General features: G+C 32.2%; 1 protein-coding gene across 4 annotated transcripts; it reads left to right on the forward strand.

Annotated features, from left to right (window-relative positions):
* The first annotated feature begins 17,777 nt into the window (after positions 1-17,777).
* On the forward strand, positions 17,778-97,812 carry LOC123691721 (lachesin-like). 4 transcript variants are annotated; one of them, XM_045636254.1, is made up of 8 exons: positions 17,778-17,941; positions 62,753-62,983; positions 80,976-81,187; positions 89,406-89,546; positions 92,135-92,228; positions 95,460-95,587; positions 95,992-96,160; positions 97,616-97,812. In XM_045636254.1, exons 2-8 carry the CDS (start codon positions 62,878-62,880, stop codon positions 97,738-97,740), a joined length of 975 nt encoding a protein of 324 aa, XP_045492210.1. In that variant the 5' UTR covers positions 17,778-17,941; positions 62,753-62,877; the 3' UTR covers positions 97,741-97,812. The 4 variants fall into 4 exon arrangements, with proteins under 4 accessions (XP_045492210.1, XP_045492212.1, XP_045492211.1 ...); XM_045636256.1 differs by having other exon boundaries at positions 97,643-97,812; XM_045636255.1 differs by having other exon boundaries at positions 89,418-89,546.
* The last annotated feature ends 46,367 nt before the right edge of the window (positions 97,813-144,179 follow it).

Below are 144,179 nucleotides of genomic sequence, written 5' to 3' on the forward strand. Positions count from 1 at the left end.
GTTTCTATTTACATAAGACATATTATTATGTGATTTGAGTATCTGTGTGAAAGTTATTTTTATTGGCTTTATTACGCAGTTAATTATTTTCGATTACCTGTCTTCTAGAATTGGTACACAGTTTTGAAGAATAGTGTGTAATAAATAATTCGTTTAATTTTAATACGCAGAGACGAACTTACTAAACTGCAGATTCTAGAATACTGAAAAGAGCACCGAAACTGACATGCCATTCCTGCAGAGTCCCTTATGAAGTTCCCGGTTTGTAAAGATTCCTTCTCCTTTGAAATAAAAACTTTCTCAAAACCCAAGAAGGGGATGAAAGGCGGGATTTTAATTTAAACCGACTTACCGCTCGGATAGCGTCAGAACTTATGTTGTAGGTATTTATTTACTAACTTTAAAAAGTGTTGAGTCGACTTATGTAAGTGATTGTCTTTTTTAAGACTGCATCTTGCCGTGCGATGGTATTATTTCGTATAAAGTTTTATAATTTTTAATCTATTTCATTTTGAGGCTTTGTAATAACAGAAAAATATTAAAAGGTTTTCTATAATTATTGATTCAATGAAATTTAATGAAAATATGTTTGTAAATTATTTTTTAATTTACATTTATCGATAAAAATGTTTTAATAAATTAATATATTAAAGAATTGAAATCCTCAAATAAATTCCACACAGTAGAATAAATTTTTTATCAGATAATACTTGGATTTCGGTCTTCTGATTCTTGGAATACAATTAAATTGTTTTCTTTCCGGGAAATCAATAATAGAACATTGTTAGCTAATCCTGAAGTTGGTAGAACGAATCCGAACATATTTACCTAATAGGTATTTATATCTCACCTTAATTTTTTTTGAGAGAAATTTAGAAGAGAGATTTTTCAAATAAGTAATTTGTATATTGAAATACATTATATATATATTATGAACAGGTTCTTCTCATTTTGAATATACCTGAGTGAGGATAGGATGCGGGTTATTATTATACAAAACTAGGATTCCGCCCGCGGCTTCGCCCGCGTTTGCAAAGGAAAACCCGCATAGTTCCCGTTCCCGTGGGATTTCCGGGATAAAAACTATCCTATGTGTTAATCCAAGTTACCCTCTATATGCGTGCTAAATTTCAATGTAATCGGTTCCGTAGTTTTTACGTGAAAGAGTAACAAACATCCATACATCCATACAAACTTTCGCCTATATAATATATATTAGATTCATCAATTTGACCTAATTTGTCCACGGTGGTGAATAAGGTAATTATAATGTAAAATGGGAACAGAATTCAGATGATGGAAAATATAATTTGGATAATTATTAAAGCAAAAACCTCACCGATATAAAAAAAACTAAAATAAACAAAATCAAAATAATATGAATGAAAATATTATATTAAAACTTAAACTATATTGGAAGTTACGATAAATTTTCACATAATGGATATTTGTATTTTCACATTACAAAATATTAATATTGCAAAAATTCCAAAAATTGTGTGTATTTTGTTGATTCAGTAATAATTTCCTTGAAATAATAAATTATTTATTCAAATTGCATGCGTTTATATGCAAGCAGATAAACAATTTTTAATTAATCTACCACCCGATATCGGATAAATGTACCAGGGCGGCATGTTCGACAGGATATAAAATTCATAAAAGCAAGTCATGTTCACAAGAGTTTTAATCCTAGCCCTGACGGAGATCGGGCAAAGTCCTACTAAATTAAAACTACCCTCGCACGTTCTTCGCTTCGGAGAAAATAAATAAAGGTTTCTTACGTTTGGATATTGAAAATGTTTCTGATGAAATAGTAATATGAGTGGTATAAACGTGGATCGTGGGGTGTTATTGTTTTTTTTATTATTATTAAATTTATGTGTTCGTAAATATATACTAACGGTCCGCCCCGGCTTCGCCCACGGTACATATTTCGCAATATAAGGTAGTCTTATGTCCTTTCTCAGGGTTTAAAGATTGTCTGTTCCAAATGTCATCAAAATCGGTTCAGTAGTTTATGCGTGAAAACTATACATACATACATACATAATTACAAACCTTTCCTCTTTATAATATTATTATTAGTGCAGATTTTTATTGCACGCCTCATAAGTGAAGCGTTGAGGTGGGTACTACTGTCACTTCGCGCAAAACATCTGATTTTTCAAACTTAAAATGTCTTTATGTATCATACATTGCACTTGTAAGATAATACATACACACACATATTAAGAAAAAACACTATTTTTAACATTCATGATATTTTTGATGTCATTTTTGTTATTTAAACTAGTTAAAAAACAGTTTAAAAAAGTTCTGTCTTGGACGTCCGTGTGTCTGTATGTGCGGAGGATTTTCTTGTTAACACGATAGCGACCGAAATACTTTACTAATCGAGTCTTTTTTTTCTCTTACGCTTGAGTATGCTCAGGAATAGAACCCTTTCATTTTTCAGGATCTGATTCGATGTGGTTTAATTGTTATTAAATAAACAAAAAAAAAATATCGACTGTTCTCCATAATTTTAGTATATTTATATATATTCTTTATTTTTTTTATATTTATAGTGTACTCAAAATTCACCATTAAAAACTCGATTCTTTATACTATAAGCCAAGGTTTAAAAAAATAAGTTGGTAGTCAGTCCCTTAAACCTGCGCAGTTTCACATCTAGGTGGGGCCACAAGAAAAATAGCTCAATTATTACGGTACCGCTTTCTTTACTTATCCAACTGTTTTATTTTATTTCTTTTTTATATTTATAGTGTACTCTTTATAAATAATCAATTTTATTGTAAAGGATGAGATTATGAGGCGTGCACTTTTGGATTTTCCAAACTATTTTATAATTTGTTTCTTTGTATAAAACAAGTTAAATATAGTCATAATAAAAGTCGCGTATCGTGACAATTTGATATAGACATGAGTTTTATTCTTTCTTTTAATATGAATCCCGTCCATCCTGTATAATATATTTACGAACGGTTTAACTATGGATTAGACAAACATTCACAAGTATAAATAGGTAGACTATAATAATACTACAAGGTAATATATTCGCAACACATACCGTAAGTAAAGAGCATAATAAAACACGCTGTATAACTCAATAGCCGATGTTTTGAACCTGTTTACTTGCAGCTAATACTATGGGTGTGGTTATTCGGATCGTCCGGCACAGCCTCCAACGTTATATTTACATAATGTACTTAGCAAACTGCCGCATACAAAGGCCCTCTTAAAATTGATGAGATGAAAACCCGACCAAGAAAAATGAATTCTTTTGCAAACAGGCTTAGGCCGGTATTCCTTTGAGCGGGAATTGCTTAACGCTATTGAATTATTATGTGATATTTTAAAGAGTTGTTGTAGCTGCATTTTTGAAATGAACTATAGGGCTCGGTGGATGCAATAGTAATTTTGAATTTCCGCGGTTGAGTGGTTAGTATACGCAGTAGGTTTTTACCCGACGTTCCTATAATGATAAAGATTGCCGATTATACCTAATAACGTACATACGTTATTAATAAGTAATAACGTACTTTTTTTTTGTAAGGTGTCTCTCAATGTTAGACAAAAGGGCTTCTTCATTTTAACGCGGATAGTAACGTACATAAATTAACATTAATGTACCCTCAAAAATAATAACAATTAATAACACAAGATGTGACGTAATGCAACTATATTTTATTGACACATAAAATTATGCGTAGCAACATGTTTTTAGCTGTTTTACTAAAACAGCTGAATCTCGAATTTCATCATAAAAATTGTTGAGACAAACGTTTTATTAATAAAAAGCTTGAAGGGATGGCATACGGGATCGAGCTTTAGGGTGCTTTTCCACCAGAGACGAGGATGCGTAGCGAGGAATGTGTTTGTAAAGAACCAATCCTGTCACTTTATTTGCCTCACCTCGGTCAGCACAATTCTGGTGGAAGCGATACTATTGGTTATTTACGAACACATTCCTCGCTACACATTCTCGCACAATATAGGTGGAAAAGCACCCTTATATCGGAAATGGCTATCAAGCGATAAAGTTATGCATGGAAGACACGCCATGGATGACTAACTTTACCTCCATTGCATAATTCTGTGTCAATATACTTTTTAAGCACTATGTTTACATGGTTGATATTATTTGTGTCTATTAGCATTTTCTAAGAAGCCGGTATATCCACAAAGAAAAAATGCATAGTGCGAATCGGTTTCAGTAAGTCTTTTATCTATAATTGCTACATTTTACGTCAAATTAATTAATTTTTAATTAATTTATTAATATTTTCAGTTTACTAATAACTAGCTTTCCACCTGCGGCCTCGCACGCGTTTTCAAAGAAAAACCCGCATAGTTCCCGTTTTCGTGGGATTTCCGGGTTAAAACCTAACCTATGTTGCTCAGTGAAGATGCAGCTTTTCAGTGGTGAAAGAATTTTTGAAATCGGTCTAGTAGTTTATGTGTGAAAACCTAATAATACATACATACATAATTACAAACCTTTCCTCTTCATACATAATATTTGTATAGATTTAATAGTAAATAATTAATATTTGCTAATGTAATTAATTAAAATGTTTCCATATAAAACAAACATGCACGTTCAATCAAAACCGATTAATTAGGTCAAAAGAAAATGTAGCCTTGAAAGGAATATTGACGACCGAACACTCATTGACCTAATTACCTAGCACATGTCTAGACGAATCTGATACTAACGTCTGTTGATACGCACCTGAAGATTAGAGATTCTGGGAAGTTTAAAAATAAACTTTGAGGTCAAGTCCTGAAGGTTGTATTTGCAACTAAATTGTGGGTGCAAGTTAGTGTGCAGATACGGCAAAATTAAAAATGTTTTTAATCACACTTATTGCAACATTTTATGTAGTAGTAGTAAGTAAAACCTAATCTTTTCTTATTATATTCTAATGTGTTAATATAAATCAATATATCAATGTATAAAAGATGATAGTTCACGTAGTTTTTATCCCGAAAGTATCACGGGGACGGTAACAATGTGCGTTTTTCATTCATTACACGGGTGAAGCTGCGAATAGCTATATAACAAATATTTTAAACAATTACAGGCATATTAATAATGCACATTATGTGTGTATTCAAGAAATTCTCCTTTCTCTCTAGGATCCACAAAATGCAACGTCTAAATAAGCTTTCTCAGTATCATAATATACAGAGAGTTATGCAAAATTTTCAGTACGAGGATTGGACCTTAGTGATTTCTAAGAATCAGAGTATAAGATACCTACACTCTACAGTCTTATATTTACATTGTAATTAGAGTTTATTGTTACTTTTCAATTTGTACTTGTTCAACATGGATGTTTTATGGAATATCGTATTACCCATTTATTTTAAGACTAATAAAAGAGAGCGGGTTATTTATTATAATACAGAACTAATTATAATTATATTATACTAATAAGTAGAAGTAATTAATTATTAATTAGTTGTTTATGTCTATTAATACATTTGTGTTCTATATTATATTTTTATCTTTAAGTCAACCAGAAACAGGATCGTAAATTAATCATAAGTTCTTTGTTTACCCGTATTCTATGATCAACAGAAATGCACATCCAAGTCGTTAAACAATAAAAACTTGGAAACCGATATAAAATTCAAGATTCACATTCGTTAAAACTCGAACTATATTTCACAAATAACAAACGGTCGTATAAACTAGACGCATTTTATGGCTAGCTCTAATTTAATCTAATTTAGATGAAAAGTTTTCTACGCTCATCGGTGGCTATCATAAATTGCGCAAACTTTATAGTTAGTATTCAAAATGGGAATGCATTTTGCAGTTGACGAAACTGGATGGGATCAGTGGACTTTTACGAGCGTCGAGCGTTCTCGAGTGTGCTAGAATGTTCCATCTTCACGTTGCAAGCTCTTGGCTTGAAAAAATAGAATGTCTACAATATATACCTATCTGGCTGTAATATTTTAGGGTAACTCTAACTGCGGTAGAAACTGGAATATATCTGAATTTGCGTAGGCATTTTTTTGCATTGTTTTTGCTTTTGTATTTAATTTAATACAATGAAAAACAACAAATAACTAAGAATTGTTTAATTTTATCTTGATTGTTCGAAATAACTAAACAATTCATAAGAATTAAATGATAAGGCAGTGCAATATGTAAATTCTGATCTGGTCACAATTTTTTGTTGTTTTAAAACACATACAACAACATTAACATAAGCCAATCTAATTGTATTCGGTCAAGAGTGAATTAACGTCACCACGATCAGTACTGGTTCGAGATGATAGAGTTAAGTGAACCCTCTGAAATTACTCCAAATTATGCACCAATTAGTACAAAATTGCCCGGAATTTCGGCAATTCCAATTTCCTTTGAATTCAAAAGAATTTAAAACGTATAAAGGCTCTTTATAATTTCATACACAGATGATTGGGTTCTTTAGAAGCCAAATCTTTGTGGAAATAAACCGATTTCCTGAAGTTTGTGCATAATATGTCCAAGTATTTTTAAAACATACCTAATAATATACTTTCTCATAAATATTTCTAAAATGTTTTACAATTATGTTGATCATAAGTTGTACAATTTTAAAAAATATGCTAGGAAGTTATACGTATACCTAAACACATAAGTTAATCACTTCCTAGCACCACTTTTCCCTCCAAAACCTAAACTTATTTCGGTAAACAGCCCAAACTATTAGTAGTAAATGTAAGCCCAATCAAATTCAAATCAAGATTAATGTAGCAATATTAAAACAATGTACGAAGTAAGGCTAAAGCGCTAGTCATGGATTACACGAATGTTGCATTAGCTTAGCGCATTCACCTGTGGGCGGATCAAACTCTATTTTTATTTTAAATAAATAGAGGTACAAAAATGGAACGTTTGAAAATTCGGTTGCTATATTTGAAATACAACATGAATTAAAAAAGAGCGTGTGTGCTGAACACACGTGTCAGAAGTGAAACTTCTTTAGCAAGATTCAAAGAAACCAAAATCGCCTCACTCGATGACTCTGTCGACGTGACGGTACCTATTGCCTTGACGTGACCTTGAAATTGTACTCTCAACACTTCAAAATATCAATTAAGGGCATCATTTCAAATTGCAAGATTTCAATAATAAAACTTACTTTAATACTTTTACTTTACTGTAGTTCATATATTTATAATATTTGTTACGGTAGAATAGTTACATTTTAATAGGCATTTTTATTATATACCGTTGCAACTGTATTGTCAAGTATTTTAGAGATCTCTCCAGTAAGACAAGAGGATAGGGGAGTGCAGTCATTTTGTATTTATAACGTTAATTCGCCAATTAGCGAGCAATTTTATGCACGAGTGTACACACTCACGTTTTCTAATGAATCATTTATGATATATTTTTACATCAAAATATTAATTGAATCCTTCTATCATTATCAAAAACAAGGTTTCCAGCGTCTTCGCCCGCTTTGTCACAAACCTAATAAATTATATTCTAAAACCTTCCTCTTAAATTGCTCTCTATTAAAAATCTGTATCAAAAATAGTTGTGTAGTTTTAAAAATCTAAGCATACATACAACAGACATTACGCGGGAAGAGACTTTGTTTTATACTATGTAGTGATGATAAAAGAAAAAACCTCATTTTAAAGTGTAGTGCAACTTTATCTTCCGCGGTCCAGTCCAAGGATCTTCTACCAAATTAACCAATTATCTCAAGACGAACTTCTCCGATCAGCGACGCAGAACTAATAGGCCAAATGCAATATGCAAGATTCCTCATACTAATTGAACGTCTGCCTCAATACGTTCATATTCGGTGGTGATAAATGCAGTGCCCTCCGCCTTGCTCCAGCTAAAAGCTGTTAATTTCCGCCAGCTTGTATCGCTACCAGCGGTATTATTACGTCTCAGTAGGTTGCGACCTGTTATGTAACAGTTAATAGGGTGTGACTTTGTTGTTTGGGATAGCGATTTTAAATTCAAATAATATGAATTATTCGTGTTAACTTAGTAAGGAGTGTTGAAGTTGAAGAAGTATATTTATTGGAGATTTTTTTATGCTTTTAGTACAAATAATTTGCAATGTTACAATGCGTTAAAGACATAGACATATCGTTAACAATAATACACAGAAATTATAAAGAAGCGTGTTACCATCTTCATCAATAAGGATTTTATAAATATGGATACATAAATTACATATGCACTATATACACTTTGAAATTAATAATTTGAAAATCCTGTATTCATTGTATTTAATTAAACATGTTTCGCTTATTTTAGGTACCTACTCTACATTTTTATTTATTTCATTTATTGAAATCTCTGTCGCTATCTCTTATACAACATGGTATCTATCTTATTTAACGCTCATAGGCCGCACTGGTTGGATATTGAGGAAATGACACACATGTTCCAGATCACATGTTAGTAATTTTAAGTGTTTCTTCGTTATAACTGTGTCTTAGAACTGTTTGGTGTATATAATAATATTATATCATCATATAAATTTTGACGACTTCCTTAATAATTATATTATAATTATTAAGGAAGTCGTCAAAATTTTAATTATTGTCACTTTTTTAACCATTGAGACCTGCTGAAAATGGCCGATATTTTACATTTTGCTAAGAAATTGATAACAGAGTTTTTTAGAAAGACAAGTTAATACACTTACAAATTAAGTAAAGTTTTATAACATTTTATTGAAATACCGTAAAAAATAAATTTTATAATAATCTATGTGAAATCCTATTCGAAAATCGCAAGCGTGAGAACATAATCATTTTTAGCAATAGGTACTTTTGAGGACATCTTGTTTTCTATCTCGTATAAAAACAATCAAAGAGCCTTCGAAGTCGATTAAAAATCGATTCCTAGTATTGAATAATCAATTAAATTCAATCAAGCGAGTTATCTAGTCTCGAACGTTGAACGAAACGATTATATCCAACGCGACTGCATCCATTAATATCGTTTCGGACCATTTTTCCGCTAGATTCAATATTTAACTAGTTTCAATCTGAATTCTTTTTCCTTTCACATTTACTAATGATTGGAAGTATGTAGTAGGAGTTTATTGTGCTCTTGAAAATCTGTAAATACTAACTTTTATAAATGAGAAAGTAACTCTACCTGTTTGTATGTCTCATCTTTACACCTCAACCACTGAACCGATTTGGATGACATTTGCTGCACAGATAGCTTGAGACCTGGAAAAGGACCTACGATAGTTAAGGTTTTATCCCGGAAATCCCACTCAAACGGGAACGTTCTTGTTTCTGATTTGTACGTGGGCGAAGCTGCGGGCGGAAAGCTGGCTACCTACCTACCTAAATTTTTACAAAATTTAAAAAAGTAATTAGTATATAATATGTTGTATGTGTTGTATGTGTTGTGTGTGTTGTATGTGTTCCAGGTGTTCGTATACGAAAAACAAATAATTTCTCGCTCTTGTCGAGATTTCTATTAGGTAGGTATTTTCTCCAGCACCCGTTATAATAAGGTCAACTTATTTTTAAAGTGTTGCTTGCTGAGACGATATTATTAAACCAAACAGGTTGAAACTGGAGAAGCTTCTAAAAATATAAATACAATTATGAAATTGACGATAATATTCCTTGCAAAATGAACTATTATAAATCTTTAATCATTGTATTAGTTTAACGATCATGTCTCTCCTGAAAATAATATAACATTTACGTTAAAAGATTCAGATATTATATTTAATTTATAATATATCTACGCTAAATCTAGGAGCATAGTATCAAGATACGAATTTAGATTTTTTTTTTAAACTCACACATTTATCAGTGTACCAGTCTGTATAATCTGTAAAATAAAAGAACCCATTTATGATATTTTGCTCTGCTAGAAACTATTGTAACTGCCAACTAAAATTATGTATCTACGTTAGAAAAAAATTTAAACTCACTTACTATAGATAATAAAACATAGTAACATTTTGTATTTTATATTTGGCATAAAAACATGAGCGCCCGTAATTCCCGATTAAGTGGGTTATAAAAATAGTTTCAAACTATTCATTAATCATAATTATAAAAGCAATAATTCTCAATTGACAGCTCGAATCACACCAATAAAGAGCAATTAATTAACGCTCAATTTACGTGATTATTCTGAATGACAATCGGCAATACGTCAAACAATAATATTAGTTATTTCGTCATCTATCTTTTCTTGGATTTCATTTCTGATTTCTCTATCTACGGATTGCGGCGTTATTTAAAAGAATTAACATGCTGATGTATTCATTTGTTTAAATTTTGAGACGCTTCTTATTTTTTTCCAGTTAAACCATCGTTGCATGCAAGAGTTTACTTTGTAGCAATAAGGTTGCCTGTGTCTATTGTACACTAACCATGTTTTTATTTTGCGTTATTTCATGTATTCTGTATTGTACAATAAAGTGTTATAAATAAAATATACTGTTATATTTTTCAGTTATTATTTTCTTACTGAAAATTATTGTGTTATATTTATTAACATGTCCCATTACAAATGTTTGAGGAGAGAAGGTCAATCAAAAGGTCACTGGGATTGGTATGAGATTTTAAACGAAATAGTGTCAGTTATGTATGTAGGTTCACTATATAAGCGTTTCCTGATCACCGATATGTCACATACACAAAAATCCATTTATAAGAGTAGACAACTTCCAAGTGACGTGCTGTTAAAAGAAAAAGAAAACAAAAAATAAAATAGAAATTTTCTCAAATACAAAGAATGGAAACAATTTTTTTTATCGATATTAAGTGATATAGGCGTGTAATTTTTTAACTTTTACACATAACATAAGATTGATCTAATGCGTGTTAATTTCTTTTAACTTAAGCCGCATCGATCACAATGATCGTACCGAGAACTTTTAAATCCTTTGCGGGAACATCAATCTTGTTTTACATTAACTTAAGGCCGCTTGTCGCTTGCTCATTTATTTACTTTGCGCTCAATAACAATTTGTATTGATTTCAGCCTTAAGCTAGTAACATAACGTTAATTTACCGTGCTTCTAAATTAGCTTTAAGGCGACAAAGGCCAAGTATTTTTCTACCTTGGACGCCTAATTCGCTTATTTTCTCAATAAAGAGAAAACTTGTCTCAAGGTTAGCGAAAAAAGCGTAATTTAAGCTATTTTCCGATACAAATTCGTGGAGGAACAAAAAAATTTTAGAGAAAGTGTAGGCTTTGTAGAACTAGTAAAATCTAAATGATGTTAAAATTTGGTTATAAGCAAATTATTTATTGTTCCCATTTGCATCATCACACACAATATAATATACAATAAAAATAAGCCAGAATTTTACCCTACCAAAACTCAATGCACTCTAATCACTGCAAGTTACATACAAAATTCCCTTGACGGAAATTCTATAAACTTTACAGACATTCAAAACTGAAACCCTACGCATATTACTTATTATTCACAATAAAATTTTCTATGCAATAATGCTTATTACACATAATCCGTCCCAAGATAGTAATTTAGTTGAATCCAGCAATTACTGGTTAACTTTGCCTCGCCTATTGTAAAAATGTTCTGCTATATCGATTCTAAGTGCACCCATGGGATTGCAAATTGCGAGGATATATTTTAAAGGTAAATGACTGGTGAGTGATGTAGTGAAAGTCCTTTTAATGGCAATGTGAGTATTTTTATAAACATTCATAAATAGTTTTACAATATAGAGCCAATGACCTATTATACTAGTAGACGCGGCATACGCCAACATCATTGCACTAAAAAACAGCGTAATTAATACATACCTACTTACTAACACATTATCACCAATACAGTTGTTCTCTCATTCACTCTCACGCACGAGACATAATACATGTCTCACTCATGTACTTCGTAATAACAACTGCCGATTAAAATATAAAAAGAACGTCCAGCCACGACGCTGACTGGTGCGTGACTAAGTGAAACTCGGGCATTTAGCTGAGTTTTTTCTTGCCAAAATAGAGAGCGGGTAACGTATCTAGCTTTTTTATATATCATAGTATAGAGCAGCATATACCATATTTTATTAATTGCCTTAAATGGCATATCATTAATATCATCACATTCTTAATCATCGTTAAGATACATTCATAGTAATTTAAATTCAAAATAATATTGTATTAAAATGTATAGTGCATAAATAATGAATAACTTCTGTTACACATCTTATCAATTTGTTTAAAAAAATAACATAAACTTTTAAATGATGATGTTTTTTAAATAAATAAAAAAATAAAAATATTTTTCTCTCTGATAAAATAAATATCATAATTTGGTTTGTTTCAGTTAATATATTGATAAGCCAGCTGTATCGTAAAACACTTATCAGCGTCAATTCTAATGATGCTTAATTTCGCGGTCGATTGCAATGTGCGGCTAGCTTACTAGAATCTGGAGGTTTATATTTTGGAGCTGTGTTTCAGGTTAAATTAACAGACTATTGCAAACAAACTGTAAGTATTGTTTTACTTGTTCAATGAATCGTAGCGTAGTTATCTTTACGTTATCTCAATATTCAAACCTTGTTAAAAGGCTTTCCATTTGTTTTTATGGTGTATATTTAATTCAAAGTCTTAAGTTTGCTTCATACGATCTCTTATATTTTTCCTACTTTTCCAACCGATTAAAAAAGAAAGTTCTCAATTTAACTGTATTTTATTTAAACCTTCCTTTTCCTATCTTCCAGGTTCCTTTTCAATTTGTTCAGTTCTGACTATATTTTTAAGGTCATTTAGATTATCCTTAAAAATATCACAAACAAAGAATAAATTAAAATCTACAACTATTCACTAAAAAATTACACACAATACCTCATTTACCAGCATAGCAACATTAAAAAACTACTCCCCGGTAAAAATGGCGGGAGCAGCTGTACGAAAAATCTTGTTATAGTTTCGAAAGAACGGTAAATCACAAAGGGCTTGTGAGACTGAGTTAGTGTTCCTATCTTCGCCTTTACACGTCAACCGACAGTTTAGTCAGACTTATCCGTTTCACCTTCAGTGGGTAGACAAATTATTAATGTCACCTCTCTACGTATTTTGGAAGTATATTACGCTTCCTGAAAATGTATTGTTCGTGAAAATGGAGTAGAAATAACTATAGAATGATAGATAGATGCACTAAGATTTATTAGTAGTTTTCGGTATTGCAAGAAAAACACAGAGATAACAAATGATATATTTTTTATATTAATAAATTTATTTTAAAATATACGCAATAACATAAATTTTCAATGTCACCTATGAGTTGGAGGTTCTCATTTTTTTCTTTATTCCTTCCATCAATTATTTCTTCCTTACATCGATTAATATATTCCATTTTAATATGTCAGCAACGAATATCCATGCCATCTGTCAATTGATCAATGACAATGTTGATTGACCACAAACTCGTTAACCAAATCTGAAATAATAAAAACAAAACAATATTATTATATATCAACTAGCTGTGCCCCGACGTTTTACCCGCAGTGCTCCGCCTGTTGGTCTTAGCGTGATTAGTCTATCTCGATAAAATATGCGCTATCTAACACCGCAATAATTTTTAAAATCGGACCAGTAGTTCCTGATATTAGCGCTTTCAAACAAACAAACTCTTCAGCTGTATAATAATAGTATAAATACGTTGAAAAGAGTAAATTTAAGTAGCTTTTAGCTACTTAAACAGCGGAAATACGAAGGTTAGAAAGATTATACAATATAACAGTACTATTCTCAGAGCAAATACTTCATTGTGAAATTAGGGAAACTTAAAGGAGTAAAATAAGCCGAAACATTACGCCCAAAGCTAAGAATTATTATTCATCGAGACAAGAAAAGCAAGAGATTTATAACGAGCTAAAATTTGTTAATTGGACTTTGCAAACTTTGCCGTGGTTAAAGAGTTTAGGCCTAATCCCTTGGCACTATTCGAAGACGTTCACTTTGGCAATTATTTCAGTCGAACATATTTAAAATCTCTTTCGATTGAATGTCTGTGTACTAACGTATAGTTGGATTAATTTGAATCTGAATTAATTCGTACTTTCTTATAGCTTGGCTATCTTCTTTAATTTAGCAAATTTATCTAAAACTAGTTGTGATCCGTGGTTTTACCCGCAGTGCTTCGCTTCTGTTGGTCTTAGCGAGATGATTGCTACAATATAGCCTATTATAGCCTATTATAGCCTTCCTCGATGAATATACTATATAACACCGAAATAATTTTTTAAATCGGACCAGTAGTTCCTGAGATTAGCGTGTTAAAACAAACAAACTCTTCAGCTTTATAATATTAGTATAGATTACTATTTCCTTTAACTTTCATAAAAATAACTAATTATACCACGTTCTTCAAACTTCTGCAGATATTATGAAAGTCTTATAATTTTGATACATGTGACACCCAAGGCGCCTAACTAATACTACGATACATTATAAAGTGCATATAACTTTACATGTATTAGTTTGAACTTGCTTCAACATGCACCTTGTTATTAATATTACTTGCGAAATTAAAGTACTTTAATTATTATTAAGCAGTTGTAGACGGTAGTTTTGGAATTATGTTCCAAATCTTTAACGTAATATCGTTAAAATGAGATTTTGTATTTAATGCTGAAAGAGAGAGCGAGAGCAGTGGTGGCTCAGTGGTGAGACCTCGGACTTCGAATCGATAAGTCCGTGGTTCGAGACCAGGCGAGCGCGCAGGAAATAAATTGATTTTTCAATTTATCTGCGCATGTTGTAACATCACCACTGCTCGAACGGTGAAGGAAAACATCGTGAGGAAACCGACATGTCGAAGAATTAAAAAGTTCGACGACATGTGTCATCCGCCAACCCGCACTTGGCCAGCGTGGTGGATTATGGCCTGTACCCTCATAGGAGGCCCGTGTCCCAGCAGTGGGAACGTATATGGGCTGATGATGATGATGATGATGATGCTGAAAGAGTCATAATTTTATCTGTTTTAAAATATTTCTTGTATGACAGAATATTTAACTTGCTTTAAGCTGGCCAGTTGTAATAAATAATAGCAACTTAACAAGAGATTATTTGTTGGTGATATAAAATAGTTTATGTTTATGATATTAGAGAAGAGAAGGTTAACGAATCGGATCATAGTTTGAAGCTAACACGTAACAAAGGAGTCCTTAATTTTATGCCCAAAAATATCTTTATTTAAAGTTCACCACACATAAAACATTGTGATAAATAGTGTGTAGGTAGTAACCTATCCTATAATGCTTAGGTATGTAAAATATAATACCATACAGAACGTTTTACTAATATATTTAATAAAGAATTTTCGTTTTAATTAAATAAAAAAAAAATACATATTACTTAAAGAAAGGTTTCTCATAGAGTTAATATAACATAGAAAATTTGCAATTTAATAAGAAGAACCCTTTCGACCGCCCGTTGCTAGCGATAAATAATTTTAAATTTGTTATATTTTTTCCAAGATATGAAATTAGACGGCAAGAGCCAATTTTGATCTAAATTAAATGCAGCGTACAGTATTAATTGAAGCATGTTGTTTATTAAGGGCCGATTTTTCAATGCTTGGATAAAACTTATTCGTCGAATAATGTATAAAACTACCATTTTAAAAACGTATTCTAAATTCTAATTGCCCGTATTTGACAGTTTACGTGACATTTTAATATTATCGTGTAATACTTTATTGGACGGATAAGTTTTATCCAATCATTGAAAAATCGGCCATAAATCTAATATTAAATTATTTGTTTCTTTGTCATATTTTAAAGAAAATTATTTTCAATTATGTTATCCTTATTATTAAAGACAATATATTATTGATGAATTTTCTGTATATCTTTATGAGATACACAATTTCAAAAGAAGTTTTTTTTTTTAATCTTTAACCCAAACCACAGAATACATAGTAGCTAAACGCTACAGAACGGACACTCCGCCTCCCGCCAAAATTAAACACTTACCTCACCCCGCACGATCAGCCTAAAAATGGTCCGTATTTTTCTGCAAGGACGATACGCAACGAAGATAATTGACAACATTAATGAAATTGACTTAAAGTAATTTTATTATTTTGGATTTGTGATTATCGTTTTTCGTAGAAAATGGTTAGATATTGTGCTGTTTACGGATGTATTTCATCAGAAAAACGCGATGTTTTTTTTACGCTAGTCACAAATGTGCCAACCATAAAGCGTTAACACACACATTTGCAGTCTCTACAGTGTGACTGTCAAAACGACAATTTTGTATGGAGTGTCCGCCGTCCGGGGTGTGCCCAAACAAAACCCTGACTATATTTTTAAACTATCACTTTTTATATCTTGACTTAATCATTTAATTTTATTCTTATATACGACCTCTAGTTTTGAGTGTATTTAACCAATAAACAATCTACACAAATAAGTTTAGAAAAAGTCAAAAGATTTAAAGCAACTTTCTTTTATACTGTGTTTCTATAGATCATTATTTAGCATTTATAAATTTGGGCTACTCTGCTAAGCTTTTATCGGTTCTACGACTCACCGTAGTTTGCTACGACGCTACTACGCTCTACGACTATATTATTTTTTTATACAACAAAAAAGTCTCCTTGCATATTTGCCAGATACCTCATATTTATTTATCACAATATTTCTTCCTTGATCACCCATAAAAATGCTTCAAACACCGTCCAACCAAATTCGTTAAAACGATTATAAGCTAAACCTACGCACGAGCATAATCCAATAAAATTAACTCCGAAACGTATACACATAAATCAATTAAGAAGTCGCAGGAGTCTCGATATAATCCCTTCTAGTGGGTCAAGCTGGGAAGAAAATTGACTTGCACATTCGGGGCAGTGATCTTAAAGGCTTAGAAAAAGGCTCTTTCGTTTCTCAGAATGGAAGGTTCGAGACGTTCTTTAGAACTCCCTTTTTTCGGATAGTGTATTTTAAATATTATGTATGGTGTGTGAATGTGATTGTTTTATTGGGAAAGGATATGAGATATTAAAGAGAGAATAAAAATATGTTTGGTGTAATTTTTAAGGCAATTATACATTACAGGCGAATATAATATTATGTATAATGCATAGATGCCTAAGTTTGGTTTCCACGCAGATAATTGTTCTGATATTATAATTTATTTATACTCGAATCTAATCTCGAAAATATATATTAATAAATACTAGTTATATTAGCTTTAAATATACGGAAAAACGTTTAACTGTACACTTTATATTTAGTCTTATTAAAAATTATACAAATCTGGATTGCGGTCATTTTCGTAATGAATTCCTATTCAACGAAAGCTTTTATTATATATTTTAATTTTCCTCAATACAAATTATTTATAAAAACATCATTAGCCTGGCCGAGACACGATCACTCAAAACTAAAAACAAATATTAAAAAAGAGAATACAAAAAGGAATCCCGCACAAAGCTAAAGTATTTCAATTCAAGAAAAAACAACACTCCATGAATAATTATCAAATAGCACCCTTAGCCTCTCGAAAACTTTTAAGAGTTGCAATTTATTCTGTGGCACAAACAGTCGGACGAACCTCAACCGCCTGGAACTAATTAGCGTAACGTACACGCTTCTAATTAAGCATTTCTATTATAGCGAGATTTAAGCATCCAACTTATTTATCCTAAAGGCAGATCCGTTTTTCTTTCTGTCCTTACAGCGCATACTTTAGTTCCATTTGCCTGTGCAGAGGTGCGCGGGGCGAGGGCGCGGGGGCGGGGGCAGGACACGCGCGGTAGCGGCGCCCCAGCCAGTCCGGCCAGCTATGATCGAGGGTTCGCTTGTGAGTGTGACAATCTAACAAAATAGTGACCTACAGCTCTGTGACGTGAAGTGGATGAAAACCCTAAATTGTTCTGTGACTTGTGAAAGTGTCTGTGTAACTTGGGCTTTTTGTACCGTTCTCGCGGTAAGTTTTTTTGTAGAGTAGTATAAGGTGACCGTTTCGGGATGATTATAGTGCAAGCAGTCGTGACGTGCTAATGATGAGGGTCCTCTTATCTTATTATATTATGTTATTTATGTACCTGAGAAAGTAGAACGAGCTTTAAAAAGTTGAAACTGTGTTAGGAGATACGTAATACGCAACCTTTATAATATGTACGAGAAGATTGTTTAATCTCTTGCTCTACATAAGTGTATAATTAGTGCAAATTGTATCAAATCATGAATGAATATTATGAGTAATAGTTTAATTGAAACTATTGACTTTATCTACAAGGAATTAAAGATATGGATTTAATTGTGCAAAATAGGTATTAATCCGATGAAATTACAGAAAACGCACCCCGTGTTCATGCTTAAATGAAAAAATATTATTTACCCCCTTTTCATAATCAAGGTAACGATAGAAAAGGTATTTATTTTATTGCTGAAAGTTCATAAAATAAAATAATTTTGTTATTTTATAATTTCCTTATTTACGAAAAATATCTAATAGGACTATCTACGTATATCTTTTTCAGCTATTTTACCGCATACCTATTCACATAAAAGAAAATCAGGTTTAATAACATTATTAGTACAAATTTACATGTTTCATTTAAATGCGTATAAACACTTTTACACGATTAATTAATATAATATGGACTTCAATTAATCGAAACAATATATTCCTATATCTACACTAATATTAGCTGTATAGTAGGATTGGTCCAATATCTATCACAAATAATAAACGTTATCACTTTGAGCGCTTACCGAATTTACTGAGCCAGATACGTGTCTTTTGACCACTGCCTACGGAACGGAACTACGTGATTCGAATAAGGGACTATTTTATATAAAAATGTTAAAATCATCATATTATTTGCTATGGCGAGTATTCAGACATGTGTGAGTGATATGAGTTTACAGTCGTATGGGTCTTTTTGAAGATGGATGATTTTTTTCAGTATTTGAACTATAATATTTAATAATTTATATTCTATATTTATGCATTAATGAGTTATATAAGCATTGAACACACTTACTATTTTTGGGAGCAATTAAATCGGTTCTTGTATGCTTAATAAAATGTGAAGTTCAGAGATTGTTTATAAATAATCCTTGAGAAAAAGAAAGTTTTTTTTCCACAGTCTTTCTATATCTTTGCATTTTTAATATTATGAAGTGGAAATTTTGTGTTGGTATGCGAATTTTTCTCTTCTAAGTGGGACACTGTTTTGCATAAAACGTAGTAAAACGTAGGCCGTTCGCATTAATGTTTTCTAATTATAAGTAGGAACCTACACTTTCGACTTTTATGATAAAAAGGACAAGATCAAAATAAAAGGAAGATATTTTCAGTATGCAACTTTTCTTGTTGACGTGATTTGAATATTGAACATGAACAACTTCGCGTTATTTACTAGTTATTTATATAACAAATCGCTTTTGTAAATATATATTAATTTAGACGCCTTTGGCATCGAAACGGGTTAATTAATAAAAGAAATATCCAATTTATTGAAGAAAAACTTCAAGATACCCGATACTCGGATCTCGTAATTAAGGAATACTAATAAACAAACATTTAGACTTAAACTGGGAAACTAAGTTTGAAGGAATCCTCTGAAGATCTTCTCAACAGTGAAGATAATTTTATTTTATCCTTGATTGAAAATAATTGGAAAAAGAAAGGTTTCTCAGAGGTAAGTGGTTAAAAACAACAAATTCTTTTAAAGTCTTACATTTTTTTTTCCAGCTAGCAAAATAAACTTGTTTGGTTATTCAACATGAGTAAAGTCATTTTTGTATAACATTTCACATTACTACTTTTTATACAGAAATTTTTTGATTTTATTTGTCAACTAGGTTTCCGCCCTCGGCTTCGCCCGCGCAGCCAAAGAAAATCCCATTTGGTTCCCGTTTCCGTGGGATTTCCGGGATTGCGTTATTTTATCGGGATAAAAAGTATGCCTATGTCCTTTCTCGGGTATCAAAATATCTCCATACCAAATTTCATGAAAATTGGTTCATTAGTTTAGGCGTGTTTGAGTAACAGACAGACAGACAGAGTTACTTTCGCATTTATAATATTAAGTATGGATTCAGAACTCATATAACATTGACAACAATGTTATATGAATTCGAGAATTATGGAATTTAATGAAATTGATAAATTGCAGCTAGTCTCGAACCCCGCCTTATCGATTTGAAGTCCGTGGTTCTCACCACTAAACCACAGCTGCACACAGTTTAACATAAATAGAAATAATTAAAATATTATATAACGCAAAACATTGTTTATTTATACCTACACTATTAAAAGTATAATTCATATTTAATTCAATACGTGATTATAATAAAACACGCGTGGTTTAAACTACAATGGAAAGTTCGCGTTCAAAAGCTGGATATTAACAATTAAACCAAATTAGTATTTGAAACATTCCACCGCAGTGACCACAAATAATTTCATGTTCCGACTGACTTTTATTAGACTAAAACGTATATTCGATCCAATAATTGAACAATATTATAGTTTATTTGTAAACACGGCTCGATGGATTTCCATGAAATTTGTAATAGGGTTTTGATGGAGCAAAAAATAGCTAGGATTCATATCTGGGATTTGGCAATTTTTTTTTTCACTTGATTAGAATTTCTATTAATTAGAGTCTAATTTATTGAAAAAGTATAATAATATTATACTTTTTCAACATATTATGTTATGACAAGATACTGCGGTTTCTCTCAATTAATAATGGCATTTGCTTATGTTTCATATAAAATAATATAACATTAGGTTTTTTCGATATAGGTACAAAGTTTGTTTTATACGAAATTATGTATCGTGATTTATGGTCGTGATAGCTAATTTTCTAGAAACTCTTGATAGATGGCGTGCAATGTTTCTTTGCCCGTTTATGCGAAAGGGAAGAATAAACTCGATTTAGGTAGTTGTATGTTTGAACAGTAGAGGAAAGCTCTTAAGGCAAAATTATTTTTAATTAGGTTACATAATTTTACAAATGCATTGAAGATTAAAACAAATACTCTGATAATATTATTACGACATTAATGGCTTGATACACAAACTGTTCCTAGAAATACCAAGTTCGAATAATTTTATTATTATAGGTACATTTGTATTTTTTACGTTTTATAATATTTCGTATCATTATTAACTACAAATAAATTTGACTTAATTGTAAATTGATGGAGTTCCAAATTAAGCTTTTATTTAAGCCCATTCCGCCGTTTTCTCGTCAAAGCCTTGTTTATTTTTCATCATTCACATTTCCCTTCCAACATGATTAGCAAACACTCGCTGATTTATAATTCAATTTCCCATTATATATGTACCCTTTAAACAAAAATCTTGCCATTCACAATATGCTGAATGAAATTTATTTAAGAGAAATATTCAATCTTCCATCGAACATTTGGAAGCATATCATTGGCTTACGACTTACCTTTTTATTCATCGAGTCGAAAAGCCCGATATTTTCACCCGTGATAATAAAATGTATATAAATAGGCACTCAGATTGATCAGTTCTCCGGTTTGTGTGTGAATTATTCACGTCTACCAGCCCGGGACGATATTGATTTGTTGAAAATAGCTGAAAAAGGTCTATTTGTATATTTTATATAGGTTGAAGTCAGGTCTAGATGGGTTTCCATCTATCGTTCACTGTGTATACTGTAAAGATGTGTTTTGAAGATTACATGAGATTCTGGTTTTGATATAGATACTGAATTAAAATATATTCATTACTTTTCTAGTACCTAGCCTATTTTTTGATGTAAGGCTTTATTTCCAAAGACTAAAGAAGTTTATATTTAAATTACTTGCTTAATCTACGTGTAGAAAATTGTCATGGTTCATTGGCGGTTGAAGTTCAAAGGCGAAACATTTCTTCAATAAAAGCATGACATGTTTGTATTAAATAAACATAAGCTTCTTTGGAATGTTTTTATTATAATATTTTTTTGTTAAACAGGTTAATCAACTGGGGTTGAGTAACTTGTTTCTACGTAGACAGAATAGTAATAAATTCGACGTTTTTCTGTTCAATACGTATTTAATTTCTTATAACACGCAAATCATACACAACATAAATATTTAGATAGATAAAAAAAACGTATACGATAAATAAACATTTAAAACGTGTTTTATATCTAACCCGTCGCAAATGTGTTAATAAATATAGTTTTTTCGTATCTTATCTAGACAAATAATATTATATTGAATGTATGATACATTCACTTGATATAAGTTTTTACTGAGCATGGAAATTGTAAATAATTGTTATTTTATGTTGTATCTAACCTTTAATGCAGATTTTATTCATTTATTTACACCATCATAATATGTTACAAAAACTTAATGACCCAGGATCCTAATATAGTTTTAAACTGTTTTTCAGGAGCCTGTGTTCACACTAATTTATATTACACTGTTACAATGACGTATACACGAATTCATTCAGCTTAGACATAATTATTTAAAATATTATTTGGTACATTTCAAATTATTCATTATTATTGATTATTGTATTACCTATTTAATAATTATGCATGCATTAAAATAAAATTAAATATAAAAATAGATAATTATAAATTATTGTTAATTCTTCTATAAATAAAATATAGAGAGCTACTTACTTTGATCAAGTATACAATTTAGAACGAGTCATATTTACTATAGAAAAGCCTTCTGGAAAATGCATCGATGTATCCCACTCTGTTACATTGGTAAGTCTTTCTAACTGCTATTTCAAACGTTCTAGGAAAGAGAATTTTAACTTGAATAGTGATATACGCTTTTAGCGTAGGGACTTTTAGAACCTTCTAGTGTGGTATTTCTTATTATGCTTTGGAACGGTGGCCGGTGCATTATTTATTATGGAAAATTATCTTTTATACTCCTTTGTCTATTGCAATGCTCGATAAATAGTGATACTTATAGTTAATAAATTATATAGCTAATTAGTGTTGCTTTCATAAGTATATTTTTATTCCTAACTCAGACATTCTGAAATGCGTGGTTGTTATATAATTATAACAACCATACAAGAAAAAGAAGTAAAACAGACTTTTTTGCAATCTAAAAACTTTTTTATCAATCACTGATTCACTGCATATTAATGCTGTTAAAATTATTTCATGAACTTAAAATTTGATTTACGATAGTGCATTTTTTTCCTCCAACTATCTACTGATATTACCAAAAAGTACAATATAGAGCGAAATATATTAGGAAAGAGGGTGAAAAAGCCTGGTTCTCACACCAGAAAAGCTTAAAATACGCAACCATTACCTACACCATACCTTACAAATACTAATAAAACTGATTACCAGATTGCTCCTTACATAAAATTGAATCTTCAATCTAGTATCGTCTGTAAGACCTCGTAACTGGCACAAAGGCAAAATCACAATATGATAAGACAAATACAATTTTCTGATCGCAATCTATTCGTGTTTTCTCTTTCAATATTTATTTTATTGGAGTAATCAATCACTTTTGTTCTTGTCTTGGCTTGTTTCGAGATGTTTGAATAAATTAAATTAAATTATGAAGGGTCTCGGAGTGAGTTTAGATATTGTGATGTCAATAGTTTATGAATACATTTGGAAAGGGTTATTGGAAGGGTATTTGTTTATTTTTACGCTTTATGTACACTAAACAAGGTTATAATAAAAATGTGTGAGTGTACTAGGTGCACACAGGTAAGAAGTGAAACTTCTTTATGATTTTATTTTTCAAAAAATAATTTACTATATAATATGCATTATGCAACTTTACAGAAATACGTCGAATCACGCGTGGTAGGGATAAGAAAAAGATGGCGCGTAACGGAAAAATGTCACGCGTAACGAAAAAATGTTACACTAAATTTTTTTCTCACCGCGATAAAGAAGTTTCACTTCAAAAAATATAGTATAGTAAAATGATGATCTCCCCGGTAGGTGTTCTTAATAACTATGCCCACACGTTTTATAAAATTTTTCTTACAGCCATATTCAATATTAATATGTTATCGAATTCGTATTTTAATTTGTGTTCAAGTCATAAACCAACTCGATGAAGTTATGATAAAAGATTTGAAATAACACCTTTCGATAAAAATAATGATTGAACATGATAATAGAAATAAGTTTAGGTTGTTATAAAGTTATAGAGAAAAAAAAAGAACCGTTTCTTAATGGAAACATAATAATAATTTTCATTCCACTTCAGTATTCAATCAGTTTTTGTTGATACTAATAGTAATGGGCGGGTGTAGTCTAAACAAAAAATATTTCGGATATAGATAGTCTATTTATGGAGGAAGGCTATAAGGCTATCATCACGCTAAGACGTAATTATGTACTGGACGATGTGACCAAATCTCTGTTTATAAATTTTCCTGCGACATCTATATATATATAAAACTCAAAGGTGACTGATATAGTGATCTATCAACGCACAGCCCAAACCACTGCACGTATCGGGCATTTGGCATGCAGGTAGATGTCATAACATAGGCGTCCCCTAAGAAAGGATTTCCCGAAATTCTTGCGGGAACGGGGAAAAATGGGGATGGAAGCTAGTATAATATATGACGGAAGAAGGGGCCCAAAGGCTATTTTTAAAAAGAGTGACGTCAGCAATTTTGACGTCACCATTATCAGGGCAGGCGCTCATACTCGAAGTAGAACGCCTGTAGGTAGGTATTTTTACTGCCCTTTAATTCCACATCGTAATTATTATAGAGAGAGCTCCGAACGCTCCAACGGCCGGCGAGTGAATGTGCTCTGTGCCGCCGGGCGCTCGTATTTAAAAGCAAACCATGACTCACAAGAATTAGTTTGAGAGTGTTGCCACTCTAATTTTTGCAATGAATTTTTATCATTTTTAACAAACATTAATTATTTCGTTAATTTAACCACTTATTTAAAAAGATTTAAGTAAACTTTAGCTAGTATTTAGTAGTTTGACGGTAGTCGTTTATTGTCGTTGCGCCGACATATATATTATTTACTTTTGAATTATACATGAAATTATATAGAAAAAGCTTTAGGAAGATCTCGTTTATAGTGAAACTAGATGACCGCCCGCTGCTTCGCCCGATTGGTCTAAAGACAAATACATTATATACTAAAAACTTCTTCTTGAATCACTCTATCGATTAAAAAAAAACCACTTTAAAATGCGTTGTGTAGTTTTAAAAATGTAAGCATACAAAGGGACGGATAGAGAAAGCGACTTTGTATTATACTATGTAGTGATGACGTATTCGAGTAGGTACAGAAATACATGTTTCCGAAACCTCAGCTGGCGAAGCAAATGATACGAATTTTATTAACATAATGGCAATGATCATTAATTTAATTTTTCCTCGCCACGTCCCAAAAAACAAACGACTCATGAAACTTCCATTATGAAATAATTAACATTTTTTATGATTATAAAATTTTATTATACTTCTGACGTGACTTGCTAAGCGTTTATTTGTGGGCTGTTTTTATAGCTGTCTGTGATACCATGAATTTTATATTGCGTTGAAGTTGAATTTTTTTATCGTTCATTAAAATGTTTTCTTTTTGATAACTTGCTTGAGTTGTTGAGTTGTGCGCAATGTACTATGAATTGTATCGATTTACCATCGAGGTTTTGTACCTAGACTTTTTGTTACTGTTTATTTTGGTGGAATGAAAGTATATATAAAACTTAGGTGTTTTACTGAAATTTCAAGTATTTATTAAAAATCAAAATACGCATATTGTTGAGTAAAATAAAAGGGAACTGGTTAACGGATTTATTGCAATCTCCGCAATAAAGATGAGTTATATTATCAATATTTAAATCTGAATTCAAAATAATTTTCCTTAATTTAGTTCTATAGGTACCTACTTCTTGGTAGAGGTCCTTTGAAATGCAATGTTCAAATACTATGAAAGCAATTCCTTAAACTTAAAAGAAATAGAAATTACGAGAAACCATCATAAACTAAAATACTGATCAATTCTCAGCAACTATCTAACGCGAACTGAGTGCGTGGGAGCTGTAAAGCTGCCACTTTCATAGAAGTGGATAGAATTAATATAATTAAATCAGGGCTACTAATTTATAAAGCACTAGCTTTCCGCCCGCGGCTTCGCTCTCATTCTCCGGAACTACTCTATCTATTAAAAAACCGCATCAAAATCCGTTGCTTAGTTTCAAAGATTTAAGCATATTATATAATAATACTAGCTTTCCACTCGCGGCTTCGCCCGCGCTGTCAAAGAAAAACCCGCATAACTAGTTCCCGTTCCCGATTTCCGAGATAAAACCTTTCCTATGTCCCGGGGTAAAAAGTAGCCTATGTCCTTTCTCGGGTATCAAAATATCTCTATACCAAATTTCATGCAAATTGGTTCAGTAGTTAAGGCGTGATTCAGTAACAGACAGACAGACAGAGTCTTTCGCATTTATAATATTAGTAGGGATGGACGGATTGACAGCGACAGTGACTTGGTTCTATACCTACCTACTATGTAGTTAGTTCAAGTTTACATTTTTTATATTAGATCATCTGTTTTAGAATAGAAAAATAAAAAAGTAACGTTAACATGTCAGATACAAAATCCAGATTTCGATTCGATAAAATATGCAAAATGCATGCATGTCCTCTACTTTATATGGACAGTACATAATCCGGGGCGTTCAAAACTGCAAATATTCAAGTATTTCTAGTGTAATCCTATTGTATGTATTGCGGCCTGTGGATCAGGTTGCTTGGCTTCATGGATTGGATAATTATAATACTAGTTGATTGCCCTGGCTTCGTTTGGATTTACTTGAGATAAATAGTCTGTTACGCGGTAAAGATGAAGCTTTGTAGTTGTGAATGAATTTTTAAAATTGGTCCGGTAGTTTTTGTGTGAAAACATTACAAACAAACACAAATGTTATCGATTTACACTTAGTGAAACTCCTGGCGTTACTCGCGTGGTACCCAAGAAATCATTTAGACTAAAATCTATTTAAGCGACTATAATATCATACAAATTTAGCAATTACTTAGTAAAATTTGTCTATGAATTTAATATAGCAACGTCTAGCTGTAGAGAATATAGGTGACCATAGATAGCAGATATATATCTGTGGTATCTGGGAGACACCTGTTAACTCCAAAAAGTTAAATTTTCAGGAGAAGCAATTTAACATATTATTGGCTGCTAAAAATCGGATATAAGATATAAATGAATTATGTCATATTATAATGAAATATCATATATTAACCCTTTTTTTGCTTGTACAGTTTACAAAATTGACGCAGTAGTTTAGCGAATAATGTGACTTATCAGATTTTCACCAAAAAAAAAATATGGCAATGGAATGGACTTATCTCAAAATGAGCAAAATAAAAATAATGATTATTTCATTGCTATCCATTTAATTAAAACAATTTTACGTTATTTTTGTTATATTTCTTTATTTATAAGTTAATTTCACAATGGAATCACTCTTATGGCTAATTTTAATAAAAGTATGGACTTAACAGGAGTGTACATGCAACGAAAAATTTAAATAAAGGCACATATCAAATAAATACCAAAACAAAAGAATCACTGATTTGGATACTAATCATAATCTTCTTCCCTATCTGAGTAGTTTTCCAAAACAGAAGCTGATTGGTTTAAATTAGAATAGAAATCGCGATAAACTGGATCAATGAATTGCATAAGATCCATTAAATCTTTAAACTTTTTGGTTTCAATCGCCAATCCTCCTACATATGCCTGTTCAGGGCGTAATGTTTCTAAACAGATACTTTGCCTTCCTCTTCTTTTCATTGAAAATGTCCTAAAAGGCTCTGATTTCTCAATGTATACTTAAAACTTACTTCCTCTGATTTTTTTTCAAATTTTAGCCAGAAAATACTATTCCAAGCAAAAGATTGTTTTGAAGTGTCAATATTTTTTTTGACAAAATTCTTAGTCAGTAGTTTCGAAAAACCGTAAAATTCGGTTTGTGTCATAAGTTTCACCGAGAAATTTTTATATCATTCACCCAATCCTGAGGAACTGCAATATTCGGGTTGTACTCTTTAACAAATATTTCTATCAACGCATGATCACCGTCACACTCTAAATGAGTGTGACCTGGCACGAGAAACTTGTGGTGGATTTCTTTGAGGGTAGATTTTTGAGCCAATGCAATACAAAAGATAACAGGTAATATACAGGGTGGTTCTAAATTACGTTGACAAATTTGAAAATAATAAATTTAAAAAATGGGACTTGCTGCGTTGCTTTTATTTTTTAATAATTATTTTCACATGATTTGGCGCCAACTTAAAGTTATTTGTGAATAGAATAAATTAGAAATAGTAGTTGTTTGCAATAATATCCTTATATGAGGCTGGTAAGCGGTAGTGCGAGATACTACGACTTCTCGGTATCAGTCGGCAGTTAGTTTCTTCTGCTATTAAACGCTACGATGAGCTTGGCCATCTTGATGATCTTCCGGGAAGAGGCAGAAAAAGAACTGTGAGGGTGCCTAGGCTTCGACATATCGTCAAATAAAGATTGACCCGCAATCCACAAGCCAAGGTAATAAAAATGGCTTGAGATTTAGGTGTAACGTTGTATTCAACGTTGCAACGAGTTGTTAAAAATGAGCTCAAGTTAACAGCATACAAGCTGCGAAAAGCGCAGCGATTTGGATGATAAAGATAAAAAAATACGCCTTGAAAGATGTCGTTTACTGAAAGCGCGCTCCGCTGGTGGAGCGTGGAAAAATATTTTTTTTCACAGATGAAGAAATTTTTCCGATTGAACAGTCTCATACCCTCCAAAACGATAGAGTTTACTCTTCTAGTCGCCCTGGAGCCACATCAATTATCCACCATCGGTAAAAACCTGATGCAGTCATGGTTTGCCGTGGCATTTGCTCAACAGGAAAACCTCCTCTCGTTTTCGTAAAAAATTCGTTTCGTGAAAATGAATCAAGAAATATACCGACGCGATATTTTGGAGAGTGTAGATCTTCGTTGGAGCCAGCAGCACTTTGGCGACCAACCGTGGACTTTTCAACAGGACTCTGCTCCATCTCACAGGGCCTCAAATGTGCAGCAGTGGTGTATGGACCATTTCCCAGAGTTCATAAGTTCCAAGGAACGCCCTCTATAATTATTCATTAGACCTTAATGAAATGGATTATAGCGTATGGTCAATTCTAGAGGCGAGTGCCTGTGCAACTTCACACAGAAGTGTAGATGCGCTGAAGGCTGGAACACTTACTCGTGAGTGGAACAAAATATCTGAAGAGGAGCTACGGAAAATCGTCGAAAACTTCAGGAAACGTTAGCCTTTGTATTAAAGCTAAAAGTGGTTATTTTGAAAATATAATTAATATTAATGAAAATAAATAGATATTTACATTAAAATAACACTGTATTTTTGTTATTTAGTAGTCACCGTTATATGTACCAAATTGGAAATATAAATCCAAATCTGATAAGTTTCAATAATTAACATGTAGGTATCTCATGTTTTTGGTACATACGCGGTAACTGGGACTTAACAAGTTTTAATCCATAGGCATAAAGCTTGGAATTAACATTTATGTACTTGTTATATTAGTTATCAGGTTTGGCATCAAAAGTTACTATGATATATTAATGATAATTATAATATATCTTGATTGTAGCAAGAAATCTTGGATTTAACAGGAGTGTACCATTTTTTTCACCTGCTTCCCGTGGTCGTAGAGATATCACGCCTGGATCAAAAAAATCTGCGCTTTCTGTACTTATCAAACATGTATCTAACAAAATTTTGCCAAAAATGGAGTTAACAGGTTTCTCCCAGATGCCACAGATATGTTCTTAAAATACTGGTAGGTACATAATATATATTTTTTCTACTAGGCTAGTCTTCAGCCACTTGTCAACATTGTAGGGGATAAAATAACCTTTTAACCTCTATCTGTACTATAGAAGTGCCCTTCAAACAGTGTCTGTTACAATAGACGCTTACTGGAAAAGAGATGATAAGAATTAATAGGTATTAGTTGGAAATTTATCTCAATTAATTATTTATTATGTACGATATCGATATAAAGTAATTCACGCAATGTTCCAGAAAAGCATTTTTTTTTAAATATTATATACTTAACTAGCTTTTCACCCGCGGCTTCGCCTACTTTGTTTAAAACCTTATAAATTATATACTAAAACTTTCTCTTGAATCACTCTATCTATTAAAAATAGCATCAAAATCCGTTGCTTAGTTTTAAAGATTTAAGCATACATAGGGACATTGGGACAGATAAAGCAACTTTGTACAATGTAGTGATTTATATACTTTATTATAATATTTCAATATACATTCGTGTTGTCTTCATAGTATAACATAAATTCCTTCTCAGTGTAAATTGAATAAGTGTCAATAAAAGTTCTTAAAAGGTGTTCAAAAATATAAATTTAACCTGTCTCTATGTCTAGAGCTGTATAAAACGCAGTTTTGTGGTAAGAGGTAGCGCGCACGAGCAACTTTGTCTCCGCAACTATTTTGTCTCTCCGTGTGCGCGCACGTAGCGACGCAACTCCCCATACAATTGATGGGAGAGACAAAATAGTTGCGGAGACAAAGTTGCTCGTGCGCGCTGGCTCTAATAGTTACTTCAAACGTTTTCTTGTAACATGGTGTTGATAAACTAATATTGTCCTATAATAAATACCTACACAAATCAATAACTCAATTTGGTCTTCATATTCTGTATAAGATAATAATCATACCAGAAGAAAGGTTCATACGATGAGTCATTCTTCATAGTAAAAATGATAAAAACACAATTTACTACCGCTCTATTACTGGATATCTAGGGCACAATAAATATTCCAATTAGTAGCTGAATAGGGTCTTTAATACAAACGAACACAATAGGATTACAGGTAATAAAATACGTTTGTTTATTAGGCCTCTAGGCCTCGCTTACCTTAATAATAACTGGCTAAAAACCTACAACTACATTAGTCTTTCCCTACTTATATTTAACATTAAACAGAAGCCAAAGAAATATTGAGCCAATCGTAGTGGTGACGTATATATCAAACAGAATATAGTAAATTGAGTTCTATTTTGATTAATGCGAACGCCGGGTTTTATAGTTATTTACACTAAAATTTAGCCTCGTAAAATCGCAAAATGTTAGCGGTAGGACAATAAAATTACAGGAATTATATCGTTCGTGTCGCGTTCGCGTGATTTTGTCAAGGAACCCTAATTGTAGTTAGAGGTTTTCGCTATTGCAACATACAATATGCTAAATAACCATTAAAAGTTGGGACTACTCGCGGTTTATTTGTAGGTTATTATGGGAGCATTACACACGACATTTTGTGTTCTATTAACTTTATAGATAGTTAGATTAACTAAGGCGTATGCGGATAACTAGGACTAGTTTAGGTCGTGATACACTTTATTATTATTATTAACCTGAATTTATTTGCGCTGTAGATTAACACAAAATTATTGCTGAAATTTCAAAACAATAGTATGTATCTATTTTTGTCAAAGTATAACAATATTAGAATAATTGACAAAAAAACATTTTTTTATTTAATAATTTATTCCTTCTCCTCAGTAGAAACTGTTAATCCATTTGGTTGAATAGGTATGTTATATTAATAAATATAGTAGAAATAAGTAACGATTAGGCGATTCGAAATATACATAATACACGTGTTATCCTAATCCTCCTATATACACCAAAGACTAGATAAAAATCAGACGCGATACCGTGAGTCGTTACCGTGCTCCCTCTGGGAGAACACTGTAAATGCCAGTGTCATAATGGCTTGAAGCGTTAAGCAACGTGCTGTCTGCTCGTTACAAGCTTGTTAGACGCTCAAGTAACTGTTGTCAAATATCTGCGCTAATAATTTCGTAGTCTTTGTATGTTTACATTGTATGTGTAGTATTTGATTTTGGTTTGAAATACAGTTTAATAAACATAATATTGCGCATGGAATTCTCTAGAGCGTATGATTATGCTGCTATTTGACATAGTTAATCAAACAAATATGATTAGCGTGATATATAATACATAAATATTGATATGAATATGTAATTTAGTCTTATATACGAATTAATGAACTGTGTTCAGCCATTTCAATAAAAAAAATATATTAATAGAATAGTTTTATCCGTGCTAATTGCAAAGAAAAATTATAGTTCCATTCTCTTCAGTCTACACGATGCAAAGATTTTAGTTGAGATAGTCTCATGAACAAGTGATAGGGATGTTATCGTTCCTACTTATAAAGTTTAATCATTCACTATACTACTTCTGCCTCAAAGTATCAGCCACTTAAAAGCCCACTTTCAACATTTTTCCAAGCACTAAACTAACAACACAACACAAGTTAAATTACTCCAAGACGTTCGCGACAATTTACGAAACTTAACTGCTAATTCAGCTAAATAGTGAACTAGGCACTTGTGCATGACACTAGAACATTCGAGTGAAGTGCACAACAAATGAATAAACTTTTGATTTCAAGCGTCCTGCACTTGACAGAACGCTGGTTGAAAGTTGGCGGTACGATGGGCTTTCTATTAAATACTTCTGTATTGGCCGTTTTTGTATAAATTTTAGATTTGAAGATGAGAATTGTTCTTGTTTTTGCCTTTAAATACTCTAGCGTCGATTACTTTCATCAGAGTACTGCATCTATTCAATTTTATCTTTGAACGTTATTTTACAAAAGAAAAAAGTAAGAAATATTATAATAAGCTCCGAAGAATTTTGAATGTATTAATCTTCCACATAAGTGTTAACTCAATAAATATTCTCTTATTATTATTATTTATTTCATTCAATATATCTTTGGTTGGAACAAATAAGAACTTAGTTAACTGAATATAAGACATAAATATTGTAATAAAAACAGAATTTTTATATCTCTCAAAAAACCAATACAAATCATGTATCACGTAAAGATTATTTGATAATAAATTGTATACTATTGCCGAACATAAAGATAAATACGAAAAAAACATTAATTTGTCATTCTTAGATCCTTTTCTCGGAAGAAGTAGGTTTTCTAAGATATAATATTATCAGGAGAAATAATTATTTTATGATATTCTAGGTATTCACGACAATTCTGTATTCATTGAGATATTCATTTTATTGGGAGCTAATGTGTTTTTCGGTTTATTAATTATTCCCTAATCTCTACATAAAATAGAGTCGTTTCCCGTCTGTATACATAGATCTTCCAAGCACGTAACGGAGTTTAAAAGATTTGTGTGAGGTGTAAAAAACATATTTATTGGAGAGACATTGACACGACATGAGTATAATAGTAGGGGAGCCCAAGAGGGGATTTTGGGATTTACTAGAGCGCGTCAGATTACTATAAGGGACGGTACCTTAGCTATTCATTAGTACCTCTAGTCAATATGAGCAGTTATGGTTGGTGGGTGCGCTCAGGGGCCCCGCTGGAAAATTTGAATAATCCATAATTCCCTAAGGTTGAGCTCGAATCGTCAGATTAGCGAAATGGGGACTTCTTATATTGTAATTAACCCCCCCATATATTAATCTGACGCGCTCGAATAATATTACTTTAATTTTTTACCCTTTCTTCATAGCGATTAAATCGCCATTTAAATCGTCAGATTAACGTATACTATTTTTCAGTGACGTCCTGGAGCATGCAAAATATCAATATCTAACGCGCTTGAGTATTTCCAAGCCAATTTTTTTCTTTTTTAAATTAAAAAAAAATCAAAAAACCCTTCCCCACCGCTAAAAATGAAAACATTATAGGACCTTTTTTTCTCGCTATGGTCTAATCTACCAATTCTAATAGGTTCCCGTGACGCTCGAGTAAATCCACATTTAGCATCCTGGGCTCCCCTACTAAAAATAAAGAATTTTTAATTAAATAAAGAAACAAATCAAGTCTTTTGTACTATCATATGCAGATTGTAGTTAGCTCAAATAAAATTCATAGATACTCCTGTTATTATAGTTATTGTGTTCCTATTAAGTAGATATTTGTAAGACTTGGGAATTGTAATTAATTGAAATTAGAAATACATTTTATAATGCGACAAATATCCGTCTATCCAGAAGTAACTTTGAATATTTATAACGAGAACAAACTGAAACAAATGAATCTTACACACTATTAGGTTAACAATACACATCTACGTAATAAAAAAGGTAAAACATTGTATTATTTAAACCAAAATCCCTAGATTTTATGATACACACGAGAACCGCGTATCAATACTCTCATTTATCACTGGAAAAGAAACTCGTAAAGAAACATAAGCCTGGGAATCCTTCGTGATAAAACCTTGATGAACGACTACAATATAGCCATTGTACTACGGTATGAAAGTCTGCAAATACTGGGTCAAAGTAGGTGCGTAGAGATTCCTTTAGAGTTGTGAAATAACTATATGTGAAGTCACATGTTCAGTTTAATGTGAATGCGTTAAAAACTGGCAGTTTATAAATAAGATAATTCATTTAATACCTTTCATTTAAATTAAAGCGAATGTGTATGTTCCCCTTAGGATAATAAATAAAATTGTCTTTATCTGTCAGGACACAGTAGGCTAATCACGTAATTTCCATGAAAAAAATCGTACAAATACCTGTATGTCGCCGTCATCTGATTGAATTAGCTATTTGATACTAGCCTATTTATAGTTATTCAATTAAATGTCGTCATTCAATGAACGCGCTAGTCATTCAATCAAATAGCAGATTCACCTAGATGACTGCGACAAATACAAGGTGACAAGGAATTTCTGTATCTTAATTAAATGTATATCCATATTAATTTAATCTCTTTACGTAAAACAACAAAATCATTTACATTCATACACTTTCAAATAAGAAAAAAAAAATACGTGTGGCACTCGGGGACTGCCGCGGTAAAGCTATTGCATAGCATGCCTTCAAGATACATCTCCGAGCCTGTCGGAGTGGGGAGCGTGAGGTTTTTCGTTACGCAATTTCTGGATTCGGTCCCCGCGCTCAAGGCCCGCGATAGAAGCTATGCAATAGCTTAAAAACAACATTCTCATGGATTTCATAGCATTATTTTCCTTTCCATATTTTTATCAATCACTCAACAAACAGCTGTGTACGATTATTCTACATTCACAAAGGATCTTTTGATCAATGGTGAATTTCATAAAAAAGATTCGGAATTTTGCGTTCAGAATTTTGTTTTGCAGAGTAAAAGAAATGAGAGCCGACTGTTATTATTTAGTGCAGCTGATGTATGAAAATGTTAATTTAGTGAGCATATTACAATCTATAAAATTATAAGTAGAATTCTTATTAAAAAGAAAATGATTCGTTGATTTATATAGGCAATTGAAATAAGCAATTATGTTTGTATGTTTTGTTTCAGTTACATACGATAAATAGAACATGTAACTATCTATAGAATAAACATTTATGAACTAGCAAAACATCGGGTAATGTTAGTATTCAAATTATTCATTACTAGCTTTCCGCCCGCGGCTTTGCCCGCTTTGTCTAAAACATAGTAAGTTATACACTAAAACCTTCCTCTTGAATCACACTACCAATTAAAAAAACCGCATCAAAATCGGTTGCGTAGTTTTAAAGATTTAAGCATACATTATAGGGACATAGGGACAGAGAAAGCGACTTTGTTTTATACTATGTAGTGATTTCCTACGATGAAATCTAAACGTTTGATAGTGAAGATGGATGGATACCTAACGAAAACATAAAAAAGTGTGCAAAAAAAGTCAAGAAAATAAATTATAGTTTTGAATCCGTAAACTCCTTCATGTTTGTTTCGGTAATATTTTAAAACGTCGAAATCGCCATCAATACATATTCCCTGGACAATACGATACAAAGTATCACCTGACACGTATAAAATGTGCTTCTTGCCTCACACGGCCCTCGGGTGCCATTACTTTACAATACTTGTTCCACGGCGATATCAAATAAAAGTTTATTTACAGCTTTCTACGTTGTTCTGTTGCCCTGGTACCTACGTGCGGTAAACATGTGTGTTACAAATTGTTATTTAATTTTGTTGCGTTTGTATGTGTAGAATAAAACGGATAACAATAATTTACAGAATTAATGTAACGACTTGTTAATGTAGAGTTTAATTATTAAAAAAAAACTTTATAATTTGCACACACCAGTGCACCTACTTATTCTTTATATACTTATTCTTTATTATTATATTATATTTTATCGTTATAAAACGATTAAATAAAAAGAAGACTTCTAAAGAAGAAGTCTGAATTTAAACATAGCTTTTGCATTTTTAATAATTTGAACGTCAGAATTCCCAAAATTAAGTATATTAATAGGTGCAATTATACAGTGCTAAAATACAAACGCATGCTCAATTTCATTAGTCAAAGTAAACGTGGTTATTTAACATTTCCAGTTTAAATTATACAAAATTTAAAGCTAAAAAGTCACCAGTGGCATAATAAGTAGGGTGAAATTAAGCCACGTTATATTTTACTGTGTTATGATACTATTTCTTGTGAACGTATAGTGGGTACTTCGTTAACGTTTTAATTTCAAAACTAGGCCAAGACTGTATTTGACAAATTTTTGATTTGATGGTTCTCAAATATTTATTACGCCATTTGTAGGATAATATGTATGTTGAATTATATAAACATTAACTAAGTGAAAACAAAATTCAGCTTGTTAGTAATCATTTATGATGACCTAGTTATCGATACACTTTGGAAAGGGAAATCTTTGTACCAACCATAGATTTTGTAGGACAAATATTTTTTCGAACAATTTAGGTAATTATATTGAGATTGAACAAAAAAAAAATTCAGTTAGTAATAAATATTTGAGAACCATCAAATCAAAAATTTTTATCCTTGTTATCTCTGTTAGCTACCACAATCGAGACTTTCGTACACGAAATTATTGGGCGTCTCATCAAAATAAAGCTACAAACGGAAAATTAGCTTGATAGCAGTCACTTGCAAAAATGGGCGATGTATCCTGAACTACTGGTTTTTGTGAACATCTTAATAAATTCTTGATTATACGCGTTGAAAGACGCTAGACGAATAAGTTAGGTTTTGGTAAAATATTACGAGTGACATGAGATATCATGAATGTATTCTTAGTAGCAATGTATTTTTCAATATATTCTCTAGGGTAAAGCAATGCAGCAAGCAATAATTTATTGTCTTGTTTTTATATTTGGCTAGTTGTGCCGCGCGGTTTCACCTGCGTGGCTCTGCTCCTGTTGGTCTTAGCGTGATGATATAAAGCCTATATATAGCCTTCCTCGATGAATGGGGTATCTAATAACGAAATTTATTTTTCAAATCGGACGAGTAGTTCTTGAGATTAGCGCGTTCAAACAAACAAACAAACAAACTCTTCAGCTTTATAATATTAATATAGACTGTAATAAAAAAATATCAATACATTTTCCAAAACTATTTCATAGGTTACTTTTAATTACAACAAAAAAAACCTCGAACAAAAATTATTATATAAAAAATAGAATTGTTGCTAGGCTTTTATAAATTGTCAGTAACAACTAAACTTGCAAATGATTGGACAGTTTTCAATGGCCTGTTTTATTTTGGATTCTTGTTTTAATCGGAACGTTTTTGATTAAAAATGTTTCTATTTATAGATTGGAATTTCTCGTTTTAGATATTTAAATATAACTGAAATGAAATAATAAATCATTGCTGTAGTAATTTTTGGATATACCATAATAGCGATACGTTATTACTTATAGTAAAAGTTATTAAAAACACGCGTCTTTGTTCGAAAAAAAGAAAACTCTTTTAGGTTTTCGAACTAAGTGTATCTCAGTTATAAAAAAAAAACATAATAACGATGTTACGTTTCAGCGTATCGAAATTATCAAACAACATTGCACTTATAATGTAAAGATAAACATTTATTTTAATAACAACATTTTTACAAGAACACGGCTTATTTACTACATAGATAAGGTTATTTAGCGTGTTATAGTTACATTATCGTAACATACCTCCGTGACATAAGTGAGATAGAATCTTGATGAATACATTAGTTTGTTTTAAGACGGAAAATGGTGGCGCGCTAGCCTTATTACAGAAACTACTAACCTCGTTGTTTTCGTGACCAATAAGAGCAAGGTTTTTGGTTATGGCTGGCCTTAAGGTAATGTGATTTACTTTATTGTATATTGGCACTTATTGGGAATGTTGGGATATTTCTGGTTTACTACTATTACAGCATTAAAAATACATGGAAGATGAATACCCATGGGAGGTTGTCGCATAAGAACCACAGGACAGTTCTTTGGCATATTATGATATTATATTATGTAGTTAAATGCTTTGTAAATTTAAATTGTAATACTGAGATCTTTTTAAAAGAGCAACTAGATATGGTTATAGATAATGTTTTCCGAATACGTAGTAAATGTAAACATAATATGCTATGTCGATTCAAAAGTGCTTCTAGAAGAAGTCTAATTGAATAAATAAAAGTTTGAGTTTGAGTTTGACTGTTTCTATTTAACTTTCTAGTACCTTCATTTGATCTACTTTTCTTCGCTAAATGAGTCCTATTTTTCTAGTGTTCGATACTTGTTTGTTAGGACTTGAGATATTAACTTAAACAATATGAACTTTGGCAATTTTCTTTCACGACATAATACATCAAGATTTAATCTCGAATTATTTATTATTTTATGGCGTTATATGTTTAAGCAACTTTTATTAGTATTATGTGGGTGAAGGTAAATGTTAGGCTAGACGAGACTATGAAAACTGAATCTAAATAATAAATTATATATTTACACAATACATTAAATCTTTAACTTACGTGGGGTTTGGAATAGGTCGATAAGGTCTTTTTGTTTCATAATATGTTATTGACCTATTATTTTTAAACCTTTTAAGCTATTGCATAGCTTCTATAGCGGGCCTTGAGCGCGGGGACCGAATCCAGAAATTTAGTAACGAAAAACCTCACGCTCCGAGTGCCACACGTCTTTTTTTTACAATTTACGAGAGTAAAACGTATGTATCTATATATCTATTATAATACCTAGTATAATCACAGTATAATATACATATTTTCTTAAATAAAACACACACAAGTGTCGATACTGTCGAAGTATTTTTTTTATAATAACACGGAAGGTGGCATCTTTTAATTCATAAAAAACAAAAAGTTAGAAAACAATTAATTTTATAAAACTCGAATTACTTCAAAGATCGTTTATCTTGATAAAATGGCAAGGAAAAAGGGCAAACGAATGATCCATCATTTATTTTCTTTGCATCAAATATCTACAAGTTTGTTTTCTCTATAATATCTTACTCTTAGCGGAAAATTAAATGAAAAATTACCATCACTTCAATAGAAATTCATTAACTTTAACGCCCATCTTATTCCGCAGAAAATAATCGTAGTCATAATTCCATTGACTTGCTGAAGGAATAATTCCTCAGAGGTTTTTTCTCTCGATAAAACGAAAGTATAAAAAGGCAATATCTTGCAAGGTTTTACAACGTCAATTCTCTTTGAGTTTCGTTAAAACAACACTTGGAGTAAAATAAGCCTCTCCGGACATTTAAATCAACATGAGGCATTTCGAATACGCGGTAAAATATTCTCTTCGTCAAAATATTTCTCAAATTCAAATTCAAATTCAAAATTCAAATTATATTTATTTGCAAGAATGTAGTTACAAATTATAGATGTTTCCATTACAATATTATGTGGCTAATACATTCTACCCATTTATTGGGTGTGCAAATATTAAAAAAGAAAGTTGATTAGTTTAATTATTTAAATGTACACACAATTCAATTTTCACAATTACGCGAACGCACTACGATTTACACGATTATATCACTACACACTTCACTTATCACACACAATTCAGTTTACACTACTTCAAAGTCATAAATTCTTCAATGTCATAAAATTGTTTTACCATTAACCAGTTCGTCAGTTTATTTTTGAAAAGATTTACTGGTAGTTCCTTGAAATTGTCCGGTATTTTATTATATATTTTAATAGCCATAAATGTTACACTGTTTTTAGCTTTGTTGATTCTACACGTTGGGAAATGTAATTTGTTTTGGTATCTTGTCAACATATGCGAATTTACTTCTCCTTTCTTCTTAAAATATTCCGGGTGATATTTTACAAATAAACATACTTCTCTTATGTACATGCAAGTTAAAGTAAGGATCCGTAATTTACTAAACAGAGGTCTACAACTGTCTCCTTGGTTCAAACCACACAGAGCTCTGATACATTTTTTTTGTGAGACAAATACCTTCCGCACATCACAAGATTGTCCCCAAAGAATGATTCCATATGAAAGTACAGAGGAAACGTAGGCATGATAAGCATTTATTGCTGCATTCATAGAAACAGTATCTCTTAGACGCCGTAATACGTAAACGAAACGATTAATTCTGTTACAAACGTAATCAATGTGTTTGTTCCATTTTAGACCTTCATCCAACAAAACACCCAAGAATTTATGATGATCTACTTGTTCTATTACTTGGTTATCACACTTTATATTTAGGTTTATTTTGGAGCAATTCTTAGTATAAAATTGAATTATTTTTGTTTTTAATAAGTTAATTTTAAGATTGTTGTCTTCTAACCATTTTACAATATTTTTAACTGCTTCATTTATATCTCTCTCGTACGTTTCCTTTTCAGTACATTTAACAATTAGGGTAGTGTCGTCTGCGAATAAAACTGATTTGTGTTTCACTGATTTCGGTAGGTCATTAATATACAAGAGAAATAAAAACGGGCCGAGCACACTTCCTTGTGGTACACCTGATCTATTAGTTTTTTTTACTGATCTATATACGTTTCTTGATTGATTTACTATTTGTTGTACTTCCACATACTGATCTCTATCCTTTAAATAACTAGCAATCCATTCTTTGGCAATTCCTCTTATACCATATTTATCTAACTTAAGCAAGAGTAATTCATGGTCTACAAAATCAAATGCCTTGCTCATATCTAAAAATATAGCGCTTACGGGTTTTTTTTCGATGAAGGCTTGAATTATTTCTTTCACCATATCAAAGCATGCTAATGAAGTGGAACTATTTTTCCTAAATCCAAACTGTTCTTTACATAAGATCTTGTTTCTATCAATATAATTTCTAATTCTTTCTAAGATTACTTTTTCAAATATTTTAGATATCACTGGTATTAACGCTATCGGTCTGTAATTTTTAATATCTTTTGGATCGTCTTTTTTAAATAATGGTTTTATCACTGATGTTTTTAGCGCGTGTGGAAAAGTTCCCTGTTCCATCGATAAATTTACAAGAAAAGACAACGGTTCGCAAATATGGTTACTGCAGGATTTTAATATTTTTGTACTTATTCCATCTGTTCCTACTGAATTAGTGTTATTAAGTGATTTTATTATTTTACAAATTTCGATACTGTTTGTAGGTGTTAAGAAAATAGTATTGCAACTTTCTGTAGTCAAAGTCTTTTTTATGGCATTTACATCAAAATTAAATTTCGTTTGATTTGTGATGTCAATAAAAAAATTATTAAACTGTTCGCAAATTTCATTCATTGAGTTGTATATTTTATTATTAACTACAATCTCTTCAATTTCTGTAATATTAGTTTCGTCATTAATATTATTAGATATCATTTGCCATAAAGCTTTGTTCTTATTTTTTGCCAATTTAATAAATTTTTCACTTTGAATTTGTTTTGACTTAAGAATGCACCTTTTTAGTATATTTTTATATTTCACATAATGATTCCAACTATGAGTATACATTTTTTTAATATATATATTTTTAAGATAAAGTTGTCTTTCTTATACAACATTTCTTCAATCCTTTTGTTATCCAGTTAAGATTAGATTTTCCTGTACTTCTCTTTATCTTAATAATAGGAAAACAGAGATCATAAAACAGTTTGAATAACTCATAAAAAGCATTAAAGCATTCATTTAAATTATTAAATTCATGTGTTTCGGAGAAGCTTAATGATGACATACATTCACAAAATTTACGAATATTCTCATTACAGTAGTCTCTTTTTGTCTCACTTAAACGTACCTAGTGGATTCAATTATGTATCCGACTCACGTTTTACTCTTACATCAATAATAATTATAATAATAACATAGCATAAATGTTTGAAATGAAACTCGTATTTGATACTGTATTGAAAAAAAAAATCGTAACGTTATAGGGCGAACTGAGAACTATACCAGCTACTTGAAATATGTTTTGAAGATATAAAAACATAAATTTTGTAAATTATTATTTATTCAATATTTAAAAATTATCGTAAGTTATTCAATAAATAAAATAAGACTGAATTTTTCAAAAAAACACTGTATTACAATGATCTATCAAAGGTCATCAATGATCTATCAAATCATCATTGGCCTTTACGTCTATCACAGACGATTTATGGTGTGTTGCAGGCAACAATGTTTCTGGTGTCCAAACAATCCAATGCGGGATCGACACACTTTCATACATATTCATGTCAATAATTGTGTCATCCTGTAAAAACTAAACACATACGTAAACACCTCAAAATAATCAAGACGCTATACTATCAAATTGCACTGATTTCGCCTAAAGTCAGAATCGCGCAATGACGCAAAGAAAATCGATTCTTAACAATCCGATGTTGAGTCAGCGTCTTCCAACTTTCACCCAGCCATAAAATAGGTAAGGAAAAAACCTTTTTCGTGAACTGCTAATAGATGTGTTGAATCAGCGAAATCGCAGTTCAGTGGTAATTGCTACTTTTCTATAATATCAAGCAAGTTATAACGAAAGCAACTGAAGAAGATTGTGTATTTCTAAAGATTCATTAAATCTATTATAAAGCTGAAGAGTTTGTTTCTCTTTTCTTTATTTGTTCGGACGCGCTAACCTCGGGAACTACTGGTCCGATTTTAAAAATTATTTCGGAGTTAGATAGCATTCATCGAGGAAGGCTAGGCTATATATCATCTCGCTAAGACCAACAAGAGCGGAGCACTGCGGGTAAAACCGCGGAGCACGGCTAGTAATATATATTTATGGTTTACTCCTTGTTAGTGAGAAATAAAAATAATTGTAATATCCATATTTTAAACATATTTCATAAATACACCATATTTTCTAACGATTATTATTCTTGTATGGTAGAGCCGACTCGTTATGAATAAAACAAAACCAAACAAAATTCAATGAACTCCGTCTTAAAATACGCTAAATATAATGGAAATATTTTTGGAAGTCAATCAACCCCATCTCCGACGTTCTGCCAATCAATTTCCGCCTAAAATCATCTCATATAATATAAAATTTTCTGCTAAATTTAGCTTTGCTATTTCATTAGCCATCACGGCGTGTTATTACCCGACGTCATGCAGAAAGATATTACGTAGGCAATTTGATAAAATTTGCATGTAGCGGAAAATAACTAGTCAATCTGCGTTCGTAATAAGTATCAGCACATAGACTTCGACATATAGATGCTTTATCATTTTTTGTAATAAAATCGTCGATAGAAGAGGATATTTAAAATTTTTTCGTAGAACTAACTTTGTTAAGTATTTATTTATATCTTAACAGAACTTTTAATACATTAAAATATACGAAAGAAAGGAATAGTACAATCACACATCAATATTACATCGGTGATAATTATTAATGTAAAAACGCATGAAACAGCTTATATTTCTAGCCAAGTGTGTGTTTGTGTGAGACTTCTATGTAAATTATAACTATTATACCTCTATTGAACGAGTTGCGTTCTTCTAAAGAGTAAACAGAAAAATCATGCAAAAATGTCATTATCATTATCCCAGTTTTGTATAAAAAAGTTCTACTTTAAAAATGTAACTAACTAAAACGCCAAAGTTGTTGCGCAACCATTTTTAAATCGTCATTAACTTCCCGAATCCAGCACAATCAAAACGTTGAAATGCAGCACATTCATTTTCAAGTAAATGCCAGTTTTCTTACAACAAAAGCCCAGTGTAAATGGCTTTTAAGATACGTAAGTGCCTTTATTAAAGTCTTAGCCAGGTTAGCTCGTAGATTTCATTAAGGTGTTATGACACGAAAACGTTATGTATATGTACCTACCTCTATGTGTGTGTGTGTGAGAGAGAGAGCTGTGTTTGTGTTGAACTTTGGACGACGACCTCTTCAATACTGCGGGCTTAAAATTAAATTGTTTTTGCTCTAGTTACTTACTTCGTAACTTCGTCTACCTATATACATTTAAATGCATAGTTGTTAAGATGAAATGTAACAATCTTATTTAAATATATGAAAGAAAGCGTTGTGTATCTTATACATACGGCTGGTAGGTCATGGCCATTCCTTAAAAGGGGTATAACGGTCCATTAACTATTCAACTGCGACAAAAGAAGGGTTATATTTTTTCAGGAGTAGGTATACGCAATATAATTCTAAAATACTTACAGATTATAGAAACCGGGAAAAACTTATTTGTGCTCACAGAAATTAGGTTGTACGAGATATAAGTATATCACCTGAACAAATGAAATTTTATTCAGCATTCGACTAGAGCTTATTAAATAACTGAAAACTACAATTATTATTAGTATACAAAAAATCTAATAACATCTTATAAGTATTTCAAAATTAACGACTAAAAAGCTTCACCCAAATTCATAATTACCTTTCATCTTAAATCAGTAGCATTGAAAACATGCTGTGAACGTGTCCATTAACGAAGCTTATCGTCTCAGAGACGTTATTCCAATTACATTATAATATATTCAACAAACGAAACAGCTTTATGTTGCTTCAGTTTTAATGCCTATTATTCTGCTGTGTTAATAGCTGTTATAATGTTTGCATCATCGTCAGATTGAGGATTGCGAATATTTAACGATGTTCAGTAATAAATTATCAGTTTAGAAAAGTGAAGAACATTATATATTAAACATACATAATAAAAAAAAATATGAAACATGTTTTAGTTGTTATATTACAATAGTTAGTCTTCCTAGTTTCAGGGTTGATAGCTGTGTATGTAATGTACATGAATATTCATGTATTCCCTTATATAATGAGACTATAATCCCTGTATTTTTGAACAGAGCCTGTGGTAAATCTCAGCAGCTATTACAAGTGCAGGCACAGCTAATTTTGTTTAACCACTACCTAATGTCCCTTTCGTTCCACATTCAGCGATGTATTGGCAAGTTGCCAGTCACTGTGGCATACGGAATAAATGTATGTATTGCATATTATAATACGAATATAATATGTACAATATAATGCGTGCCAGCAGTGCATGCAGTATTAAAACGTACACCATCTGATTGGTTTGGAGGTGTATCATATTGGTGCAGAGGTTTTAAATCCTGTATTGTGTTGGACTAAATATTTCTTTATTACCTAGTTACATGTTACTATCGGTCATGAGCTTAGATCATTAAGTGTCATGAGTTTCAAGATTTCATTAAATTGGGCCAAATAAGAACAAAGTCCTTAAATTTCCTTGACGATGTAATTTTACCTTCTAAATTATTAATCGAGACGTTGTTAAATTATTGAATAGTGCATATTGTAAATGTTATGTCCCAACATAAGAAACGTAATAACAAAATTAATTAAAAGTCTGGTAATGAGTTTTAAGTTGAATACTTACTTAATTATAATGAAAAGAGTTTTAGCCTATCCATTACTTAACATAACGCAAATTCTGAGATTCCTTTTCTATAAATTTTACATAATGTTATGTATTAGCATAATTGGACTTAATAGTAGAATATAATGTGGTCGTATTATCTTTCCCCTTCAATTAAAAATGTATAAAACCGTCTGGGGACCGCATTAACTCAATTTTCCATACCTTTAAGCAATCCATACGAGTACAATAAGTTCTAACGATCACCCGTAAGCAAAAACAATGTTATGCGAAGTATATTGCTCATGAAATTCGGCTTAAGGAAATTGCCTGTACTTCAAAGACGTTTGAAGGAGAAAATTTGATAGCTTATATACCTTTATAGCGCGACGTGAGTCCTGGGCATGTTCAGGTGAAAAATTACGACTGTTTCATGCCAATGTTTGAACTGTTGTGTCTGTTAAAGACTGTTTAATAGCGGTTATATTGTGATTAGATTATCCGTATTAATTTATGATTTAATTGTTAAACCTAACTCCTACATGAATAGAGGTATATGCAGTTAATTTGTTAGCAGAGTGTGATTAACTATTGTTGTATTGTTTAGTTTGGATATTTATAGCTTAATGTGTGGGCAGTTTGAGACCATTCAATTTAATGATTTGATAGCGTAGGCTACAATTGTTGTAGAATTATTATAATACTACCTTTTTGCCCGCGGCCTCGCCTATGATAAGAAGTACCTAGGATTTAAGAGAAACTGCTATGTGATTTAAATGAGTGGTTTTTTAATTAGTAAAATTCTTATAAATATAGCTTTAGTAAATGGATTTTCATAACTGTTTTTAAATGTAAATCGTAGTTAATATTATGTCTGAGCATAATTTACATCATAGCGTTGAAGACACTTCGAGGAATACTAGACACTAGGCTTACGTCATTAAATACATTAATTATATTCTAGCGAAGGATTTTTATTTTCTTTCATCTCTAACAGCGGCGTATTTGTTAAATATATTTCATAGAAATCCCATGTATCGTGTTTACTCGTGAAGAAAGATAATGTTATTGTAAAGTTCAAACTAATTATCCTAAATAGTTTACGATAATATAACTTTACTCAAATTGTCAAATAACTCGTTCCTTCTTCTGTATCATTTGATTTGGAACAACTGGGGAGTTTCCGTGACCTTTATAGCTCTATCAATTTTGCAAAAGGTTATTTGCAATCTAGTGATACAGTCCAACTAGTAGTAGGAAATTTTAGAAACGTCGAATATATCTTATAACCATTTAGGATTATATCGCAATAACATTATATTAATTCTTCTTCTTCTAGAAGCACTTTTGAATTGTCAACAGAAACATTATTTAACATTAACCACCGATTCGAAGGTACAGACACGTTTACACACGTATCCCATACACGTATCGCCCTATCAATCCATATGCTAATATTATAAATGCGAAAGTGTCTGTCAACTCAATCACGCCTAAGCTACTGAACCAATTTTCATGAAATTTGGTATGGAGATATTTTGATACCCGAGATAGGACATAGGCTACTTTTAACCCTGGAAAATGACACAATCCCGGAAATCCCACGGGAACGGGAACGATGCGGGTTTTTCTTTGACAGCGCGGGCGAAGCCGCGGGCGGAAACCTAGTTACGAATAAGCAAGGAATTGATGTGATATAGTATTCCATTAAATGCACTGCAGTTTCATCAGGAATATTTGCGTGCCACAAAGCTGGGACGAGAACATGTTGCAAGATTGAAGACGTTCATTACGTATTGAGTGCATGCTGAGAGTCGGTTTCACGCGGCGCCCGAAATAGTTCCTTGCAAGGTTATTGCAATATTAAACTATGCTTGTTTTAGTGACGGGAGATGAAAATTTGTACAAATGATTTCTATTTCTATGGACATTATACATCTATAAAGTTGTTCTTAAGATTTCTATCTATTCCTACTTCGTCCTAACTTTGGAAGATGTAGAAAATTCGAATCCTAATTCTGTGAATTTGAGCCACAAGACTTTTTAGTATTGGTCTTGGTCTTGGTCTTCAAAATGAAAATTGATCAGGTACCATATAGAGAAGCGCGCATCATTTAGAAGCATTTTCGCTTACCAGCAGGCGAGATAGTGATTAATCGCTTCCCTATTGCTCATAAAAAAGAGTATTAATGTTAAGCTTTCATCGAGATGCATGCAGGAGATAATCATGTCATTTTATTAGTGTGAAAATTATATAGATTATTTCATGCAAACATTATACAATAATTATTCAATATGTACCATTATTATTTTCGTATTTCTTTCCCTTTAACACCGTAGATGTGCCTTACAAGAGCCATTTACTAAAATCCATTCACTATAAGTATATAAGAGTGTAGTATGTCAACTCATCTCATAGCAAATATACGGGTACTAAGGACGCCCCAGATGTATGAAAGGCTGCCTTTCAACCTAAATTCGCTTCTAAATCGCCTTTCAAAACGTTTTCTTTTAGTTCCTTTAATCTTTAAATTAAAGGGATATTTGCGTGGGTATATTTCTGGATTATTTTATAAGAAATAAGCTAAAAACCAACATAAAATACTAATCATTTAATATTTATGCCTGTTACACAATATCAAGAATAATAAAAAATATATTTTTAGATAATTCCAATATGTAACTACAAAATCATTTTTTTATAAGATACTATTTTTAAAATAAAATACCTATTTACTTATTTTTAACGTTGATAAATGCAATGGCCATCTTTTATATTATATAAACAAGAATACAGTAAAAAATTGAGCAGTCTCAAAATACTTGCAAAACCGTTTGATCGTACACTAACTATTCTTTATAATTATTTAATTATCTCAGGAATCTGTAAAGGAATAACTAATTAGCAACAAACTTATAACATTTATTAGAGCGAGCAACGAAGTGTTCTGGAAAGATCTCCCTCATATAATGAACATGGCCTAACTGGAAGACACACTTCCAGACTTTGATGAAGCTGAAACTTATACTTAGTAGATCACTAATTTGTAACGATAAAACTTTATTATTAAACTATATCTACGCCCCGGCTATGCTCTCTTGTTTTTCGGGTGATAGCGTAGTCATTCTTCTTACACTTAAATTAATTTCATACCATTTTATAGGAAGTAGTGAAGGTTTTAGAAGTGTAAGATTAAGCTCGGATCCTTACAAATGAAAAAATATAAGTTTTCTAGTAGGAAGTGAGTTTTCAAGGAGCTTACATAATTTAGATACTTTAAACATTAATTTCCTTTCAACATTTCCATCAAAACAGCTAGACAATATTTCATACTGTTTTGAAAATCTATAATTTATAGATATTAAGACAAATATGACTTTCGAGTAATAGTTACCTACTCAATACTTAACTGCACATTAGAAATTGGATAAAATACAACAATTTTATATATATTGTGTAAAACAAATCCACGTACCAGACATTACATAACACTACACTATACCTATATTATATATATAGGCTAACTGTTAATAAACCCTTGTGATAGGGAATACGCCCTCTGTGATCCTCAAGAGCCAAGGCTTACAAAACAATAAGGATTAGGCCCTTATTGCAAGGACGTTTCAAGGACACTAATCTTATTTCAATATCTATTGAATATATTTAATTGTGTTGGCATTGTTTGCGGGAATAAACTTGAAGCCAATTAGGTTGGAGTTGGGAATTTTCGCGCTCCAACTTGTTCAGTTAATAATACAACTTTAGTTGTAGGTATTGTAATTTTGTCACGTCTCAAATTTCATTAAGATTGGTTGTATGATAAAATTTTTAGTGTATTTTTATTTTCGAACTAAATTCGAGTGTCTAACAAAATGACGGGAGAAGGGGAAAAATAATTATGAGTTTTATAAACTGGTCCAAGGAAAGTCAAATTTTAAATAGAAATTATGGGATAATAGGTAACTAACTTTAAGTTGATGCGATTAAATGGTCGGTGGAAACTTAAAAAATGCACAGTCCAACTCTTTTATACAAAATAACTACAAAGCATCGTTCGAATTTAAAACAACCCGTTAAAGTACATGTTATCACAAAAAATAGGTAGGTTCTTAATTCCATTAAAAAAAAACAACCTTTTGTTCATAAACGTAAAGATACATTTAAAAAGTAAACATGTATGAAATTTCAGGCCATTTCACACAAAACCCGTCAGCAATGTTACATTTGATACGCAATAAAAAAACAGCGTTGTAAGTTGAGGCCTTAATTGTTCGTAACGTGATACACTAAAGTAAAAGTTAAACGCTTTAAAAAGAACATGTTTATTTTTCTGTATATCTAAAGTATAATGCAGTTTGAACTGTTTCCTATTTCATGGTTTTAATTGTAGTGCAGTATTTCTACCTGGTGTATTATAGAGAAAGCTTAATTAGTGTAATTTTGATATTATTTTTTTATTATAATTGATAAGCTCTGAATATTAAGAATTCATTCTTCAAATAACCATAAAGTGTGGATTGTTAAAAAGTTGTTTTATTCTCGTAAAAAATCGAAACAGTAACAAAACATTTGCTCCAGAAAGTATGAGCTTCTGAAAATTATCATCTAAATTCATATTCACTTGTATTTGCGCAACTTGCATACAAAATATGTATCTATTCAATAATTCGATAAGAAAACAGACATGCGATGTGTAAAGTCGTGTAAAGTCGTGTAAAGTTTTGAAAGTATAATCTACTTATTTTTAAACCAAATCTGTCAACTTTATTCAATGTAGCACGCAAGTCACAAGACTGTCTCACCACGTTCTATACTAAAAGTTGAATAAATCACATTTACAACAACTTTTAAAAGTAAATCCATTACAAACTCTTTATTTCAAGACCCTATTATTCTTCAGGGATTCGACCTAAAAGTTTACATTCGAATATATTTTCATATTCGATCGTATCGGTCAAATGTCGAAGTTCGTATTCCCTATGGGGATAGTAAATCTTTATATTTGTAAGGTTGGCAAAATGCCTGCCAATATATGGATTTTATTAGAAATATGGTTGATTTATTCAATGCTATGTTTTTGGCCGATGTCTTAATTAATTTAAGTGTGTTACGGTTATGTAGCGTTTTCTATTCAATATTATTAACTGACTGAGTATCAAAAATCTACTACCTATATCATTTTTTATTTAACAGAATATAAAAACTAAACGACGTTTTTTGTAAAGACGCACTTATTTTCGAATTACTCGCAAATTAAACCACGCTTTAGTTCGTAAAAGTTTATATAACTCAGCCCCCGGAATCACAGACACAATAGAAAATCTATTGTGTCGTGGACTGATCGGGCCGCTCGGGGCTCAAAGGGTTGAAAACATTGTTATGTTGTTTGATAGATGTATCAAATAAAATTAATTTTAAATTGAACAGCGTGTGATTAGAGTACAATTAGACTTTAAACCATTGGTATTAAACTATGTATGAAAATATCTATATCCCAAAGGTTCTCTAAATTCATGTAATTCATATTAATAGCGCAAAATTAGTTTAGTTTGTTACAAGTCGCTGTTCGGGGACCAATTCGGACTCACCCAGTAAATCATAATAAATTGTTTCTTCGCAATATTGTTGTTATTATTCCCTTTAATTACCTATGTAAGTGTAACGTTTTGTGATTTACGTAAGTATTAGTTTCAATCGAGTTAACAATGGCCTTGCGAAAGCTTACTGGATTAAATTGTGTCGCATTACAGCAAAGAATGGAAATAGTTTTTCGTTTTACGTAATGAAACAATACCAATACTTTACGTTATTTAGTACTTGTCTTTGAACGGTTTTAGAAATACAATGTTGTTATTTAAATTGACTTGGTATTGTCGTCCTAAATCGTGGAAATAGGTATTCCATGATTTAGTTTTCATTTACTTATACAAATGTATGACTATGATGAAAAATTAAGCAGGTATTTACTATAAACAATATATATTATAAACATTTTGTATTAAAATACTGTATAATAAACAAAGAAAATCATTCCATTCATAAAAGACGATGATAGTATATTATTACGTGAATACTCATGATTTATATTATAATTCAATAACACAACACGAACGAAGCGACCAAAGAATACCTTATAGAAATTGCACATTCATGGATGCACAAGTGTACAATACACACGCCTGCATCCAAACAAAGCCCGCAACCTATAATTACACATCCACTCCACCCCCTTGTGATATACCAGCATATCGCTTATTACCGTCTTTTGTGTTCCTAATTAATGCATGGTTATCTCACGCGACACTTATGATAACAAACAGGTGCATCGAACAAAAAGATGCTTCCACTGCGCCTCGATGACTCCTTCATACACTTGACCCGTTACCAAGGGTTGATCCAGGTGGAACAAAATATTCGTTATTTATCCGATTGAAGTGTTCTCTGGTAGAGGAAATAAGTATTTATTACGTAGAACATAAAGTCGACTTTGCAATGAGCGTTGTTTTTAGATCATAGGAATTTTTTTGATGTTTGTATAGTCTTATCCCTCGACAAAGTAAATGTGACCTATCATGTGGGGTATCAAAACTTTTTAGACTTGGATTCTTTCATATTATATCGATCATTACAAGGAGAAATAATTTCAAATCAAGTTAGGAATAAACATTTATTTGCACAATATAGGTATTGTGAATATGTAAACGTTTGTATCAGCATCATATTTCAGATAATGCTATTTACCCATAATATAATTAACGAGGACAAACAGCTTAGATTTATTACGATGTCGGTTTGTAGTCAGTCTGTAAATATTGCTATACAACTTTTCTCAATTATCAAATTAATATTATAATACCAAAGGCTTGCATTAATTCGCCTCCTTATTAAGGATGAAAAAACAATAAATAAAAATCAAAAGCGCTCGTATGGCATAAATGACTGCACGCATTAATAAAGTGTAAAATTTTATCCTATTATACCGTAGCAATTACGCGAATATTATGAGAAACAGGCGCGTCAAATGGAACGAGTGCAATTATTCAAAAGAGTCAGTCATTTTTTCACAACCCTAAGGTCTTTTGTCGTTGAAATTTCGAGTTGAAAATGTCGTTACTTTAATGTGGACTAAGCCACTCGAATTACTTTTGTTAATTATAAACTGGGGATAGTGCTAAAGGAGATTATGAAGGACTGATTTTATTCATCAGCTCGAAGTATCGGACCCAGATTAAGGATTGTAGGTAGTATTGGTAGGGCTAAATAAATATTGAATACCTACTCGGATTACCTGATGTAATTCAAGGTAAACAGATATACAGGGGACAGTCAAGCCAACACTTTTATAACATACTAGCTTTCCGCCCGCGACTCCGTCCGCATAGTCAAACAATAAATTCGCATAGTTCCCGTTCCCGTGGAATTTCAGGGATACCTAACCTGTCTCCTTTCTTCTTGTGGCTAACTTAATCCAAATAGGTTCAATTAGTTTTAATATGAAAATTTCTAAAGTAACTGCTAACGTTATTTTAATCTTTCTGTAATAATAACATAGGTAGATAATAAAAAAGTTTGGGTACGTGAACTAGTTTGAACTTTGTAAAATTAGTTTTAACATTTTTACCCAGTTAATGTCTGTCCAAAAACACAATGTTAAAATTTGTTTAATGTTCGTATATCATTTTGCCTAAGAGTTTTTTATAAAATGAAGTAATGTTAGAACCATATTATTATATTTATCTGTTTTTCAGATTGAACATTAATTCATCATGTATAGCAGTCCAATCTAGCTGGCTTATTTGACTGGATACCAAACCTCTCTTTCTATTCTACGATCTTCTCTACACAAAGAGAGAGACGGGGACTAGAATTAAATTAATTTATATATTATATCTACAAGCTTTTTAATTAATTAGTCTAAATAGAGGCCGTGTAACCTTGAGGCGTTTTTCTGTGCTCGAGGAATAATTGTTTGTTACAGTTTTATTAAGTATCAAAGAAAAGAACTTTAGTAGCGAGGTTACATTTTTAAAAGCGTCAGTGTTTTTCAAATTAAAGGCAAACTTCACAAATTTAATAAGAACTGATCCAAAGTTTGTATTATTTTATTAGTAATTTTTTAGCACTTACACAGAGTGGTGATAATCAATTTCTTTTGCTTTTGAAAGAAAGAATTATTAAATATAAAAAGGTCAGCTTGAAACTTTTGAAAATAAGGAAAGTATAACATTTTAGTTCATTACTTTGGATACATTACAAAAAAAAATTTTTTTAAATGAGTATGAATTTATATTAACGATAGAATATATTTAAGGTAATATTTAGTTCCAAATAAAACATTTCATACAGTAAAAGCATTAAATTGTTCATTCAGGATAATATCCATTTATATACAAACGATCCCAATATCGCCTATTCATGACATCATACTTTCTCCGCATTTATCGTTCCGCGCGTTTATCGTTCGCAAATCTGAATAAATATCTTAATATTTTATATTTCCCTAATGCTTAATGAAGATGGAACAACCTTTACATTTCCTTATCAACTTGACAGAGGAAATATGTCAGAGGAACAGAGTTTCTGGACAAAAAATATGGCCGCGGTTTTTGGAACGCTTCCAACGCTATGAAGGCGATACTATTGGTATGCAAGAACTAATACTGTTTGAATAAAATTTGTTATTTTTACGTTTATATTGTTTTCATAGATTTTTGACGTTGTGATACATTATTATTAACCGACTTCTTTTACTTATGATAATATTTGTAATGTGTGGCATATCAAACTACACACGCATAGAACCTCGGGGTAGCAAGATCACAAAATCTTGCATTGACCACATCTTCACTCGTTCAGATGACACGTCATACACTGCAGCAGTTGACACTGTGCTAGCTGATCACAAAATCGTGCTGCTGGCTTGCATATATCCAGAGACGTTAGCTCGTCGCGGCACTACAAAACCAAATAGGGTTACTCGAACACGATTTGAAGCATTAAAAAATATAGATTTTGAATGCACTAACCACATGAAGAGCCCCGAAGAAATATACAATTACATACATACACACTTCAAAAATGCGTCCACTGAATACGTTGATAAAAAACATAACAAGTGTAATACACTTCAGTTTTACGGATGGATGAACGAAAATTTAAATAAATTATGTAAAAAACGCGACTACCTGTTTCATAAATGGAGAGCTGATCCAAACAATAATATCCTCAGACTCCAATATACCAAAGTAAGGAACAAAACCAATAAACTACTCGAATATTACCGAAATAAATACTATGTGAATATAATTAAAACTAACTATGGTAACACTACTAAATTATGGCAAATAATAAATAATATTTGTGGTAGGGAGTCAAAAAATATAGATGACTTAATACTTAAAGCATTTGAAGCCCAAAATATATCAGTAAAACAAATAGCAAATAAATTCTCCGTTGAATTTAATAACTCTATAAAAAATATCATTCCGAACTGTACTGAGCGCCTATTTAAACAGTCAAAAAACGTCCCGCCAAATGTATGTATGAGATTCCAAAAAGCAACACATAATAAGGTTTCCAGTGTTATTAAAAACTTACACAACAAAAAAAGTCCGGGTATAGATGGAATAAGAAACGTGGATGTTAAATGTATTTCGGAAAATATTACTACTGCTATAGTCAACCTAATAAACATCTCGGTTCAGACAGGTATATACCCCGATAAACTAAAAGTAGGATGTATCCGACCAATATTTAAAAAAGGGGCACACGATAATCCTGTGAACTATAGACCAATTACATTACTATCGGCAATCGATAAAATCGTCGAAAAAGTTGTTAGTGACCAAATACATAAATTTTATGACGATAATAATATAATTTCTGACAACCAATACGGCTTTCAACCTGGAAAAAGCACCAATGCCCTTCTATCGGACTTTACTGATACTGTTAACCTAAATCTTAACGAAAAAATGCATATACTGGTGCTATTTATTGATTTTTCTCGCGCTTTTGAAACACTTGATCATAAGGAACTAATATGTAGACTGGAAGATAGTGGACTGGCGGGCAGCTTACTGGCGTGGTGCAACAGTTATCTTCAAAATCGCAACAACTTAGTCAGAATTGGTAGTACATACAGTGATGCCACAAAGGTTGACATGGGAACAGCGCAGGGTTCTGTCTTGGGCCCCTTACATTTCCTGGCATACGTCAATAAAATGGGAGAAGCAATAGAGCATTCTAAGATATTCCAGTTTGCCGACGATACATGCATTGTAGTTACTCATAAAAACATTGATATAGCTATGAATCTGCTTCAACACGACTTTGATAACTTATGTAGATGGTGTCACGATGCTGGACTGGTAATAAACGCACGCAAAACGAAGTTAATGCACATTAAATCCCCCCATATTATTGGTGATCTTTATCAAAGTATTAAAAATCACACGCATAAGTGTATGCATTGTAAACCGCGTGCGACAACATGTCAATGTGAAACTGTAGAGGCTGTCGACTCCTACACTTACCTAGGTTTAACTATTGATAACAGATTCAACTGGAGGACGCACATCGAAAAAGTGTGCAATAAACTGCGATCTTTTCTGGCAATCTTGTAGGTAATTAAAAACAGATTACCATATGAAACAAGACTGTTGCTGTACAATGCTTTTGCTGACTCCATAATATCATACGGCCTAACTAGCTATGGTAGGACTCACAAAACATACTTAAAAAGAATTCTGAACTTACAAGTTCGAATTCTTAAAATAATAGTGTCACCACAAATAAAAATGAAATTTAAAAATGATACCTCAAAACTCTTTAAACACTGTAATGTCCTGCCAGTTAATTATAAATTTGAACTTCAGTTGCTCAAGGAAAACTTTTTCAAAACAAACAATCAAATAATAAACTCTAACTGCTACCACACACGTAACACAACACTTAAGAACTTAACTAAACCATTCTCAAAAAACATGTATGGTCAACGTCGTACCGCGTACTTGCTACCGGATATATTGAATGGGTTGGATATTAAACTAAGAAATAGTATTACTGAAACAAATATCAAACGTAAACTCAAGCAATATTATATAGCCCAATTGTAGTTATGTATAGTAAAGTTATAGAATGTGTCTTCATATTATGTAACATTATTTAGTCTTTACTTATAGGAATTGTTAATCAGTTAAACCGAAATTGTCATTATATAAATACGAAATCACTATAAACCTCAGTGGTTTTTTAAGTCACAACTGTACACTTATATTAATTGTAAACATTATTGTCTGATAATAAAAAATAAAAAAAAAAAAAAAAATTTAAACGGCAAATAATTTAATTTTAAAGTTGTACCTACTAATAACCGTCTTGTAAAAGCCTAATATAACCAAAAATCCTACAAATGATATTTTTAAATTACCTATGAATTTAGTGTTAAAACAATAATGAATTAAAAGTTATACGTAATACGCAAGCATAATAAACCACAAACTTCCTCAAGATGTCATCGCTTTCATAGCTAAAACTAATTAGCAAGAACCAAGACATTACTGGCAATATCAAAGTACTATTCGAAAAGCCGATGAAATATAAATGCGACTACATTAACGTAGATGTAAAAGGCTTCTAAGTGATAAATATTAAATTTGCGAAAGAGCCCGCGCTTTTATGCCTACACCGTTTCAATTTTTAATCAGACCTTTCATTATGTATCTGTTGAATGTATTTGCTCGTAATTTCCGTACTTTTCAATTCTTCTACTCAGAATCTGGTTTTGTGATTACATTTTTTGGTGTAACTTTTGGTGAAAATCCAATCAAATTCGGGTTTCATATTAATAAATTTTACTAATAATTCAAAAGTTTATCTCGTGACAAAAATTACAAAGGTACTTAGCTTAGGTACTAAATTTCAATATAGAATGACCTAAATATATTCCTCCGATTCTGCAAAATAGGAGCCACCTGCATACGTTTAATAAAGCGGACGTTCGACAATACATCACTAGAAAAATCGACAGTCACCTTTATTTGATATTCCGTGCCGGTTCGCCCTGATTCGCGGATAAGAATTGCTTCGCAGCTTCCGTGCGCGACGATACGTGAGCAAGTGGCATTTCTCTTTGACTTCTCTCTTTGACTGTACCGGAGTGTTGTTTCGTAACCGGTGTTGTGCTTACCAGCGGATGTGGAACAGTCGCGCGCAATGCATTGTATTTGAAATAAGCAATATTTTGTATTCTCTGTTCGACAGTACCTTCATATTCCGAACTTCAAACTTTGTATTATGTTGAGCAGGTGGAGTTTGTTGTTTTTTGTCCGCGCTGGGTCAACGTGTTTTTGCATAATTCATAAGCTGAAAAGTGAAGTTTGTAGTCTCCGAAAAATATACTAAGAATAAAAAGGGAAATATAATATGTACATAATATTATTAGGTGTATACTTATGTGGTCGAAATACTGGCAAAACTATTTTACTATTTATTAAAAGTAACGAGGCGCAGGTAAATTTATTATTCACTAATGACTCGCAATCATCATCAGGCTATTCATACTTCTATAGAGAGTTCAGCCTCGTGAGGGTGTGGGCTATAAAATTATTAATAGTATGACTAATGGATGAAGATAATGTTTACAAATACAACAAGTGATAACTGCGTTAAAAACAACCGACTTCAAACTTGCACTTGCAACATTTACAAATACAGACAAAAATGCTCATAAAATAAAAACTACTGGGCCTATCCGCATAAAATTTTTATGGGACCAATTCGACACCATCCCGCATCGAACAAAAAAAGATTCACGTAAATTGGTTCAGAAACCTCGGAGTAATCGGTGTACATACATAAAAAAAAACGTACCGGCCGAATTGATAACCTCCTCCTTTTTTTTGAAGTCGGTTAAAAATACTAGCTGTGCCGCGTGGTTTCAGCCGCGAATGAAGACGCAGGTACAATTAAGTATTTCTATAATAGCTAATATTTTATTCTGATACAAATACGTCTACTACGTCACTGCCAACTATTATCAAAATCAAAGAGTAACATGCCGTACATCCATACGTATCCATACTCACTATTTTCGCATTAATTAAAATATAGGAAGGATTACTAAATATTTTATTAAAACGAAGTTATAAGCTTAATGGCAAAACACTGTTTTTGCCTTACAATTGAGTACTTTTTTTGTAAGCTAGTTATATCATCAGCCTATTGTGTCCCCATTGTAGAGGCACAAGCCTCCTGTAAGGGTTTTCGGTTGTAAGCTACCACACTAAGTTGTTACAGAGTTATCTACAACAATTCTTGCTATTGATTTGAAAAAATCCTCTTTAAAAAAATGCCACGTAGCAAAATGACGTCATTAAAAAGGTCTCAACACATCTAACGAGCCACACCTAACCAATGCATTTAACCTAAAAGATATTGGCCATAAATTCAGTTAGTCGCCTTGCCATAAACTTTTTACATCAACAAAGTTACAGTGTAACAATGCAAATGAGTTCTTCAACTCCACACTGTAAATCTTTTAAGCGTGGCTGAATTGAAAGCCTACTTTCGAGAAAATATGGCAAGAGATTATATCGATCCGCTGCAAGGCCGTCAAGCAACGAATTCAGCTGTATTCATTTTTCAAGCGCTTTAATTAAGGTTTTATTGTCATCTGTATCTTGAGTTTAATTATGTACAAGTGGTAAATATATTCGATTATATTATTGCCATTCCATCAACGCAATAAGGTTAAATTACCTACATACGTATATACTATTATGTTTAGTAGAACTTATTCTGTCACTCTTATAAAAAAAAAATTGAACAATATTTCTTAGATTTTTGGTTGCCCGCGGATATACGTATCACACAATTCCCAATTTCAACTAATAAAAACAAAAAACCTAAACTTCATAAATAAAACCGCGTAAGATTTAACTTTGTGGGTTCTGTACTCCACTTGCTATAGAATTAAATAACACATCTACTCACCCTCCACGAATCTTCAATACAATACAAATCACAATAGGCAGATCTTAATACACCTACTGTAAAATAAAGCGTGTCATCTGGATAGGACGTCGGGACGTGCCATAAAATGGTTTTATGTTGACACAAACTTGTTTTTACGGCGTGTATATGACCTCGCCGAAAAATGGATATGTAAGGATGTCGGTGATTTCGTATTTATCCTATATAATAACTTTTATTGTTGTTTACAAGCAGTTCCGTATCACAGCAACATAAAGTGGGGAATTTGGTTGTTTGCGTCAACATGATCCGAATTAAAAGCTTTAAGCATTATTTTGCGTTGATGTGAAGCTTTGTACTATTAATTTAGGTTAAATTTTTTATAAGTGCATTAGGAGTACCTAAGGGTAATGGCATTTTTGGGATGTCATGCTAATTGACTTTTAGCAATAACAGACTTGTAACTGAACGGACATAAATCGTAATATTTAAGAAACAATACAATTTATACCATAATATACTCTTTCTATAATACTAGTTATTTTGTATTCAATTACCTATACAATTGCAATTAAGAAAATATAGACTAATATAATATAAACTTGTAGATGTAACTAGCTAGTGATAAGCAAAACAATATAAAACAAAAATTTATTCTTTGCAATTTATTATTTGAAAGATAACCAACGGCATGAACTGGAGTGTAAATAATCTTGTTTCCTCTGCATTAACATCTGAAATAAATTGGAAAAAGCTTGAAAGGCAAAGAAATGATAGGATTTTGCTGTCGCTTTGAGTAATCACAGACTCCCCTTTTTCCGTTTGAAGGCATTATTTAGATTACTTCATTAGGATTAGTTAAATTACAAACGAGTTACACGTTACTGCATGTTTATAATGAAATATATTAACATTTTTTTGGAAATATAAAGAATAGTAAGTTTTATCCTTATAGATGTACCTTGACATATAAATCATAAAGATATGAGACTTTTCCTTTGATTTGTAAGAAAATTTGTGTTTTTCATCTTTATTATAATAAAATGTTGTAACATCTTAATCTTAATATATACTAAGTTTTTGACCCCTATTTTATCATCCCACGCTTTGAAGAGCTGATTAATAGATATTAATGTTATAATTGAGACTAGTAAAATACATTTTATTTATCAATGTTTAATATTACTCGGCAACTATTTCGCATGTAATCTTAAACAAGTCAATCAAATTAATCCTTCACACAACATCTTCATATAAAACAGTCAAGTGAGATCACAAGAGCTACTTAAGAGCAGCTACGCAAGAGCACCTTATACTCTTATATATAGGAATATTAAACAATATGTTATATCCTTAAAACTTCTGAACCACAAAGAGCTCATACCTGTGTAAGTGAATAAAACATTTCATTAGAAAAGCGCGGTACAAACAACGCCGTAATAAGTGGGTGACACGACAAAGAATAGACGAAGGTATACGGTAAACAGAAGTGACACTCGCGGGCAGTATAAAGCGACGTCACACAATACAATTTCTGCCTCGGACGCCTTTGTACAATATGTCGTCCTTTTCAGGTCAGCTATACGCTGTACAAATAATTATACAGAGTATTGTGTAAAAATTGGTTTTAATTGTACTAAGGGGATCGTGTTTGTGCTGTTTCTACTATTTATTTATTCTATGAGTGGCTTTTTAGCGTATTTATGTAAACATTCAATCAGTCAATATGCAGAATGCAGATAGATGTGGAATGATTAAACTTTAAAGCAATGTTATATTATACAATACACAGCGTAAATTGTAAAGACATTCAATAATAATACGTACGATTCATATAATGGCAAGTCACTTTTTAATAGTACGTTCCCAATAAAAGTTGTTCATTACAATTTAACACGTTTCCCACCTCGATACAAAAATAAAAGCGAGTAAAGAATAATCTCCCAATTTCGGAACGAAACGGCTCGAAACTTCAGTAAGTAATTACCATATAACATTTCACGTTAATCGAATGAGTCATGGAAAGCGAATATCGTTCAAAGAAATTCTGAAACGTTACAGTAACGACGGTTATATCCAAGAATAGGTAAATTGGTAAAATATGGGTTCAAACGTATGTGACGAACGAGTGTAGCTGACAGCGGGAGAAATTGTGACGGACAGGCATGATTAGGGAGAAATGTTACATGGAGCGTCTGTACGATTAAGTTATCTGTGACCCGTTTATCTTGGCCTTAATTGTATTTGATTTTGTCGTAAAATTTTATTTGCTCGCATTAAAGTGACGTGTCATTGGGCAGGTCAACATGGATGAATGGGTAATGGCCGAAAATATTTTCGCCTTGCCCTGGCTAAGCTAGATTTATGTTTTCATTAACGACTAACAGGGTTATGCTCGTCTAGTTTAATTGTCTTTTTTGTAAATTTAAAAGTCCAACTTGAAACTTTTTTATATAAATATTATATTTGCCTTACTAAAATTTTTATAGGGATGACTTTCAAATTTGAATGTTGTATGAGAGCAAGTAGTACCATTTTTACATTTATTTTTTAGCTTTAAAAAAATTGTCAATCTTCCAGAAGTAAACAACATTAATATTTAACTATCTAGAATTAATTGAAATTTTAAGGCTTATAAAATTTATAATATTTTATAACTGTGACTACTTGTTGCTTAATAAATTCCGTGTTTTCCAAGCAACAATCACCTGACAATACAAATGACAAATGTCGCTTGTCAATGTGACAAATTCATATATCATTACACCCCATTGCAATGGCGCGCATTCGTCTCGGTCTTTGTACAACTACCCTCATTTAGTATTAATAGTGACATGTTTTGAGTGGTAGATAATATGTTATAATGACATCAATAATTATCCAGTTGTGTTGTAATCACATTACATTTATATACATGTATTGTATATTTCTACGTTACATTATAATGTTATTAGCCTTATTCATATTTTATGTTCTAAATCATAATATATACAATGTATAATTGTATAGTTTCTTCTATGTATTACGTGGCTCAAAACTAAACATTAATTGGAAAACTATACAATAATTAAAAACTTCTGCAATAATACATCAATGCCGCTGCGACTATAACTCAGGACGAACTTTTTCTTGTTGCAGATATGAACATTAAAACGAAACGGAGGGACGTAAAATGCAGTTAGAAGTATCGACCGGAGGAGCAACGATGAATGCACCCAGACTTTAGTAACACCGTGATAGTACAGAAATAAAAATGTCGGTAAATGCTAGCGTGGGTTAAAAAAGAGAAAATGGGAAGCAAAGGTTTCGGCGGTGAGGTGGTCGGCTTTTTACTGGCAGTAGCGTTTTGTGTCACTTGCCCCGAATACGGTATGTATCCTTTTTTTCCTTTATTTCAAAGTATTCACTGAAACGCTTTTTGTAGCCGAATTTTTGAAAAGTTACTCGCCAATTATGAACTTAACACAATGTGTTGGTGCATTTTTGTATTGTACATCGCGCTGTTTTTGTTTTCGAAGTTTGACCAGAAAATATGTTATAAGGACGATAGCACTGGATATATATTATATTTTCTTATCACAAAAATAAAATATATTTCATAAAAGTTTGGTCGACATTTTGAAAGACAGAATATGAATAAAAAAATAATATTATTTTACATTCATTAAGAATCAAATTTACTTTTTACGAGAATTGGAATAAACGAGACCTATTACGTGCTCGAATTTAATAAAATTGTTTAGCAAGTAGGTATGCTTTTAACTTCTCACCAACTTTTAACTTCTCACCACTTTTCAGATAAAATATTCTAGAATGTTACTGACGAAAAAACTTACTCTTAGATGTTTGCAAATATCAAGATTTTTCCAAATAATTAAATAATGTATAATATTCGTTGCTTGAGAACAGAATAGAAGCATTTCAATTTATTCTATTTTCAGATATTAGTAATAATATTCTTTTGTGAAACGATCGTCGTCGTCTTCATCAAAATTATTGCTCGTCTGGAATATTAAAAAATAATAAAGATTGTATGATGTTTCTAAATTAACTCGACAGAATTTTTGCGAGACTTTTGGCATTTACGAATATCGCAAATTCCTACATAGTGGAGAAAAATTTTGAAGGAAACTTCTTATAAATGGGTCAGGGGGTTATATTTTAAATCCTGACGACCTAATTGGCATAGTTAGAGCCTGACTGTTGCGTCAGAGTTTTGATTACTTGGTTAGGATTGAGTTTAATCCCTTCTGGGAAGAGAATGGTTTGAATATAGTTTTTAACTATATCAAGGGGACTTATTTCCTTTGGAATATAAGTTCATTTTACTAATAGGCTTAGTGATTTAAAAAAAAAATATAGTTTATCTCGACATTTCGAACATTAATTATGAGCGAGCGTGCTTATTGGATAGGAAGAATGTGTTTTTATTTTTCTAAAAAAAAAAAAATCGCTTTAGACAATTGTTTGAAATTTGAATTACTTTCTGTTGTTATAATAATATGAAGTACAAGCAACACTAATTACTCTAGTATACCTTACTATCTGAAATACTATTCTGAATAACAAAGCATATTGTAATTAATAGCATGCCTTAATACAGAGGATTTAAAGGAGTGCTTGTGATCCGCCTCGCTAATCCCTCTAACGAAAATCCGAATGCATACTACGGCTGTCGGACTACGCTTATAGAGGATTTCTGTGATGTTTTGAGCAGGTTTTTCGAATAATGCCTTTGAGAAAATCGAAACACGTGCATTAAACCTTTTTTTTTCAACTGTATGCCTTTTTAAAAGTATGCATATTACGGATTTTAAACGCGATTTATTCATTATATTATTTTCCCGACGTTTCGAACACTTTATGCTCGCGAAATCGCGTTTAAAATCCGTAAAAAGCATTTTATTTCTAAGTGTATAATACTCGCGTAAAATCAAATACTAGAAAATAGTATGCATATTGCATATTAGATAATTCGTATATTGTAGAAAATTATGACTCTATTTTACGAGTAAAATGTTTCAAAATTAACTTACGAAAATGTAAAGCTTCTTAACAACGTACGTTATATATTTAAAATCCATTAAGTTTCGCAATTACGATCCTAATTGGGATTCAGAGACTAACTGCAAAAAAGCATTCGAAGAGCACAATTACAAGAGTAAAGAGTAAAGAGCACTGAAATACATTACACGAACGTGTTGTAGTTTCCCATTGAAAGGCAAACCGAGGGAAATTGTTCGCAAACCTAATTATCCGGCCCGAATTCAGCGGGGCTCTTTTCAAAAAGTCCCAATAACAAATTTAACTGTGACAAAACTAGTTTGGTGAATTCTGACGCAGGTCGCTAAAAGCTTAGGTATGCTAATGAAGTATATGAGGTATACAGGATTACGACGAACGATCCTGATTCCTTTTGTCATGGATTTAGAGATTTTTAAATCTTTCGAATCTGTTTCGTTCCTTTGTAGGTAGAATGTTCTTTTGTTTGGTAAAACAAATGCAATCTTAATTCATCTGTCTTGGAATTCAAAATAGATTTTGCACTGGCTCATATATCTTAAAAAGTTATAAAATACAGAACTTTAATAGAACATGAATAGAAGATTGCTACTCTTTGATTGGATTTCTTTATACTGATATTTTAATAACGATGGAATTGGTAAAGAACTTATATATAATCAAAGGTACATTAATGCTGATTTTAGCGTATTAACTTACCTAAATTTTTTTTTCCAATATTTGAATATGACGTATTATAACAATAACAATTAAATAAAACTGTCGAACTTCATGAATCGACGTATTATAAGTTTGAATAGAAATTATGGAAGATGGTTGAAAATTTCCCACATTACGGCAAACTTTGGGGTCTGACCCGTTCGAGGTTGAAGCAGGAACGTGCAGATGTGTTTTGTTTCTAGAAAGAATTTATTCTTAGTACTTGAACGTTTTATAGAACGTACATATGCTGCACTACACTAGGATAATATTATATTGGAATCTATATAACGAGATAAATTATTTACACAATGTGTTAGGGCAATAGCTGTAGAGGTACATACGAAATTCGGTTGTTACCTAAATTCACTTTTTGCAGCCTAAAATTTATATAATTACAATTTATTTGTAAGAGATGATTTGTTTTTATAAACCATAAAATCCTACTTTAATTAATACTACTTTATAATAAACTAGATTTCCACCCGCGGCTTCGCCCGCGTTTGCAAAGGAAAACCCGCATAGTTCCCGTTCCCGTGGGATTTCCGGGATAAAAACTTATCTTATGTGTTAATCCAAGTTACCTTCTATATGTGTGCTAAATTTCATTGTAATCGGTTCAGTAGTTTTTACGTGAAAGAGTAACAAACATCCATACATCCATACAAACTTTCGCATTTATAATATTAGTAGGACTAGCTTTCCACCCGCTAGGTTTAAGCATACATAGTTGTTATACTATGTAATGATGATTTTACCAATGTACAATTATTTATATCAACATCTAGTTCTGTCTGATTTAAAAAAACATCATATATAATGTTAATGATTAAAACCTAGTGCATGTATCCCAAATGTTAATGATTAAAACCTAGTGAATGTATCTGTGCTGAATTTCATTATAAAAGACACATTATAAATGAAAAATGTAGCATGTTTTGTAGCGGTTATACCCTACATTTTTTAAATTTCAATAATGCTGAGTATAAGCTTTTCTATCGCAGTTTAATTATTACTAAAAACAAAAGCTTTCAAAGTATACAAGTCGAAATGTAAACCCACCAAGCCAAATGTAAACTTGCTGTTTAACAAAATTTAACAAACTCAACGCACCCTAAAATTGTCAAACGCAACTTTCCAAACAAGCTTATAATATTTCAAAATAATCGTTTACGGTCCCCTTAAAACTAATACCGTGAAATTAATTGCTTGCCCAGTTCACAAGAATGATTTTAAATTTCAGAAGATAAGGGTGTTAACTTTTAAATTTATAGTTCGGTAACCTTATTATAGGGTTATGGAGAAGCAGTTAGTAAATGCGATTAAGGTTATGGTAAAGTATGAGATGTTTTTACACGCAATTGAGCGATTATTCGGACTCGAAGCGATGTTATATTATATAAATAGCACTGACCGAGTTAAGTAGTTTGATTGCTAAAGATTGGGCTAAAAGTCTAGGTGTTTTTATTGGAGTAGAACAAGCTATGGCTATGGATATTTGTATAAAACATGGCAACAGTACGTACCTTTTTAACAGTATATTTCAGAGAGTGCCTTTTTGGGAAAAGTACACTAGAAAGACTTGAAGTTCATAGACAACAGATTACCAGAAGTGAGGGATACACGCTAAAACCATTTGATTTATTAACACAAGTAGGTACTCGTTATAGTAAAAAAACGACGTGTGGCACTCGGGGACTGCCGCGGTAAAGCTATTGCATGCTATGCCTTCAAGCCACACCTCCGCCCGTCGGAGTGGAGAGCGTGAGGTTTTTTCGTTACGGAATTTCTGGATTCGGTCCCCGCGCTCAAGGCCCGCGATAGAAGCTATGCAATAGCCTAATAACAAAATATTGTTCAATGTAAAAAGTTAATTTTCTCCTAAACTAAAATCGATCTCGTAAGAAATAAAACTCCCGCTTGCCTTCCAAAAGCAAACATTCATCCGCGTAATACTTTCACGACAAAGTTACATATTTTCCTTAAAATTCATGTTTGGAATTGCAAGTTTCGAATGGAGGTTGTATAAAATGAAATTACCGGGTAATAAAGTGGTAAATTCAACCATCGTAAAAACTATGAAAATACGCTAAAATTTTACAGCGAACTCGTTTGTCATGTAACGAGATTGGGATTTTGTTTCGAGCTGATAGCCGGCCAATCTCAGTAATGTAGGGTTGGATGCGGATGCTTTTAATAAATTGCTAGTAAATGTATGTTACTTGGATGTTTCGGTAAATTATACTGGTTTTAGATATTTAAATGAGTTAGCACGGGAACGAGTTTAGGGAATTACAACCAGCGCAATTTGACGTCGGAATTAGTCGTTTGTAGACTACTTTTGTCGACGTAACATTGTTTAGTGTGAAGTGAAAAGTTTAATAATATTTACATATTTAATTGAAGATATTAAATTGCGCGAAACAAAGGATGAGGTTTTTTAACAGAACGAGTTAAAACATTTAATTGTAATAATTTTGATTTACAGGTTAGTTTACATTTTATCGTCACTTTTAATTTGAAATCAAAACATTAACATTAATTTACAAAATAACTTCTGAAGATATTTAAAATACAAAATTTATAAATTAAAACCAAATTACTGCAGCAAAGCCTGTGTCATTAGTTCTCTGTCACATTTTTGTACAGGCTTTTATTAATGAATATATTCACGAAATTGATTAAAGTTTATGAATATATTTTTTCAAGGATTATATCAGTGTTTTCTTACAATAAAATTAAATGAATTACGATAAAATTTATTTTTTACTATCAAACACTAGAAAATGTTATGTTACTAAATTAACATAGTTTGCAAATTTTGTTTGTTTCAAATTAAATATTGTTCTAAGCAGCAATAAGCAAACAATGGCGTGTGATGTGATTGTGTGATATTAGGTATAGTTTAAATTTTTGTAGCATTTATTGTATTTATTTTATTAGTATTTATTTACCCAGTATTTTAATTTTGTATTTGTAAGAAATATTTTTAAGTTTGTAATAATTTTATTTTTAATTTACATAATATTATTATGTGGCTATAAATTGTGTTTGTAAATAAATTTAAAAAAAATGAAAATAATGTCTCTGGACAATATTCCAGAGGTGGCGCGAACACCCTGTGATGGCGGGTGCCTTTAAAAAAAAAAAAAAAAAAAAGCAACCAAATGTCCCATCAATAGTGATATTATACATTAATAGTAGCTAAACTGGAAAACATTGTTCTACTGGCACACCTTTATCACATATGAGTTAAAAAATATTGAGATACAATCATACAATCACAATATATTCTCAAACTTACTAGAACAAAAAAAAAGACGGGTTGCACTCCGGGAGTGCCGGCAGAAGTGAAAACTTGATTATTAACGTTCAGCATGTTTGATATTTTGGAATGGTATCCGTCTTTACGCATGGAATTTAAGGGCTAAAAAAAAAACATCCGTCTTACGCTTTTTCGATCAGGCCTCGTGTCCTGACGCGAGTTTAAGATTTTATACCCAACGCCGCTAAAGAAGTTTTCACTTCAAAAAAAATCGGTTGAACCATTTCAAAAGATTCTAAACATTGTGGCACGAGCATTTGATTGTTACCACAATTGTTACATAATACCACAGACTATACGACACAAACATTCCCATTCTTACTCTAAATTAATAACATAACAATAGTAAAAGAAATTCTATTTCAGCAGTTTTCTGCACGACAGTTTCTCGTGTTTCAAACTATATAGTAAAGGCACGAAGGCTGTATCACGAATGGGGTTAGTTTGGCGACTTGCAATTAAACTTTTTATTGAAAAATAAGGTTTAATATTAAACTTAATATTAAACCTTATAAACTTAAAAAAAAATAACTATTTTTTTTTCTTATAATGATGATCCTCGCAGATATTATATAAATTTTCATAAAATAAACGCGAGTCCAGATTCATCATCATCAGGTTATTTGTTACATTATTTTGTCTCTTTGATATTAATTAAGTTTTACTATTAAATTTAAACTAGTTAAGATAAATTGAATCGGCTTACAATTTCATAGTGTATTCTTTCAGTGAAATCAGGTCTAATAACGCAACTGGCTGCTTGTTTATCCAATGTAAAATGCCTTCGCTACTCGGTAAAGACGAAGTTTTCTTATGATTAAAGAATTTTCCAAATCAGTCCAGTAGTTAAGTAAAATCATTTGAATCCACTTTATAATATTATGAGAAAGTATACATGAATAAAGTAAGCATGGTCAACAGTGCGGTGTGAAGCGGTTTTGATTCTATATGGTAATATTGTATGCAAGGGATTCAATCTTAGAGAGTAGGTCATCTCACTCGCTGTAGCATCTGTAGATTATTGTTAGATCGAAGACCAAGCTGTATATTGTTTTAAATACTGTTCGTTACACAGTGGTATATAATATATTCTACGCTTGTATTGATGTTTCAATCACAAACTAGAATCGATTTGTATGGAATTTAAAATAAATATAAGGTACTTCATTTTTAAATTTATTTGAAAAGTATTCCGAGTCAATATATATCTATTGCAAGTTGTAATTGTCTTCAACTGCGTCCGTTTTCAACACACACACACACACACACTTATAGACACACTTATAGAAGCAGACAATATATTCAGTTTATAATTTTGCTTCTACGTTTTTTTTATAAAATAAATAATCTGGAAACTTTCTTCAAGGATACTACGCTATATTCGAACCAGAAGATGTCTAATCATATTCATAATACATCTAAACAATCTTATGTATATAAATAAGTTACGAGGTTCGATAAGACTATTTGTTTTGCCTCTCCCATGTAACACATCCAAATTAGATTACTCTAATAAATTGTAACGGTTAACGCATTCCTGACCAAAATTTCATATTCCATCTATTCCAAACCCATATTACTCCGGAGAACCACAACCGTACTGATATGGAGTTTAATTTGTTGCAATAAATTACGTATCGTTATCAATTAAATATTTTATCCGAATGAAATCACTTATGGCAGTTGGAACTGTGATAAAATAATTTAATCGCTATTCCATTTATAATTTTATTGCTATGCCGCTGGGAGTGATATTTTAATGTCCTATATTATGAGAGGAATTTAAAAAAATGTTAATGCAATTTTTTATTCAAAACAATCAAATTCAATTCTAAAAGCAGTCCTCGTAATGTTAATAGTTAATTTATAGGCAGGTCTACATAGAGAGAATCCTCGCGAGCAGAACCTAGAAAGCAGCTTAGTCTATGTGAACGTGACTCGATCGAGGAAACTGACAGTATACCTACGCATTTTCTTGGCGGAGCTACGTCTATATAAACCAAGCTACTGTAGCAATAGCTTCATAGACTGCTTTTTCGGCGCGAACCGGCCTACGAAAAAAATCTTACTATATTATTTTATATACGTTTGTTTAGCTCTAATCGACGTCAGAATTGCGAAAACTTCGAATCCAATGTCACGCGCGCAACGTCAACCCTGGGCTTTCAGAGAAAAGCCTACACTTGCATAATTGATAACGCAATGTGATAGTGAGCTTCTAAATAAAAATATTGTTGCCAGAATATCAAATTATACGAGTAGGTATGGTCGTTATTTCGTAGGTGTTTAGGTTGTGTTTTCCATGTATCGTTTACGTTTTAAATCTGTCGTTATTTTCATAGTACAATGCAAATATGTAAAGTGAAAATTTTAGCTGTAGTGAACTATAACGCAGGTGATATAATGAGAATGTTGAATTAGAACCAAAGCGCCTCCAGTATTTAATAAAGTTTGGACAATAAAAGAGCGTTCTGTAATAAGCCATGATAAATAGAGCTGGCATTCGTTAAATTATTCATAACCCTCTAAATATGTTCATGTGAATGCGAAACAAGTAAAGTTATATTACGTTCAAGAAGTTAAATTACCGTTTAGCCGGATTTCTGGCGTATATAATAATATATAGAGGCGTTTTTCGCATGCACTGGATACCGAAAAGTTATCTCTATTTGGATTTCACTGCATATTTATTTATGTAAATTTTGATGTTATATCCAAAGTCTAATATAGTTAGCTGAGACGTGATTTTAGTTTAATTTAATATTTTATTTAATTATTGTGTTAGGTTATCTAGATTCTGAATTGGTTATTGAAGTTTTATTTTAATTATTAGTAGGACGTTTTTTGTCGCTACGTTAGGTACACATTTTTCTAGACAAGGTAGGCTAGCTATTTTAATACATATATACAATCTATTATTGATGATGAGATCCATTGAGTCCTTGTGACACAAAGCCTTCGTATATGTGCTATTAATATTTTTTAACATTTAATTAGCTTAAACATTCCTATAAAAAAACTTAAACAATTTTTTATCGAGCGTCAGATTAGGCGCTCCAAAGCAATATGGCTTCCACTCAAACAGTGTTTTTGTTAATTCAGCAGACTGTAATAAAAATCCTTTGAAAGCTGGTTATTCAATACTCGACGTTTATCAAACTCGTATTTGTAAGTATTCTTTATTTTATTTGTATAAAATTGAATGGAAAATAAACTTGATTTTATGGCCACGCGAATAGTATCGTATTTCATCATTATTGAAAGGCTTGTAGTTAAAATTATAAAATTAACTGCGTTAAAAACAACCGACTTCAAAAACGGAAAAGTAAAAAATAAAAAAAGATTTGATATTATTAATTGCTACATATTATTTAGATGTGCTATTTATTAAATAGGTTTGATGTCAGTGCACGGGCTTAATACTAAGTGCTTAGTGTTTGGCACCGACTTCAAACCTATTTAATAAATAGCACATCTAAATAATATGTAGCAATTAATAATATCAAATCTTTTTTATTTTTTACTTTTCCGTTTTTGAAGTCGGTTGTTTTTAACGCAGTTAATTTTATTTAATACTTTTTAGTGTAATTTTCAACACGAATCAAACGAGCCCAAACTCGATAAAGTTGAGTCAATATATTACTGAGTTCCTATGGCCACCTTCCGATTCCATCATCAAATCAGCTCTATGTCATGATAATGTTTCATCGCTATCCAATTTACACACTTATACAAAATTTCAGCTCAATCGGTTACCGGGAAGTGAATCAAAGTTACTTGCTACATTCCAATTAAGTCATCGAGTACAGACAAAAATGCTCATAAAATAAAAACTACTGGGCCTAGCCGAATAAAATTTTTATGGGACCAATTCGACACCATCCTGCATCGAACAAAAAAAGAATCACGTAAATCGGTTCAGAAACCTCGGAGTAATCGGTGTACATACATAAAAAAAAAAAAAAAAAATATACCCGCCGAATTGATAACCTCCTCCTTTTTTTTGAAGTCGGTTAATAAAATTAATTTATTTCACTTTAGATATCGTTCTATAAACATGTTGGATCAGTTTTCTTGGCGAGACTATATTTATTTACTTGTATGTATATTACTAAATTCATGCCTCTGTCTGTTTATTTATTTTTGGGGTTCATGTTACTGATGCCTCCTATAATTGCGTCAGTTGACCTAAAAACGCAAGAGTAGCTTACTTATACATATTATGATAAGGTGAAACGAAACCCATCCTATATAATATTATGATTCAAGTAAACAGAAATACTTGAATTATTTTCTCGGTAAATTAATGTTACATTATAAATAAATTGAAATACAAGTAATTAAAATCAAACTAAGAATTTAAATATAAAAATTTACTCAGCCATAGAAAAGACATTTCTAAAACGAGGAGAAATGAATTTCCAAGGAAATCTCTTTATTACACTGCAAAATTAAACTTTCCCGTTTCAAAATCCCCGAAGAGAGACATTTTAATTAAATCAGATTCGATAAACACATAAAGGACATGATTTATAAATAAATTGTATAAATGTTTGAAAGCAATTTGCGGGAGGCTTAAACGCGTACTGTTATCGAGAATACTGTTTTCTTGACTGGCGTTTTAATGACGAATTGTGGACTACTGTTAAGAGGAGTTATTGATAGTTATCATCACCAGCAGGAGCGGAGCACTGCGGGTAAAACCGCGGGGCACAGTAGTGTAAAATGCCTCTTATTCATGGTAGCAACAGTTGATCAAAAATGTTGGTGGTATCATTTTGATTTTGCGTTATCAACTCTGCAACACTGGCTACTGTTGCTTGCAACTGCGCAACATGTAAATTCAACTTTGTTGCGAAACGAATGTTTACTACGAGAGTCATGAGTAACCTTTACAAAGTCTTTACTGACATTTTCAACAATATCTCTAAGTTTTTCACTGCTGAACCAATTTAGATCAATTACGAATGAAGATAATAATCAAAGTCCCAAACAAAAGCTACTATTTGCTAGTAAACTCTATTGTATAAAATAACAATATGTTAAACGATTTATCCAAAGGAAATCTTATTAGCTTGTAACAGCGTTGCGTTGGATACTTGATAAATATAATAATAGTTGAACAACTTCATTTGCTCGTACTACTACGAAGGACTGTAGAAGTTATACACTAAACAAACATGGACGATATTGATCGCAATTCCTTTGAATAGCCTTGATGAAAAAGTCTATTACAACATTTTTATTAAAACTGTTACCTATTCAATATTCAATTATTTTACAATTACTGTTAGAATGCCATTTACATCCCATATTGTCCGTGTTAATATAAGGTGTTTAAACAATTTATAATATTTGTTCAACTAGACATCTTCCAGAAGCACTTTTGAATCATCATAAGATGTTTTAACATTTGCCACCGATTTGGAAGTATCTATGGAGAATAATCGACAAGAAACTTAGTATAAAGATTCACTATATAGATATAATGTGCATTGTTGTAAATCACACTTTTCAAGATAGGATACCGTTCGTGTTGTGCGAACGAGTATAACGTATGCCTCGTTTGCGTATCTAAATACCAAAAAAATATAGACGCAAGTAATAAATAATATAAATAAATCCTTAAGATTTATTCATTCAGCCTTCACTGCGATAACGTACAATTTTATCATATTCCAAGGAAAGATACTAAGTCTTACTTCTAAAGTTAATGGACACAAAATAAACCGGAAAGAGCGAGTTGACTGTTAAATTTTCATTTTCCATTTATACCTCAAGTTGTACGTTTCCGTAATTCCTCGAGGTGGCATCACGCTATTAAAGTTTTTCTTTTCAAAGCAGCACTGCACAAAGAAAAGTTTAAGAATAGCTTGAAATCACTAAACGTAAGGAACAAATGAGAAAGTAGCTTATTTCCTTTGTTCAGTCCAATATATACAGAGTTTTTGATTAAACTATCATACAATGTTACTCTCGGTATTGGAATTGAATTGCATCTTCTATCCGTGCGACTTAAATGTGTTTTTGTCGATCTATTTGTTTTATCTTATTATGCACGAAGTGATCTTAAAGAAAATAACTTTGTACAATGGAAACTAGTTTTCTGATGTACTAGATTATTTTTAAATGTGTGTTTACTTAGAATATTGATGGATATCTTTGAAGGTAGCCTATGTCCAACAGTGGACGTTCTGTGACTGAGATAAGAATGGATAACGAATTGCTTGCTCTTTCACACAAGACAGTGAATGAATTTAATAATACATAAGATAATTATAGTATCCATACAGCTCATAAACAAGATTCTAGCCAAGATGCTACGAAACTGTAAGAAACAAACAACTTAAACCAATATTCATACACCACCATTAGAAAAATAGCACACTTCGTGTAATGAAGACGCAGCATTGTAAGCACGCATTATAACCTGGGCACTTTCACGATGAACTCTATGCGTTTCTACTGACACCGTTTTTAAGGACTTTTAACCTCATTTCTGTTCTTCCTACATCGAAAGAACATCGCCATGTGCCTTTGAGTTTAAGAGATCTTTTTCCTTGATGTATAAGTAACTTTGCATTGTTTTCTGTCTCAATTCGCTTCATGAGTCGAAACTGTACCGTGTACGTAGGTGAATGAAAAATTATAGCATTTTCAGTGATACCAGCTGAATCAAAGTAAAAATTTAAAGGTAAAAAACAAAAGGTTATGTAAATATAAACACGAAGGCTTCCGCGTTCAATACATATTTTTTATAACATAACATGATGTTATTATTAAAACCAAATGAACGTTTTTAACGTCAATTGAATATTTAAATTAAAATAAAGCCGCTCTATTGCTTTGTACAGCTGATTAAGACCACGCCTACGCCTATCTCTCTTATCTCACGAAAGTTGTTTTAATATTATGATTTAATCAAAATTAATAATAATTTACAGCGAGCCACGCTTGTCTAAGTGAAAATCAAGATATTTTTTTTATCTACATTGATATTAAATTAGGTAGGTATTATTATTATAAATATTGACAACCGTAAAATAATATTTTAACTATGATTCGATGTTCACTTGTTAACCTACGCATTACTTTTTGAGCCATACTCTTACATTAAAATAAAAACAGTTATTATCCTACTAATATTATAAATGCGAAAGTTTGTATAGATGTATGGATGTTTGTTACTCTTTCACGTAAAAACTACTGAACCGATTACAATGAAATTTAGCACACATATAGAGGGTAACTTGGATTAACACATAGGATAGTTTTTATCCCAGAAATCCCACGGGAACGGGAACTATGCGGGTTTTCCTTTGCAAACGCGGGCGAAGACGCGGGCGGAAATCTAGTTTCTTATAAACAGTCATAACAGGAAAAATATAAAACTTCCTATAGTAACAGCAAAATACATAAACATTTTCGTGATTGCAAAAGTATAAATGTCAAAGTTCCTCTTCTTATCGTACCGTATTAGTTTAACCCCGCAATCCTATCTCTGTGAAATATGTGTTATCCCTTCACCGACCGAAACTGTGTCAATAACGAACCTTTCCGTATACATTCAATAAATATCTGAAATCCTTTATGAAGAAACCAAAACATCAGCGTTTCGGCCAGGTCCATACACATTACATCTGGATTTACGATAACTGTGTCTAATACAGTTTTTAGGGTTCCGTAACCAAAGGGTAAAACGGGACCCCAATACTGAGACTTCGTTGTCTGTCTGTCTGTCACCAGGCTGTTTCTCATAAACCGTGATTGCTAGAAATCTGAAATATTCACAAATGATGTATTTCCGTTGCCGTTATAACAACAAATAATAAAAAATAAAAAAGTAAAATATTAAGGGGTTACCATACTCCATAGTACGGAACCCTTCGTGCGCGAGTCCGACTCGCACTTGGCCTGTTTTCTTATGTAATGGTCACTTTTATTATTACGTTCTCGCATTTATTTCATTGCCGTTCATATAAATCATGTTAAAAGCTCAGTAAATATAAACTTCGTATAGTGAGGGAAAGATAATAGATGGTAATGTTTCTTTATTCTTCAAGAATGAATTTAATTTTCCATTTCTAACTGGGCGTATTATAGGGTAAGGTTTATGCTAATAGCTGTTTCTAAGTATTTATTTGAATAGATATCAAAGCATGTAAATGAGGCTTAGTAAATTATTTTGATATAAATATATTTCACCTACTAGATTTCCGCCCGCGGCTTCGCCCGCGTCGGCAAAGAAAAACCCGCATAGTTCCCGTTCCCATGGGATTTCCGGGATAAAAACTATCATATGTGTTAATCCAAGTTACTCTCTATATGTGTGCTAAATTTCATTGTAATCGGTTCAGTAGTTTTTACGTGAAAGAGTAACAAACATCCATACATCCATACAAACTTTCGCATTTATAATATTAGTAGTATTCCGTTTCTTAATTGAAAAAATACGAAATAGTTAACTATTTGCAATTTATCACGAAATTGTTTCTTGACTAGTTAGAATCGATAGCGTATGTTTTTTTTTAATTAGGGCAAATCTTGATTGTAATAATGTCATGCAAGCTGTCATGTCATTTGCATTTTATTTATTTATTTAAAAAAGGCTTACCATCTAGATACATAATATTTGTTACAATAATTCAAATTGGATTAAAATAAACATAATATGTACTTGCGTTTCTAAATTACAGGTAGGCACCGCTTTAATAATAAATCAACAATTTATCGAAAGCTATTTTCAGTAAAACAATAACCATTCCTTGATGTTTAGCCAGCTGCATTACATTCCTATTATGCCTACCATAGTATATAGTATAAACTATAGGTATATAAATTCCTCTGCAGTATTTGTACATAATAATATATATTCATATGATATAACTTATTTGCCTTGCCAATTTATATGTTCGCGGACACATGCAAGTCGAGTGCAGTAATTTATAAAATTTCCCTTCAAGCTGTGTTTATTTCTTTTACAATTGCTATGTATAGTTTTATGTGTATGTATGTATAGTTCGAATACAAACTGTGTTTTAATATAATTGTAGTTTTATGAATCGTTCATTTCGTCTTACATTTCAAAAGAAATTCTTGCAAATCTTAGTAAATATGTACTAGTGAATTCATACCTTCATTATTCTTTAAAAACTAATCATAACCTTCATATTATAACGTTCAATATAATAAAAAAATGTATAGTTTACTTTCCCTATAACATTGTTTTATTCCACGCCAGGCTAAAAGCCTCGGGAAGAAACGTAGCCGGGGTTAAGCAAATATTTTGTTAGGGATTGTTGATATAAATGGAGTCGACCTTCGCATGAGTGACGCACTCGCAAGTTTTATTTTACGAAAATTCTATCTTTAGGTATGCATATATGGCTTTCACATTTATAAAAAATCCATTTATAAAGCTGAAGAGTTTGTTTGTTTGTTTGAAAGTGCTAATATCCGGACGATTTGAAAAATTATTTCGGTGTTAGAATATAGCCCATACGTTATGGTTACATGGTTTCATTAAAAATGGGAATACAAATAAAATATCTTCACAGAAGATACTTTTGACAAATTCAGCTCAATAGAATCTATTACTTTTTTTGCGAATAGCTACCAGCTCCACCCATGAACATTTACAGAGACCTTAAAAATCTAATTTAAGTACGATTTTAAGCCATTGTTTTACTAAACAGCCAGTATTTTTTCTTAAAATAATATGTAGTTCAACCTATTTGGTCAAGGCCACAATATTCAGGTTCCAAATTCAAATCTTATTACTGTCCCTTTCGAGCCTCTCGAAGACTTTACCCGCGTTTATTTAAGAACCAATCATGGCTTTTTGAATGAACAGGATAAAAAAGTAATTTTATGACCGAATTGTCAATCATGTTACATCCTTTATGGAACTTCTATTATAACGTCGTAATAGAAATAAAACCAAAAAACCACACAAAGTTAGCTAAATAATAAATAATTGTGTAATATTTTTTAAATAAGTACCTAAATAATTTATTTGTTTGTGAAGTAGAAGAGATAATCATTTATTGAGGATATATGATACATTGTATAATATTGTTCCATAGCCTTCAAATAATTTATTTAACCAAGTACAATTAATTACACTAATTAATCTATGATTTAGATTATCGGTAATCAATTATTCACATGTCATATACGCTAAACCATAGTCAATTTGATTGGCCATTACTCCCAACATAACTGCCTCATATTTAGGGCGCATTTTGGATGAATGACGTCACAACCTTAGTTCCGTACAAAGGCCTACAATTTCAAGTGTCATGACGTTTCTCGTTAGCCGAGTTGAAGAGTTGGTCATTAACCTGCTTTCGTCACTGCGAAATAAAATCATTTATTAGCAAATAGAATTTGGATCCGGCAATTAATTATTAATGACGGTAAATTGGGTTGCGAAAATGTTGTGTTTCATTATGTTGTGATGTTTTTATTGATAATTGAGGAGGATATTATTATTGAATTTTCATCCTATTCTGGATTCAATTTGTCAAAAGTTTGTACTTTAAATCTGCGCTCATTAAAATTAATAAATTTATATATTTTTATTGAATGTAAGCAAGTACTTTAAATCGATACTATAAAGTTCTATACTATACATAGCATACTTATCGTTAGGATTGTAAAGAAAATATTTTAATTCATTGTTCCTTTTTTTTCCTAATACATCAACACGTAGAGCAATCAGAACCAGCCACAATTTCTATATTGTAATGTACTAATTTACATTAGCATTAGTTATTTACTATTATTAGCATATTATGTAAAGTTTTTAATCGAATTTAGGTTTATACACTTCCGTACTTAGAATCACGCAATCGCTGCATATCTCGTTACCTCAAGTTAAATCAAACAAAAGATGAATTCCGTAATACCTATAAAATCCTTAACACTTTCATTTCTGCAACAAATTCGTAATTAATTATTTCTCACAAGAAGATAACTGCGACCGACTTTAAACTTGCACTTGCAACATTTACAAATACAGACAAAAATGCTCATAAAATAAAAACTACCGGGCCTATCCGAATAAAATTTTTATGGGACCAATTCGACACCATCCCGCATCGAACAAAAAAGAATTACGTAAATCGGTTCAGAAACCTCGGAGTAATCGGTTTACATAAATAAAAAAAAACATACCGGCCGAATTGATAACCTCCTCCTTTTTTTGAAAGCGGTTAAAAATGATTAATTTTAGACATTCAATTTAACATTGCGAATTCTCGTACCTACCAACATAATTAACCCTTAAAATTTCCCGTTATTATTGGTTTCCCGAATCTTCTGAATGAGGAAACTCTTATAATAAACATGTCCGATGATCCATATTCTAGTACAATATTCTGTCATATACGTATTTAGATAATATTGTCATGACATAATTCGGACATGAGAGTACTGTATTTGGTCTGATAAATGACGTTTTGACAAGCTCCAAATAGAAGCTCTATCACATAAGAGCTTTGTGTTGTTCTGTGTAAATCGCTTACTTGGTTATACAACAGATAATATAATACTATCACTACATAGTATATAACAAAGTCGCGTTCTCTGTTCCTATGTCCCCATGTATGCTTAAATCTTTAAAACTACGCAACGGATTTAAATGCGGTTTTTGGTAGATAGAGTGACTTAAGAGAAAGGTTTTAGTATATAATTAATTAGGTTTTAGAAAAAGCGGGTGAAGGCGCGGGTGGAAAGTTAGTACTAAGTAGTTTATATTAAATTTATTGAGCACGATGTGACTATAAATATTATTTATATAAGTCGCACTGAGATCAGGAGCGTAGAGAGACATTCGTAGCCTTAACTAAGAGAGATAGGTGGATAACTTTTAATGTATTTATTTATTGACTTTAAAAGTGTTTAATACGTATTATCGTGATAGAGTACGTTTCAATTGCATTGTTAAGTATTAGTCTTACTCTTAACATTAATTTAATTTAATATTTGAATAAAATGAAGTAGGTACTAATAAGTAGAATACTTATGTGTTCTCTTTCATTTGATTTATGTGATAAAGGATATAATATGATAATGGTTTCCATCAGCTTATTAAATACTAATAGATTATTATTATACTAGTTTATCCAGTTGTGGACGCAGCAAACAAAATACCCAATGTTACTTCCTTATATTGTAGCTTTATATTAATGAAAAAACCATTAAAATCGGCCCAGTACTATTGGCGCTAATTCAATACAAACAAACATTTCTGTCTTCTTTATAATACAATGTATAGATTATTTATATTCACTAACAGTATATTATTTTCAGTGTCATCAGCACAACGGGAGCTAGGGAAGGGCAACGCCACCGCGCCGCCGGCCGTGGACAACGCGATACGGCCGGGGGGCTCCATAGATGCTCCACGGCCGACGCCCCGCACCGGCCCGTACTTCGACTTGGCGGCCTCTAAAAATGTCACCGCGTTACTTGGCAAGACTGCATACTTGAACTGTCGAGTTAAGAACCTGGGAAACAAAACGGTGAGCAATAAAAAGTATTGTTAAATAGTGTGATAGTCGTTTGGTTGGTGACTCGATGCCCCGAACAGGCTATACTTTGACTTGGCGGCCTATGAATGTCGCCGCGCTACTTCGCAAGACTGCTTACCTGAACTGCCGAGTTCCTGGGAAATAAAACCTGGGAAATAAAACGGTGAGCAATAAGTAGTATTATTAATTAATAGTGTGATAGTCGTTTGGTCGGTAGCTCGTTGCCCTGAACTGGCTGTACTTTGACTTGGCGGCCTCTTAGAATGTCACCGCGTTACTTGGCAAGACCGCTTACCTGAACTGCCGTGTAAAGAACCTGGGAAACAAATCGGTGGCAAAAATTGTCTGTTGGTATACTGTTATTATTCAGCAAACGTACTGAAAATTCAAACTTGAAACTACTTATGCATATATAACTAATCTGTTGTATTGAAGTATCTTTCGTAGCAATCAATAGACTAAAGAGTAGGGCCCGCTTTTTATTTGTAGTAGAAATTCGTCGAGAACGGATACCAAGGCTTTTTATTATACTTTATAAAAAACACAAACGTTTTACAAATGGAAAACGAATAACGAGAAATACGTAACACTATCATAGTCATTGCATTAATGAAATAAAGTTGATTGAAGGGCCAAACAAGGCCATGCACGTTCTCACTAACGAGGTCCCTTATTTCATAACCAACGTCCAATTCAAATGGCGTACCACAAAATCCACGTTTCAAATGAAATGTAACAATAGCACAATGCAACTTTAAGCCGGCATTGTTGAAGCAAGTTTATAAATAAAAAGCTCATTAGGCCGCGATGCCACATCTTTCATAAATAGCAAGCGTTGAGTCAAGTTCATGTACTTTAATATCATCCACTATAACAACTCTTACGGTATAATGACTGTATTATTCCATCTTCCAATTCAGTATAATGTTATTCAAAAATGTTTCCGTACACCTCATTAGCTATAGAACACAAAAGGAACATTTTTGGCCTAGTTTTTTCCGAGTTCTCGTCAAAGACATAAGACAACTTTTGGCCTGAATGATGATATAATTTATTCATAATTTCTTCGTGATAAACTGTTGTGCTAATTAAAAAAGTTATTATTTTGAAAGAGTGTTGGATGAAAATCCGTTTATAATGTTTTGTTTGTTTTTAAGTTTGTCAATTTTCAACTCGGCTCGTAGCTCGTCTCTTTCAAATATATTTTGAAAGCGTTGAAGCGTTATATTTGTTAATTAATGTTTAACTCTTAAAATCCTTTTAGTAACTATCATTATTGTTAATAAACAATACTTGTACTCTGATAACATTATATTTTTACATTGCTTTATTGTCATTTACATACAATAAAACATCCATTTATATTCATTTATCATTCACAAATCGTTGCACAATATTGTATGCAGATTATATTTTAAGCTGGTAGCTTAAGCTCTAAACATGCATTGAAATTCACATCACTAAATGTATAATGAATAATTGTATGTCACACTGCGAGTGCTCGTAATTTGCATACAGCACTATTTCTATAGTTTTGTTATTATTAAACTCAAAACATTTATTTCATTTATTAAATATCACTTCTTCTAGAAGAACCGTTGAATCTTCATGACATAGTTTTACCATTTACCACCGGTTCGAAAAGCAGTAATTTCACAGAGAAGGGTCGGCTAGAAACTCTCTCTATTATGTACTTTGTAACATAGATATATTCTTATAAAGATGAAAAAATATCCTTACAAAATTAGTTAAAAGAAAGCGCATTAAAAGCTCGTAATGTGCACAGTGCAGGCAATAATCCCACAACCCACTTGAACTAACGAGAAAAATGTAACAAATCAACAGAGATGCCCAGCGCATCCCAGAGATAGAACTAACGATCGGACAAATGAAAGTCGAGCTTGAAATTAGATATGCTAATGAGTAGTAGCTAGGAAATGGAGCATTAAGGGGAGGCTCCCTAAATTTTATGTGTTTTTGCATGATTATCCTGAAACAGGCACACAGACAATCAAAATGGAATTTTAGTGTATGATTTATTGGGACTTTTTCTTTCGATGTACAAGACAGTTACGTAATTGTAACATTTTCGCTCGATTCATTTTTTATTCAAAAATTATGCCTTTTTTAAGGATTATTACATTTTTTTAAAGATTTACTTGGACTTTATGTATAAAATAAATGTTAACAGTAAGAAAATAGAGTTTACTATCGAATCCCAAGATATTTTTTCTCTAGATCAATTATTACTTTAGTTATAAACGAAAACGAAGAATTGAGACTTACTTTTCGAGCTCGAACGCGATCAAAGAGCGCACGCGATATACAACTTTATTACGGCTGTATTAGCGTCTAGTACCGTAACCGGTCTCTCAGTGCCAGAAATGAAAAAGGGAGCCTGCTCTTAAACTGTATTTGTGGGTGTCACGTCCACTGCGCATTCGACGCCACATTAACTGTTATGACAAGTATTCCTAATGAGATCGTCAGCTCAGATTTTTATTTCACCGCGCTATTTATGACGACAATGTGGAAAATATAACGCCTTTTCTTCACTGTTAATGGTATTGGCCTAGTTTTGGTACCTTTTACTGGATGACCCCGAGAGTAATTGCTTTACGCGATGACACAGTTAGTACCTTGTGTTGTATTGCTTACCGAATGAGCATATGAAATGTAGACCTGAATTCTGACTAAATATTTCAATTACTTTAGTGGGCAGTGGTCAGCATGCCAATATTTAAGGTCAGTGTAGTATCTCACTTATGAAAGCTAAGCCAACGCTAACCAGTTAACCACAAATACTTCAGTACTAAAATGTGAAGATATAAAAAAAAGACGGGTTCCACTCCGGGAGTTTGGCAGAAGTGAAAACTTGAATATTAACGTTGAGCATGTTTGATATCCATCCGTCTTACGCTTTTTCGATCAGGTCACGAGTCCTGACGCGAGTTTAAGATTTAATACCCATTACAGAAAAAGTGCTCAACGCCGCTAAAGAAGTTTTCACTTAAAAAACATGGTTAGCTCTATGCTCTATTTTCATATTTATGTAAGAAAAATACATATTCTGTGTTATTTTACCTTTATTTTTAGTTTTATCAACCCAAAGCGTCCTAATAAAAGATTCACGCATGTCACATTTCACCAACTAACTTCAACTACATTTGCGTCGTACAAATTTATAACACACCATAACGTAGAATGAAGATTGAAACCTTCGTCACACAATCAATTTCAGTGACACAAAAATAGACCCAGTCGGTAATGAATCGAGCTCCTTCAGCCACAATGATTTCCTGTGAGAATTGGCTCGCCCCAAATGCATTTGAACGGATCCTTTTCATTTACTTGACCTACATATATATGCGCAAACGGTTATTCGGCACTAGCTGTGCTCCACGGTTTTACCCGCAGTGCTCTGCTCCTGTTAGTCTCAGCGAGATAATATTTAGCTTACAGTATTTCTCGATAAATGGGCTATCTGAAACCGAAAGAATTTTTCAAATCGGACCAGTAGTTCCCGAGATTAGCGCGTTCAAACAAACAAACTCTTCAGCTTTATAATATTAGTACAGATAAAAAACTATGAAACCGAATCGGCTAAATTCAGCACTGTGTTATTAGATTTACAGCCCATATAATATAACCTCTGTCAGAATAGTGCTAGTAAAAGAAGGAAATATGATCGGGTATCTGCTTTGTAGGATACGATTGTTAGTACAGATTTTATGAGTTTCAGTTTCTTTTATGTTGTTTAATATTTATTACGTTCGTGTTTGTTTATGTGTGTGCTAATGTAATGGCTTTGGATATTCGTTCGCGTAGTTGGTACCTTTATAGACGTGCAGGTTTAAAATTATTACCTTAGATATGAAAATAAATAGGAATAAGCATAATTTATAAAGTGTGTTTAGGGAGTACTTTGATTGCTTAAGGCCTTACTTTTGTAATATAGTTTTAATTTTATCTTGTTTAATATTAAGTCATGTTTATTATTCCTTATAATAATCAGGTAAGTAATGTTGTTTTTTATTCAAAATTATTATACTAGATAAGAGAAGAAATATTAGTATAGGCACAGAATATATAATAGTACTACGTGTAGGATATAAAATTATAGTTGTTTCGGATATACTGTAATCGCTTACGGCTTTACTTCCCTTTCGTAATTATTATTGATACATTTCGTTACTTTTTCCTCAGTTGTTCATCCACTCGCGTGGTTTAAGATGAAAGGGCTCTGAATACCGTGAAATCAGATACACTAACTGTCTAGATGAATCCAACCAGAAGAGAAGATAAAAAGAAATTTAAGAGAGTTCTCATTTTTTAATGTTTAAGGTTTTACAAAGAGTCTATTAAAAAAAAGCTCAATTATGTAAATGTAACTGCGATTAATATAAAATAGTGATTTTTCTTATAATATTTTTATTTTTATTTTTTTCTTTTTAATTCACGTAGTAACTATTATCTAATCTTTCCTTAAATTTAAGCAATGTTATAATCATTTTGACTCAATAATTGACTCAATATAATCAAATTTGTACCTATTTTTTCAGTGAATACACAAAGTTTATAACATAAAACAATATTACTTTTTGAAATTAAATTACTGAAAATTTCACTGAATAAATTTAGTATATCAAAATTATTCTATATAAAAATAGCACCCCTGAATATTATAACGAGTTCAACATTTGACCTCCAAAGTCTATATCATTGTATACAGTCTCCGAAGTACTTATCGGAGGAATCTTTACATTTCACGTCTCACGGATTATCTGAGTGCTTTGGTTTCAAAGTAATCAAGTAAACTCAAATTATATTATCTTCTAGATGTCTCTAACAAATAAGAATGTTTGCTCCACTTAAATAAGTATTAAAATCGTAGCTTCCATCCAATTAATACTAGACGAAATTAATTTTAGATTCAAGATTCCAATTTGTTTTAAAATTAACGAAGATTGAATCTTATAAATATTTGGGTAACCTGGTATTACATGGAAACGCGAAGGCTAAATTTACAATGTTCGCGAATGTACGTAGAAATTTGTGCAAAATTATCGTCCTATTATGAAGGAATATGAATAAATGAACATCATGGCGTTCACCAGCGGTTTGGGATGAAAATTTGTAGGGATGATAAATTTTACTGTATATTATTTGATTAAACTCGTTTTTTTTTTCTATAATAACACAGACTATCATCATACACACATCTTCAGAATCTTTAAGTACCTAATTATTATACATACATCTTCAGTAATCGTAGAATTGGGTTCACTAAAATAATCTCCTCAATTAATAGAGAAGTTATGATTACTACGTATTTTTTAGGGCAATACTCAAAACTATATACCTATAAATTCTTCTATACCTATTATTTCAGAATATTTGGGTAGAACCGGGGCGAGTCATTAAATAATTATAAAATAGTCCTTGATTTTTTTTATATCCTAAATTTTTTTAATCTACGTCAGTCTTAGCTAATATTGAAAAGTATTATTATGAGCCTATTAAATGAAAGAACTAAAACATAGCCATTAGTGAGTATTAAAGCTTTGGAAAGCTTTGGAATTAAGAATTGTTAGGTAAACTAACTTTTTCTATATTTTATAATGTTGTTAGAACCGCATTATATGCCTTTTTAGTTATTCTGCAATGCCCTATCGTAAATTATTATGTTAATATTTTTTCATATCTTCGTATGAACAAATTTTCAAAGAATTGCTCATTTTTAAAGTTTACAAGTCAAAGCATATTTTAATTAATTTGTATCTTTTCCAAGGATTTTAATTTATAAAATATCCGATCTCGATGCTTGGGTGAATTTAAATGTTGTATCAATAGACCAATTTTTTATGAACTATATAAGTAGCAACTTATTAAAATTTTATGTATGGAATAAAATTTTCAAATTATAGTTACGAACAGCTGTATTTTTCTTTATGACTAAATTCTAAATTATTTCTTAAATTTTATTCTTTGAAAGTCGAGACTTAGATAGTAAGAATATGATTATTTTTAATTTTTATCATTACAAAAATCTGTATTTTCTAAACAGTGAAATATTTTAATGAAAGGACACTTATTTCTACACCACATTATATTCTTAAATTTTGAAGTTCATGCATAACCTAAAATATACCTACGTACCATGTCTTGTAATACAAAAGGTATTATATTAGTGTTAAAATATCATAATTATTGTTCAGCTTATGAAGCTTTTATATCAAGTGTTATTCATTAAGAATCTATAACATATTGTGTTGATATCAACTTTAATAAGTTTGAGCCATGTAGGATTATATTGTTGGCCCTAAATTTTACTGAATTGATTAGTTCAGATCTTTCTGAACTGATAAACACAGTTTATTATGTTGATATTTTAAATTCCTTGACAATAATGTGTTAATTCATCAGAATTATCATACAGCCGATGTCCAAAGTTTAAAAGTAATTAAGTCACGTCTCTAATAAAGGAACTGCGGTTTCGCATCCCAATGGGGACATAATTTAATTAGCTTCAAAGTCCACTTAATTATTTCTAGTATATCTTCCCAAGCACTTTTGTAAGCATTTGAAATAATAATGAGATTACCGTCGTCAGTAGTATAAGAGCTCGGTCAGATAAATCAATTTTTGTTCGTTATTAATTATTCTTTAAAGGTTCCCAGCGATTTGGGGGAATTGTTTCTTCACTACATAGTATAAAACAAGGTCACTTTCTCTGTCCCTATGTCCCTTTGTATGCTTAAATCTTTTAAGCTACGCAACGGATTTTGATGCGTTTTTTTTAATAGACAGAGTGATTCAAGATGAAGGTTTTAGTATATATAATTTATTAGGTTTTAGTCAAAGCGGGCGAAGCCGCGGGCGGTAAGCTAGTAACAGATATATTGCACGCCTCATAAGCGAAGCGTTGAGGTGGGTACTACTGTCACTTCGCGCAAAACATCTGATTTTTCAAACTTAAAATGTCTCTAGGTATCATACATTGCACTTGTAAGATAATACATACACACACATATTAAGAAAAAACACTATTTTTAACATTCATTATATTTTTGATGTCATTTTTGTTATTTAAACTAGTTAAAAAACAGTTTAAAAAAGTTCAGTCTTGGACGTCCGTGTGTCTGTATGTGCGGAGGATTTTCTTGTTAACACGATAGCGACCGAAATACTTTACTAATCGAGTCTTTTTTTTTTCTCTTACGCTTGAGTATGCTCAGGAATAGAACCCTTTCATTTTTCAGGGTCTGATTCGATGTGGTTTAATTGTTATTAAATAAACAAAAAAAAATATCGACTGTTCTCCTTAGTATATCTATATATATTCTTTATTTTTTTATTTTTTTTTTATATTTATAGTGTACTCAAAATTCACCATTATAAACTCGATTCTTTATACTATAAGCCTATAAGCCAAGGTTTAAAAAAATAAGTTGGTAGTCAGTCCCTTAAACCTGCGCAGTTTCACATCTAGGTGGGGCCACAAGAAAAATAGCTCAATTATTACGGTACCGCTTTCTTTACTTCTCCAACTGTTTTATTTTATTTCTTTTGTATATTTATAGTGTACTCTTTATAAATAATCAATTTTATTGTAAAGGATGAGATTATGAGGCGTGCACTTTTGGATTTTCCAAACTATTTTAAATTTTCAATCATTTTGGTTTTCGAATGTAAATCTTATTGGTAAATTTCTCATGTATTTTGTTCGTGTTTTATTTACTCAATTTGGAAAAGCAAAAATACAAAAGTTCTCAGAAGTCTGTGACTTTTCCGGTGAAAGATAAAGCAAAATATTTTGAAGTTCATGTTCGACTAAATAAAAACAAACGAAAAATTTCTTGTTGTCCCCATGCTTCCAGGAAATTTTCTACATTATTTAAACCGTATTTAATTTTGAACAACAAAATTATTGAATAAATAGATGTCTTCTTGTCCTATAAATAGTTAAAAATATCATTTTTATTAGACGGGTCCTCACAGAGCGAGCAGCCTCGCGAAGCAATTACTGCGTGACGCAGTTCGGTCAGCGTGGACGTGGCGAGGAAATGAAGGCACACGCGCATATCTTGTCCAAGTCACGTCCATAATACCTATCAACTGCTCCCAAGCCGCGTCTTCACTGACAGAGCTGCTTCATTACAATCTCTTCAAGTCTCCTCTTGAAATGTTTCCTACTATCTCACAATAGGTTTTGTTCCAGCTTAACATGCAAGTATCGTGGGTGAGGCACCGTGACATTCACCTGCTGACCGTTGGGAGGTACACCTACACGAGCGACCAGCGGTTTCGAGCTATACACCTTCCACATTCTGAAGACTGGACTTTACAGGTATATTATAACTCTTTACTTCTTTGACAATCATTTTTCAATCAGTCGAGATTCCTTCGGCTTCTTAAGGGATGTAGACAAGATGACAGTTTTTTGTACATAACAGCTATGAAAGTATCAAGTTTTTACGTCGTTAGTATTGTTTATTTCTTTTTAATTTAATGTTATATTCGTGAAACAGAGTTCCTCGTAATTTTTCGGAACAATATGCAGATCGTAATCCTAGGAATAAAACATGTATATTGTACATACCATAAACCATACAGATAGTACAGATGTATAGTTGGCAGGTTTCACAGCACCGTAGCTCTCTAACACAAACGACTTAATCCTATGTTCCCAGAACCAGCAGAATTTCAAGTCCTTACTAAACGCTATATTCAATGTATTATGAAATAGATACCATTGTGAAACTGGAGCTCCGCATTGAATAGGCGTTTGACTAATTTACGCAACGATGATAGTTGTTTATCGATACCGGTGTTTGTATTGTTTTATAAGTAGCATTTAATAGGAGCTTTAATAATTTAGAATGAAATCATCGCAATTTTGTGTTCATAACATGATGATAAAAAAATTTTATTCCCACAAAAATCCTTATAATATCTTTTTAAGTAATCCTTATACTAATAAAAAAAAATGTTGTGTGGTTTTATGAAACCACGGTAAAAGTGAAACTTTTTTTCACACTATAGACATTTAACTAAAAATTATCGTATTTGTACGATAATTATCGTACGTATCGTGCGTCACGCGACATGCGCTACACAGACCAAAAAGTTTGAGACGATGTAATAAAAGTTTCACTTTATCATGAATTTTAACCCTATTATTGGAAACTTTTCGATTAAAATTCGGCAATGAACTTATGACACTACTAACAAATTACCTACCTATATAAAAAAGAGGTCAACACCGCATGCACAAGCTAGTGTATAACAAATCTATCTATAACCTATATTGGTGAAAGGCTCTCGAGCGAATTCCCCATTAAATTGATATCGTTTATAGTACATCGTTAACGAAGAAGCTTCCATCGCAATGCGCTTAGCATCATGCGGATATAATTAAAGAAATCTCATTTCACACCAAGTATATTTTAATTTAAATAATTAAAATAAATTTCGCGGAACAGAGCATTGTTCATTTAAAAATAGGACCTAGTATAACAGTCATAAGATTTGCATTAATACAGCAACTCCTCATTTTGAAAAGCTTTTGTTATTTTCATCGCCGTACTGAAAGTTGTCATCATAATGATGGTCTTTGTTTTCTGTTGTTCGCGATATATAGGCATTCATTTTTAAAATATCGTCTCTTATGTGGGAGTTCGTATAAAACTTGTATATAACATACTTTTTCATATTCTCGTACATAATTACGATAAGTGTGCCGGATAAATTCCATGTTATTTTTCAGTATCATTTCAGTTGTAAGTATTCTTTACAATATGCGATAGATGCATTGGTTTTGTTTATCTTACATTCTTTACATCAAATAGATTCTTTTCACGATTGAGAGTAATTAAAAAAAGTAATACATTGTTAGTGTCTTGAGCATTAGATAAAAGTAAAACTGATTTATGTACATATTGTTTTTATTTATTTATTTAGAGATCCATTAATGTTAGTACTAGTATTAAAAATATACTAATTATTATCAGTTGATGAGGCACCTTATCAACTGATAATATTTTGTGCATTATTCGAATTTTATATGACAATAATTTTCAGTTGTTTTTTGTGTTCAAATAATTCAAATAATGTAACAAGTTCAAATAATGTAAGGAATAGGTTACAATTTATAAGTTCATAATGATATAAGGAATGAGCGATTCTATTTTATATTTCTAATTATTAGGTATATAAATCTAGATAATAATACGTATTTGACATGTAGGTACACACATACACATTGTTTTTCCATTAACTTTGTTAAAAGCCTATGCTTTGTTAGCCCAATGGCCTTAAATTGACCTACAACCAGAGCCATTAAGGCGGTATTCAATAATGGATATTTAAAGTGCATTTTGTTTTCACTCAATATTCATTAAGAAATAATAACACGCCTCATACTTTAATACTGATTTTTCTGTATATTTGCTTTTCAGTTAGCTATTTTGATGAAATGTTTACCTACATACTAATGCATTTAATAATTTAACATTCTACATTCTTCATTTATATCTAAGAATATACTTCTTTGTTACTATAATATCAAATGCAATAGGTTGTGATTCATTATCTTATTTTGCATATAAATCTTATACAAACCAATTACTTGTAGCGTCTAGTTCTTCTTTGAAGGATCAATTATAAATGTATTATATAGAATGTTTATATTAACGCCTTTATCCCTTTAAAATGGATCTCATAAACCAATTAAACTATAAAATGATATTAAAGTTCAACAAACGCCCTTCAATTGAAACATCATTAAAACGAGACAAGTCATTGAATATCAAACAATGCACTGGATCAGCCCCGCCTAAGATAATCTAATACTTCAGTTCAACTCTAAGATCTATTGTTATTGAAATATGCAGCAGACGAGAAAATTGATCATACTAAAATGTATTGTTGTTTCAGATAAAATATCCACAACACAGGGATTCTGGTATTTACGAATGCCAAATATCGACGACACCACACATGAGTCATTTTATTCATTTAAATGTTGTCGGTAAGTTCTCTTTCATTATTTAGAAAGTATGTAAATTGGTGACGTTTGCGAATTTGCATTTTAATTTGATAGAACGTTTCATATATTGTCTTTCATACATTTGAGGGTGGAATTTTTACGTTGCCTTAGAATTTTTCATTTTATTTCAAAATACATAATATGATATCACACGTGTAACAAGTAGTGAATTATTAGTGGATATTTTTAAAGTGTGAAAAAAACAAATTAACATTTTAAAAAATGTTGTTAATATATTTACAAAGAAAAATGCTTTCACATAGTATAAATCTGTTATTTCATTCAACTTTAACCAGTGCTAAAACAACCACTAAACAATGAACGAAAACGCACTCTCATCATTTTTGATTCGCTTGATTTATTATTTGCTTATTTCTGTTTCAAATTTAACGATAAATAATATTTTGTGGGAGGTCAACGACTGCCTTCTAAGTTCTAACCTCTTATATGTAGAGGTCAAAATTTATTAAATTTAATCTCCTTATATTTTAAAGTGTGATATGTCATTTGTGGCATTAAAAATTACCTATATTAATATTTTGAATTATTTCTATTCAATTAACACACCTCATCTCATAGATCCCTATACAAGTGATACAAAATATTAAAGATTATAAGGCAGCATTAATAACAAATAGTTTACAGATAATCTATACTAATATTATAAAGCTGAAGAGTTTGTTTGAACGCGCTAATCTCAGGAACTACTGGTCGATTTGAAAAAAATTCTTTCGGTGTTAGATAGCCCATTTATGGAGGAAGGCTATAAGCTATGTATCATCACGCTAAGACCAACAGGAGCGGAGCAATGCGGACGAAACCGCGGAGCACAGCTAGTATAGTTTCATACGAGTTATAACAACTTAAGATTTTCTTTTTATAGTTGTTCGTAATCAGTTGTTAGGGTTTGGTAAAAAGTTTTAAAAGAGCACAATTTCCGATATAATCACCCAAAATAAAACAAAAACAATACGCTCTTCATAACAATGTATCCTTTTCATAATTATAACATTGTGATACGCGTCTTATTAAAGAAAACAAACATAATTAAAGGTTGGAAACAAAATAACACGGCGCCGTGTTTCTTTGTTGAATTCCCCGCGTATGACGGACCGTTTTCCAATGTACCTTGTGTTTGCGTTTGAACAAGAAAACTAATTAACTCCGCTATATTAAGACACGCAGGCCGTTACAAAATACGCATAATAGACTAAGTTCTGTTGCTATTTTATTTGGCTGGATTTTATGAGCAAACTTTATTGTTTTGTTGTTCTTTCGCAATTACGTATTGTGACTTTCGTAATTAAGCTATATACAAATCGGTAGGAATGTAAATTGATTTCTTACAGTTGATGAGAATTGCTGTTTTATTCACTATACATTTAATTGCGTAGGTATTGATTATAGATGCTAGAGTGTATCAGTAGTGTAGTATAAGTAAAAGTAGCTAGGTACATTATTTTTGATAATTTTTACTATTATTATTCACATATACATATACATAATTTTAAATTAAAAAATTTTTTAAAAAAGAAAAACATGATATGAACATCGTAGCTGTTCTAATGAATAAAAACCGCAACATGATTATTTACTGCAATAAATAACAAAAGCATTTTCCATCAAGGTATTTCATCTTTTGTGTAAACGTAATAATCTAGCTTTTACCATTGTATATTAGTTGTTTACAAAACACAATGTTTACATCGTATATTATCATGTAATAAAGACGAGGCGACTACCCGAGAGTACTGTAAAAAATGTCTGCAAGACCAAAATTAATTTTCAACAATGCTAGCTGCGTCTTTTGCATTTTCATTATCTTTTTACCGTCTGCCATGTTATTTTAATGTGCACTTTATAGCTCTGAAGGACAATTTAAAATGTTTAAAGAATGAATAGTAATGGCGTTGAATTGTAAGTGATTTTAAAGCGTCTGGAAAATATAATTTCTTTCATAAAATTTTTTAAACTATAAATCTTATATTTATGTTGTAGGTAGGCTTATTTATAGTTTAATCATACGTAGGCGTTATTTTCGATTTAACACTAAATTGGATGTCAGGGTAGATGATTTTTATTTTGTGAATGAATGGCATCTTTGATAAGCGGTGAACACTTCTAAAATTATAATCAAATATTATTTTTCGAACATGTGAGTTGTTATTTGAGTCTCGAGGGATATATTTAGGTTAATAAAGTCTTATATCGCTAGTTAATAAAACTATTTTTGTGTTTGTTTTGATCAAATAACATTACAACACAAATTGGGCTTCAATTTGGTTGAATTAAACCAAGACAGTTTTTGCATTCAGAATCACTTCTCTTTAAAAAACAAGAAGAGGATCTGTAAACAATAATACGTCTGCAATTAATTATCCAATATAATTTTGAATATATTAAGAAAGAAATCTTCAAAAGGTATCTTTAGGCTACCTCTTATACGCGTTGACTTCTCGATTTTTATAAGCCAAGACGCATACACAATGCGATAGACCCATTAATTATTGAATTGAAATTGACTTATTACAACATGGCTTGACCCTTGGCACTGTAAGCGAACCTTACGTCAAACCCAAGGGTTGCGGTTTAAATCCTGCAAAGGTATGGGGCCCTTAACCTTTAACTAAATGCCTCACAGAGATAACAAAATCCCAGAGCGTTTGTTATTACAATTTCTATTCATTTCACCGTTCCTGTGTATTGAAATCAAAAAACATCAGGAGAAAACACAGTTCTCCTTCAAATGTTTCTCTATAACGATCAGTGTCTGTTTGTATTAAACTACGTTATATTTAATTTTATATCAGTTTCTCGAATTAGCTCAGATAGTTACCTGTAGGATTTTATGATCACAATACAATGTAAGAAATGCATAATTGTTGTACATTTTTACTCTTAGAATATTACAGTTTTTTTTAACTAATAACTTTACATCATATTATGTCACTATAGCATAGTTTATTTTTATAAAGCTCATTAATCTATTCAAGTTTCTACTACCTTTTACAACGTTTTTAACAAGCATCATTACTTTCCAAAAGATTGAGTAATGATAGATAAAAAAGTTGTAAAAGACTCATTATTTTCCGTGTCCCTCAGTCAATTATTATTTAACTCACATCTACCCACGATTCCTATAATTGCGTCTCACAAACAATACATCAGCCGCACTCAAACATTGTCCTTACAATTTAATTGGATTTGTTGCAGAACCTACAACGGAGATAATTGGCGGGCCCGAGCTATATATCGATCGGGGGAGCACTATAAACTTAACGTGCGTGGTGCTGTACTCTCCTGAACCACCAGCGTATATTTTCTGGAACCATAATGATGCGGTTTGTGATTATATACCTTGTATCCTTGATATAGAGTTTAATTTATAACGTGTAAATCAATCAATTTTCATTCGATCGGCTGAAGTAGATTTTATTGTATTTTATTGTAAAGATAGACGGTTATTTTATTTTCTAACGATTGTCTGTCATGTTGGCAGACTGGTAATTAAGTGATAATATACCTACTTCTTTTGCTCGTTCTTATATTTAACATGCATTAGGTAGTTGCCATGATATTTATAAAGATCAGTAGCCAAAATTGTGATCGGTATTCTCTATCAACAAGAAAAGTTCTTTCACTCAGAGTCATATACTCGAAAATACAATCAAAATATATATTAATTACTTACCTTAATAATGACGTCACTTCTTACCTTCTCTACAACGAAAATTCTCTCTTCTAGATAATAAGCTACGACTCGCCACGAGGAGGCGTGTCCGTGGTCACCGAGAAGGGGGAGACAACCACGTCGTTCCTCCTCATCCAGCAAGCTAGACCCTCAGATTCTGGCACATACCAGTGTAACCCGAGCAACGCGCAGTCTAAGAGCGTTGTGGTGCATGTGCTTAATGGTAAGAAGACGTAGTAGATGATAGATTTTGTTTTTTAAAGGATGTTGTTAGGTAAATAAGAAAGCGAATAAAGTATAAAGTGACTTTTGATATTCTTGGCATAAAATGAACAAATAAAGGCTAATCAAAGCAAAAGATAAACAGACGAACTTTCAAATAAAACGACATCTATAAAAGATTCTTGATAACGCAACTGTAAAAGTTTCATAAACATTTTCTTTTACATTATCAAACATGTTATTTACTCCCCATTTTCCTGTAATTACCACCTAACAATTCTTACATCGATTTATCATAATGACTGTATTTATTAATGATGACAAATCGCCCACACAACACCATTTGAAACAGTGAATATGTAATGAAGTCTGAAGCGACTGATTTTATCTTACGATTTCCTTGACCCAGTACGAGTCGTAAAACGGGTCACTGTTGAATATAAATTTTCCAATCTTCAGTCAACATTTTGATTCCCTGTCCATAAAGAGATTAGTTTTATGATAAACGCCCTCGGTACTTACAATAATTTAAGATGAAAGACGATTACAGTGATAAAAGGTTCAGAAGCTTGAATAAAATATTGATGACGTGGCTGAAAAATTTTGGGGAGATTTTAGAAAATGATTTCGGACGCAGGCGAATTCATAAATAATGTTGTATAGAAGAAGTAAAAGATAATAATCGAAGAATAATGTTGATATTACTCTTGTTTTCTCAATTTTCCTTCATCATTTATTATTTTTTACTGCAAAAAGTAACCTGCCGCCTTCCTAGTTCCTACTGATATTTTTCAATATATTCTCCAAATTATATACTATAGAGATAAAAATTCGCTGTTTATTTTTAAAGATAACTCACATGAACTAACACATCAGACAATACGGTCTTTGTGAGGAAATGCCGGTTTTCCGACCGAGCTGCTACATTGTAACCACGAACAAAAGTCACTTTAAACTGTATTTCGTGTGAATAATTTCCGTAGGCTTCACCAGATATTTATATATTTATATGCTTAATAAAACAACATGTTTATTTCAGTTTTTTAATAACCAATTAACATATAACGGATATTGAATATTGCTTTAATATTCATCATGTACAGTCAATAATTTAATTAATTGAATGCTTTATTTGATTTAATAGCCTGCAGATTCGATAGCATGAAATCTCTGATAATGAAAATAAAATACAAGTTGTAAAATTACAAAAAATGGATGCATTAATCAATTTGTTTGAACAAAAGCATTTGAAAGTTTAATTTCACTAGTAGACATACATACTACAGTTAATACCATCCCTTTTAGAGTCGAAAAGATCAACTATTTTTTCACAATAAGAAATAACGTTTTGACGTCTTAACAACGTCATGTAGTCGCGAACCGCGGGCAGGCTGATTAACACTGTATACATTCCAACAATCGGCAATGTTAAAGACAGTTTTAATGTTTGCCGCAGAAGCAAACTCGATTTTTCCCCTCTCAGGTGAGTACCCAGCTGCGATGCAGCGGGGTGGCCGGAGCTTCACACCACATACGCACTGCGTTCTGCTGGCCGTGGCCCTCTTGCTGGCGGTCTCTTGACAAACACTGAATGGACATTTGTAAATAGTTTTATCTTGAACTGGGTGTATTGACCTTTGTGGATTTCTGGGAATATGGAAATGACATGACTTTATTGGCCCTCTTCACGATGGGCAGAGTTGAGCGAATTGTTTATTGGTAATCGCTGTAATGGCGGAATCGACGATCATTTGTTGGGCTAACGTTCTCGATTGTGAAGAGGAACCACGATGGCCATGTGTTGGCTAGTTTGAATATGTACAAAGTAAACTATGATTTCGATATCTTATTGTAATTACTATGTTAATGTTTTATTGCATTAATCAGTAAAGTGATGTATCGTATATTTGTGTTTTATTTTAAATATGAACGTGAAAAATATAGCGTGATTGTAAATGTATTTAAATGGAGCCATTACAGATATTGGATCGTTAAAAAGCAATTATTTATTTTGCTATATATGTTTAATGTTTATATTGACCCAAGTTTGATAGCAATACCTTGATGAACTTATTCGCTTTCAATTTATAACCAACTAGTGCTCCGCCCCGGCTTCGCCCGTGGTACATATTTCGCAATAAAAGGTAGCCTATGTCCTTTCTCGGGTATCAAAACATCTCCATACCAAATTTCATGCAAATTGGTTCAGTAGTTTAGGCGTGATTGAGTAACAGACAGACAGACAGACAGAGTTACTTTCGCATTTATAATATTAGTATGGATAATAACATGATATGCTTTTAAATCAACATTTGTTCTATATACATTGAACCTATAATTACGAAATATCTATAAAATATATGTTGTCCAACCTTTTACCATACATTTTAAATGAATTGTTCAATGTAGTCAGAACTAAAATACTCAAAGATTATACGAATATGAACCATTAATTATAATTATACTTTGAGTAATTTCAAAAGAATTTGATACAAACGTATTTTTGGCTCGATGTCGTTATTTAATAACCTAAATTTCATTTAAAACACTTTTATAAAAAATGAAATTAATTAATATTATGAATTTTCATGCGGACTTTCGTAGCAGTTTCCCAATTATGTCTATAATAAACTTGATTCACAAAGGTCGATACAAGCTGTTATGTTTTTTGCTATTTTATATAATATAGTGTGGGTTGTGTTATGTACTATATAATTAAATCCATGAGCAAGTAGCTAATGTGCTTGTTACATAGAACTGTATATAATCTATTCTAAGTCTTTCGTACTGGTTTTATTCATTTTCTCCGAGTTCAAATGTATTTTCAATAATGGATATAGTGTTTGATGAAATCGTATGCCCTAAAACGAGCAGTATCGTAATATTGGTGTATTAAGTGCAAATAACAAATAATTCCTAGGTTAGACCGTCGGTAGTAGTAAGTATTATCATCGAAGGGACATAGTACACTTGTAGAGAAAAATCGGTCACTACAACTTGTGTGAAATGCCTTTATACTATCAATGGGACTTAATCCATTTTCCAGAAAAAAAGAAAAGATAATATTGAAATTGATTAAATATATTTAGTTGTTTTCAATATTTAACGTATGTTCTAAATATGAGAATAAAAAAGTATTTCTCTTCCACGAATAACACTTATTTTATTTACCACAACTTCTCTGTAAAAATATTTTTATCGAATAAAATAACGCCGAGTATATACAATATTCTTAGTAATTCTCTTGATTTGCTCAAATGCGAAATTCTGGACTGCGCGTAAACAATATTACGATACATATTTAAATGTGAACTCAAATGCCGCATTGCTGTCGCCGAGTTCACGACATAAAGCAAATTTTCTACGAAGGGCATACGATTTTATCATTTGATAATCGTAATCATACAGATATGTAAATGGATTAGAAGAGTATTAAATAATACAAAAGATATATGATAGATCACACCAGGCAAGCAGCTGACAATACTATGTTAACAGAGAGATATTTCGTGGTTTGTACATATTATAATATGTATGGTATATTATGACCTATACGAACATTCTATTTAGCTTTATTTCGGCATAAGAATGTAAATTGTAAGTACAGTTAGTGATCATTATAAATGTCTTAATTATTGTAAATATTAAATTAGTATTTACAGGCTATTTTAAATTGTTTTCCTCCGTTCTTTTTGATTGCTTGTAGCCTGTAAATAATCGTGTAAAATAAAATATTTAGGTAAAAAATAGTATAATAAGTAAAAATATATAAATTTTATAGCATAGATAAATGAGGTAATGATTATTTAATTTTAATAACGCTGTTTATATATTAACGTTCTTCCTTGGAGCAACTGCGGTAGTCATAATGTGGTCCCAGATCATATCTTAGGTAATTAATTTTGGAAGCTAAATCTAGTGAAGGTTATCTGTTTTATTTATTTTATAGGCGTGCCCCGTCCTACTTTTAATATCTGCATTTTGTATAGAATTTCGAAGTGCTTTCAAGACAGATACTGTCGATAAATATAAATATTTTATTTACTAAAATAAACTACGATAATTGTATATAATTTTTGTGTCCGATAGTATTTCATTCATCTCGATGTTAAACGAAGATAAGTATTTGGTCTTCGGCTATGTAAATCAGAATCTCCTTTAGTATAACAAGTTATTATTATGTGAAAAGTTTATTATTGTATACAATAACAATAGACATTTGTTGTACGTATAATACTTGACTGTGCGGACGCACGATATAAATTATGTGTATAATAAACATTATAAAGAAAATAATAAAGTTTTGAAAAAATATTTGCGTTTTCTTTCAAAATTTTCTTATAACCAATAATGGAGTAGCAGGTCTTCATCTATTTCAAAAAACTTGATGTCAATTTATCAATGCGCTTTCTGGAAGAGGAAACAAACATGGATAAGCCATGTTACTGGCTTTGTTGTAAATTAAGTAAGTATTTCTGTATCTAGACATTCCTTTAATGTACAAATAAAATCTATATATATATAAACTCAAAGGTGACTGATAATAGTGATCTATCAACGCACAGCCCAAACCACTGGACGTATCGGGCTGAAATTTGGCATGCAGGTAGATGTCATAACGTAGGCGTCCCCTAAGAAAGGATTTCCCGAAATTCTTGCGGGAACGGGGAAAAATGGGGATGCACGTACAAAGTCGTGGGCGGAAGCTAGTATATAATAATACTTCGATATCGATATTGAAATCGCAGACATCTCCTAAATTTCCATTACAATTTATTGAAGTAATATTCTTATGTAGAGCGAGGGATAAATCTAGCGTTCGGAAATATAATACGCACTCCCCTACCTAAATCGCTCCATAAACAACTATCATATCACTTCCAAAGGGTGTCTGGACCCCACGTCTCAAGTATTTGCACCCCAGAAAACTGATGATTAAACGAATATGAATTAGGCGGGACACACCAGAGTTATGCATTATAGATTCAGAATATAACGGAGTTGCAAAACTTTTTGTTTACATGCGAGGAAAATACAGAAATCCGTTTGTAGGCCGTTCTAAACAGTAATGGGGCGGCCCCGACGGCGCCTTATGAATATCTAATCGTGTTGAAAAGAGATGAAAGATGCTTTCCCTAATTCATAGAGACGTATTTACATGTTACGTAGGCAGTCTATCGACGAAAATGTACAAGCTCGTAATAGCACGAAAGTCGCTTATTAAAATTTTATTTTGAGGACGTTTTTCTTATCTCGCGCGTAATGCCTCGTAAACAAATTGTAAAAGTTCGTCTGTATGGATAAGTTCGTTTTCCGTATTAAAAGTTTTAACTTTATAGCCCTGGAGCTAATGTAATATTTAGCGCATTGAAAATTATGTATCATTTACTTTTACTAAAGCATTTTCTCGTTTAGTTGTAGTTAATCTTTTACCATTCATATTTTTCAAAATAAGGAAAAATATTAATTGTAATTTATTACGACAAGATGGTGTCCAGAATATCATTATTTTATCTATTGATTTTCATTGAGGTTTAATTAAGTATTGAGCTTCGAGAAGAGAGGGTAAAAATATTAACGTATTATGGATACACAAGAAAGTATTGATCAGGCTATAAAAAGAATGAAATATGAACGAGACGTGAGGCGTATCTGACAGATGCGATTCAGCAAGATAGATATATTATCTACTTTTTATATTCTTCAGACCTAGAATGCTTTTAGTGTAGGATAAGTATTAAACGTTAGTAAAACCTGACTATATTTTGTCACCTGTTAACCGATCTATTATTTTGTTAATGTATATTTTTTTAAATACAATAGAAAAAATTATAACAAAACACACATTCACAATATCATATTAAAGCAATACGGCAACGTGCTCAGAAATGCAAATCAATTTTGAGTATTTTGTAACTCTGTGTTGGATAACTCGTAAACAAATGATTAGCAAACTTATATCTTTGTAAAACATAATATTTATTTTTGATTTGTATACCACCTTTCTCTGCAGACAAACATACTACCCACGTAATCAGAAAATTCTATAAATAGACGTTCAAAAGGAAAACATGTTGGATATAAAAGAAAACCCGTAAATGTATTATTGCTGTTATTTAATAGATTACGTATTTTCGAAGTAAATTTGTTTGAAGTTCAACTGTAATGGGCCCATTGACAGAACAGAGGCATATTACCTACGCAAGAGCCGTTCTGAATAAATTGGATCATGTGCCTTGTAAAGAAGAGACTTCTCTGTATTCAAGTACTTGGTAGCCGTAACGAATAATATTAAGCTAATGATATTACCTTATACGCTCTACTATAATAAAAGTTATCGTGATCTCTTTAAATATTTGACTCACCGGTTAGCTTGGTTGGTAGTAACCCTGCCTTCCAAGCCAGGGTAAATATTTGTGTGAAGAACATAGATGTTTGCTCTGTATCTGGGTATTAATTATCTACATAAGTTTATTTAAAATTATATACGTATATTTATCAGCCGTCTGGTTTTCATAACGCATAGTATGGGACCAGATCGTGACGTGTGTGAAAATTGTCCCGAAATATTTGTTTATTTATTACTGCTGTGTTCCACAAAACATAATTAAGAAAGACATGATTTTCGATTAAACAAAATTTGAAATGGTTAATTGCACTGTCATTAAATAAGATTTTGGATATAATTGCGATTAATTTAATGGACTTTGGGATATAATCGCGATGGAAACTTAAGTTCAATCATTATTTTTTCATTCATTTATTAACCTAATCTAACCTATCGACAGAACAAAGGTCAGCAACCATGTTTGGCTATTAACTTTTTTCTCTACATTAAGTATTCATTAGATTTGTGTTTGTTTATTAATGGCGGTACTGGCTCTCGTCATAAAGTATTCAAGCCAAGGTTACAGGTTCGTGCGTGCATCGATTTGCAGTAAGGGTAAATAAAAATAAATTTCTAATTTGTACTGTACTTTTATGTAATGTAGCTTGTTTGTAACGCTTTCCAAGTTAAATTTGAGTAATTACTCGTATGATAAAATGTCTTTCTAAAATCAAAGAAATAAAGGCATTGCATAGTATTAGTTTACTCATTTTATAAGTTTGGGAGAGATTTTATTGACGTAAATTAATGGATAATATATTTCAATCAAAAATGGAATATGATTTGTTGCCGAGGTAAGTACAATGATAATTTAAGTTTGAGTACAATAAAATAGAACTTACAATATAAATTTTCCCTGAAATAACGAGCATTGAAATTAGTAAAGCTACAATAAAGAGTATAAGAATGTGTCTAGATTTTTGACGTGACAACGTCTTATAATTCGATAGAGCCGCCTGCACGCACGAAAAAACATGACTCATGCGGCGTTACCTCGCTCTGAGGCGTTCTATGTTAGGCTTGAGGTGCGAGCGAGAGCGCGGAACGAACGACAAAGAAGCACAATCGGACGTTGTCACGTTCAACTATCGTCAGTAAACCGACTTTACAGACAACCATTTTTTTATACTTACGATTTGCGTAAAAGTTTAATAGTCATTGTAAATTAAGTTCACCAGAATATAAACATTTATTATTATAACAGACATAGCAGAACATCAGTAGTTATTTGCATATTATGCCATTTATGAAAATATGTTTCGGAAGGTAACGGCTAATGACCTCGCATGTCATTGATGACTAGCAATAAAACACCGCTCATAAATCCATAACAATCATATACGAATACAATAATGATTTATCATATGCATCCATATGAATAATGTTAATTTGAATTGAATTACCTTGTCACGTATTTCTTAGAATTCTGTATAAGTTTGAGTGATAAAGAGGACTGACACATCTCTTTTAATTCATCTGAGCAATGTTTTACATAGAAAGTTTTTTGGAGTCTTCACACCGGTTAAAAATGGAAAAAAAAATTAAAAATTTTAACGGTAGCAATTTAAATCAATAAGAAAGTATAAATCTTATATTTTAAAAATCGTATATCTATTACTTATATCATACCTTTAATGAGCATGCTCTACTCATAAATTAATAAAATAATCAAGCACATTTACTTTCAATTTCGGTGGCATAAAATATAACACATCAAACAATTGTAAAGACGTTTACTAAGTTTGATAAACGTGATGAATAAATGATTGGACTCACTTTGAATTCCAAGTATCAATTGTCTATAATACGTTCTTTCTGAGAAAATATTTTAACAATTCCCAACATTATATCTTCAGAAATTAAATCTACCGCGGCTCACATTCGCGTATTTTCGCTCTTTGAGAATACACTTATTTCTCGGGACCAACATAAACGAAATTCATAAAGAATTTTTTCTCGCAAACTCAAAGAAATTTCTGTTTATCTTAATAATTAAGAGCATAAAACTTTTAACTTAGTTAAGCTTTGCAACTAGTTATATTAAAGTGGCGAGATTGCTTATCCTGCCAGGGCGGAGTTAATAAAGGTAGTTCTATTTAGGTATATTCGGAAGAGCTGTGTTACTTTCATAAACTTTGACTGTACTTTGTTAATGAAAGTGTTTTAGTTACATCTTTGTTTCGGCTTTAAAGCGGACTTTAAGTTCTTTTAAAATTAATTCTTAGGCGTTATTTCTACCACATAGTACTTTGTACAGTTAAGATAAAAGCTAAGAAAGAATATACTTAGTAATAATAATTAAAGGTAACATTTAGGTGATTACAGGAATATATTTTCTCAAATAATATATCGATGCCGTATTTAGATACTGTATACATCTTGTTTATTGTTTACATCTGTGTAGGTAGAGCTGATTTAAGCTGGTTATATTGAAGCTAAATACATTTATGAAAGATGTAAATAAATTTCTTTGGCTCTTTTTTTGTAATTGTATACGTAGGTGGTTATTGTATATTACGGAGATATTGAGTTCAATAAGTATCTGATATGATGTGCACAGAATATCGTCAACTTCATTGTCGTTAAGAATAATTTGTGAAAGATAACTGAAATAATACATATTATAATCAAAGAGATGAGATATAATTACTCTTATGTCTCCTCGTCGATTAAGGTTAAGTTTTCCAACCCGTATTATCTCCATATTAAAATCTTTATGTAAAAATCGCATCAAATATTAAAACACAGAAAAGGGTCTGTTATTCCATATCTGAAATAACAATAAAAACTGAATAATATATAACTCGTTACTAAATATAATATTAAAATTACATCACATGTACAACTTTCTAGAAAATCACTGGTGTGTACACAAAATAACAACTGTTTTCCTACTAAGCGTGCAAACTTCTGAATCAATACACCGTACTCGCTAGTGTAGGCCAAAGTTGCTGGATTTTCTTTCAAACTCCAAGTGAAGCTTGTTAAACGTACAGGTGAAGCAAAGTGCAAAATTAAAGGGAACGCTTCACACCCGCTCGTTGCGATAAAAACCCCACTCCAAGCATAATAACAGTGTGACGTCATTCTGCGTAGATTGCATTTTAATTGTGAAAACTTAATTGCTGTGTAAAATGTTTTAAATCGCCAAACTGATACGCTGAAAGACTTTGCCTTTCGTGCGAGTTAATTAAATAATACAATACGGGGATGATTATAGTTATTGGAGTGTTTTTGTAAACATGTCATTTGTTTGTTGATATATTATATCACTACATAGTATAAAACAAAGTCGCTTTCTCTGTCCCTTTATATGCTTAAATCTTTAAAACTACGCAACGGATTTTGATGCGGTTTTTTAATAGATAGGAAGATTTTAGTATATCATTTATAAGGTTTTATTTAATAATATTCTGCCTAGCTCGGTGAAAAAATCGTATTTTGAGACCTAAGGAGACCTAGGATTTTCCAATCTTTCGTTTATGAATAACACGACCAACGAGCAGATAGTCATAACATAAAAAGGACAAACGCAAATATGTACATTGTATAAAACCAAACCTTTCCTCTCTACGCATTATTAAACAAAATTAAAATACCGTGAAGAGCAGTATTATTCTAAGGGTAGTTAAACAATTAGAAATGAAACATTCGGGGTAATGATAATTACGTTTATGGCAATGACCCTGCTTATTCGCTGCTTAGACTTCTTCGTATAGCTTTAATGTTTCTCTCTGATTTTAAACACGAATGAAAATATGCCTCTTTCTCTGATTGTAAAGACAAAAGATAGCTGTTTGTTATTTTTAACAAGCATTCTGGACGTGGCTTATTTCCATATGAAGAATGTTATGATGACGAAGGTTATATATTTTTTGTATTAAAAATAGACCAGTATTAATTGCGTAGTAAAAAAATTACAAATTCAAGTTCTACATAATTATTTCAAATGTAATGGTAACTTCCAAGGTGGATGTTAAGAGTAATATTATGACATTACATTTACAGTAGGTACGAAGAAGCATACATAAATAAAATTCAATATAGATACACATTAAATAATATCATAATTACATAATTGTTTGGCTTTTATAATATTTCAGTGTTAGTTCCATACCTATACAATAATTAGTTCCATATTCATAATTGTATATGGCAGGTTATAATCCTGCCTTTTTGTAGGCCGATTAATACAATCGATTTAGTTTAGTTCATGTTCGACAGCAAAACAATTAGTAACGCGGGTCGATCGATGAGGGCTGAATCGTTGTTTTATACGTTCCGTTGGTTTAGGATATTGTGGATTGTTTAATTAATAAGATGAAATGTTTGGATTGGATATTAACTATTTTATATCCTGTACTTTTGGGTTATTTACTTTTTGATTATAATTCGTTTAGTGTCCATCTTGTATTAGTAATTACATACATTACGAGAAAAAGTGAATAATAATGTCTATTGAAAACATTTGTTTTTTGTATTTGCAGTTCCGAGATTTCATGGATCTATTTTCAAAAAACTATTAGCTTTAAATTGTAAAGTGAAAAGATAAAATACAACGAAATTTAAAGATGTTGTTACATGCCATACCTACTGCGTTTATTTTAGTAATTGTCCTTCAGAATAATAAAACAATATAAATACGATCAATTTTTTATTATTATCTACTTAGTATATTTCAAAACCAATACAGACAAACAAATCACACGCAAGGGAATGATATAAAAAACCAAAACACAAATGGCGCGAATAAAATAAATAAATGGCGGACGCCACCCACTTGAATGAATTGAGGAATAATGTATCCGACATTACGCAGTTATCTATGCGAGTAATGATCCTTGAGACAAATTTGTATAGAAGATACCTTCCTTATTGGGAAATGTATTGAGGATGATTGAAATACATAGTTGAATTAATGTTATGCTAAAAGAAAATTAAAAATAATATAATTTCAAGCAGGTAGCGTCATTTTGCTGCAGTACCTTCTGATCGCTTGGCAACCCACCTCAACCTCAGCAATGGATTTCTTCTCCTCTTTTGGATTTAAGACCCAACGTGGTCGCGAGACGACAAGTATAATTAATTAATGTAGTTAATATTAAAAGTACATCTATGAAAAATACCTATAATAAAATAACTAAGAATCACTACAAAATATAAAATCCGACAACCACTCTCATTTCAACGAAATACAAATTATCAGCATAAAAAAATCGTAAAATTTCACCCATTACAAGTAATCAAGGACTATAGCATTAATATAATATAAGTATTTATGATTTGTAGAGTACAAAAAGAGTACAAAAATAAATGGTTTTAACTTAATAGCACGAGCACTCATATATCACACTTATTGCACCTAATTCGTCTCGCTTTAAATAAAATAAGGCCTGTATTTTGTGGGATAATTACTATTATTATTTCAACTTATTTTTAACACGCTTTTATTAGCTTCACCTGTGTTTGTATGCTTGTTTATTTGTATGTAACGAACTCGTTTAGACTTTAGACTCGATTTCACTTGAAACGCACAGATTTAATTAAAACTTTATTCATGTATCAAGTATCGGTGACAATACAATAATTTTATGAGTTAATCTTGAACGCATATTTTTTTCTTTTTAATACACTTATTTTATTAGCATCATTTTAAATACCACTCATTTGGATTAATTGATTTTTGATGTACCTACTGCCGTCATAAAATGTATCATAATAAAAATATAGAGTCATTTTAATAAAACAATTCTACACAAAATACATCGTTTTATCGAGGAAACTACACACACTAAGTATTACTTAATAGATTGGAAAATGTAAAAAGGCTTAAGAATTTACGTTTAATTTATCACAAAACATACCATCCAAGTAATAAGATTATGCTCGAAGTCTTACATTCCTGTATAAACTGGGTAAAGTTTAACAATTTTGCCTATACTGGCAAAATATCAGAACAACAGTCTGCTGAGCTGTTGTAGTGAAACGATCAAAACTAGTCGATTGCCGTACTGCTATATTATAACCGTGAATGATAAGATAATATGTGAACCGCATGTGTTAATCGTTATTATAATATATCAATTTTGCAAGTTATAGAAATTTAAAGGAGGCTCTTTAATTATAAATTTGTAGCTATAAGAAGTAGCGTTTGTGTTCTAAATACATTCTAACTGTTTATTTGAGAATCATTAGGTGGGAAGTCATACCAAAAACTTTACGATGACACTTTTTATTAAGCGTTCTGCCAAGCTAAGCTTGGCAGAACGCTTAATAAAAAGTGTACGGTAGTTGATTGTAATAAGGATAAATTAATAGCCAAAGACCTTACTTCATATCAGATCATTTCTATAGTACCTAAGCTCTTCACGAGAACGAAGCGTACTAGTAACATTCTCCGTTAAATTACATATCAACTTTGGAGTTAATACTTTAAGATTACATCATTCATGACAAACAACATTTCTTATCAATATCATAAATCATTATATTTTCAGAAATTAAAAAAAAAACTGAATTCCAGCCATAACTGCGACATGGATAAGTTTGCGAATGTATATATCCTGAACGATGTAATCGCATTTGACTCTCCTTCCGTAGTTTAGCTTAAGTTGTATGAAGATATTGTCCGTGTAATGGGTATCGAAACCTGCGTTATATAAATTTATTTATAAGAACGGTTCTTAAAAATTGCTAAAATAGAAACAATTGTTTGGAATAGAGCTAAATATTTCTTACAAAAAAAATATTGTAAGGATTCTCTACAAAAAATCGTCTCTATAAAAAGAGCCAAACTGTAATGAAGGACACATGAAGTCAATATAATAATGGTTCTATTGGTCAATAAAGCAATTATTCTGATAGCAATCTAAAAATATAATAAAAACGTTTAAGTGAACTATTTACATCTGTAAAATACAACATCAGTATTTATATTTTAAATTGCACCACATCTAAATGCACCTTTTATATTGCGTTCGAACAAAAGAAAACAACTTTTGACTTAATATCCATAAAAATTTAAAAGCATACTTTTACAGACGTAAAGTGCAGCCAATTTCGTGTTTCGTCTACAAAAATAGCAAAAGTTTGAATCTGATTCCTTATCAGAGGCGAGTCTTGCCAAATTTAATCTAGGAATCCGCGATGCGCTCGCATAAAAATAGTAAACGGGAGGGTCAAACGTTACTGTTATTGCAAAAGATATGTAATATAACTTGCTTGGGTCTCGTGAGAAGGGTGAATAAAGAAATATTGGAGTCTTATTTCGCTTAACATTTATTTAACAACGATATAGATGTGGGCCAAGGGGAGTCGGAATTAAGACGGGAGGCGTTGTATGTTTCGAGTTTTACGCATATCATTTGTGTATTATAGCGTGGGGTTCTCTATGCGATAAAATCAAACGCACATAGGTATAGATTAGATTTAAGACTGTGTGAATGTTTTTATTTGCTTGTAAGATGAATTGTTGCAAACTGAAAAATAGGAGATTGAAAATCTTCAGAAACCAAAAGAGTAAGCAAATAAAAATAATGCAGTACGACATTATTATTCTTAAGGATTCTAAGCTGAAGCATTAATTCTTAGTTTCGAATCTTGAATAAGGTTAAACATTAATCAGAAGATAATTAACTTGTTCAAATTCAAAAGTGCAATAATATAGCGTTTATTAAGTCAAGTAAAATGAAATTTATTCAACGTTATTATTTCCAAAACAAAAACATTCCTAGACAGTCTAAGCAACGATTAACGAAGTGATCATATTTCGAAACGTGGGACTGAAAGGGTAAGACATTCAATACGGTCTCAAAATATTATGGCTTCCTTTCAAGTAGATTATTATTATGCTATGGTATTCAAAATAATAATTTACAAGCTGTTGCACCCAGCTTCGTACGCGTGGTCAAAATAAATATCCATCATAAAAAATTTCACCTGGGGGGTGGAATTTATTACAATTCTTTCTATATCTGCATGCCAGATTTCAACCTATAAAAAATTAGTTTGAGTTGTGCGAAGATAAATTATTATATTTTCAGTTTATTGTAACGAAACTAAGCTTTTTTTTAAGATATAACAATGAATGCCAGTAATATGAAATAAACGTTGTCGTTATAAAAATATGCTTATGCAGCTAATTAAGCACTAATAAATGGGAAAATTAGTAGCAGCTTTTCTCTGAGTTTTGCGAATTACGTCTATGCTACAACATGGTTGAATTCAATTATGAGATATAATTTTCCAAGAACATCCCATTCTTTGTAGGTAAATCAAATAATTACAGTACTAAGCAAGATCAAAGCTTATGTTTCAAAACATAGTTCATTGAAATGTTACATTTTTTTGGCTTAACCTTGCATTTCTTAGAGGACGCAATTTTATTTTTTTTTTCTTCGTAAAATGATAAAAAAAAGTTTTATTGAAAAATATAAATATCTCTATTATCTGAACATTTTCACTTATAACTTTTTATTTAAAGTTCTACGACAAAAAGTTGCTGGACCAAAATTGTAGAAAATTTAATTTGCAATAAATAATGTCATCAAATTTTTTTTATCAGATAAACAGTTTAAGAGATATATCGTATAAACCATATCTTCCGCTATTTTCAAGATGGCGGCCGTGGGACAAGGGTGGCGACCCCACAAACTTGGTGATAGCTTCACACTAACCCCCTCTACACATCAAAAAAATAAAATTGCGTCCTCTAAGAAATGCAACCCCAAATGTAACTTTTCAATGGACTAACAATAATCACGACATAGTAAAAAACAAAGTCGCTTTCTCTGTCCCTATGTAATTTGTATGCTTAACTATTTAAAACTACGCAACGGATTTTGATTCGTTTTTTTTTAATAGATAGATTGATTCAAGAGGAAGCAGGAATGATTTTTAGCATCACCCGCTTTGTCTCAAACTTAACAAATTATATAGAGGTACTAAAACCTTCATTGTGAACCACTATATCTATTAAAAACAACGCATCAAAATCCGTTACGTAGTTTTAAAGGTATGAGTAGTACAGTAATTAGTTACCCCACTATCATATCCAATTTCACTTTTGTTGTGTTACACGTTCTACAACTCACTTATACTTTTTACTTTACACCTAGTGCCCACACTAGAAAAAAAAAGTCACAAAAAATATTAGACAGAATAAAGTAAGTGTTATAAAAAAGTTTTAAAGGTAAAGAATATGCGAAATTTTACTTTCTAAAAAAATCGCAGTAACCTTTGCCCTAAAGTGGATAGTTTTCGAAATATCGGCGTATAAGACTTTTCTACGCCTAATGCCATACAAATGCCATCGCAACTGCCTTCGCAAATGCCTTCGCAAATGCCTTCGCAAATGCCTTCGCAAATGCCTTCGCAAATGCCTTCGCAAATGCCTTCGCAAATGCCTTCGCAAATGCCTTCGCAAATGCCTTCGCAAATGCCTTCGCAAATGCCTTCGCAAATGCCTTCGCAAATGCCTTCGCAAATGCCTTCGCAAATGCCTTCGCAAATGCCTTCGCAAATGCCTTCGCAAATGCCTTCGCAAATGCCTTCGCAAATGCCTTCGCAAATGCCTTCGCAAATGCCTTCGCAAATGTTGTCGCAAATTTTGTCACCGGCATTTGAGGTTCGAAGACCTGGATATGACTTTGGGTACATATAGTTGCTAGTAACATATTATTACTTGATATTGTTGCCCCACCTTGAGCCCATGTCTAGCCCATGGGTATGACTATACATATTATGGACAGCAAGTGAGAAGCGACGTTATGTTATACAATGTGCGTCATAATTGTATAATTATGACGAAGATTTACTGATTAGTATTTAATTTAATTAATAACGAGGAGCAGTATGCCACGAGGCTGGTGGTTTATGAATCACAGAAATATAAGATGGATAAGCTTTAAGCTCTATATCAGAACCTACACCAGCGTTATGGTTATCTAATCCGTAACACGTGTATGTTCTTATTAAACATTAATAATAATATCCTATATACGCACAATTTGCCTCTTTGAAAGCTGAGAAAAGATAAACCGTACTTATGTTTTTGAGTATATATCCGAAACTAGCTGCTCCGCGCGGTTTCACCCCCGTAGCTCCACTCCTGTTGGCCGTAGCGTGATGTTATATAATAACGCCTATAACCTTCCTCGATAAATGGGCTATCTAACACCAAAAGAATTTTTGTCAAATCGGACCAGTAGTTCCCGAGCGCGTTCAAACAAACAAACAAGCTCTTCAGCTTTTTATTATTAGTATAGATTGAAAGAATATTTTTTGGAATATATTTAGAAAGAAGTAGACTTTAACCAAGCATGCTAAACCCCCACTTTTAACATGCTTCTATTAACTGCACTTGTATGTAACTGATATGTATGTATGATCCTCATTTACACGCGATATATTGAATTCAAACGGACAGATTTATTTCAAACCTTGTTAACTTATCAAGGATCGGTACCAATAATACGTTCATGATTTAAGCGTGTTTTTGAACACTAGTACTTAATTATTACTAGTACTAATTAGTATTAGTACCCTGATAATTTAAAATGCTTTAGGTATATTAAAACAGTGGCTTCCAAGGAATTTCCTGACAACGCCGGTCCCTGGAGCATTATCTACGTGCAGTTTGCGAAAGTTCCACCGCGAATTCTTGAATTGTTCGTTTCAATTGTATTTTTCTTGATTAAATTTGGTCTGCTTGAGGTTACACTTATTGAATTCGTTAAAAAAATAATAAAGTATACTATATTATGTAAGATACAAAAACTAATCGCTAACCCCAGCTTCACCCGGCTTAACCCAGGCAAAAATAATAGCATATATTACTCGGAAAATAAGCTTTCTAATCATGAAAGAATTTTTGGAAATCGATCGCGTGGTGTTTTAATCAAACCGTAACAAACAATATTAGTATTAAACAAAAGCATAATTCTAACTACATTAGACCAAACCTAGTCTCTGATTTCATTAGTTACAAAAGAAACATTATCTCTTTATAACATCAGACCCTTATAATTTCACGTGAAGAGTCAGCTAATGTAAGTAACGAATCACGTAGCCCAGTTAATTTACAATCACACTCGGATCTCTTCTAGCCTCTTCACACAATTATTATTTCAGCGCAGACCAAGTTCCTTTATTATTTACTTTCATTTAGAAGGCGCAGCACGTACCGACCATGGCCGCGGACTTATTGTTTTTGCTTTTTTCCTTTAATTAGAAACTTGTTGGGGTAAACGTTGAAAAAGTATATTAGGTAAGAGTTATGTGACGTCGTAATTCAGAGAATATGGTATATTGTTTGTTATAAATCAGCAGATTATAAAAGAAGAAAAGAGTAAAAATGGTTGTTGTCGTAGTCGCTATAGAATAAAATAACAATGGAACTATAAAATATGCTCACTTTAAATGCAGAGAAATACTAACTCTCTCTCTATTGTGAAAGGAATTAACCACAAATTACGTAATCCAATAAATATAAACACAACCAGCATCGAAATCCGCTTAAAATTCACTAAACACCGTTCCCACTGAAAGATTTTTCACTCGGCCGGTTAAATTGATTACCTCAGTCGACAATAGCCGACGAATAGTCATAATTGCTTATTCGATAAAGCCCAAAATCGCTTACCCGAATCACCGAGGTCGTCTGGATTAGGGGGCGTAAAATTTAATGAGCCATACTGATAATGGCTGCGCCTCATTAGACCAGAAAGCGGGCTAGACTTAAGTATTCAAACAATTTAGTTCGTCATATCACTCCAACAATAATCCTATTACTTGGATGTTTCGTTCCTAATGAGGTGCATTCTATCTGTCTGTCTTTAGTGATTATATACACAATAGAAGGTATTATTGGAAACGTCAATGGATAATATAGTTAGTTAATAATACGCTTATGATTGAGCCACAATTGAGCAGTTTATCTCTGTTTGTCTTAAATGTCATTGCCCTAATCTCTTTTGACTAATTCATTACCTATTTGGAACGAAATTTTCATATTTTCATGACGTCAAGAAGACGTAAAAAGCCTCGTCTGTAATCACATCTGTAATCTACTGCTTTAATATTCAAAGGCATGTTTTGTATATGCTCGTGGATAATAAATAGAAATATTGTAAAGTTCAAAATGATTTATAAAAATACGTTTTATACTAACAATTTACGCGAACAAAAATAACTTCATTTCCGTCGCTATTTATTCTGAACAATATAGCAAGTAATAAAGAGATAAAATCATTTCAAAAACAAAGCTGTCAAAACAGAGAATCCATTCTGTACCTGAACTGCAATTCCGCACAACTTGTCTTAGTAAATACTCGTGTTTGTTGACTCGGGCGCCTGCGAGTCGAGCGAAATCTGCTTTATTTGAATAATTTGATTAAGGTCCATCTATCACGAGCAATTCTCAAACATAGCTTATATTGTACATTGCTCTGTACATAGGAGCGGTTGTAAGAAAGCGGCTTAAATCTCTTATGGAGACAGCGATGTAATACTCTTTCGGGCTTCACGATCACGCTCGGTTGGTTATAAGCCGGCCCGCGGTGACCGGATGGCCCTTAAGACATTACAATAAAGCTGCTTATTGTATAATCTGGAGCTAATGTTTCCGTGGCTAGTTAGCTAGCTGTTGTTTATGGTGAATCATTTATTCTACGACGTTTATATGTAATTTATGTTATGACTAGTTATCATGTTATTCTGGTGCCAATTATGTTTAGTGAAGTTTGTTAGAGGGTAAGGTTCTGACCTACATTTTTGATATTCATAAAAACATTGTTATTCTTGTGTATACCAACATTATAATATGTTGCATTAAAACAATCATGATATGTTATGATTATGTTGTATAACTGGATTTTAATAACCACTAAGTTTCCTAGATTTGCAACAAGACAAAAAAAGTGCCTATAGGACCCTATATCCTAAAATATATAATTGATACCCACAAATTGATTTTGACTCAAAAAGATATTTAGTTTCTTATCATGAATACCTTTTTAATATTCTCATTATAATAACGCTGATATTCATAAAAACGTCCTGAAAGATTGTAACGAAGCCTGAAATCCTTCATAAGAATTCATAACCTATATAATAAAAACACAGAATCTCTTTTTAATAATAGTAAAAAAGAAAACTAAATATTTGTAAGAAATTGTCAACGTCCAACCAAAACGCCCACTTTTGTCCACAAGTATTTCTTCGATCACAATACAAACTTCTAAGAAACGAGAAACAGACCGTTTTCAGCACTAGTTTAGTTTACAATATAACATTTTGTGATTGTACAAGTACATCCTTCATTTTAATTGAATAGCATTTATGAGACATTCGGGTTAATAGAGGCGTAATGAAGGATACAAGGCTGTAAGGAATCTAAACATTAATTCTATTCATAGATATACCTTGTGTGTTATACAAACAATTTATGAAACTAATATGTTGTAGATGTTAGACAATATTATTGGGTTTACATTAAGAAGGTATGTTTCTAAAATATTCTACAGATTTCGGTTTAATCTATAGAGGATTGTATAAAACATCCAAAACACACAATATCATAAACCTATGCTTTAAATGTCGATAGTTTTGTTATATATACGTAACTAGCTTACCGCCCGCGGCTTCACCCGCTTTATCTAAAACCTAATAAATTAAAACCTTCCTCTTGAATTACTATGTCTATTAAAAAAACCGCATCAAAATCCGTTGCGTAGTTTTAAAGATTTAAGCATACAAAGGGACATAGGGACAGAAAAAGCGACTTTGTTTTATACTATGTAGTGATATCAGTAATGCGTTGCTAAAATTTCTGTAGGATATTAATAATTAAAGCATTTCTTTTACATGATAATATAATTTAATTCAAGGACTCAACATAGGTCTCACAAATTAAAATCTATTTTCATAACCATAAATTAATTACGAAAATACTAAAATTACCCTCACTAACAAATCCAATTAAGTCTTTGGAAGTTTTATTTACACAAATAGCTTGATAACTAAAATACATTAATTATTAATAATTAAATAAACATTAGTTCTTGTTCTTCATCTTTATTATCCATACTAATATTATAAATGCGAAAGTAACTCTGTCTGTCTGTCTGTCTGTTACTTAATCACGCCTAAACTACTGAACCAATTTTCATGAAATTTGGTATAGAGATATTTTGATACCCGACAAAGGACATAGGCTACTTTTTATACCGGGAAAATTATGCAATCCCGGAAATCCCACAGGAACGGGAACTATGCGGGGTTTTCTTTGACTGCGCGGGCGAAGCCGCCGGCGGAAACCTAGTATTTTTATAAATTTTGGAATATTATCAAAATTTGTTATTTTATTCCATCATCATCATAATAATATATTCTCAAAGTTATTTTGTTGGTCCTATCAACTTAGCTTTTGGACTTTGGACCGTTTTCAGGCCGCATATTTCTTTGAGCCATACAAATAGATAAGCAAAAGATTACTGGTCTGTTCGACTAGTATGTAGAAGGACAAGAAGAAGGTAATATGTATAGTTTTCATAGATTTTACTATCCACATTAATATACTAGACGTGGGTGACATTTTATTTAAAGGAGAAGGTAACACTAAAAATTTTGACACGTTTGGTCTAGCAATTACTTAAAATAAATAATCACAAATCTATCTTCATTCGGACTGCTTAATCAAAGTTAAGATACACCATAATACTTATTCAACAAGCTCTACCAGCAATATATTTCGCACGATCGCACAAAACCCAGTACACAGAACAAATCCAATAAAACAAGTTTAAATTGATACAGCGACAATGATAGTCTTTAATTCGAATTACGCGCTACGAAGTTTAAAAGGATTTATTTTATACAAATGTAGGAAAAACGAAATTATTTCCCCTTTGCCGACGGTAATGTAGGGGGATTGCGTGTTGTCCGTTATTCGGAAGGTCGGTGGCCCGATGTATTGAATCTGTGGAAATGTTTGCCGGTTTGCTCACAGAATATGCACACTGCACAGTCATATATTATGGTCGTGGGAGTTTTGATTTAGGACCTTTTTAACGATTTTTGTCTTAAATTTAATTTTAGCTTTCAAAACAGGATTCATTTTATAATGAAACTTTTTATACAATACATAAAAAGCCGTGTCGCGGTTATTATTACCAGACTCCGAAACGTCTCTACCGATTTTTATGAAAATTTGTGTGGATACAGGGTAAGTTTGAGAATTATTTATAATCTGTCTCTTACATAGATTATCCTAACCATAAATATGGTAAAATAATATTAATGTTACACAACACAAAACATATAAAACAATTTCTAAATATCAGTGCCTACACTCTCAAGTAGTAAAGAACTTTCATCCAATGAATCTTAATTTAAAGACACTGCTATAGCTAGTTCTATCAAGTCACTCGAATATAATAGGATTAGAGACATCTATTTAAGGCCACAGGGCAATAAATCTTAGACAGTCGAATAATTCGATTGATTAATCGTTCGGCTTCGATAGTTTTCCACACTCTAATCTAACATTTAATCAACCCAATTGTAAGACTTGGGAATTGTCAGGGAATTTTCACAATTAGTCCGGAATTTTATGCTTAAATTTTTTTCGAAAGCGTATTCTGGGAAGAAATGGCTTGGATATTTGTAGTTAGATTATTTACTGCTGCTACAGCAGTGTGTACTAAACTTATATATTTTAGCAAATATAGACGTGACCTAAAATTTCCTAGCGATCACAAAATTAGATACGTAATTCTGTTTATCTAATGCTTATAATCAAAAAATAGTGCTCTATATAATAATATGTAAAGAGAAACTCAATTCATTATATTACCAAACAAAACATATTATATCCCATTTGGCAGGTACTAATTCACACTGTACATCGTAAACAAGAGTCATGTTAGGCCGATTACATACTAGTAAAATTAGATTGTCCCAAGGGACACCTTAAAGCGTAGTACACACGCTGGCCTGCTCATAAAATTTTTGCCAAATTAGCCTATTAAGGCCTGTCACCTGCGTTAAGGTGGGCACTGTCAATTGGTACCATAACTTTTTTATGGATAAGGCAAATGAGATACAATCAATTTACTAATAAATGGAGCATTTTTACGAGAATCCTGCAGTCTTATGGTTTCACTGTGCGCCTGGCTTTACTGAAAGCGTGCAAATAATAATACTTGGGATTTGTAATCCGTGTAAAAATAAATAACGAAGTAATTGTTATGTAAGTGTTAAGAATTACAATTAAAAGCAATTTCAATATAACAATGCTCATTTCCATCGATCGATCTTATTTTAAGGATGGAAACAAATATAATCATGGTACTCACATCTTACATGTTTAAAATATTTCTTGCTTGGAGAAGACTCATAAAACAATATTTATAAAAGCTTACATGGGACCATATCAATTTAACTTCCTTTAAAAATGTGTCCTCAATGAATACAACCTTTTAAAAGTTAATCATATTTATTTACCGAAAAGCGTTGATTGATTTACGACTGCGGTACACTAATAAGTAATGAAATGTGTTCCAAGGACGACAATTACACAGAGCCGTACAAAAACAGTGTTTGAAAGCTAATTGCGTGACTAACAACCAACCAGGACTGAATAGTTAAAGGCAACAATTTGTACCTAACTAACAACTACGTTAATTATCAAACTGTCTGCTTCTAATGTTACCTTTGGGCTCCAAATAGATAGTGTGCGTTTTATTCTTGCCGTTTCGTGTTGACGTGTCACAATTTGTTTAGATTTCTCGTACTATAACAGTTTAATATTAGGTTTAATTAGCAATAAAACATTTTTTTTATGTCAGAGCAAGCAAAGGAGCAGGTGGGCCACCTGATGTTAAGTGGTCACCACCGCCCATAAACACTTGTAACACAAGAAGTGTTACAGGTGCTTTGCTGGCCTTTAATGGACAAATAAGCTCTTTTCTTGAAGGCCCCAATGTCGTAGTTGTTCGGGAACACCGCAGGTGGCAGATCGTTCCACAGTTTCACCGTACGCGGAAGGAAGTTGCGGGTGAAGCGGACAGTGGTGGAGCGCCAACCATCCAGATGGTGCGGATGGAACTGGTTTTTACGGCGTGTGGTCCGGTGGTGGAACTGTGCGGCTGGTAAAAGGTGGAACAATTCCTCAGAGCACTCCCCATTAAATTACATTATTACTAAATCATTATTTTCATGCTCACAATTGAATGTAAAGCGATCTCACAAACGTTTTTTGATAAGACTTGTTGCCCTACGACCACGTAGTCACATACGAATAATAGTTTCGGAAAAATACATGGACGTATGCATAGGTAGGTCTGAAGTATGTATGTATTTCCAAATATATAAAGTTGTTCAGAAAGTATATTGGATAATCAATATTGTGTAACTCCATTTAGTGCAGTGGGGAAAAACCTTTTTGAAAATCGAGACTACACCATTTGTTTAAAATTACAACATTCCAATAACAGACGACATTAAAACATTAAAACCTCATTTCTGTTCAATTTATGTTCCATAAAATAAAAAATGGAAGCATAACAACATTGCAAAACTCAGATATAGCTCAATTATTTCTTCCATTACACGAAACAATATTTTATTTCAAGAAATGCATTAATTCCTTTCAAATTGTTTCTTCATACTTTTAAAATAACTTTTCATTCTGTCTAAGAGTATAAATGGATTTTTACTATAATAGCGTTTCCCTGAATTGACTAAAATGCACTATGCATCGTAAGTGCCGCTTTGCGTGACTCCTTATTGGTTCTAGTTTTATTGACGATAAACTTTTTATGATAGAGAGAAATCACATTTTACGTATTTGCGTTTAAAATGGTATGGAAATTAAAATTGTCTGATATTTGAATTTAATTAGAAAAAGTATTAAGGTGCATGTTTCATCAAAAGAGAATTTATCGCAAACAAACTTGCTACGTATGTCGTAGCACGTCGTAGCTCCTGTTTAATTCATTTACTTCTTATATTAATTTAGTTAATTTAGATCTATACTAATGGTTTGTTATGGTTGACTGTATAAGGCACATTAAGGTCGTAAAACTGTCTTATTTGTAGAGATATAAGTGACACATAAAATTGATGTCGGTTAAAATATGAGATTAATTTTTCTTTATTTTTAAATTTTCTTTGTCAATGACAACCTTAGCAGCGAATTAAATAATCCTAGTAGGTACTTATTTGAATAGTATTCGCTTACTTTACAAAAGAATTAGCTCACCTCTGCTAATTGGGTAAAAATATATACACGTACATAATATGTATATTATTACAAACATCAAACAAGAAAGTGGGAATCGAAACGTTACTGAATTTTCATTGACCGCGGGTCACGCAAAGTCTCACTTAAGAGTTTTTCGTGTATTCCAAGGCATTTTCACTCGTTTTATATTTCGACATGACATTCTACCATTAGATTGTAAGCCTCCGTGCGTAGCGATACTTCGGTGTGAAGGCAATGATTAAAATTTGATTTATAGAAACTGTTCTGACTGAGCGAGACGCAAATACGTTTAAATTTCGTTAATTGGTTTAGATTTTAGCTTTTATTACTTTATTAGTTCAATTTGGGAATTGTTTGGATTCGAGGTTTTAATTTATGTATTTATTATCATATAATATATTTTAATGTCATGTTTGGATGTAGCTTATATTGAACTGATACAAATTTCGTGCAATTAAATACATTGAATGTAGAGAGTAGAGACTTAATTATCGAATTAAATTATCAAGATACGAGTCTGATTTGTTAGTAATTACTATCTATGATCATATATGAAAGTTTAAGAAATCAGAGATACACTCAATTTTAAAACATTCCACAATATTTCTTCATTAGAGTTACCATTATATTTTAATAGTTACAATACAAAGTACCGAATTATATTATTGCGTGGATATTTCTAGACTACATGCCAATAAGCTAAGTTCTCGATAAATTCCGAAAGGTAGTTAGGGATGAATGTTAGGAATCTTAAAATGTAACGGCCTACAAATTACCCCTAGTTCAATGTAACTACGTGATCCGAATGGTAAATGATTTGCAGAAGAATTCGGCGTTACACAAATGTTTTTAGCAGGCAAGCCTCGTCGGTTCGATTCCCAGTGAACCATAAGATTGTAGATCGTTTTGGTAAAGAAAACAAACAATTTTTTTTTCGAACAAATTAGCCGCACGAGTTTTGTGTGTATGTGGAAGTAACTTTGTTAATACGTACAAAACGTGAGTTCCCTTTTTATAATGTAATCTATTCTGCAGTTCCTTAAGTATTGAAGTCGTTATTATAAAATTCTTTCTTTGTTCCTGAACGTACATAGCACAATTCTATCTCCACACTGTATCGAATTCACCCCAAAAAACAATAAAATACAGGAGTACAGAATGTCACATTATTTATAAATATGTAAATGAAAATATCTATACTAAATCACTTTTATCATTGTTTTTATTACGATAGCCTGTTTTTTTCCTTTATCTGTATTGGTTAAAATAGGTTTATCTATTGTAGAGTTCATAAATATAATATACTAGATTTCAACCCGCGGCTTCGCCCGCGTTTTCAAAGGAAAACCCGCATTGTTCCCGTGAGATTACCGGGATAAAACCGATCCTATGTGTTAATCCAAGTTACACTCTATATGTGTGCTTAATTTCATTGTAATCGGTTCAGTAGTATTTGCGTGAAATAGTAACAAACACACACACACATCCTCACAAACTTTCGCATTTATAATATTAGTAGGATAGGATTTATTACACTCTTCAACAGAACTACAATTAATATCACAGCAGGAAAAGGAGCTTTGCAAACAGGCATTTAAGAAAACTGATTTAGGTTTATTTTTCCTTAAACACAGGAAAAGCTAGGTTTCATAAAAAAATAGGTGTGCAATAAAAAGCTCTTTTTTTCTGCTCATTTTTTTCATTGAATAGTTAAATGCTTGTATATTGATAACACTTGGAGATAATAATTGGAGATGAAACACATTCTCCCATAAAAATGAATTAAACATAAACATCGTTCACTTCGCACATTACATCCAATAACAATTTATTCATTTTATTACCACATATGAAATGGTATTCAAATTGTATGTATGCAAAATTCATTCAGGCCGATAAGCCTTTGATGCTCGATTACCCAGACAACGAATTTAAAGATTAAATTCGCAAATCAACATTGATAAACTGTATTGAATGAATGTGGAACTTTAAAATTTTATGGCCAGCCGGATTTGAGCGTATAAACAAATTTAAACTCAATGTTTACATTTATCGATACTATACGGACGTTTTACGATTTTATTATAATAAAAATGGGTAGTTTTAACAGTCAATTATTATTATGTGTAAGAGTAGTATTATGCGTAGTCTATGAATAGATGAATTATTTTCACAGAACAGTAAGAACATAATAGAAGTGCTATAATGTCATAATTAGTATGAAAACCAGTGTCGCCAAACCCACACATTTAAACAGATAGTTAAACAGTAAACTACAAGTAAACTATGCCTTTGATTGGACAGCTTAATTTGAGTAAAAACTGACTTAGGTTATAAATTCAGCATTTCAATATGTACCCTAACGAACCAAGTTACGGTTTATTTTAGTATAACATCCCTAGGTATATTAGCTGTTTTGTTTCTCTTTGCTCAGAAATTCCAAATTCGAAAACATTCAGCTATTCCACAACAGAGGGCGTTGGTTTTCAATACATATAACTTTGAACCTCAACACATAAAGATAAGGTTGAAATTTGTGTCACTCTAAATTAATGACATTAACTTGACATTAACCTGATGCTATGCTCTAAGGGATGTCAGCCTTGTTATCGATAATTCACAAATAAATATATTTTTGTGCATTTTTTTTTCTTTCTATTATATGAGTATAGGATAATGTGTCACATTTTGGAGTGTGTTTATTACTACTAAGTACGTCTTTTCATATTATTATATTTAAATAAAAATCGGAATAGAATAGTATAAATCTATATTTACAAAACAAACAGAAAATATGCATTATTTTAAATCTTGGAACTGCCGTAGGTTTGATGTATCGGTGGCCTTTGTTAGACTGCTCATTGCTGTTCGGGATCCAGTTAACTCGTCACGTTGCATTTATTATCCATTTCTCTTTTAAATTAGGCTCTTTCGAAAATCTATAAATAAATAGGACAAATGAAAGCTAAGGAAAAATAGAATAAAATTTAATATTTATAATGTTTGTCTTTTCTAAAGTATCGATACTGTCGATATGCGCCACATGCATCACTAATCCGACATTCGTTTGTTTATTGCAATAATATTCCAGAAAGTCTTGTTTGCTGTTCAATCTATATTAGTACTTATTTCTTATGGATTAAGGTTCATTTTTACTTAATATTTTTATAAATTTTTGACAAATTACGACAAGCGAAGTTGTTACATAAAATATATTTAAAATAAATTAAAATAAGACTTACCGATGGTATGAAATGCCTCGATTGCTGATATTATTTCGTCTGCTATCATTTTTCCACTCTAATACCGAACAACACGCTCTAAATAATGAATAAATATGGAAATAAGGTTTGACAGTTGACAACCGACTCGAATATTTTTCTGCGCACAACTGAGAGCGAGTTAGGTGATCTTACTAGATCTTACTAGTGACACGTGGGCCACGCCCACATCGCACTTCTATTATGTTCTTACTGTTCTGTGATTTTCACAGAACAGTAAGAACATATTATTTTATTTTGAGCTACTTAGCTCGTCTTGTCTTTTTTGAATGCACCAACGTAGATTTAAATTGTCATAAATAACAAATTGACCTATTTATCTAAAATTAAGGAAAATATTCAAAACAATAAATGAATTTTATTCCAGAATTACGAACGCATTCGACAGCTTAAATTAAAACGATAGATTTTACAGCGCATGTCCATTTTATGAAAACGTTTTTATCAATTGACAAAGGAGTCAAAGCGCGTCCAATTTTATTTTAAACTCGAACTAAAAACACTTTTGTCGAACGACTTTTCGATTAGGACCAACGAGCTAGCGTCAATCCGGGGGTCTATTACAAATTCACTCATGGTTCAAAATAGAAATTTACCCGAATTCAAACGAAATGGTTCGATCCAAAATGTACTCTTATTCACTTACGTCCGTATTATTTTATTGAAATTGTACCTTTAAAATCCCTCGTCCTATCGGCCCTTATGTTGATATGTAGAGGACCCTTCCTTTGTGTTCGAATTTTGTACACTTTTGTCGGTAACATTGTTATTCATGTATATTTTGCTCAATAATGTGAACGGCAAACTGTCCTGTTATTTAAAAGTAACAAGTTTTGGACCGAATTCATAAAACATAACGGTGTCTAGGGATGTTATTTCAAGTAACCCTTTTCTTTTCAATGTCATGATAAAACCTTTTATAAATTATTAGCATAGTTCACTAAAAAAACAGTAACCACAAAACAACTGTAAACGAATTAGAAGCAACCTCTGCAAATAATCGTATCTTTAATTTTAAAGCTGTTTATTTAATTAAATGCGTTTACATTTCTCCAGATATGCCGATAGACCAAAATACAGTTTATTCGTTTCCACTCTCCTTTGTTTTAACCCTTTCTCATTTGAACGTAACATTTTAGAATAAACAAAAGCACTATTTCTTCATCCTATATCTACTATGTTAGTGACATTCCATATTTTAGTTTTTCCGCTATAGGTACTATTTAATATGAGGTCTTAACTACAAGAATACGGTGGAGAAAAACAATGGGAAGCGGTTGCCGTCCTAAATCCAGACCGGCACTTAAGTCCAGCTTATAAATATGTAAAAGGTTACATTTTACACTACACGCTCTTAAGAGCTGGTTAACCATACACCCACCTGATGTAGATGTTAAGGTGACTCTATATTTAGCCACAAAACTATACTGATATTATAAAGCTGAAGAATTTGTTTGTTTAAACGCGCTAATTTCAAGAACTACTGGTCCGATTTGAAAAATTCTTTCGGTGTTGGAAAGCCGATTTATCGGGGAAGGCTAAGGCTATATAAGTATATAATATCATCACGCTAAGACTAACAGAAGCGGAGCCACGCGAGTAAAACCACGGAGCGAAGCTAGTACATAATATGTACTAATGTACTAGTATGTACTAATATGTCACTGCATCTTGTTTTCTTGAAAATACTGAGGCTTATCCTCAGTGAGGTTAGAAACTCACTCACTGTTTGACTAACCTACATTTGGCAGAAATCCAGATCAATTAGAGCAGACTAGAAATGTGGCATTACAATCATATTCCTGAATATTAGGTAAGTATATATCCTAGGTTTTAAAATTACCTATGTAAGTACCAAATATGCAGAAAAGACTGACTTGCAAATTCACAAACTTACTAACTTTAATACCTATACATAATATTAGTTTAATGTTTTTTTATATATCCTGTCCTCGCATTTTCTCACTGCCTCTTACGAATCGTTGAATTTCAATAAAATGGACAGGCCTGGGAACGGGTAGATATGCCATCATCGGCTGCATCATTAAACACCAAAAGGTTGCGTTCATTGCCGATTTTCATGTTATTTGCTAAATTTACTTCAGGCGCAATCATGGTGCAATACATGTTAGAACTGCGTACAGAATATGCCTTATATATTGATAATCTGAAGATCTTGAAGTTTCTATTTACTTGATCGTTAGGAACGGTAAACGTAGAATTTTGTGTATTAGGTTCTAGGTAAACAATGTTAAGTAAAGCATTACTTTTTCTTGTTTTTCGAACCATCATGTACAATTTAGTTTTACTTAGAGGTATCTAGATAATCTTCAGTTACTTTATTAAGATTTCAACAACAAACAAACGCAGTAAAGATAAACATTAAACATAATAATATAATGTAAATCGATAATTAATTTAAGTTTAAAGCTTAATGAAAATTTATATAAATAGACTGACATGAAACTAAAACTTTGTATTATGTACTCAGTAGAACTTATAGTAGACTCACAACATAAATTGTGCTGATGACTCTAGTCTGCTACTGCTATCAGTATATTCAACACCGATTTCCATCTATCATATAAAACACACAATAAAACTGCAAAAACAAATATCAATGCATAATTCAACTGTATAAAGTTGAAAAATATCGAGTTTATTTTTTCCACATCGGCGCTCTGTTTAAAAACAAATCGTAAATGAAGCGAAATAAAACTCAAAGTTCATAGATCCGTTCGTTTGTTATCTGTAGTGCTTCGCCGAGCCGCTTGCGTACTTGTGTTTATGATTGGTCTAAATAAGAAAATTGAGCGGGCGACACTAATTTATACTTAAATATTTTAATATTATAAAGCTGAAGAGTTTGTTTGTTTATTTGAACGCAATTATCTCAGGAAGTACAGGTCCGATTTGAAAAATTATTTCGGTGCTAGATAGCCCATTTATCGAGGAAGGCTATAATTATCACGCTAAGACCAATAGGAGCAGAGCAGTTCGGGTAAAACCGCGGGCACAGCTAGTCAATTTACATGTCCTCAGAATTGCACGACAAATGTGTAAAAGCACATAATAAATCAATTATTTCTTAAACTTTATCTGTCACATAAAAATACAACTCATTCGAGAAACAGAAAGATTAATAATAATAATATGAGGTAGGAGGCATCTTCTGTTTATTTTGATGTGATTTGACTTCCTTTTCGAAAGTAAAGAAAAATTAACAAAATTAGTAACGAAAGCCATACTTCACATTTTTGTAGTTCAATCTATTTTTACCCAGATTTAGTTACCTAAATAAAAATATTAATAAGGGAATTGTGTTTAATGCCCACTATAAACCCGCCCATCTTATTATGCCTAATAGCAATTTCTTTTTATCAAGCCCTCGCCTTGGTATAGAAATTATAAGAATGAGCATTACAACTAACCAAACGAACGAAAAACCTTAACTTGTAGTTATACAAACTTACACTCTTTAATTATTATTTATAAATATATTAAACTAGCTTCCGCCCACGACTCTGTACGTGAATCCCCGTTTTTCTCCGATCCCACAAGAATTTCGGGAAATTATTTCTTAGCGGACGCCTACGTCCTAACATCTACCTGCATGCCAAATTTCAGCCCGATACGTCCAGTACTTTGGGCTGTGCGTTGATATATCACTATATCAGTCACCTTTGAGTTTTATATATATGAAGATTTATTCGTATTAAAATTTGTCTAAAAGTTTGTGATCGTATAAAAATAAAATGGAAAGAAGAAAACCCTTACTTGAAAGAAAATAATACTCATCACATTTTTACAGTTATCTTCTAAATACAAATCGTCTATTAAACGGCAACATATTATGTTTTTACTTAAAATAACTCTCCACACATTTTCCACCCACGTTTCCTCTACAAAAAGCATAGTACCTATTATACCCATATTATACGGCTTCGTAGTAACAATTTTACATGTTAAGCAGAAAAAATCGTGATTTCATTTGAATTGGACCTTTACAAATTACTAGACAACGCGGTGCGTCGCGGTTACCTTTAATTAACTACAAACTGAAAATTTGTAGCAATAGTTATTTGAAAATTACGAACACAACTAATTCGTTTTGGATTTTCACCGTTGCGACTAATTAAAAATGGAGGTATTCAAAACTAAATTTGAATTTATTCATAAAAATAATACATTTAAATTTAAAAGCTTTTAGCCATTGAGATAATAGTACTACGTATGGAGGAGACACCACGAACAAAATCTGTGCGCAATTTTTTTGCTCTAAGTTTTAAAAAATATTATCTAGTTAGGTACTTACCGATGAAAGTTATTCATTTGCACTTTTCCGAATTATTTGTATTATTTGTGCAATATCGTAACACACACGAAGGCTTATTTGATGCGTTTCACTTTAAAACAAATAAAAAATGAGCGTGCAGATACGCCATATGGCGTATGTTGAGCGGAACATAAGTGATGTAGGCGGTGTCGTCTCCATATGTATATCTCAATGCTTTTAGCACGAATATTTTGGATGGACTGAAATTTGTGATGGAATTTATTAAATGTAATTTAAGTAGTACGTATATCTCTTTTCGATTGCGCTTTAACAAAACCACCTGGGGACAGACAAGAATAAATAACTTTGATGAATAGTGAATGAATAGTAAAATACAAAATGAATATTTTCGAATAAAAATAGCTTGTTTCAATACCGCTTTAGGTTGTAGTATAGTTAACCTTTAGGTTGTAGGGATGATTCAGTCTGGAGTATGTTTTATGAGCTTAATCAAAAATTTATATTGTAACATAGTAAAATGCAATATAATAAAAACATGAAAACTGCTATACTACAAAATTTACTTCAAGAAAGATTGCCAACTTTTAAAACAGAATGTATTTAAAAGTTTAAATTTTAAACTACCTCACAATATGTTAATTAGACGGCAAAGATCTTTGATGTATATAATATGTAATGAAAGTAATCTTTATCTATTTCCAAACAAAAAAAAATAAATTCCAACAAAACACACACATACACAGCAAACCTTAAACCGTTCTACTGTATCTATACATTCCATGCAGGCAAGAATAAAAATCAAACCCAAGCAAGTCGTTCAAAAACTCACATGCCTATTTTTAAAAGATATTGGCAATCGTCCGTGATCCAGAACGATAAACTCGTCACAAATCCCTACAATTAAAGCGAACTAATTACTCTAGATCGACGACAATAAAAAGAATGGACTTAAAAAACTGGAGCACCCTTACCATATATTTCAGGGTTTGGTAAAGCTCAAACTCAAACATTTATTTATTCAAGTAGACTTCTTCTAGAAGCACTTTGAAACGTCATTATATATTTTTAACATTTACAACCGGGTAAAGGGTTTTATGCGTTATTCACTATAGAACCGTTTTTTATGTTTTTCTCGTTAAAGTAATATGAAGCATATATTAGACAAAAGACAAAACATTTTAACGAAAAATATATCAACTTTTTATTATGACATTAATAATTAGCACATAGTGATCACAGACTGTATAGCGAGCATGATAAATCTGTCAATTTCTGAACTACATGATGGCCTCATTAATATTATTAATGTTAAAACCTAATGATAGTTGGTTAATAAATAAATTTATACTTTCAGTTACAAAAAGAACTTATATTTCTATTAAAACTTAACAACTAAGCCGAATTTTGTCAAATTAACACAAGAAAAACCGCCCTACAATGTTGTTCTCCAATGACAATATTTACTCAAATTAAGGATAACACGGTGAATTTAATTAATAAACTCTCGAAGCTTTCTTAGAATACGCTTAACATTTCCTAGTAGGGGTAAAGGAGCTTATATGGATAATCCTGAAGGATCAACGTTAGAGTCCCTTCTCTATCTCTAATGGATACAGCTCACGTATATACAACTGAAATAACTCTCAAGGTTACGTAAATAATGGTACGTGAAAGAGTTAGTAATAGATACCTGGATGTTTGGACTTTGCTTTGCTGGACGTGGAACTTTCTAGAAGCATCTCAACTAATAAACTCATTGTAGTTCATGTTAACGTACGGATTTCCGATTTATATTAGAAACTGGATTGTTATACAGGGTGTCCCAAAAAGTAGTGATGAACGGAAGCTGGGAGGTTAAGGACCTAGATGGCTATCCGAATCTTCCGTTCATCACTACTTTTTGGGACACCCTGTATAATATGACGACAGAAACTAGTTTTCTTTTATTCTTATTAAATTTAAAAATTATAGGTTCTTTTTTAAGTGCAATAAAAATGTCGCTCTGTCAATACATAAAGTTTTAAAACGCAAAACTCATTGTATAATTATTGTACCTACTATAAACACATAGCCCGGTATAATAATTTTATTACCACACGATTTGGCACGACTCGAAGCCATCGTTCAATACATTGTAAAGTCGAGGTTTAAAACTGTAGCCGGTTTAAACCGTGAACTCTCTTCTATTCGCCTTTATGGTGGATTGTATTGCGTGTTCCTGTCCAGAGATAGCCGCTTATCTGATGGCCATACGGTCTGAGTGCTTCCGTATGTTTCTTTGTAATCGTTTTAAGAGATTTTCTATTGTTGACTTTGGAGCTTCGATATTGGGCGGGAATAGTTTTGAGTCTTGTACGGTTTCGTGAACAAAGCTAGGGCAATGGTCGGTAATGGGTTTTATTAAAGTATGTATTGAGTGACCTCTTTCGTTTTGTTATGTTATTATATTTTAAATCTAAGATTTGATGGATAATTTTCGTTTATTATAGAAAAATACTTTGTCTAAAAAATAATCAGAAGGCGGGTTTCCCTATATTACATTAATCTATATCTCTAATTATTCCAAACTTTTCCACACAACCCGTCCACCATTACGAACCTTTAAACTATGCATCTCCTTAACATTTCCTTTCAGTACAACTATCCTTAACATCTGATCTAGCTATAATAGATCGAGCCATGCGAGTCGACATCAAAGCAAGCAGCCAAGATGGGTGAAGATTACTCCAGTACTCTTAAAGGAGCGCCTGATCCCTTTGTGTGAAAGGTGATAATTGTGAAATTAAGATTGACTTTTGACCTTTTCTTCGTTGTTAGTGAAATGGGCCACGGGGTATTTAAACTCTGGTTACAAATAGTTTTATGTTTGATATATATTTAATGTTTTTAACTATTCGAATTACCTATATGCAGTAGTGAATTTTGAAATTAGATTAATAACAAACGTCACAGAAAATAACTAATGATCATAGTTGATCATGATTAATTTATGTATAGTTTAGTTCCAATATCATATTTATCTATACTTAATGTTAGAAAGCTGAAAAGTTTGTTTGTTTAAACATGCTAATCGCAGGAACTACTGGTCCGATTTGAAAAGTTATTTCAGTGTTAGATAGCCCAATTTTATCGAGGACGGCTATAATGGGCTATACAATCACACTAAGACCAACAGGAGCGGAGCACTGCGGGTAAATCCGCGGGGCATAGCTAGTTGTATAATGAAAGAAAGAAAGAAAGAAAGAAAATAAATTTATTTGTACCGATGCACATTAGTAAAAATAAAATAAGTAAAATTAACTAACTAATATGTACAACAATTTGATCAGAAATCAAGCGCTGTAGATATTTCTCGGATTTTTTTTATAAATATAGCTTCTAAGGTATAGAAATAAAAACATTGTCTTGAACAAAAGCTTGAGCCAAGAAACAGCCTCTGGACTTGTACGAAATCATTGGACTAGAAAAAACTGTTGCTATGGCAACATTCATATTATTTACCTACAAATATCATAGGTAAATATACTCCAATAGGTATAGAATATGACTGTTATATAATTAAATTCCAGGTACAAATATATAATCGATTATTTGTCTTTTATCTACAATGAATATTTCAGTACTCTTGTGTCTTATTTTACGGGGTACCTGTAATCAGTAATATGAAGGTACCTAATATGTATTTAGAAATAATACATTTTAACGGATGTTAAAAGTATAATGAATAAATTGCTGTTAAAACCGGTTATCCGTCTTTAATTTCTATTTTCTACACATAATAGAATTTACAACAAACAAAAGAGCAAATCTTTTCCCATCCTGCCATATTATTCTGACATACGCAATACATTTCCTCAATTTATTATATACCCAGTAATCAAGGCTTTTGTTGTCCACCATCAAACCTTGGGGAAAACAAAGGGTTGAATAAAAGCGTTTTTCTTTCTGACAGAGAAAACCGTCACGTCACATCATGACATACGCCCATAGGTTTCGCGATGCATTGTAAAGGCATTAGATATGTGTTTTTGAACATTTTGTAGGATTCATTAATGCAAATGCATGTGGAATATTTCGTTAGCAAAATTGTTCGATTTTGTATAAGACATTTTTGAATTTTGAATTTTTATACAATTTGTTACAATTATTTTATATCTTATTTAAGTTATCTCGCTTATTAAGAGTCAATATAATATTTTTTTCTTCAATAACTTTATCTGTCATGAACAAATTGTTTCAGCTGTTATCGAGATGAGTATATATTACTTCTTCCTCTTTCGTCAATTCCTTTTTTGAAGTGGAACTTCTTTAGGCACGTTGAGAGTAAAATTTTGAGGTCACGTCATGGCAATACTTTGAATCTTACCAAAGAAGTTTCACTTCTGACACGTGTGCGTTTCGACACACGCTCTTTTGAATAGATTTTAGATATTGAAATAGGTAGCAAGCTGTTAGTTCAAACGTTAAAAATTTAACCGACATTATCATATAGAGCCAATAAGCCTACATGCACAAAGAACAAAATTTTCAAAATAAAATCATCTAATTAACTTTATATGTGGTCAGACATACGATAGGTTGAACGGAACCTAATTGAAACTTGGATTAGACTGTTATCTTTGGACATTTTCCAGTTGCAAGCTTCTTAACTGTAATTGTGTTAGAGTTGGACTAATCAGATGTCTTGGCGACGTTGGGTAACTACAGATAACATTTACATTTAGATTTTGTCATTTCTAGAATATAGACTTTGTTCTGGAGATAAGTAGGTCTATTATAATGTAATGAAAACGATTTGCTTTGATGACGCGTAATCCTAAAGCATAAAAGTAGAGATTAAGTTCTTAGAAGTATTATTAAAGCGTATAGACTGATTGATTGATAATATTTAGAACTTTTTATGAACTTTTTAAGGCGAAATATTACCGAAAGTTCTAGATTTTCATTAGTAAGAATAAACTGCCTACGTCTAGTTTGGTATCAAATAATTTCTGACCGTTTTGTTTAGTGATAAACGCGTTATTGCTGAGAGGTGAATCTACCCAACTCTCAGTGAACCATTTTAATGGCTTATCAATTATTAAAAAAATATAGTCTCGTACCTATATATCTTTATTTTTATATAACACATAAAATAAAGACTTTATTATTTTGTTTATTTTTTACTCTATAATAAAACATAAAACCATCTCATTAGAGCATGGAACAAAATACGTATAGCAACGTAACTTAATCTAAAAAAAATACTCACATATAATACCACAAGAGCTTCAAAATTATCGGGTATTTTCCGATAGGTTCGTTGCAAACAAATGAAGGAGTCAAGTTTTTAGTCAAGGTTAAAAAATCACTCGCGCTTCGCGCTCGTGATTTTTCCTGAAAAACTTGACGACTTTATTTGTTTGCAGGGAACCTTGAGGGAAATGCCAGATAATTTTGAAGCTCGTGTGGTATTCGGGAGATTATATTTTTTCCGTCCCAAATATCGGCCAATATAATTTCACAATTGAATTCAACCTGTCAGTTTGACGTCAACGACGAGAAAATTATCAGTATAATACCATGCAGGTTGTACCACGTGACGTCGAATGGTGCAATTCTATTGGTCGATATTTGGGTCGGAAAAATAATCACTGTAACATAAAATAATTACAACTAAAGAAGTTATTCCGCAAATTTTATTTTCGATTCTGTTTGCATTACGCCGCGTATACTTCAATTGATGAAATAAATATTACAAACCGCCGTTTGAAGTTCCACGACCTGTCTTGAAAACATTTCTCAACCTTTGTCCTTTTATGACAAAAGAAATGCTTAGGAAAACACTTTTGATATAATAAATTGAGAGAACGTTCGTGCCAAACGTAAAACTGCCGAAATTGATAAAAAAAATGTATTTGTGCGTTTTTGCAATGATTTTATAAATTAACATTACACTTACTACGATAAATTGAAACTATCTGTAATTTTCAAATTAATAATTATATTATGCAGAGGAAAGATTTGTATGTAAGTATGTTTGTAACGTATTGTAATTGGATCAAAAATACCGGGCTTACTAAATATATAATACAGTGACTATATACTACTTTATGGTCATACATAAAAATAACACATGAGCTATAGAAATAGGTACTCGAAAACATACCTATAGTAGTGCATTCACTACTACTTCTTATATTTCTTTATTTCCATCAATATAATATAAATACTTAAAAGATAACTTGGAATCTTCGAACTTAAAAACACTTTGGTGAAATAAAAATACCTACCTAATATAAAAACAAAACCTGTGACCCTCATGTTATTATGGTCTAGATGAGAGACTCACCTGTTTTATTCGCCATTTTTATAGAATTTTATTAATTTAGGTCATGAAGTACTCGTGTGTAAAATTTTATCCCAATCTGTCTTGTGTGTTCATTCGTGGTTCACAGCACTTTCAATATGCCTAAAAATTCACCAACATCAATATTACAAATTGAATCGGCAGTACAGAAAGCGTAAATAAATAAATATAATAATCTATAAATATTACAGCAAAACAATTTCAACAGAATTCTAGAAGTCGTCAAAATATTATTCAGCACCTCCCTAATGAGATCTTAAATCATACCTTCCCCATAAATACATTAAGTGTTCAACCAACAGCAAACTTTAACCTTTAAACTTTACCTCGGACGTTTATTAAATATTTGCTCAATATTTCCTTGAGGGTGCTCGTAGCGAGCATTTTTAATTAATTCCCGTCATTATCGAGAGTACAGGAATCCAATCGAATGTTAATGACACCGGTAATAACATCGACATTTTAAATAATACGTACCTCAAAATTGACGAGTCATTTTACACAATTTAATATCACCTTTCTGTCTGCGACTGCCTTTTGTTCATTAAAAACAAATGGCTCTTTAATTTAGGATCCGAAATGTCACCGAGAGGATTATGCGGATAAAATCTGGTCTATTTGATTGTAGATTTAGTGTGTCTGACTTAACACTGGGATAGCATTATCATCTATGTAAATGTGAGTGTTGAATATACTTAAGAACAAATTAAATTATTTTAAGCGTAATATAAATGTTAGTTTATCACTCTGTTTAGATATTATTATATACAGTAAAATTTGTAAAAACCCTTCCTAAAAATATAAATGGAACTGTATTTTTTCGTTAAAATAAAGTATATTAAAACCGAAAACATTAACATTAATCTTCGTCACGGAAATCACTATAATATATTTCCTACCATCACCATTGTATCTTAACGAGCCGCAATCATCAACAGGGGTGATAATGATCCCAACTTTGCACGCAATGCAAAACCAATTAGATTCACTTTTCCATTTCAAATAAGCGCTCATGATTGCATTAATTGCTACCTTTCTGTTTCAATTTGCTTTCGAATTGGATGTGAATGTTCTAGCTTTATTTTTATGACGTAAATCGGTTATTGCGTCATCACATATTTGCTAAGCCGGCAAAAAGATTGAATGGATATCTATAATATAAAAATGAATCCCAAAATGTGTTGGTAAGCGCATAACTTGAGAACGGCTGTACCGATTTCGATAATTCTTTTTTTATAATATTCCTTGAAGTACGAGGATGGTTCTTATGTAGAGAAAACGTGAATATGTACCACGGGCGAAGCTGGGGCGGACCGCTAGTTATTAATATTATTTTCTAGCTGTGCTCGGTTTTACCCGCTCTGCTCCTATTGGTCTGAACATGATGAATTTATAGTCTAAAGTCTTCCTCGATAATTGGACTATCTAACAGTCAAATGTTTCGAATTGGACGAGTAGTTCCTGAAATTAGCGCGTTCAAGCAAACAAACAGACAATTATAGATTTACCTTAAAAAATAAAGCGTCTGCTAGAATATAAAGCGTCTGGTCCTAGTGGAAACTAATAAAAAAACTCAGTGTGAATTGCGATCTTCGATCAAATTTCGGACCGTCTATCAAATGTAAGTCATAGCCTGGCTAGGCCCAGATGATTGATCACTTCATATCGATGAAGACAATTGATGACTGAAATATATTATCATGAGAAATTTATTAACATTAACTCTATATTATAGTATGTTCCTGTCGATGATGTTATTATATAAATTTATTGGTACTGCACTTTTCGTGAAATTATGCAGGGCTTTCCGTGTTATTAGCATAAGAAATTATAATATTATACCAGTAGTAAATTAAAGCATTACATCTTATAATATTTCCAAGATGTTTATACAAACAAATTAACTGCAACGTAAAGTATATTCTATATATATTTTCCCACCTACAGGTATAAATTAGTAACTTTAAAATGCATGCAGCTAATAAACGAACATCTGATTCAGCAAAGGTAATTTAAAGTTCTTTCCCGTGACAAATGGGCATTTCGTAAATTTAAGACGAAATAAAGCGGAGCATGGCCGTGCCAAAAATTTCGCTCACCAACGCAATCTACATAAGTTTGTAAAAGTTTTCAGATTGGCATAAGGCTGGTCCACACAGAGCGAGAAAGCGCGTGTTCCTTTCCCCGGACGAGCCACGTCTACACTGACCGAATTGCTTCGCGTAGCAATTCGCGTAGCTTTCCGTGGATGTTCGCTCTATGTGAAACCGTCTACACGTCATACGTAATTTTCCTCAGCCAAGCTAAGTTCACACTGACCAAGCTGCTTCGTTGCTCCATTTCGCCGAGTTTATTCGCTCTGTGTGTACCCGCCTAATAACATCAAACCGCATCGTTTGTCGATCGTAAACAACAACAACTTAATGCTAGACAGTTTTTGGGTTTTATTAAAACACGTCAATCACCGTTGCTTGTTTAATAAACGCTACGAACATTGTTTTTGCGGGCCTCCCCCGGGATTGCGGTTTAAGTTAGAAGATTAATTCAGCAGAAAGAGAAACAAATAGGCCCACTCTTCTAATGAGACTCTATAGTCTAGCGTAGATATCTCGTAAAGGGAAAGAATTGTAGACGTTTTTTCTATAATGTAGTTTTGTATGATATTCTGTGTATCGAATATTAGTAAGTAATTTCAGATACGCAAAATCCTTTTCAATTTTTTTGTATATTTTACTGATTTTAAACGTAAATGAAAATGAAGCAATTTTTAGTAGTCAGGAAATTACAACGCATTGCAAATTCAAGGAAATATCTGAAGCTCTTGCACTTTAGAATAAATAAAATTTGCTTGATAAAACTGTTTATAATTAAATTAAATTACTTAAATTAATACATAATTAATTAAATTTAATTTAATACATTAATTTTTAATTTATTACATTTAATTTTACTTAAATTTAAGTACAGTTTACACAGAGTTTGTTTAATTATAAAAGCTTAACCTTAGGCCACGTTTCTTACCGACCCAACCCACAAGCGTAGCTTAGCACGACACTTATTGACCGAATAAATCAAATAACACCCACAACTCCTATATTTAAGGTATGTTTAAGTCTTATACTCTTTAATATTATAAGGTCTTCTCAAAATTATATTTTAAAATGTATCGTAGTACTTAATCTTTAACGTAGTATAAAAAACATTTGCATTGAATTATGCAAACATTTTTATTTTTTACCAAGAATTAACTAAATCTATACCTACTAATATTATAAAGCTGAAGAGTTCGTGTGTTTGAACGCGCTAATCTCAGGAACTACTGGTCCGATTTGAAAAATTCTTTCGGTGGTACATTTATCGAGGAAGGAAGGCTATCTCGCTAAGACGAACAGGAGCGAAGCACTGCGGGTAAAACCGCGGAGCACAGCTAGTATACAAATAAAGTAATTACCATCGAAATCAATTAATTACTTTGTACTAGAAAAAAATTACTTACCTTTCTATAAAACACGATAAATATTTTTATCTTCGATAAAACATGCTAAAGCAATGATTTCAGATCATTAATACCTATTTAGTGTATTCACATTCCCTCTGCATACCTACAATGTAAGATTATTCACAGATAAAATCCTTTGCCATGGTATAGTAATATAGTATCCCAGCTTTGAAATGGTATAGACGCGTCCAATTTCGCAGATTTGCGCTGTTGCTAACAATAAAACCCGTCTATGCCGTTAAATTTATAGCTCCTCTCCAATCCTCACAGAATAGCATGTATTGCATATCTCGTCATTCCCACTACTACGTTTTATAACGGGTTTCATATATTTTAATAGCTACACTATTTGTAAACACTTGGATATGAACATTTTTGAGTATTAGTTACAGTGCGTATTTGCATTGCAAAAATGTTTTGTGTTAACTATTTTAAGCCGTGATTTATATAAATTAGGTCTGAAATTCCCTAAATCTCTTCATGACAATAATTTTCTACCTATCCGAAGGAGTAAGCTGATACTATAAGAAATATTACGTGCTATTCTATCATAGAAGACAAATATAAATAGTATATTTTCCACTCTTAAATTACGTTAAACATTGTTTTAACAACATTAACGCATAACTCTAGTTATACACGATTCGCTAAACCTATTTCTACACATTATTATAATCTATATATAAGAACTCAAAGGAACAAAATTGAAATAAGATACTGGGATAAGGCACAAGACGTATACGAAGTTGATTAAAAATTTTCCTTTGATGTTAAATTCTTACCCTTTGCCGTACTTCGTGTGAAGTCGTGCGAGCTTATTTAATTACTGAGGGGTATAATTGCTTTAATTTAGTATATTTAACTTGTACAAATCGAGACTTAGTTACAGTAGTGGTTTAATTTCGGGTTTTATTTTATTTATTTATTTATTTATGCTTTATTGCTCAAGATAAATTACAAAATGAGACTTAGCCTAGGATACATTACAACAAACGGCGGTCTTATCGCTAAATAGCGATTTCTTCCAGACAACCGGTTGTACAGAGAGAAATTAAGTAAAGGATAGGAATAGGGCAGAGCACAAATAAATATATACATACAAAAATAAAATAAATAGGAAATAAAAATAAATAAAATAATAACAGCATAATATACAAGCCACAAGAATGAGATAAATAATATACATATTATGTTCACAAATATATACATACATACTTAAGAGAAAAGAAAAAAAAATACCTATATAAATATATCTAATAAACATACTAGGGGCATTGAGAAAGATAAAAATCACGAACCATATTTTTAAAAGTATTAGTAGTATAAGGCTTGGTTGGTTTATCAAGAAATATCTTGATAAATTAGGTAAATTATGTATTTGTTACAGTTTTGTAAATGAAAATTATGTATTTAACTAAAATATGCACAAAAAACTAATCTAATACACCTTCTTCTATTACTACGTAGCTAAAGGAACCAGTGGGTTGAAAACAGAAAAAAAAGAAGAATTTTTATTCACTCTAACTAAGAAGAGACATAAAATGTTGGATGAGGGTGGATAAATATAAAAAGTAGAGCATAATCTTCCTTAATAATTTAGTAAAAAAGCTAGGAAATAAAATATCATTTACAATATACTAGCTGTTACCCGCAGCTTCGCCTGCGTCGAAAAGAATAATTTTCATGGTACAAACTTTCATCCCATCCCATTTCATCATTCATCCCCTATTTTGTACCCTTGGGGGTTACAAATTAGGGGATGAATGATTAATCAAAATCCTTTCTTGGTAAATCCTACTTACTAACATCTACCTGCATGCCAATTTTAGTCCGATCCGTTCAGTGGTTTGGACTGTGCGTTGATAGTTCACTATAGTCAGTCAGTCATAACATTTTAGTAATTTAATGTATAATATATTTTAATAAAGTTGGTAATTAAAATTAATATAACTTAAAAATATAATATATTATTATATTAATAATTGCACAAATATAACGTGTCGTTTGATGTTGGAAATTCTCACTTTGATGCACTGAAAGCTTTATACCATTTCAAGGAATTCAATGTAGACTTTCGAAGGCTTAATTTCATGGACTATTAATTAAATCTGCACTAATGAGAAGAAAATTACTATTTTCAGAATATCAAAGTTGATACAATATTAATTTTTACATTTCAAGACGACAGATGTATTTAAAGTGACATCTCATTGGTTAGGGAAAGTTTATGTTTTTTTTTTTTTTTTTTTTTTTTTTTTTATTGGCACCCGTCATCACAGGGTGTTCGCGCCACCTCTGGATTATAGTCCAGAGACTTTTCTTGCCTTTTTTTTTTTTTTTTTTTTTTTTTTTTTTTTTTTTCAATTTTTAGAAATATTAACATACTGGTTACTCACATAATATAATATAGAAGAGCTTAAATTAAATTACAATATTTGTTGTTTCCCTAAGATGAATAAATAAAATAAAATAAAATAAATATAAAATAAAGACAAAATTATTTAGTACAAATTCAATAAAAACACGGCACAAAAACACTCAACTTAATCCTATATCACAGTTAAACTAATATCACACACTACTTATTTCTTTGGTTAACTACGACTACAATATGCTTACAATATTGCAAGAACGCATCCCTACACTTGTCCCCCAGGGCGGAAGGCAGATTCTCACCCGTCATCGCCATGCCCAATTTTTGCTCAATAGCATATCTATTGCTTGCAAAAATTGGGCACTCGAGTAACAGGTGAGGAACCGTCTCCTCTACTCCGGGCTGACATAGACATGACGGATTCTCCTTCAGCTTGAATCTGTTCAAATAGAAGGCGAATCCACCATGACCAGTCAGTACTTGTGTGGTGTGGTGTGTGATGTCTAATTTCCCGACTACCTTGTATGCAGCAGCAGCGCTTGGGAAAAAGAGCTTCGTGACTCCGGCCGTTCCTCCTACGTCGTATCTCCTATCCCATTCGCTGATCGTATCTTGTCTCAAGATACGCTTGACGAATGAAACAGGACACAGATCGTAATCCGGTTTCCTCCTCAACCCCAGAGCGGCCCCCTTGGCTAACTCGTCTGCCCGTTCGTTCCCCTTCAGCCCTGCGTGCGCCTTAATCCAAAACAGGGAGACCTTCCGCCTCTGCAATGCAGCTTTTCGGAGGGCCGCCCGCGTTTGCACGGCCAGAGGATGAGGGGAACTCAGGGTGACCGCCTGGAGCGCCGATCTGGAGTCGCTGAGGACACCAACCTTTGTCGCTCCGCTCTTGCAGGCTATATCTACTGCTCTTTTGAGCGCTAGGAGCTCAGCCTGATAAACGGTACAATACGGTGGCAACGCAAGCTTGATGGCCTTTGTCTCGGACTCACCTTTCCATACGGAAAGGGCGGCTCCGACTCGACCCTCAATTTTGCTGCCATCCGTATAGATCCTATGGACGTGGCTGTCAACCACGTCGGCATAGGTATCCTCATCTACTAAGCCAAACCCCAGCTCTACCTGCTCTGCCGGATGTGGATCCTCAATCGCAAGAGCCATTCGTTCCACCTCCCTGTCCCTCAACACCGCCGGGTGCGACACACCCCTCTTGATCTCATAAAGCCTCGAAGATTCGAGTATTCTGAGATCAAGTGGGAGTATCCCAGCCAACAGCATCGCAGAGTTCAGAGAGACAGTTCGATATGCTCTGCAGATCTTCTGGGCAAAACCCCGTTGAACGGTGTTAAGCCTCTTTCGTACCCCCATCCTTTCCGCTGTGGGTGCCCACGCTGCTGATGCATACAATATAGTTGGTTCTATAACTGCGATATATATAGTCTTAACTACCTGGGGGTTAAGCCCCCAACCTACTCTCGCTGCTCTCGCTAACAGCTTATAGCGGGCGATTGCCTTCTTGCAAACGCTCCCGACATGGTCGTTGAATGTCAGGCCGCCATCAATAATAAGGCCCAGTATCTTAATATTATCGAAATATTGGATGTCCACACTCCCCATTGTAAGTCGTGGCTTGTCAAATTTTAGTTTTCGTGTCGAGAGCAGGGCACATGTCTTGTGTGGCGCGAATTTCAGTTTGTTTCTGACACCCCATTCGTCAATTTTTCTCAGTGTGCGATTTGCCTTGATCTCTATTTCTAAAGCCGTATCTCCATCAAACACTAACACAATGTCATCGGCAAACGCCTGACAGAACACTTCCATCTCCTCTAACATCCATAGCAGGGGATCCAACAAGAGGTCCCACAGGAGCGGTCCACCTATGGATCCCTGTACGCACCCCTTATTGGTCTCCCTACTCACTTCCACACCTGCATACCTTACATTCACTCCCCTTTCACTCAGGTAGCTGCTGATCACCCGCCTCATGTTCACCGGACACCCAACTTCGGCCAACCGCACCTTTATGGCTGGCCACCAGGCGCTGTCGAAAGCTCCCTCTATGTCCAGCGAAACCACAACAGAAATCTTCTTCTCCTCCCTCTTATTTCTGATGTGGTTCACTAGTCTATAGAGGGCGTCCTCAGTACTCCTCTGTGGCATGAAACCATACTGGTGGGGGCTTATTTTGGGCAGCAGGTAGAACCTGAGTCGGGCGACCAACATCTTTTCGAAGATTTTGCCGAGAACAGGTAAGAGACCGATCGGTCGATAGGCTTTCGGTACCCGGTATGATTCCCTGCCCGGCTTTCTCAGGACCACCACAGTCGCCCACTTCCACTGTTTGGGGAAGTAGGCGACAGTGAGGCACCTGTTCAACAGCGCAAGGAACCACTCCGGGTTACAATCTACAGCGTGCTGGCAGATGTCGGCCGTGAGACCGTCCGCCCCGGGGGCCTTCTTGGGATTGAAGGACCTAACGGCTCCCTTCAACTCCTCCATGATGAAAGGGGGATCGTCCGGACCCATCGGCGGTTCGATGTCCAAGGACTCCGCCCGCCGGCGCGTCAGACGATGTTCCTCACTTTCACCACTCTCCAAGTCCACGGGGTAGAAAGTCTCCGCCAACAGTTCTGCAGAGTTTCGGGCGTCGAGGGTTTCACCGCCCTTCGTAAGGGGCAGATCCTCCTCTCTCCTACCGGCTCTGTTCAGCACCCTGTAGATGCCCTCCCAGACCCCCTCTCTATCCTGTTTCCGGCAAAACTCCTTCCAGCTCTCACATTGCGCATCTTTCACAGTCTTTTCATACTTCTCCTTTTGTTCAAGATACAATCCAACAACGCGGTTTCTGCGAACAGGTGCTGCGTTTCGGATCCTGCGTCTCCTCGTGGCAACTTCCTTTTTCATCTGCGCGAGCTCATCATTCCACCACGACAAATTGAATTTTTGTGTGTGTTTTTTGGTCGGCATAGTGTCTCTGCATGTCTGTGTGATTGCTTGTGTGTAACTGTCTATTGCTTCGTCTATTTGTTGTGTGCTGTGTATTGTGTCTATGTCGTGTGCAGTCAATTGTCTGTCCGACATCAGCTGAGTCAGTTTCTCATGAAACTGAGTCCAGTTTGCCTTGCGTGTGTTAAATATGCGTGTAGTTCGTACTATGTTTGTGCCTGTGGATTTCTGTTGTCTGATGCCGAATGATATGCCGTTGTGGTCCGAGCTCGTGAGACCCTCCTCTACTCTCCAGTTGCCCACTCGGTTCAACAGATCGTCGGAGCACGCTGTCACATCCACGTAACTGGAGAATCTTTTCCCCCCTCTGACGGTGTCGAATGTTGGGATGTCCCCGGTGTTGAGTATGTGCATACCCATTGCTTCCAGTACAGCAGACACATCCCTACCTCGCTGGTCTTCCTTGTCTCCACCCCACCACGGGCTCTTTGCGTTCACGTCACCTCCCAAGACCATCTTATTGGTACCCAACTCCCTTCCTATCCGCATAAGATGGTCCAGGTAGGGCCCTATTGGCTTGTCGGGTTCGAAGTATAAGGACACTACAATCATCTCCCA

Source organism: Colias croceus, chromosome 5 (genome assembly GCF_905220415.1).
Source record: "Colias croceus chromosome 5, ilColCroc2.1".
Lineage (NCBI taxonomy): Eukaryota > Metazoa > Arthropoda > Insecta > Lepidoptera > Pieridae > Colias > Colias croceus.

Excerpts from the sequence above, each read along its gene's own strand:
- LOC123691721 (XM_045636254.1), top strand. The coding sequence starts at position 62,878 with ATGCTAGCGTGGGTTAAAAAAGAGAAAATGGGAAGCAAAGGTTTCGGC. Across the intron at positions 89,547-92,134 it reads CTGAAGACTGGACTTTACAG|ATAAAATATCCACAACACAG; the intron begins GTATATTATAAC and ends TTGTTGTTTCAG. Across the intron at positions 92,229-95,459 it reads TATTCATTTAAATGTTGTCG|AACCTACAACGGAGATAATT; the intron begins GTAAGTTCTCTT and ends GATTTGTTGCAG.